The sequence below is a fragment of the Hibiscus syriacus genome, unplaced genomic scaffold (genome assembly GCF_006381635.1).
Source record: "Hibiscus syriacus cultivar Baekdansim isolate YM2019G1 unplaced genomic scaffold, ASM638163v2 tig00110053_pilon, whole genome shotgun sequence".
NCBI lineage: Eukaryota > Viridiplantae > Streptophyta > Magnoliopsida > Malvales > Malvaceae > Hibiscus > Hibiscus syriacus.
The window spans coordinates 265,150-387,994 of record NW_024062577.1 but is presented as its reverse complement, the minus strand read 5'-3'; the positions used below and the strand labels follow the sequence as shown (position 1 = coordinate 387,994).

Below are 122,845 nucleotides of genomic sequence, written 5' to 3'. Positions count from 1 at the left end.
ATCTTTTGTCACTAAATGAAACATTGATGACCAAAATACTCTAAAAACAATAAGGTTAAAGTTAGAAATTTTTTGACATTATATCTAAAAATACAAACAAAACATCTAAATTTAAAAATCCAAGAAATACAACCATATCTCATCACCCGTTCAATCTATCCCTAATTGTAACCCAAAATTTTCAACGAGTGATTCACTGAATCCTTTCAATTGGATTTCATCTTGCACTTATTGTGTCCTCCTTTCGATAATGTAGTATGGAAGTCGCATTGACAAGTAGATTACTATATACGTTAGAAAGAGGTGAATACCACAAAAAAAAAAAAAACAAAGGGTTCTGTTCAGGAGCTTTGAAAAGGTTATAGAAATTTGATCCTTTTGTACCCATTTAATATAGTTGTGTTGTCATCACAAAAAGAAAATAAACAAAGGGTGGGGTCAACTACTAAAACATTTTAACCAAGGGCTAGAGCCTAGAGGACCAACCTACCCACTAGTGCTGGTCCCGACCTTCTTTGGCTTATCATTCAGCTTGGAGATTCCACGCCACTTGGTGGTCTTGTGTTTAGGGTTAAAACCATTAATTGGTTTTTTAATTACTAATTCAATTGATCCTTTTTAAAATAATATTAATTGAACCCAATAATATTTGAGTTTTAATGTATATGGCTAATTTACTCAATTTAAATTAATTTTAGGATAAAATATATGTTTAGTATTTAAATTATTACTTTCATTTCATTTTGGTATCTAAACTTTTATCTTTTAAAAAATATATCTAAAGTTTAGTTTAGGTTTCATTTTGATACCCTTATAATTAAAAACTTAACGATGATGTTGACGTATCATAATAAGATAATGTCATGTCATTATTGAAAAAATGTCACATCAATAGTTTTATTAAATTTTTTGATGACAGTACCAAATTGAATCTTAAACTAAATATTATGCATAATTTTGAAGAAAAGGTAAAGTTGAGTACCAAAATAGAATAAAACTAATAATTTAGATAATAATTGTATAGTTTTCCCATAATTTTATTAAAACAATTAATATAAAGTAACCAAAGAATTGAAAGATGCTTAATTTTTCTCAAACTCAAAACCAATTAGAACACAAAACGTGGCGATAAAAACACTGACACGTGGAGAATATAGTTCGGGGTAAAAGCGGCACTTTGCCCCTCTCCCTCTGTCAGTCTGTCTTTCAATCAGGTATTTGAATGTTCAAAAAATTTTAACTTTGTTTTCTTCCTTCTCTCACACGCTCTCTTCCCCGTTTTCGACGGTTCTAACGGACCACCTCCGCCACTTCCGTCATTATTACAGCCGCTGTTGTCACGATCTCCCATTTTAACCACCTCAGCTAACACATTTCTTATATCTTCTTCTTCTCCTTCTTCAGAAATAAAACTTTTCGAGAGTATCTTTTTTGTTTTGTTCAAAGATCTGAACATTTTTGGTTTATGAGTTCTTCTTGGGATCCTTTTTCTTTTATTTTTCTTCGGGGATTTTCTATCTGGATTTCTTCGAAATACCTGTTTCTTTCTTCTTTTGTTAGTTTGAGTGAAAATGGAGATATTGGGGCAACGGAGGCCTAAGATTTCGAGCTTCTCTTCTGACCAGACCTTAATGGACTTGCTTCCTTCAACTGCACCTTCTTCATTCAGAGGTTCGATTCTCTCTTCATTTTTCTCTTTTTGACGTAATTTTGAGTGTTTTCTTCGCTTGTTTTTGCCGTTAAGGAATCCGAGGCAGAATGATTCTTCTTTTGCTTCTTGAATTTTTGTTTCGTTTTGTTTTAATATATAAAAATTCCACATGTGCTTTTCCATTGCTAATTTATCTTGCAATACTTTCTTCATTATTCTTCTGTTAAATGTAAGATTTTTAGCTTGCGTTTTATTATAATAATTCGTACCATTTTCCCCCGTTCTGTTAATTTGATGAGTTTTCATGTTCTAAGACATTTTTAGTCTGCCCTTCTGTTTATGGAACAACTATCCTAATAATTTTATAAGGATTTATTTCCAGGAAACATGAATCTTCAAAAACAGAGACATTTTCCAAAATCGGCATCTGATTCTGGATCTTGCAGTAGTGCTACTACAGACGAAGATCAGGTATGCTATATTTTTCCATTATTGTTTCATATGATAAAATTTATCCACGTTTCTTGCTCTAGATTCTCCTGTATTTTTTATTTTTTATATGAAATGATTCATGAGTTAATTCATAATTCTGACTGCCGGGGTCTCCACGGAAACCTCCCCTTACCCCCATTACATATCGGAATAGGGTCAACTAATTTTTATTCATGAGGTAATAGTTGTTATATTAATCAATTGTTTCTGGTTGTTGCAGTTAACGTTTGAGTTCACTTCTACATCTTCAAAAACAATCAATTGCCACCCCATTGAAGAAGTTGTTAGCGCCCGAGATGTCTGAAGAAAACGAATCTCGGAGACGACCGCCTAGTGTTATTGCAAGATTGATGGGCCTTGATGGACTGCCGCCTCAGCAGCCTAGCCACAGGCGGCGAAAAGGAACTGAGAGTAGCCACGAGAAAGTTCAAAAGGGTAGTACATTCAATGGCAGGAAATCTTCTAGGAAAAGTTCTAAGGACGAGCAGGAATTCAAAGATGTTTTTGAAGTTTTGGATGCAGTAAAAATGGAGAGTGCTGCTTACTCTTCACAAGGAACTGCAAACTCAAACCTTTCTGATGCTGAGGTAGCCTTTATTCGACAGAAGTTTATGGAGGCTAAACGTCTTTCAACTGACGAAAGGCTTCAAGATTCTGAGGAATTCAATGATACCCTCGAGGTGTTAGACTCCAACACAGATCTTCTGCTGAAATTCTTTCAACAACCAGATTCATTATTTACGAAGCACTTACATGATTTGCAAGGTGTGCTACCCCGGTCCCATTGTGGTCGAGTATCAGCCATGAATTCATCACGCACTCTGAATAATGAGAACGGTATCCTAGCACACAAAAATGGGAGAGAAACTCGGACAAAGTGCCACTTTAAATCTCCTCAGGGCCATCAAGAAGATTGTCTAAGTCACATTCATGGGAGATTTGCTGCTCACAGTGCCCCCAAGTCACCTACATTTCAATTAGAAGAGAAAAATGGGTCAGCTATTGTACCCACAAGAATTGTTGTCTTGAAACCAAATCTTGGGAAGATACAGAACTCTTCCAGAACTGTTTCATCACCTCGTTCTCCTCGTCATTTTCCATCCAAGTGCACAAGACACTCGGAAATTTTGGTTGTCCAAAATAAGGAGGCAGAAATGCGGGGGAAGAATAAGGTTCATCAAGATACTGAGTTTTCGAGGTATAATTCTAGAGACTCTAGGGAAATGGCCAAGGAAATTACTAGGAAAATGAAAAATAGCTTTCAAAATAGCTCAATGACAATTCCGACCTCCTTGTTGAGAGGATATGCAGCGGATGAGAGCTCATATGATGTATCTGGATCTGAATCTGCAAATGATTCAGATGTAACAACGGTGTCCTACAGAGATAACATTGACCGGAATAAGCAACATAGGAGGTCATCATCCCTTTCTAGTGAATCATCAGTCAGTAGAGAGGCCAAGAAGAGATTGTCTGAGAGGTGGAAATTAACACACAAGTCTCAAGAGCTGCACATGGTCAGCAGGGGCAGCACACTGGGTGAAATGCTTGCCACTTCAGATAGGGAAGGTGTTCCTGCAAATTCTACTGGTCTGGTTGATGTGGAACGATGCAATGAGGTTCGTCATCGTGTTGAGCCTGCAGTTTGGAATGAACCTTTAGGCATTAGCAGTAGGGATGTTTGGAAGGATGGTAATCTTTCAAGATCACGATCTCTTCCTGCTTCATCTACCGACTTTGGAAGTCCTAGAATAAGCACTCGTCACGAAAGTCTTCTCAGAGACAAGCATGTGATTCTGAAAGAGGGTTTCAAGTGGGATAGAAACAAGGCAGTAAAAGGAAATTTTAACCAGAAGGAAGCTTCATTACCTAGCAACCAAAGATCATGTGTTAAGACGTCCCAATTTCTGGGTGGCAGTCACTGTGATAAGGACTATAGTGACATTCAACAAGATTCTGATATCGCCCCATATCAAGTAAAACAAAATAAGCAATCTGAACAGATACCTATGGTCTCAGGGGATTCTGTTGGTACTATTGTCGATTCAAGTTCAGTTCTTGAAAATGAAGTGGATGTCAATGATCTGAATAATTCTGTGCTTTCTGAATGTTCTCGCATGGAATTATCGGCTCCTGCTTCATCAAATGCTGCTGTTGCTTCTACTCGTGACCTAGATAATTTGGACTTCCTGGTATTTCTTTCGTTCAAACTGTGTTTTAGTTTGGCAATATCCTATTTTGTGAATATATTCTTTGATGTTGCCCATGGTGTTGCATACTGTTAGTTATTTGCTCTATTTGACAAACCAAATACCTTGGGCAGCCTTTGGCCTTTCTAGCAAAATTTTGTATCTCAAAGATCTATATATTATATAGAATTATAGATTATAAGAAATTCTAAGGAGATATTTCTCTACTCTGACATACGAGTCTCTCTTGTGATAATCTCCAGGAACCATCTGAGGGACCATTAGAGCAAACCACACCGCATTGCCCTGTATCGGAACTATCTCTAGCAAGCTCTAAGGAAGCAGAGCAACCTAGTCCAGTCTCGGTTATAGAAGCTCCATTTGCAGATGATGTGTCATCTGGTTCCGAATGCTTTGACAGTATTAGTGCCGATCTTCACGGTAAATGGCAGTTTTAGTCTCTTTACTTTTATATTTAGGTAAATGGCTGTTTTAGTCTCTTTACTTTTATATTTAGCTTCCACTCTTTTTTTACGAGTGTTTATGCTTTCAGAGCTTCGGATCCAACTTCGACAACTAAAACTAGAATCCGAGGCATATGAAGAGGGAACTATACTTCTTTCAAGTGATGATGATTGCAATGAAGTATCTGTTGGGTTTATAGAGGACAATGGGAGACCAAATGCCGAAGAGAATTTCGATTCCATATACATAGTTGATGTCTTGGTTGATTCTGGAATTGGTCAAGCTGAACTGGATACCTTCTTAGCAGCATGGCATTCTCCAGAATGCCCAATGAACCCACTCGTATTCGAAGAACTCGAGAAAAAATATTGTCACGTAAACTCTTGGTCAAGGGCTGAAAGGAAATTGATGTTTGATAGGATTAATTCAAAAATTCTGGAAATCTATCAACAATATAAAGACCAGCCCTGGATGATATCTAGAAGGAAAATTACTATTCCGAAATGTGACACCGAAGACCTTGAAGATAGCCTGCTCAAGTTACTAGCAAGCCAAAACAAGAAACCTCACATGGATGGAGAGATGGTGTTTGCAGGGGAATTTCAATGGTTAGACTTGAGTGCAGATATCGATAAAATAGGCCGGGGAATCGAAAGATTGTTGGTAGATGAAATAGTATCCGAGTCTATGGCACTTTTGGTTTAGGAAACTTATATACGAAACTTATGAAATGGTGTCATTTCATGTCTGTATCAATAAGTTCTAAATTTTCACCAGCAAAAATTATCAAAACCTTGAGTGTCAATAAAAAAGTACTATATTTATATATGTAATAACAATTTATGTTGTACGAGCCATATTCCGATGAAAGAGCGTTGTTTTCAGCAAGACGACGGTTAATTGCAACACAATATCGAATTGAAGTTAGATTATGTCTAATGTTTGTAAAGAAATATATCATGAGTTCTATTTACGCAGTGCAACAATAATTGCAGTAGGTATCATAAAAGAGTGCAGCTACGAGGCTGCTTCAGCAGGTCGAGGAACAGACTGCCATCCGGTACAGTGCTTTACGACATGTTTAAGAGCTTCTGTAGCGGGTTGCACTGTCCATGTAAGGTAGTATTCACTTGGATGAAACACGTCAGACATAACATTCTCAGTCATCAACCCTGCTTGGGTTCCTGATATAAAATCCCCTTCTGACCTTATGCAGCCGGTGCAAGCATCATCCTTGTCGGCAGCCTGTATCACCAATACATCGACAGTTTCAATGACTACATGCCATTGCATCAACGGTTCGAAGATCAACAGAAGATATATGGAAGATAGTTTATAGCTCCTCAACCGAAGGGAATGGCAAACATGGCTTCCAAAGTAAGACTTAAGGGAACAAGCAAAGTAAACATTTTTCTTCTTCATCCTTGCATAAATGTTTGCTCAATATAAAATCATGCAAAATGACTTCTCTTTATCAAGTGAGGTCAAAACACTAGTAAAGAAGCAAATCACCTTTCGTGAAGATACTTTAAAGCCACCTTCTTCTGCCCTGCTTCGTATATATTGCACTGAGAGTATATCTGATTTCATGTAGTAAATTAAAACCGTTATCTTTCTCCATAAACAGTGAATTTTTGGAAGAAAGTTTACGCATAAGAGAATAATCACCTGTGATTCCACACTGGCACAAACAGCATAAATGCCCTATTTTCTAGTTATTGTACAAATGTACCTTCCCGTATCTAACACGAGGATGGTGTTGCCGAGTTCCATCAAAAAAGCAGTGGTGAATAGTTATCCGGATACACCTATCACCAATATGAGACGGGTCTGCTCCGATTAGCATTGTCTTGTCGTGCTGTGAGAAGTGACACCTGAGAACCAAGTTAACGATCGTTTAATGTAAGTTTTAACCTTCCCAACAGCAGATACTTTCCCGGAAATGATAAACCTCATCTGGAAACAGTAATATCGGTGCTTCCTCGGGTGATGTCGATCAATCCATCGTCATAATCACGAAGGCTGCAACGGTCTATCCAAATGTGCTTGGAGTTGGGTTTTATTTGGATCCCATCAACATCCGGACCTCTACCACCTTCAAACTCCAAATTGCACACGATAACATGTTCACACTCCTTCAGCCTCAGACCTTTGCCGGTGAGTTTTATCTGTTGGCCACGTCCATCGATGATCTTATACGATGATGCACTCAAGTAAGACGAAAGATGAATGGTTCCGGAAAATTCGAAAACGATCCAAAGGGGCTCTTTTCGACGACAACCATCGCGCAACGATCCCGGTTCATCATCTACAATCACCAATCAAAATCACTCCTAGTTTTATTCAAGTAACTAAACTATCCACACCCAATTTCAATACATGATGTTCTATTCAGACGATCGATTCGAAATTTGTAACCTAGCCATCAATTTAACTTAAATTAAGGAATTCAAAAAGTTCAAGCTTTAATGGGGTTCTAAAAAGGAAACCCACCCACAAAAAAAGATCTACTTTTTCTTAAAAAAAAGAAGCATCTTTTCAACATGGCAAATGAAATAGAAAGGAGAGGGAGTTAGACCTGCTAAAGTGGTGACATGGTAGAGAGAACCTTGCAGGCCACCAATGGAAAAGCGGCCAAAGCCCTCAGCTTGGCCGGCGAGAGCTCGAAGAGTAGAGTCGACATGAACATAAGGCAAAGAGTGAGCCATGTGGGGTTGGGGCTTTCAGTTGGGGAGATATATAGTAAGGAGGGGTGGGAGTTGTTGGATGATGGTGGTCATTGCGGTGTTTGCGGTGGCCGTGAGCGTTTCCCATTAATGGTCGTAACAGCTGAAAAACGTTTAGGGAATTGATTTTTTTTTTTTTTTTTTGCAATGGAAGAGCTTTGTTACGTAGAAGAGATTGACTGGCTAAATTCTGTGATGCAAAGTGCAAACAGTGGTTTTTGCTGACAAATGATTTTGGGTTCCTTATGATTGTTCGTCCTAAAAGCGTTTGCTTACACCTGGCAGAGGATTTTTTTGCATTTGATTTTAGGTATAGGTATATAATACTTAAATTATCAGTTTTAATTCGTTTTAGTATTTAAATTTTTAATTTTTTTAAAATTATATCTAAAATTTAATTTTTGTTTTATTTTAGTATCTCACCGTTAAAATATTAAAGAGAAAATCGCCTCAGTGACCAAAAAAAAGTTATAATATACGATTTTAACCAACTTTTTTTGGATTTGCCAAAATGACCAACAAAATCGCAACGCGAAATAAAAATCGCAACGCGATCCCCAGAATCGCAAATCAGTTTCCAAAATCGCAACGCGATTCTTGAAAATCGCGATGCGATAGTACAAATTCGCATTGCGATTTTCAATAATCGCAACGCGAATATGAAAATCGCAACGCGAACACATAAATCGCAACGCGTATCCGTAAATCGCAACGTGTATCCGTAAAATCGCAACGCGTATGGGTAAATCGCAATGCGTATCCGTATATCGCAACGCGTATCCGTAAATCGCAACGATAATACATAAAATCGCAACGCGTATCCGTAAATCGCAACGTGTATCCGTAAATCGCAACGCGTATCCGTAAATCGCAATGCGTATCCGTAAATCGCAACGCGTATCCGTAAATCGCAACGATAATCCGTAAATCGCAACGCGTATCCGTAAATCGCAACGATAATCCGTAAATCGCAACGAGAATCTGTAAATCACAACACTGAAATTTTGGGTATATAACACTGAAATCATAAACTAAATCCCTAAATCGCAACTCATTCCATCTCCATCTATCACTCTCTCCGGCGACATCCGTTCCTATATCCAACGACATCCTTCCCAATCCGGCAACAGGTTTTAGTTTCGCAGCTCGTCTGTTTAGTAAATTAATTTACAACCATGAAATCATCTGATCATGTTTGGATAGATTTGTGTTTTGGAGGGTCATGGGATAATGTTCATGGTGTTTTACAATATATGCCTTTACCCATGAATCTTCAACTAAAATTGTCTTTACAAAAGTTAACTTATGAAACTCTAATGCTACGTGTTTCAAATAAATTGAATTTAGAGCCCCTAAGTGGATTTAGGCTATCTTATCAGAGAAATGGTAAAGTTTATTTGTTAACCGACAATGAAGATGTTGAACGATTCATTGCTTACATTAGTGTTTCACAAGATGATGTTACATTGTATGTTGTTGAACCTAGAAGTAGTATTGTTGGGTCAGTAGCGGGTAGTAATCAACTAAGTTTTTCTCAAAACCCACAACCTTTCTCTAATCCAAATCCCAATCAACTTTCAGCACCAAATTCCGGTTTTCGTATTGACCAGTTAGACGATGATGAGCCAACAGAAAAATTGTAAGTACTAGTCAGTATTCGAAATTTGGTCTTGGTCAATATCCGGACTTTGATATTGGTCAATACACGGATTTGATGATGTTTCAGAAGAAGAAACAGACCATGTGTGTAATGATTTTAATATTGGTCAATACCCGAATTTTGATGATGAAACACCCGTTGCCGAGGAAGATGTTGTTGATGATAATGAGGAGGAAGTTACGACTGTGAATGAACATGTTGAACATCCATTCTGTAATTCATATAATCCTGAAGAAGAAAAAGAAGAAGAAAAAGTCCCCGAAGAAAAGAAAATGCCACGGGAGTATAACTGGAATATGCCAGAATTACTTCAGTTACCGGAAGAAGAGTTGGCAAAGAAAGCAGTTGATTGTTACACAAAAGTTATTCGTGTCAAGAAAGATGATTGTTTTGATACAAAGGAAGACTTGAAGATAGCTTTGTATACAAAATGTGTGGAAGATGGCTATCAACTAAAAGTTAACAAATCAAGCAAAGATCGTTTCGAAACAAGGTGTATGATTGACAAAAACTGTACGTGGCGTATGATTGCAAAGAGAATAAAAGATTGCAAAATGTTTCAAGTTAGGACTTTTATTGATAAACATACATGTTCAAGAACCCAAGTTTTTCCTCACCATAGACAGGCAAACAAAAAGGTGTTGGGTGGTTTTCTGGCTGAGTTAATGTTTTTGAATGGCAGGGTATATCGGGGACATGAAATTATGACTGACATGAATGCTCGGTTCAAGATTAGTATATCATATTCTCAAGCTTGGAGAGCCAATGTTATGCCTTGGAATTGTTGAGGGGGTCGCCAGAAGCATCGTTTGCCCAACTGCCGGCTTATTGTCACAATTTAAAGCTGAAAAATCCTGGGTCGGTAACTCATATCAAAACAGATAGAGATGGACGCTTTGAGTTGCTGTTTATCGCCATTGGTGCTACGGTTAGTAAATCAATATAATTTTGTTGACTCATTTTTGTTAGTTACATGCATTTCACATTTAAATGATTATATTTCTTGTGTATATTATTTGTAGATTCGTTCGTTTATTACTTGCATGCGCCCAGTTATTATAGTTGACGGAGCACATTTGAAAGGTCGATACCTTGGAGTAACTTATTAGCAGTAGCCATGGATGCTAACAATGGGATATTGCCAATAGCTTACGGGGTTGGCAAATCTGAAACCTCTGATTCATGGACATGGTTTATGGGGCATCTTAGGGATTGCATAGGTCCTATTAGCAATCTGACAATCATATCCGATAGGGCAAACTCAATTGACAACGCTGTTAGAAGGTGTTTCCCAGATGCTTTTCATGGACTTTGTGGTGTTCATTTGTATAGAAATCTAAAATCAAGGTCTGCTGGTATAAAAAAGCACAAATGGACATACTGGAAGGCTGTAAAAGCTTATCGGGAAGTGGATTTCAATAAGCATATAAATTGTTTAAGACGTGTTTTGCCTCAGTGTGCTCAAACACTAGAAGATGTCGGGTTTGAAAGATGGTCAAGAGTACATCAACTTGGAGCAAGATATGGTTTCATGACGTCTAATAGTGCAGAATCAATCAACGCTCTAAGTCGTCATTCCCGGAAATTACCCATTACTATGTTAATGGAGTTTTTTCGAGCCTCTATTCAACAGTGGTACTACAAGAAAAGAAACCATGCAGGTATTATTTCTTTGAATTCGTAACTTATCATATTTATATATTTTACTAAGTATTGTTTATTTAAATTTACAGGAACATTGGAACATCGTGTTACACCATGGACTGAAAAAAAGATAACGAAACGTGTTGTGAAGTCAACGTCATGGAGAGTTGAACCATGTTCAAACACTTTGTTTCAAGTACTGGATAATAACTTAAATGGGCTAGTCGATCTAAATGCAAAGACGTGTAGTTGTATGAAATGGCAAACATCTGGTTATCCGTGTGGCCATGTTATAAAGTTGCTCTTCATTTAAACCAAGATGATTCAAGCGCATACGCTATGGATTGCTACACTACAGAAGTTTATCGACAGACTTATGCCGAGATTGTCTACCCTATTCCACATCCTTCTGAGTGGGACATACCAGATGACTTACAAACAGTTTTGCCACCAGCCATGGACAGAAGGCTACCTGGCCGACCAAAAAGTCACGATCGTATACCGTCTAAGGGTGAAGAGAAGAAGAGATCGACATGTAGTCGGTGCAAGGAAAGTGGTCATACAAGGTTGACATGTGGATCACCAGTGCCATCAAAATCATCTTTTCCTCTACCAAAATATGGATCCTCATCAAAATCCAAAGCTCATATGGTGTCAAGCAAAAGGCACTCATCTTTAAAATCCCAATCACGATTGGCTTCACCTTTTGAGACTGTTAACTTAGGTGATTTTTAAATGCAAACGTTGTATTATGTGGATTTTATGTGTGAACTTTTAACATTTTCAGTTGAATTAATGACTCAGGCCAACCATTTTGACTTAACCAACTCTTGTTATTCAGTTGTTATCACTATTAGGCATGCATTTGACTATCGCAACACGGAAAATACAATCGCAACGCGAAATGAAATCCCAACATGAAAATCGCAATGCGGAAATGAAAATCGCAACATGAAAATCGCAATGCGGAAATGAAAATCGCAACGAGAGAATCGCAATGCGAAATGAAAATCCCAACATGAAAATCGCAATGCGGAAATGAAAATCGCAACGAGAGAATCGCAATGCGAAATGAAAATCGCAATGCGAAATGAAAATCGCAACGAGAGAATCGCAATGCGAAATGAAAATCGCAATGCGAAATGAAAATCGCAATGCGAAATGGAAATCGCAATGCGAAATGAAAATCGCAATGCGAAATGAAAATCGCAACGAAAGAATCGCAATGCGAAATGAAAATCGCAATGCGAAATGAAAATCGCAACGAGATAATCGCAATGCGAAATTATAAACGCATTGCGATTCTCTCGTTGCGATTTTCATTTCGCATTGCGATTCTCTCGTTGCGATTTTCATTTCGCATTGCGATAGTCATTTTTGCCTTCAACATAATGCAGATTGAAATCAACAAAATCAACCATTACATTTCAATCAATTAACAAGCACAAATAAGAATTATGTTCGCATCAATTACACAAATCAACTTTTACAAATCATCTTTTACAAATCAATTAAACAATCAAAAAATAAGCAATAATTCTTATTTCCGATCATCTACTATTGAATCAACTTTTACAAATCAATTAAACAATCAAAAAACAATCAATTAAACTATTGAATCAACTTTTGCAGCTCGACATCATTTTCACGCAGTTCACTTCTGAGATTAACCTGCAGAAACCAAACATTTGTTCAGACAACACTTTCTACAAATTATTGAATTCTAGTTACTTAACCAAACATTTTCAAACCAAAAGTATATAAACTTACCAATTGTTTATGGACATTTTTATAACGCGGATGCAGGTAGGCAGCGTCTCGTATATATCGATTTAGCCATATAATGCCGAAACCACACGCCTACTGCAGCTTTATCTCTATCGGTGGGAGGTAGATACTTGATGCTTCCCGTCGTCAAACGCTCCAACGCCAAGCATACGAGAGGACCACAATCTCCTCTGGCTCCGCTCGTTTGTTGTGGCGCGGTCTCGTCTCTAATAACTGTAATATTGAGCTTCTTTGGCTTCTTGTTTCCAGAACGAGTCCAATAATTGATCGCATCCAAGAATTTAGCCAAATGAGAGCTCCATCCCTTAATAACATCTCTTAAATCAGCCAATGATATGTAATTTATCATGCTGTCATACACTATTGTCTTAAGGGATGGGAGCTGAAGCTCGACGAGAATCCAATGTTTACGTTCCAAAACAGGGATAAACACCTGCAATCATAAGTAATAATTCATTCATTTGCGCACTTATTTCATAAAACCTTTAAACTCAATCTAAAATAAATACTAACCTTATCGACCTCCCCCATGCAGGATAAAGTTTAGCTTGTCCATTGCCCAAATCAAATGATTCATCTCGTGCATTCTTCAAGTGAACGGCGTGAAAAGACGTCGGCATTATTGTATATCGTATATTTTTATTTTTCTTAAGTTTTCTTATTATTAGAAGACGTGTCACCCACGCATCGATATGCTGTTTTACAAAAAAAGACATATATTAGTGACTTACATAAATTTAAAAAAAAATTAATCAAATTGAAATATAAGAAAATATAAGACTTACCCCCCCATCGAAATAGCCATTGTCTTCGACCCCTAATAATACGCCCCACCAAGGCCGTTCAAGCAACAAAAAGATATCATCGGTGAGCTTGCATATGTCAGTGAAACACCCCTTGCTCCGCTCATGTAGATAAAAAATCAACTGCAGTCTTAGCCCAAAGGGTGTTATCCAAAATTGTGTCCGGTAGTTGTTCCCTCTCCTCTTCAGATACCGGTATGGTACTGGCCGGTAACTCATACGAGAGCCAACTTGAATCCATCATGTCCGGCACGACAGAGGGTTTCTCAAGAAGCCTACATATGACGCCATGTGAATCGGGCTCTTGAATGGTGGGAGGGACCTCTTCAATGATGACAGTGGCCTCTTGAACGGTGGGAGGGGACTCTCGAGGAATGATATGGGGGCCTCTTCAACGATAGGAGTGGACTCTTGAGGGATGACAGGCGAGTCGGGCTTCTTCTTGCGGTGTCTTCGCACTATTGGGGTGTACGGAGACTTAATAGCACGTGCACGCTGTCTGATGCGTGAACTCCGTCGTGCAAGCATAACCCGACGTAAAGCATCCACTCTATCGGGCCGCTAAATAATTAAATACAAAAATCAGTAAATAAACAGACATGATATTTAAACAGTGAAAACAAAGACAAATATGTTTCAAACTTGCATTGTATTCACCCAAGTCATTATTCTATCATAGTTCACAAAATGCATCAGATAACAAAGAAAAATATGTTTCAAACTAATACCCTGAAGTTAGTATTTGTTTTGTCTATTGGTTGAAGTAAATTTATCCATTCAAGTTTCAATTTGCAGAAGAAGAAATAGTTTACTTTCGCAACACGAAACTTAAAATCGCAACGCGAAACCAAAATCGCAACGCGAAATGAAAATCGCAACGACAGAATCGCAATGCGAAACCAAAATCGCAACGAAAGAATCGCAACGCGAAATGAAAATCGCAATGCGATTTGGTTTCGCGTTGCGATCTTGTCGTTGCGATTTTGGTTTCGCGTTGCGATTCTGTCGTTGCGATTTTCATTTCGCGTTGCGATTTTGGTTTCGCGTTGCGATTTTAAGTTTCGTGTTGCGAAAGTAAACTATTTCTTCTTCTGCAAATTGAAACTTGAATGGATAAATTTACTTTCAACCAAAAGACAAAACAAAGACAAATACTATTTCACAGTGTTAAAGAATACACAGTTTAGCAGAATTGGCAGCAACCGAACAAATTTACTTTCAACCAAAAGACAAAACAAAGACAAATATATTTCACAGTGTTAAAGAATCACAGTTTAGCAGAATTGGCAGCAACCGAACAAATTTACTTTCAACCAAAAGACAAAACAAAGACAAATATATTTCACAGTGTTAAAGAATACACAGTTTAGCAGAATTGGCAGCAACCGAACAAATTTACTTTCAACCAAAAGACAAAACAAAGACAAATACTATTTCACAGTGTTAAAGAATACACAGTTTAGCAGAATTGGCAGCAACCGAATAAATTTACTTTCAACCAAAAGACAAAACAAAGACAAATACTATTTCACAGTGTTAAAGAATACACAGTTTAGCAGAATTGGCAGCAACCGAATAAATTTACTAAGCAATCTAAGTGAAATGGCTAATCTAAGTGAAATTACGAGTAAATTTATCATTAAGTTAAATATGGAAAATCTTAAACTTACCTCGTTGCGTAGAGTATGAACCTCATTCTGCAACGATACTATCATCTCACGTAGAGCGGCAACCTCACCACGTAAAGTTGACACCTCCACACGCCATGCACCATCGTTATCGCGTAGAGTACCGATCTCCTCACGCAAGGCATTGACCTCATCACGTAACTCCCTTGACTCATCCCGTTGAGGTGGAGGTGGAGAACAGGGAGATAGGAGTCGTGGCATCTTTGCCGGTCGCCTATCATGAGGTGATGGTGGAGAAGAGGCTCGATGATGTGACGGGATAGGTGATGGCTCTCGTTCTAGAGGTGTATAGTCGTCACGATCGGGTGATGGCTCTAGGTGAGGTGATGGCTCTCGAATTGGAGGAAGTGGATGCTGCTCATCATCCGTGCCATCAAAAAAACTCTGACTAGCTTGCCACCAATCAGTGGCAAGCTCTTCCTCCGTGGGTGACAGTCTTTGTAATGGAATGTTGGCCTCCTAAAATATAAACTCAAACAAAGTTAAACGTCTACTATTAATAACTTGTTTATATATTATATGAAAGTATTTGTGTTAACTTACATTATTTATTGTGGCATATGGTATTAAGTCTTCCCAATCCAACAGAGTTTTCCTCTTCCAGGAAATAGCCCTGGGAATATCATTTGACGTTTTTATTGCATATGTACGCATGCTGGGGAAAGCCTCGAATATCCAAATCTACAAACAATATAATAACAAAATTAGTAATTGTTAAATAATTAATTATAATTTTAGAAACATTATATAGAAATTCTTACCTTAAAGGCCCAAACAAAGCCTGACAAAGTGTATTTGGACCCATCGCCCCGCAAACTTTTGCGGTCATCAAAGGCAGACGACAACTTAGTCCAGGTAGCTTTCCATATATACGAACCCCACGGAAACAGATTCCATGCATTCAGGTCCTCTACCAATATTATTAGCTCCCGATGAATAGGTTGTCTGGCCTCTCTGCCTAAAAGCCGGCATACACAAGTAGTAGAAGGCATACTCGGACAACATCGACGTCTTCCATCCGAGTGAAACCAGCTTTCTTATTAAATAATTTCTTCAGGTCGTCGACATGTAGGTTCGGCTTCTCCATTGACTCATCCGGAAAAACCCGGGATAACCATGATGGGCGGGCGATATGACGAGTGTACCGGCCTACATCATCGTGTCCGAATCGTAGACCAGTGATTAAGCAGAACTCCTTCCGCCCAAAGCAAGTATACGCTGGTGGAAAATGAAACCATATCTCTTCCTCACCACGTTGTATACTGTCGGGTAGATTTGATGTCATGGTCTGAAGCCACAAATGGGTCAAATTAGCATCTCCACCCGGATGCTGTACTCTCAGCCATGGCCCGAAGCAGGTTTCCTCAAACAATTGTCTTTGAGCAGGTGAAAGCTTCTTTGCAATTGTAGTGGCCAGGCTGACTTTATTTCTCAAGGTCAATTGAGCCGAAAAAAATTTCTACAAAAACAATAAACATACCAAGTTAGATATACCAAAAACTACACTGTGAAGATATACCAAAAACAATAAACATAAAAAGTAGTAGTTTATTCTTGAAACTAAAATTTGCAACACTGTTTTGTCTTTTGGTTGAAATGAAAATCGCAACGAGAGAATCGCAACGCGAGATGACAATCGCAACGAGAGAATCGCAACGCGAAATGAAAATCGCAACGAGAGAATCGCAACGCGAAATGAAAATCGCAACGAGAGAATCGCAACGCGAAATGAAAATCGCAATGCGATTTTGGTTTCGCGTTGCGATTCTCTCGTTGCGATTTTCATTTCGCGTTGCGATTCTCTCGTTGCGACAGTCATTCTCTCGTTGCGATTTTCATTTATCTCGTTGCGACTCTTCTGCAAATTGAAACTTGAATGGATTGCATTACTTCAACCAAAAGACAGAACAAAGACAAAGACAAATACTAACTTGAAAATTGCAACGAGAGAATAGCAACGCGAAATGAAAATCGCAACGAGAGAATCTTAACGCGAAATGAAATCTAAGTGAAATGCTTAATCTATTATTGAAATGACCAGTAAACTTATCATCAGTTTCAATATGAAAAACCTACAATAATGCAAACATTTCAAAATAAAATAATTAAAAAACTAACCCTCGGAGGTTGATTTTCCATTTCTGAATATTGTGAGGGATTTCTGACCGTGAATGGTTGTGAGGGATTTCGCCGGAGATGGGGACGGAAATCTTCGGAGATGGGGACGGATTTCTTCGCCGTAGAGAGTGAGAGATGGAGATGGGACTGAGTTGTGATTTTAGGTTTTAGGTTATGAGTTGCGATTACGGGATTTTGTCTTAATATTCTTTTTGTAATTTGAAAATAAAATACGCGTAGCGATTATAATGGCGCTTTAAATATCGCGTTGCGATTTACGGATACGCGTTGCGATTTTATGTATTATCGTTGCGATTTACGGATACGCGTTGCGATATACGGATACGCATTGCGATTTACCCATACGCGTTGCGATTTTACGGATACACGTTGCGATTTACGGATACGCGTTGCGATTTATGTGTTCGCGTTGCGATTTTCATATTTGCGTTGCGATTATTGAAAATCGCAATGCGAATTTGTACTATCGCATCGCGATTTTCAAGAATCGCGTTGCGATTTTGGAAACTGATTTGCGATTCTGGGGATCGCGTTGCGATTTTTATTTCGCGTTGCGATTTTGTTGGTCATTTTGGCAAATCCAAAAAAAGTTGGTTAAAATCGTATATTATAACTTTTTTTTGGTCACTGAGGCGATTTTCTCAATATTAAAATGTTTTGTACCTAAACGTTAGGTTTTAGTCTATTTTAATACTTAAACTTTAATTTTTTTTTAAAAAAACTTAACTTTAAATTTTAAACAGATACTAAAATAAAATAAAAATTAAAGTTTAATATTTAAAGTTGAGGTACTAAAATGAAACAAAAACTAAATTTTTAATATAATTTTAAAAAATTAAAATTTTAAGTATAAAAATAAACAAAAAAATTAATAATTTAAATATTAAACGTATAATTTTTTTTTATATATTATTGCAATTTTCGATGGGGGAGCTCTTAGGCCACCAAGTCCACCGTGTTAAGAAGTCCATATTCAGCGAATAGTTCGTAAAATGATGGATGAGAAGTTTATTTATGTTTATTTATTTATTAAATGAATGAATATGAATAATATATTATATTCGTTTAATTAAATGAATAAACATAATTAAAGGGTTCATTCATTTATGTTCATGAACCTTCGTTAAACCGTTCATTTGTATTTATTTGTTTATGTTCGTTTATATTCAGATCAATCTTCATTTCCTATTAAAATATTAAGACTTAATAAATTTTAACCTTAAACCCAATTAATTTTAAACTTAAATAAAAATATAACCAAATAAATTAAAGAAAACTAAAGCCTAATTTTTTTTATTAATCTAGGGTACTTACAAGTGGTAGTATTTGTTCTAAATAAGGTTGTAAATGAGACGAGATAGATCGTGAGCTACTCGAGATCGACTCGGTCAAAACTCGATAAATACTCGACTTGAATGGACTCAACTCGAGTTTTTAAAGAGCCGAAACGAGCTCGCGAGCAACTCGAAAATATATAATATATTAATATTTTAAAAAAATATATTAATAATATTAATATTTATGTATTGATTTTTCTGAAAAATACAGTATAAGTTTTTCATGTATTTAAGGCTCAAGTTCGAGTTTGAGATTTCAATCGAGTTAAGTTTAAGATTTTTATCCATTTTGAGCTTTTTTTGAGTTTTTAAAAGCTTCAATTCATGGTTTCGAGTTCGAGTCGAATTTGAAAATTTTAGGCACACGAATTTTCGTGTCGAGCTCCAATTCAGAGTTTTCGAGTCGAGTCGAGCTCAACAATACTCGAGCTCGACTCAACTCATTTATAGTGTAACACCCAAAAAATCGGTCTAGTAATTTTTTGATTTTAATGATTGGGAATTTTTTTTATCTTTATTCGATTTGAATAAATATGTTTAAATTTGGAATGTGAGAAAAGTTTGTAAACCCTTTTATTTGCGTGTTTTGTTAAAGGGCCTAAGTCTTAATTCATCCAAATTCCTTAAGTTGATGACTCATCATATATGTGTTATCAAATAAGATTTTTTAAAGATATTTTGGTTTGAAAAAATAAGAAAGGCATTTTATACCTTTGGAGTGGCTTTTACGTGGAAAAACATGAAAATAAGAGATGATATTTTCTCTCATATTCTTGAACTTTCTTTCCTCCATTAAAGAATATCCTTCAAACATTCGAGCCATCCAAGTTAAATTTTTTGCAATCTAGCTACTAAATTTGAAAATCCAAGTAACATATTTGGTAAACCCATAATCTTAGCTTTCTTTTGGTACCAATTTTGGTACGTTTGGAGCCTAATTGTTCTCGAGTCTCTAAAAAAAGAGGGCTTATGTAAATTAGTGGTTCCCATTTGTAATAGAAGTGATTCTAAACCTCATGATGATTTTTAGGACTTTGGAACATTAAAGCCTAACACCTTAAAGATTAGGGTTTACATGTTCATTTGTAAATTGTTATAATGTGTTTCAAATGATTGATTGATAAATTCTTTGTTTGATTTTATGTTTGATATGAAATAGATTGAAAAAACTCATATTTGAAAGAGAGAATCAAGCTTTCGATATTGGTATGATGATCCAAGATATACAATGAGTGTAGTTTGTGTGTTTGAATGACTCAGTGTCATTCTGATTCGATATTTTAATATTTTTATAGATGAATTAAATTGATGTATTTTGGGCTCACATAGAGCATTAAATGGCAAAGTGAATATCTAGATAAATTTGATAAGCTTGGTAAGTTTAATTACCTTATGAGGTGTTTCATGAACATGTTATGCTAAGATTATCTGACTATGGTATGTGTGCTATGAAATCATGAAATAAATAAATTTTCTATGTAGTATGAAATAAGATATGTCATGATAAATTCTATGCGTTCATGATGTGTACTACGTAAGCATGCATTATGTGAAGGTTAGTTGTAAGAATGAAAATAACATAATACATGGTAATTCCAGTGTTGTAAATACATGTTATGACATTTTCTTTGGAAATAAGATAAATTGTGTTATGAATCCTTGAATGAGATTTATGTTAATGATAAAGCGCAAAGGGCTCAACTATGTTACTTGGTACGCCAAGATAAATTTCTAATGTGATAAGCTTAAACGAATATGCCCTTGGATGTTAAGTTAGTTTTGATACAATTAGCATTCCATAGAGTCCATTTGAGCTCACGATGGGGTTGGGTTACAATCCTTATTTCGCGACAATAGGAGGGATGTGTTGTTGGTCATTGGCGACAGTTTAGAGGGATAAACCATTCTCTATTATTTGGCGATAGTTTGGTTTGGGATTCTTGTATCCATAGTTAATTATAATCCAATGGGCCTAATAATAACTTTATATAATATAAATGTTGCTACGAAAGCCAATCGACCAAGTTAATGAATAAATACGACTATGATACTATGAAAAGTAGGTTCAGTTATGAACTGTTTATGGTTTTTTATAACCTAAGCTACAAGTTGCTAAGTTTATGGTATAAGTTATTGTCATGAAAATCACTTATGATTAATTATGTTGTTTGTGCATGCCATGAATTTACTTGTTATGATATGTTCATTGTTTTATTTTCCATTCAAGCATATTAAGGATAACTTAATATGTTATGCTCATTTTATTTGTGTTATGTTAACTACCTCACTAAGCTATCTAAGCTTACACTCTCTTTGTTTCACCATATTAGGAAATAAGTTTCGATCGCTCGTCGATTGTATTTAGGACGTTGCAAGTCACTTCCAAAACAAACAGTATAATTTCTTTACGTTTAAACTCATAGATGGTGGCATATGTCTTGTTGTGTAAATCAGAAGTAGATAAGGTTGTACGTTAATTAGTTTAATTTTGAAAGTCTTGTTTTAGTGTATATGTATGTATTGGTTATGATAGAGTCTTTTAAGTGCTTGTTTTTTGAAGGATAAGACCTTACAAGCATGCCATGAAGCTATAAGGTATGTGCAATTATTTCATCTTGCATGATTCATGCCCTTTTATAAGTTAAGTTGTATGAAGGATTATAAACATATTATGGTTTGGTATGTTAAGTTAAAAATTGCTCTGTATGATCATGATCATGTTTTATGATGATTTGTATGTAAGATGCAAGGTAGTTGACATAATTATGTTGGCATGAAATTGTTATTATGTTGAAGCATGTATTTGATTGTTTGTTGGTTGATAAATGCATATTGTTGAGTAATTAAGTTTTGTTTTAACTGGTGTAAGTTTATTGGAAAACCAGAAAATCAGTTTGGGAACCAAATTTTAGGTTGCAACATGATTTTTCATATTGAAACCGAAATTTAGGCTGCAACATGATTTTTTATATGTCAACCATATTTTAGGGTGCAACTTAATTTTTCATATAGAAACCAGATTTTTGGTTGCAACCTGATTTTTCATATGGAAACTAAATTTTAGGTTGCAACCTAATTGTTCACATAGAAACTAGATTTTCGGTTGCAACCTGATTTTTGTATTAGAATCAGATTTCTGAGTATGTGAATATGTGTTAAATGAAATAAGAAGTTTAATATGATTTTAAGACAAATCTTTAGCCTTTGTATAATTACAAGTTTAGTCTTTAATCTTTTGAAAGATTAATAATTGATCCCTAATCATTGTTTAGAGTTAATAATGGATTACTAATACTTCTTATGTTTAAGAATATCATGTTTTTATAAGATCATATTTTGGTTAATTCGGATTAAGTCCTTAAGTTTTTGAAAAGTTTAAATTTCAGCCTTTAAGAAGATAACACTATGAAACGTTTGATTATAACCGTTGTTGAGTTAATCGATTGATGAAATAACCAAGAGGGGGTGAATTGGCAATAAAAATTTTGGTGGAAGCTTTTGCAGAAAATAGAAAATATTTGCACATCGATTTAGAGTGATTCGGCTTTCTCAATCAAAGTCTACGTCCACTACCTTAGCTATCCACACTAAGGATTTTCCACAAATTCACTAATTTGTCTTTCTTTTGAGGACAAAGAGTAACCTTACAAATCTCTCAAGAATTATACCCCAAATTCTTGAGAACACTCTCTCCCAAAGAGAACAATACAAATTTTGCAAACTTACAGAAAAACCTCACAAGGTAAGATGTTTGCATAAATCTAGAACAAAGAAACAACACTCAAGAATAATACAATTGAGCACAATAAGTGTTCTTGAAAGCAAAAAATGAATATTGAATGAAATAGGCTTGAAAATGCTCAAACTTGAGGTTTGATGCTTTCTCTTTGATTCTCTCTCGATTCTTATTGATTGTTGTTGATCAATGGCTCCTAAGCTTGTTTAAATACACCTTGAATCACTTCTGAACGTTGGGGATCATTGGTGAAGTCAATAGAGTTGTTATTGTGTGAAAACAATTAATAAAACAGTTGAGGAGCGTGGGGGTATCGATACCTATCCATAGGGTATCGGTATCTGCAATGTAAAATTCAAATATTTTGACTGTTATGGACTAGGGGTATCGGTACCATCAAGGAAGGTATCGGTACCATCAAGGAAGGTATCGGTACCATCTGAGCTGTTTTTCTCGGAACCAAAATTGTCATGGGGGTATCGGTACCATCTAAGGGGGTATCAGTACCATCTAAGGGGGTACCGGTACCATCCAAACAATCTGGTTTTTCTTGAAGCCCTTCTATTTAAAAATTATTTTTTGGCTCGATTTAGGCTCGAAATACTTTGCAATATTTGTTTTAAAAATATTTTGAGATTAAAACATAATTTTACACTTTTTGACATTTGAAAAACTTGGAGTAATATTTTGATATTCGAATGGTTTAATCGACTATACATTTGAAAATGATTATAAAATCTTAAAATCCAAATAACATTTAATTTGTTATATCGAAACATCAAAATGTTTTCAACAACAGTAATGATTAAAAAAATATGATTATGTATTGATTTTTTGGTAAAGTTTGTTAAGTGAACAATTCTCATAGTTTTAAAATTTATGGATAAGTTCCTAATTGTTTTTCATAAGTTTTGAGAATAGCCTCTAAGTATGAATTCAAGTTATAATTTGTAAATGATTGTCTATGAGATGATATTGTCAATGATGTGAATTGATTTGTAAATATTTGATTTGATTTTTAATGATTTCAAGTTAATATTTTATTCTCTCCAAGTTGTTTCATTTTGAGTTGAGTTCTATTAACATCCATAATCTGAGTTTTTCGCCAAATCCAGTTTTCATTTGATTTTTATGTCGCTCTATGATTATTTCAATTAGAATTTTTATGTTTGATTTTTTATGATTGAAATTTGATATTATCTATGTTTTATGATTGTTTCATTTCAGTTTAAATTTTCTAATAACATCCTTAACCCTATTTTCGTCTAGACCGAGTTGAGGGTGTTACATATAGCCCTGGTTCTAAAGACTCTCAATCATTTAACAATGAATGCTCCAATACATGCAATCTCTGGTGCTCGAATTTGGGACCTCTAAAAATAACAATCATTCCTTTAACTATTAAGATAGCTTAGTTCATGCTAAACCCTAAAATTATTTGAAAGGAAAAACTCTTTTCAAATATAAACCCAATTAATTTTATGTTTATTCATTTTTTGTGTTCGTTTATGTTCATTCATTTATGTAATACCCCAAAATTTTGGCTAGTTACCAAAATGAAAATTTTGAAAGTTTAATGGCTAAAGTATAAACTTAGGAAAAGTTTAGAGACTAAGTTTTAATTTTCAAAAAATATATATTTTTTTATTCCTGTAAATGAATATTTTACCCTGAAAATGAAATTTTTTGCTCATATTTTTCGTACAGAGTTTGTATTAAAAGCTATAAAGTAATAAATTTTGAGAAAAATTCGGATAATCGGATCGAATCATATTTTTGAGGTATTTTGAAGGATGAAAGTCAATGTTAATAATGTAACATCCTCAATACCGGGTTAGTAACTAAATTGTAAAATTTCAGAATCTGGTGATTAAAGTAGAATAGTTGAATAGTTCAATTATTTATTTGGAAATAATTCCTGAAAATTGTTAGTAATTATCAAAGGAATTAAAGGGCAAAATGATCATTTGACCTAGAAATTAATTAAAAATGGGATATGATAAAGATATAAGGATAAGATTAAGGAGACATTTCTCCAAAAAGCTCTCTCTCATTATTCTTCTTCGTGCAACCGTGAACCTATAAAGCAAAGGTGAGTTTCTTTGTTAGCTGATTATTTGTTGATTTTAAGAGTGAGTTTTGATCCTTAGGTGATACTTAAGCTTAAGGAAAGCTTAAGTTGTCTTAAAATCAAAAGATGAAGAAGTTATGAAAAATTAAAGAGAATGAGTTTTTAAATGAATTTCTGAAAAATAGTTGATAAAAGAACTTTGAGATGGAATTTGACTTGTTATCAACTTAATTAAGAGATATGAAGTGATAGAATTGGATTTAGAGCATCTTGAAAATTTGGTATGATTCTTGGAGTTCATAAAGAGGAGAGGATATTAAGGTTAAAGATGTAATAAATGAGTATAAATTGGTTAAAGCATGTGTATGTAAGTTAAGGATATGAAAGGGGTTGAAATATGACACAATTAGTTAGAATGAAGTAATTTTCGTGCATAAATTGGAATTCTAAGCTAGTGCGCATCGATATACATTCAACATGTACCGATGCATCAAGGGTGAATTTCAGAAATTATTCAGTGTGTATCGATGCACAGGAAGTGTATCGATTCACCCCTTGAAATAGAAAACATCGAATGTAATTGGTGTATCGATGCATAGGTAGTGCATCGATATACACGTTAAGGAATGCACCGATACACTATAGAGTGTATCGATGCATACCTTAAATAAGAAATGAAAGATTAGAGTATACAAATTAGAATACTGATATGTACCAATGTATGATTATGTAGACATCGAACGTAAGAAAATCCTGGAACGATCAACGAATTAGGATTCGATTCAAAGAAGGAAATATTAGAGGTGGATTGGAAATTAAGCAAGGCTAAGGTGAGTACAATTTAACTTGTACTTATGTTATAGAACAAAAATTGGCTTGCGATGAGCTAGTGACGGAGTTATTATGGTAAGAAGTTACTCCTAAAATGTTATTTGATTTGTAATGCATTCATAACATTATATATAGATATTGTATACATCATTGGATAAGATTTATGATAAGTCTCATTCCCATGTTTAAATGCATGATTCAATAAGCACAAGCATATAATTGTTATAATATATATGATTGTATAAGAATATGAAATAAATTATTTGATAAAGGCATAAGGAATGAAATGAACATGTGAACATAAGATGACCAAGTATAATTTATACTATATGGTATAAGTGAGTACACGAGAAAGGTTATGAAACTCTACGAGAACAATATTTAAGTTAGGAGTATAGACATAAGTGATTTTATAATTATGTAAGATAAGTTATATGGTAAAATTTATGTGTTTAAATAAAAGCTTAAATTTTTATGAGTTTTATATAAGTTGAGTTGAAGTTACTGTAGCAGTGCATCGATACACTGTAGCGGTGCATTGATACACAATTTATATTCGATGTTTTTTTGCATCGGTACACTGTAGTAGTGCATCGGTACACAATTTATATCATATAGTACTATTCATAAAAAACGTTTCTTTCCTTAAATTTGTTATAACAAAGCATAATTCAACAATATATTATCGTATTTTCTTAATATAAGTCCAATTATATGAAATGATATAAGTTAGTATATACTTATATGATATATTTGCTATTAAGCATGATATATTTGATTATGAGAAGAAGATTATAAATCATGTGAATGCAAGTTTATAAACTAATATATGTCTATGAGAGGTCATAAGAATAAGATAAAAGAATTGTGAAATGACATGAAAAGTTGATAGAAGCTAGGTAAAAGTAATCTACGTGACTATATGTATATGTAATACAATTTATGTGACATAAGCTACGTGATGACATCTCATGAGAGAAGGTATATGTGATAAGCTATGTGCTATGTGCTATATGTTATATGAAATGGACCTATGTGACTACGTGAGAAAGAATATAAGTTAGTATATACTTATATGATATATATGCTATTAAGCATGATATATTTGATTATTAGAAGAAGATTATAAATCATGTGAATGCAAGTTTATAAACTAATATATATGTCTATGAGAGGTCATAAGAATAAGATAAAAGAATTGTGAAATGACATGAAAAGTTGATAGAAGCTAGGTAAAAGTAATCTACGTGACTATATGTATATGTAATACAATTTATGTGACATAAGCTACGTGATGACATCTCATGAGAGAAGGTATATGTGATAAGATATGTGCTATGTGATATATGTTATATGACATGGACCTGTATGACTACGTGAGAAAGAATATAAGCTATGTGACTATGTGAACATGTGAATACATGTCTATGAAAGGACATAAGAACAAGATATAAGCCATGTGATATGTGAATGTGACTCATATGGAAATGTTCTACATGTAAGTGAACTGTGTGTTTATGTGAATATATGAAATGATATAAAGAATAATGCCCATGTTATGTGTCATGAGAGCTAGAGGTATAGTTGGCATACCAAGAGTAGAGGGTCTACGCGGTCATTCGGGACAATTCTACGTGGTCTTTCAGGACGTATATGTATTCTTTGGAGCATGTATGAGGTCTTTTGAGACACCTACTTGATCCTTGGTATATGTATATGATTCTTAAGGAATTTCTATGTGGTCCTTATGGACAATATTATATGGCACTATGGTGCATTTCTACGCGGCACTTCGATGCAAATTCTACGTGGCACTTCGATGCAAATTCTACGTGGCACTTCGGTGCAATTTATACGAGCTATGGTGACAACATTTGTACACAACCTCAATGTACTCACATACCTTAAGTTCTCAAAAGTATACATGGGCTAATAAAACAATAATATAAATATATTGTATGTAATATGTGTATGTGTGACATGTTATAATGATTAGATGATGCTATGTGTGATTCTTTGTGAATGATAATATATGTGCAGATGGATAATTGTTGCATGATAGAATATAAGTTGTTGTGTGTATGTTTTAATTAAGAATGACTAAGAGATTTAAATGATAATGGAATGAGGTAATGATTGGAATGAGGTAATGATTGAAATGATGAGTTATGTATATGAATATATTTAATTATATGAAATGGTATATGGTTTTGTATGATATGATAGTATAAATTGTACATACATCGTTATAAGTAAGAGTTTACATTATATTTAAGTTGATTTTTCATGTTAAATTAGGACTCTTGAATAAAAAATGGCAAGATTGTAATTTTGGGAAAAATAAGGGCAAAATTGGAAAGTATCAATTTGTTGGTTCATCTTTGACCATAGGATGAATAAAATGTACACGTGGCATGGAAATAAACATGAGATTTCAAGGGTAAAATGGTTATTTGTCTTTAAATGAATTTTTAATTCATTTTTAACATAAAACATGACAAATGACCTTAATGAAAGAGAAAAAAAATCAAGAATTCTATCATATTTTCTTCTTCATTGTTGTGACTTATTTTAAGGTAAGGGATAGTTTTATTTTCAATATACAAGATAATTTAATTGGATTTTGGATGAAAGCATGAAATACAAAAGTGTTCTACATGAAGTTCTCAATCATTTGGTACTATTTGTTCATGCCTTCTTTGCTTGAAAACCTAAGTTCTTGAATTGGCTGGATGAAGGGGATGTTAGGTTTTCATGTTCTAAGGTTGGATTATGTTGCATTTAAGGTGGTTGATTCATTTCCATGCTTAAAAAGTGATGAAAACAATTGGAAATGGTTAGGCAAGGTTAGACCAAGCTAGGGATTTTATGGAATTTGGTTTTTTAAATTGAAATTGATATGAAATTGATTGTAGATTATTGGAAATAAATTTTAGAAGATGAATTTATACTTGAATCAAGTTGGGAATCAAGTTAGGGATTTTAGAATCAAACAAGTATTGAAAGAATTTTTATAAATTTTGTTGCTAGTATGTGCCTATGTTAGTATGATATTAACATAAACTTTGAAATGCATGTGTTGTGTAAATGATACTTCTATAGACCGTGATGAAAATTGAGATCGAAGCGTGCGAAAAACTAAGGAAAAAATGCAAGAGTAAGACTTAAATCGATAGTAAAGGTTAGATAATGAGACATCAGGTGAGTGCATTCTTACTATATATATATATATATATATATATATATATATGAGGAAGACTTGCGATGAGTCAACCTCGAATATTTTGAAAATTAAAATGACTTGAATCGTATTATGATATATTTTCATAATATTTTACAAAATGGTATTTGAATGATTTTGGGTAAGAACTGCCCAATGCATTGATTTATGATAATTGTTATATATGAGTATCTGTGTATACTTTTGATGATTGAAAGCTATGTGATTTTGATATAAAGTCCATTATATGTGCATTGAGAGTTATTGGTACAATTGACATGCCATGAGGTGGAGTGTTTATCGATCGATTTTGTATCAGTACATTTGTGTACATTATTTGTGGCACTATAAGTGCATTATGGGAGTTCATGATGTTTTGATGTTGTGAGCTACTATTTCGATTATTGTTTTTCTGTATATTGATGTTGTGTTCTACAGTACCTATGCATCAGTCTTGCACTAAAAGTGCATATTATCGATGTGGCAGTTAAATTGCATATTGTACACTCGTACACGACTCGCGTACCATGCATTCTCATTTGATATACATTGGGTTATGCTTTATATGAAATTGAAAAGTGTAGGTTGATTGGTTCAATGAAAAGTAAATATTCCATCGAGTCCTCTGATTTAGTTAAATGTAATATATATGTATATATATGAATTGTTATTTTTCAAGTTATTTGATAAAGAAAAGAATTTGACAATTCTACTTTAAATATTTATACATTATTATATGATATTTTCTGCACTATGATTTATATGATAATTTAATTATCGATATGAATTATTTTATTTTAGAATGGTCTCACTAAGTTTATACTTAGCGTGTGATTGTTTTACGTGTAGGTAAAGAAAAGCAAGCGGAGTAAGGAGCGTAGTTGACATCACTTTTGAGAATCAGATCAGCTCCCAATATTTGTATGGCATCTTTTGATGTTTTGATATTTTTAGTTGGCATGTATATATTATATGTGGTGTTTGATCTAATAAATAGTAGTTTTGAACTAGTTGGTAGTATTATATATATATATGACTTGAAATGAATACTATTAGGTATAATAGTAGTTTGCATGATTAGTATTTTACTAATCATATATTAATTGCTATTTGGATGAATTTTGAATTAGGCAGTTTCACTCTTTATATAAACAATATTGAAATGTCATATTGCTGTCTGAAATCGAACTTGGTTCGAATTTTAAAATATTATATTTTAATTTTATGTGATTAAATATTTTTAATGAATTATGTTAAATTTGATGATTTTAAAGAAATAAAATTTTATTGATTTTCGAAAAATAATTGCTTTAAATGTTTTATGTGACGTCTCTGACTCGTGTTCGGTGACAGATACGGGAAACGGGTGTTACACTTTATGTTCGTTTATAATTTTAACGAACGAACATGAATGAACACGAACAAGCTACATTTCTTAACAAATGAACAGAACAAGAAATTTTGTTTGTTTAGTTGTTCTCGTTCGTTCGTTTGTTCGGTTAAAGTTAAATGAACGAACATGGACATAACCTCGTTCGTGTTCGTTCAGTTCATTTACAGGCCTATCCATATTTGATGACATTTTGGGTCTTTAAAATTTAAACGAAATTTAGTTTAGTCCTTAAAACTTTTATCTCATTTGACCTTTAAACTTACCATGGATAAACAATTATAGAGAATGAATGTGGACGGTCATTCTCCTAAAATTTAAATTTTTATATATTTTAAATATTTTTTGTATTATTTACAGAATCAATTAGAGATAGAATGAGTTAGAATTCAAATTTAATATCAAATCCTTTTTATTGAACTGGTAAAGCTGATATTTATTAATGAAAAAACAAATGGATGTTACAAATGGAAAAATAAAACTGGAACTTAAGAACAAGCTCCTTAAAATTCCATACAACTTGCGAGTTAAGAACAACATAAAAGTCGGGTAAACACAATATCAGCTGGACCTATCGAAACCCCTTTGAAGCAAACCAACAGGTATGGATAAAGAACACAAGGGTGAAGGGGTAACGCCTTGACATAACTAGAGGCAAGAATCTAGAATACTCCGATGAAAAACACGAAAAATGGCAATCAATCTGAGGGATCAACCCACCGGCGATCCTGTAACACCGCCGCTTCAACTATCGACGGAGCTTCTTCAAGTCAAAACCTGAGCTCGGAAAAAGATCTACCAACACGAGCGAGGAGGTGAGCAGTTTTGTTCCATTCATTATGAACATGCATAAACAAAAGGTAATCAAAATCGCTCCTTCTTTTGATAATGGTACCCATATGGATATTAAGAATTCAGCGATCAATTGTAGGAAGTCGTAGTTTAGAGATGACGGATAAAGAATCTCCTTCAACGATAACCTTCTTGAAAACAAGATCCTTTGAAAGGATTAGGGCCTGCTCACAAGCAATTGCTTCAAATTGTTTCGAATCTGCCATAATCAAGCCTCTTGAATTACGAGTAATGATTCCTGAAACAGAAGTTAAGGATGTACTGTCAAAACCAACATCAAAAATTCGCTTTTAGTAAATCTTCAGCTGGAGGTGACCAACGATCCGGTCTAAATGTGGGAGCTATTGACAGAGACGGTTTTGAGCCATTCAGTTGTTGAATAAAAAGATTAGAGAATCTAACAATCTCTGCAACAGATTGAGAAATTCCATCATGTAATAGTTTGTTCCTGACACCCCAAGCAGCCCATAAAATCACTACAAACTTTCTTTGTTTAGTCGAACAATAAGACTCAAAAAAGTTGGTGATCCACTAAATAAAGTCTTGATGGTCAGGAATATCATTGGTAGAAAAATTTAAACCCAAAAAGTTTGTTGCACAAAAGCACAATAAAGAGCAAAGAGTGTAGTAGATTCTTCGTTAGAATGGAAAAGCAGGCATTGAGGATTAACATTAATATGTATCAATCATAGGTTCATAGGAGTGGGAAGTAAATTATGCATAAAACGCCAAAAAAAAAATTAATCTTGGCAAGTTATGCATTTAAAAAAATGCATACCTGACGTTTGGTTTTTGTTTTATTTTAGTATTCATTCGTTAAAAACTTAATATTTGGGCTGCTTGTTGAACTGTGAACAAAGACATAATAAGATCATTCTTCCAGGTATGATTCTGTGGCTCAATTAACTATACTATCTTTGAATAACATGTATTTGGAACCACTCCATTGACTCTTCCATTACCAATGCCTGCAATCCAAGCATCATTCCAGATGTTGGCAGACATACCATGAGGTGAAAGATCAAGAGTCTACAAAAATAGAAGGCGGAAGGACATACACATTTAAATCATAAAAAAAGTCAAATGCCTTACAATAAAATTATAAAATTTATATCGAAATCAAAAGAGAAATATAATACAAAAAATAATAATATAAAAATAATATTACTTTTCAATTATTTGTGTATTATAAATTTTATAAAACCACTAATTTAAAATCAGAATTATAGATATAAAAATGTTACAATAACATAAAGGTCAAATCTTTAAAAAAAAATAGAAGGGCTCGGTAAAATTTAGGGTAAATTATGTATTTAGTACTTAAATTATCAATTTTGGTTTGTTTTGGTATATAAAATTTTAATTTTTTCAAAATCATACCTAACGTTTAGTTTTTGTTTATTTTAGTAGCCCTTCGTTAAAAAACTTAATGTGTTTATACCTAAACGATCAGTTTTGGTCCGTTTTAGTACCTAAACTTTCATTTTTTAAAAAAATAACATTAAATTTTGAACGGGGTACTAAAATGAAACAAAAATTAAACTTTATGTATGATTTTGAAAAAAATTAAAAGTTTAGATATTAAAACAGATTAAAATTGATAGTTTAGGTACTCAACACGTAATTTACCCTAAAATTCATAACATATATTTTTTTCTTCCATTTTTAGTGCTTATTGTGAAATTTTCCCACCATTGTCATTGTCGGGGATATAACATTACTTTATATTAGGAGATAAATTTTTAAAATTTTAAGAAAATACAAATATATAAAATTTTAAGATAAACAACATGTTTAGTACTTAATTTTTTATTTTTGTTTTTTTAAAATCTAAACTTTATTTTTTAAAACCATATGTAACATTCATTTTGATACACTATCGTTAAAAATTTAATGGTGATGTTGACATATCACCATAAGATAATATCATATTATCATTGAAAAAATAAAAGAATATTACGACAACAGTTTTATTAATTTTTTAACGACATAATACCAAATTGAAATTTAAACTAAATATTATATATGATTTTAAAATAAATAAACTTAAGATATCCAAACAGAATAAAAACAATAATTTAGATATTAGACTTATAATTTATCAAAACTTTTAAGAGAAAAAATAAATTATTAATATCCCTATTGTTTCAAAAGATATAGCAGTGTTTTTTTACTATAGTGTCGTTTAAAACTATTGTTTTTTAAGTGGCGGGTTTACCTCTTACGTGCCTTTTCTGGTCAACCGTCAACGCGGGCCTCCTCCATATATTCCTACTCGCTTCTTCTTCTTTAATCATAAAAATAATAAAGTCTTGACCTTTCAATACATCCATTCAATTAAGTCATCTCTTTCCCCTTTTCAATTATCTTACAATTTTTGGTCTTTTATCTTTTTATATTGACCGGTGTTCTGCTCTGCATGCTAAACTTTGGGCTATAAGAGATGGCCTCGACCTAGCTTGGGACATTGGAGCTAAGAAAGTTGCGATTTTGCTCTATCCGATAGTCGTATTCCACAACAATTGGCATAAGAGCCAGATTAGAGTGTGTAATATCTACTTATTGTCTTTGTGGTTGCCACCAAAAGGTGGATCCTCACATAAGAAAGTAAGAAGGTATTACCCATTCTTTGAAGGATCCAGAGAACTATTCACGATAGTGAAATAGTGGGAGCTATCCGTAATAGAAGTTATGATAACGAAATTTGATATTGAAAAATTCAATGGGAGAAATTTCTCATTGTGGAAATTGAGATGAATGTCACCTTGAGGAAAGACGGTTGTCTAGCAGCTATTAGTGAAAGGTCGATGGATTTCACATATGACAAAAAATGGATCGAAATGGACGAGAATGCTATGGCAAACTTTCATCTAGCATTAGCAGATGAAGTATTATCAAGCATCGAGGAGAAGAATATAACTAAGGAGATATGAGATCATCTCACCAAATTGTACGAGGTCACATCGTTGCACAATAAAATTTTCCTTAAGAGGAAATTGTACACTCTCTAGATGCCAGAATCTACTTCAGTGACAGAGCACTTAAACACGCTGAACACTTTATTTTCTCAACTTACATCTTTAAGATGTACAATAGGAGAACAAGAACGTGCTGAACTTCTACTTCAAAGTCTACCTGATTCGTATGATCAACTTGACAAACAGTAATGTCAACAGTCTAGTCTTCGGTGACGTTGCAACTGCTGTTATACAAGAAAAAAATCGACGCAAGAACAAGGAAGACATACAAGTAAATCTGCAACAAGCAGAAGTGTTGACAACGATGAGATTGAGATCAATAGAACGTGGCCAAAGCAGCAGTCACAAACATGGTAGATCGAAGTCGAGAAGCAAAAAGAATTTAAAGTGCTACAACTGTGGAAAGAAGGGTCACTTGAAGAAGGATTGCTGGAGTCTAAATAAAAACTCCAATCCACAAGGCAATACCGCAAACACTTTAGATGATGGAGATGCTCTATGTTGTGAAGCGTCAACCACCGTGGAAGGTAGAAAAAGATTTGCAGATATATGGCTCATTGATTCAGGGGCAACATATCACATGACCTCAAGAAGAGAATGGTTCCATCATTATGAACCTGTCTCAGGAGGATCTGTGTATAGTTGCAATGATCATGCCTTAGATATCACTGGCGTGGGAACCATCAAATTGAAGATGCATGATGGAACAATTAAAGTTGTTCGAGATGTGCGGCACGTGAAAGGCCTGAAGAAAAATTTATTATCCTACAGATTTTTGGATAATAATGCAAGCAAGATTGAAACACAGAAAGGAATCATGAAGGTGTTCCGTCGAGCGCTTGTGGTGATGAAAGGCGAAAAGATAACTACAAACTTGTACATGCTGAAGGGAGAGACTTTGCTAGAAGCAGAAGCCTCTGTTGCCTCATGTAGTTCAGATTCTGCAATGTTATGGCATCAGAAACTTAGACACATGTCAGAACAAGGAATGAAAGTCCTTGTGGAGCAAAAGCTATTTCCAGGCTTAACAAAGGTATCACTTACTTTGTGTGAGCATTGCATAACAAGTAAGCAGCACCGGTTGAAATTCAACACGTCAAATTCTAGTGGTAAAAGTGTTATAGAATTGGTTCATTCTGACGTATAGCAAGCACCAGTTACATCCCTAGGCGGAGCAAAATACTTTGTCTCACTTATTGTTGACTACTCCAGGAGATGTTGGGTGTACCCTATTAAGAAGAAGTCAAATGTGTTTTCAACTTTCAAAAACTTCAAAGCACGGGTGGAACTTGATTCTGGAAATAAGATCAAGTGTTTTAGAACAGATAATGGATGAGAATACACAAGTGAAGAACTTGATGAAGAAGGCATCAAAAGACAGTTCACAATGGCGAACACTCCTCAACAAAATGAAGTGGCAGAGCGGATGAACATAACTTTGTTAGAAAGAACAAGAGCAATGTTGAGGGATGCAGGCCTAGAAAAATCATTTTGGGTAGAAGCAGTCAATTTCTTCTGTTATTTGGTGAATCGAGCTTCATCAACTGCAATAGAGCTGAAGACACCAATAGAGATGTGGACTAGTAAACCAGTTGATTATTCAAACCTCCATGTATTTGGAAGTATTATGTACGTGATGTACAAATCCCAATAAATTTTAAAGTTTGGTCCAAAATCCAGGAAATGCAAATTCTTGGGGTATGCTGATGGTGTAAAGGGGTATCGCTTGTGGGATCCCACTGCCCGCAAAGTGATCATCAGCAGGGATTTTATCTTTGTAGAGGATAAACTACAGAGAAAAGAATAATATAGCAGCGCTGAAAAGTCAAAGACTACACAGATACATGTGGAAAAGGAGTTTGAACAAAGAGATTCTTCTGAAGTAGAACCAGCACACGATGAACAAGAACCAGGGAGTTATGAAGCTCTAATAACTTGTCAATCAGATCGTGTGGAAAGATGTCCCAATTGACACTCAGATTATGTTATAGAAGGAAATATTGCATACTACCTTTTAACAGAGGACGGTGAGCCACAATATACCAGGAGGCAATAAATAGCTCAGATGCTTCACTATGGATGATGGCGATGCAAGAAGAAATTGAAACCCTTTATAAAAATAATACATGGGACCTTGTGCCACTATCACAAGAAAGGAAGCCAATTGGTAACAAATGGGTCTTCAAAATCAAGAGAAATAGTGATTATCAAGTGGAGATGTATCGTGCAAGACTGATGGTCAAAGGATATGCTAAAAAAGAAGATATTGAATGAAATATTTTCTCATGTGGTTCGACTAACAACAGTTCGAGTAGTTTTGACAATGTGTGCTGCATTGAACTTACATCTAGAGCAGCTAGATATTAAAAAACTTTTCTTCATGAAAATCTTGAAGAATAGATTTATATGCTCCAGTCTAAAGGTTTTGAAGAAAAAGAAAAGAAGAACTTGGTTTGCAGGTTGAACAAATCTCTGTACGGTCTAAAGCAGGCGCCGAGGTATTGGTATAAGAGATTTGATTCCTTCATTATGTGCATTGGATATAACAAACTTAATGCAGACCCTTGTGCTTATTTTAAGAGGTTGGGTGATAACGATTGTGTTATATTGTTGTTGTATGTGGATGACATGTTGGTTGCAGGTCCCAACAAAGATCATATTGAAGAATTGAAGGCACAATTGGCTAGGGAATTTGAAATGAAGGACTTGGGATCAGCAAATAAGATTCTAGGGATGCAAATTCACCGAGATAGAAGTAATAGGAAGTTTGACTTTCACAAAAGAATTAATTGAAGAAGATATTGTCATGATTCAACATGCAAGATTGTAAGTCGATTTCTACCCCACTTCCTATTAACTTCAAATTATCCTCCAGTTTGAGTCCTAGCAATGAAGAAGAGAGGATGAAGATGTCTCAAGTGTCGTATGCATCGGCAGTGGGAAGTTTAATGTTCGCTATGATATGCACAAGACCAGACATTGCACAAGCAGTGGGAGTGGTTAGTCGGTACATGGCGAATCCAGTCAAAGAGCATTGGAATACAGTAAAGAGGATCCTAAGATACATTAAATGAACCTCAAATGTTACATTATGTTACGGAGGATCAAACTTACTAATCAATGAGTATGTAGATTCTGACTATGGAAGGGATTTGGATAAAAGCAAATCTACTACAGGATATGTGTTCAAAGTTGCTTGTGGAGCTGTAAGCTAGGTTTCAAAATTGCAGTCAATTGTAGCTACATCCATAACAGAGGCAGAATATGTAGCAGCTACACAAGCCGGTAAAGAAACAATTTGGTTGAAGATGCTATTGGAGGAGCTTGGGCACAATCAAGAGTATGTCTCTCTGTTTTGTGACAGTCAAAGCGCCTTGCATCTAGCAAGGAATCCAACATTTCATTCAAGGACAAAGCACATACGAGGCCAGTACCATTTCATTAGTGAAAATGTGGAAGAAGGGACGGTAGATATGCAGAAGATCCATACCAAAGACAACATAGCAGATTCCATGACAAAGGCGATCAACGCTGATATATTTACATGGTGTCGATCCTCCTGTGGCCTGTCAGAGACGTAAGCAACATGAAGGTACAAGGTAGAAAGAATGGTGTGAAGATATGATTGTTCCAATGAAATCTTCAAGTGGGAGATAAATAAAAATGAAGATAAAAACCACAAAATCGCAAGTGATAATTTGAGAAAATAAAAATAAAGATAAAGAAGACACAAATTTTACGTGGGAAACCTCTAAATAATATAGGGTAAAAACCACGTGCAACGGTAGAAGAATTTCATTATGAGAAAATATGAATTACAACTTCTCTCGATCTAACAAGGAGAAAACAATAACAATTATCTCTTGATAAAAAGGAGAAAACAACTCTCAAGAAAACTCTCTAAATTCTCTAGTATTGGGAGAACGCTAGAATAATTTAGGATAGTTTTGAAGCTAAATGAGCTAGGGTATTTATAGTTGAAACTTAAGAACTAATCTTATAAATATCCTAAAGTACAATGACTAAATTGTGATTTTACCGTTGTTCAAAAAATCAACATTTTCGGTGTATACAACGGAAGCTCTGCCATTTGCACCGAAAGTGACTTGACCACTTTTGCTGACTTTTTAACAATAAAGTAGTAGTAGAGACCGATAACAACAAAGCAGATCTTATCCTTAATTCTACTCCTCAACCCAACGACATTACCATCGTCCGCAGGATCCGGGAGCTGCTAAAGTTGCAATGGGAAGTCATTATTTCACATATCAACCAAGAAGGAAATGTCGTTGCAGACTCTATTACTAAAATGGGTTGGTCAATGAATTTGGGTCTTGTTGTGCTGGAGCAACCTCCGATGGGGATCCAAAATCTCCTCGACAAAAACATGGAGCTTAGCGTACCTAGTTAATTACTGTTTTGCAGTCTTCTTTTGTAACCAAAATATATATATATATAAATAGTATTAATGTAAGCGAGAGATACTTCTTTCTAAAAAATATTTACTATACTTAAGTCAGTTAAATCATAGATTTTATTTTGACCAAAACTATAAATTTCACCAATTGAGTAGTAATTTTAAAATAATTTTAATTAAGTCATTAATAGTTAATTATTTGTATAGATATTGACGTGACAATTAGGCTAATTTATATGATAATATATTTGATATTCAGTATTTATATATTTTATTAATTTAATATTTATATTTTAATTAAATTCAATTTAATAAGTGTATAGACCTGATAAGAAGAATAAATACATATTTACCATTTAATCAAACTCAGTATCTGATAACTTACCAATAAAAAATTATATTTAACATAATATTTATTGATTACATATGACACATCCAATTCAATCGTTAAACGAATACTAGTGTGAGTCTCAACGACACACGTATTCCTGAGATCAGTTACAACCAGCGCATAACCAAAGAGAACCAACCCTTGATCATAGTGAGCAATGCCTCAATGAACGTTGCACCAGACGTAGTTGGACAAGATACATCAACATTCCCCTTCAGAGCATCTGATGGTGAATTACGTTAGCGAAAAAATCAGGTGAGGAAGGACCCTATATAGATTCCATTACGCATTGCTTCTTGCAATGAATGGCTACCCAAGCAGGAGCAGCAATCGACCCTCTTGCACGAGGATTCCAAAGGGACCACAACACCACCAATAATTTAGTGCAGTATGCTGGCGTGAGTGGTATCATCGTCGCCTCCAGTCAGGCACCACAGAAAGTCAAGCCATTGAAAGGATATTGTCCAAACACCTTTATAAATGAGAGGTTAACGGGTCTGTTTCGAATGAATATTAAAACGATGGATCACCATCAATCCTTATTAAAGTGTGATCGGATTATCCAAAGTGAGATGAACGGGCGAGCAGGAGTAAATGCTACGCCGAGCAAATAAGGGCACTCTCCCAATTGTTCCCCAAGGCAAAAATATCACATGTAAGAAAATATTTAGCAGGCAACACACATATTACTATCGGACTGATATACTTTTATCTAAAATAATCCACATATATTTTAATTTATAAATATAATAAAACTTATATATATATATATATATATATGGATCAAATCTAGAAAAAGTATAATTGGACTAATATAATTTTTTTAACATAGTTCATGCATATTTTTTTATTTAGGGTAAACTAACTATTTGGCCACCCCACATATTACTTACTTTATATTTTGGTCAGTTAACTATTATTATTTTCAAAATCATAATCATCTTTACGATTTGGTTCTATTTTGATCATCTACCGTTAAAAAAATAAGAATAATGTTAATATGATATTTTTTAATTATTTTTCAGTCATGCCGTGGGATTATCTTATGATGATACGTCAACATTACCGTTAATCTTTTAAAGACAAATTGTCAAAACAGAATCAAAATGTAATATTAAATATGATTTAAAATAAATAATAATTGACTGATAAAAACAGAAACTAAATAATAAATGTGTGATTGAATGGATAAATTATCCTTTTTTTTAGATATAGTGGCCATGACCTAGGCCTAGATACACCTATCCTGTATATTAAATTGGTGCAAGTCCCAAAAACGAAGACCATCGACACGACACGCTTCGATCAGCAAAGCGTCGACCAAGCAAGGAGCCGGAATGACTAACCTCTTTGGCTAGGGCACGTAGACCATCGATAATAGGGCATTCACCTAAGTGATCTCATCAAGCAGCACAGGTAAGATCTTGCATCACCATTAGAAAGTTTTAAAAATTGAAGGAATCATAAATTGAAAAGGTGATAATCATATAGGTTATCAAACGGTTGTGATCATGAGTCCACGAGAAATCTTAGGACAACGTGTTGAGAACCGGCACGTGGGATCTTCGTGTCCAAACCTGAACGAGGGACGGCACGTGTAAGATTCCAACAAAGTTTTCTGCTAGCCACTAGCCAGTGCTAATCGCTATGCTCCACACGGCTATAACTCACGAAAGGACAAAAATCACCCGCGGGGATGTCTCAATTTCTTTTAGTTGGTGGTGGGCCCAAGTCATTGATTTTTGACTGATGACGTGGAATAACATGATTGCTACTTAAGTTACGCGCACGACCCCAACTCTAGTGGGATGTTAAGAAAAAATAATCTAGCGGCAAGTTTCATATTTTCAATGGCGTTTGTTATAGCTGCTTACAAGCTTTTTTATTTCCAGTAAGTTAACCATCACTGTTTCTTTTGCTTCTAATTTCCCTGCTTTTCTTCTTCTTTGGTCCCTTTTTTTCAGAGCTAAGAACCAAGGTGAGTTAAACATCAAAGACCATTTCTTTATGGTTGGCATTCAATTTTAAGTACCCGATTGGTCTCTTTGATTCATTGAATGAAGATAAAGATTCCAATTTGAAGCAATTTTCCAACTTTTATCCAATGGGTTTCTTTCTTTCATACATTTTGGCACGATTTGTGGTAATAATTATATAGATATATGCAACTGTGTGGATATTATAATTAGGAATGGGAGACAAAATGGTTTTCCCACGTGCCTCGTCAGTCTTCTGAATCATCTTATCTTTCTATATTGATTTTTGCAGGGATTCCTTTATGCTCGGGATGAAGGTTTTGATCCGTCTGTATGTTGGATAATTGGAGTTATTTGTTCAATCACGGATTTAAATCTCGGTTGCGATCGTATTACTGATTAACATTACGGTCTTTGTAAGTATCGCGATTGTGAAATAACAGTTTTGGACGATATTTTTAAGGTAAATCCCTTCAATTAAAACCATCAAAAGGAAGAGAGGGAAAAGAAACTTCATTGTTGTCTTGGAACTTGGAAGTTTGCATTAAAGGAAGCAAAAAAGGGGAAAGAAATCTATGGGGGAAGAGAAGAATTTTCAGAAAAAGAGGATGGCTAAGCAGTTGACAGGCAAAAGGGATGATACACCACTTCACTCAGCTGTGAGAGCAGGGGATCTGGAACTGGTTTTGGAAACGATTAGGGGGATTGGAGATGGGGAATTGAGGGATTTTTTGTGTAAGCAGAATCAATCTGGTGAAACTGCCTTATATGTTGCTGCTGAGTGTGGTAATGTTGATTTAGTTAAGGAATTGCTGAAGTGTTATGATATTGTTTTGGCTGGTATTAAAGCAAGGAATGGCTATGATGCTTTTCATATTGCTGCCAAGAAAGGTGATTTGGGTGAGTTCTTTAGCTCGATTTTATCGTTATGAATGTCCGATACTGCGATTTCTATAGTGAATAATCTATGAAATCATGTTTTGTAGTGAAGGTGAACATTTTTTTGATGTCATTTGATATGTATAAGTTGCAATATGTTTTAGTGTCTTCGGTTCTTTATTTGTGTATTTGCGTACTGATTATCCTCTTTGTGTGTGTGCGCGCAATCGCAGAGGTATTGAAGATTCTCATGGAGGCCAATGTTGATCTTTCAATGACTTGTGATTCTTATAACACCACAGCTTTGCACACTGCTGCAACACAAGGCCATACTGAAGTGGTGAGTTTTCTCTTGGAAAAAGTCAGCAATGTGGTGGCAATAGCGAGGAGGAACGGGAAAACCGCTTTGCATTCCGCTGCACGGAATGGGCATCTAGAGATAGTAAAGGCCCTTTTGTCTAAAGAGCCTGGAATTGCAACAAGAACGGACAGGAAGGGGCAGACGGCACTGCATATGGCAGTTAAAGGGCATAATGTCGAAGTGGTAGATGAGCTGATAAATTCTGATCCTAGTTTAATAAATATGGTTGATACTAAGGGAAACACTGCTTTGCATATAGGGACTCGAAAGGGTCGGATTCAGGTAGTTAGGAATGAATTTTTCTGATAGAACTTCTAGTCCCTCGTATATTGTTGAAAAGACTGTCGTTCTAATAACTAATTCAATCTTTCAGATTGTTCAAAAGCTTCTGAACCAAAGTGGCGATCACAAATCAGTCATCAACAAGTCCGGGGAAACGGCTCTTGACATTGCAGAAAAACACAAGCTATCAGCTATTGCAGGCATCTTAAAAGAGCACGGAGTCCAATGTTCCAAATTCATCAAGACACAACCAACAAATTCGGCTCGAGAACTAAAACAAACTGTAAGTGATATAAAGCATGAGGTCGATCATCAGCTTGAGCACACACGCCAAACAAGAAAACGCATGCAAGGTATAGCTCACCGGCTCACCAAAATTCAAGTCGAAAGTCTCAATAATGCAATCAACTCCACCACAGTGGTGGCTGTCCTTATTGCCACTATTGCATTTGCTGCCATATTCAGTGTCCCTGGCCAATATGCTGACAGTCCTGAAGATATTTCACCAGGAGTCTCTCCTGGACAAGCGAGAATCGCTCCAAAACTGCCGTTTATGATTTTTGTTGTCTTTGACGCTATATCTCTCTTCATATCATTGGCTGTTGTGGTCGTTCAAACCTCTGTTGTAGTTATACAGAGAAAAGCAAAGAAGCAGATGATGGCTATTATTAATAAGCTAATGTGGTTGGCTTGTACACTGATTTCAGTCGCATTTCTGGCCCTCTCGTATATTGTGGTAGGAGAAGACGAGAGGTGGTTAGCTAATCTAGTTACTGGTATAGGGACTCTTATCATGGTGTCAACATTGGGGACACTATGTTATTGGGTGATTGTGAACCGCATCGAGGCCTCAAAATTACGGAGCATCCGCAGGTCTTCAACGAACAGCGGATTTCAATCCATGTCAATGTCATATATGTCTGACACGGAGATGCTGAACAATGAACACAAGAAATTCTATGCAGTTTGAGCTCTGACGCGCCTTATATCCTCCCCTTCGCTCTTCACTCATATGTACATGGATCTGACTAACTGTAGCAGAATGTTAGCCTAGTGCTTCTCACTGGAACAAAACTGCGAGATTGAGCTTATACAGATTGTATAACAGCATATATATATATATATATATATATATATATATATATATATATATATATATATATATATATATATATATATATGTAGACATTCCTTTTTGTAGCTCAACTGATCATGGAGATCAATTAGTCAACAATCTGGCTTCATTATCTGGATTATTTGTTACATTCGTAATGCATCTGATCGCTTTTATGTCCTAATGTGCCAACTCCCAACTGACATTCACTCTAACCACGGAACTTGCTGATTACTTTTGTTCCAAAGATAATCCCTAAGCATATCACTACATAAACTAAACATCATTCAAATGTGTATAATAATATATGCCTATGGCATATATTATGCTTTGCTTTTCTCAGGTCACATGTATAAGATTCCCAGTGTAACAGAGCTCCCTCTTTCAAGACAACAAAGGTAGTGGTGACTGATGAGTATTGCTGTGATTCTCGTGCATAGTTTCCTTCTGAATCGATGCCGTCATGGCATAATTAATGCCATAGATAACCAATGCCTTTACCACATTCATTGCAAATTAAATATCTATTGCCTATGAACTGTCTTTATTGTTATTCTTCTTATGATTCAATCTTCCTAGAGTAATGCTTAAATTTCACCATGTCCAGCATTAGGATGACCAACCAATAGTTTCTAGACTTGGGTGTGACATGTTCTTTGTTTTGGCTATTTAGAAAGATGATATTTACTCTTTTCTTTTTCCTTCTAAATTTGAATGTGAAAAAGACATGTCCTGTTTCCCTGTCTCAAGTTTTCTGTAATTGCTTTCACCATGTCCAGCATTAGGATGACCAGCCAATAGTTTCTAGACTTGGGTGTGACATGTTCTTTGTTTTGGCTATTTAGAAAGATGATATTTACTCTTTTCTTTTTCCTTCTAAATTTGAGTGTGAAAAAGACATGTCCTGCCCCCCTGTCTCAAATTTTCTGTAATTGCTTTCACTTTTTGTCATTCTGTCTTAATCATGAAAGAAGTTGGAATTTTTTTATAAAGGGGTTACCTAGAAGTGAAACCTAAAAACTGCTAATGAAAGAAGTTATGATATGCCATATTGAAAAGACAAGTTGGTCTCATTAGATTGTATTTACTTCTTTCAGTTTTTCTTTATAAACTTATTGTTTCTTGCTTAAGTAGACGATGCATAAACGACCTGCTAATGCACTTTCATCTTTGGTTTCCAATTTTCCGAATAATAAAGTGCTAGAGTTTACTTCATATTGAGCAATAGGCTTTTACATGCTACTTATCTGTCATATTGATAACTAAGTTCATCAAGAGCTAGAATGAGATTATAAAGTTTCCTTTAAATGAGTTGAGAGGATAGTTTGATTATTTTATACATGGCAACATTATGCTGAAGGTGCATTGTGCTTCAGAACAATCTGCAAGAAATATGACAAGTTACTTACAGATTGTTTTTTTATATATATTTCAATATCTTTTCTTGAGGATGTAATATTAATGCCTTGAATCTATCCTGACATTTTCTCACATGCTTCACTTGTCGACAATGGTCCCAAAGCAAAACTTTCAAAGAGTTCATTACCGAAACTTGTAGACGATGCTATTATTGAATGCAATGGTAAGATATCTGTCAACCTGATCTGTTTCATCACACAAACACGATATTTAGAAAAGAAGTGAAAGTGTTACCTGTCTTTTCTGCAGAAATAGTTCGAGTCTCCATTGGAATAAATATCCATTTTACTAGCTTACAAAGTGTCAGAGCCTTGCACTTCCTGCTACTAACCAAATAGGGAAAAGGAGTTGCTTTTAAAGTCTTGTCTGTACTCTTAATGCTTAACATCTGTCGTAACTGGTTTTCGCCCGTGCACGAAATTTTACTTGACGGAAAAGGTAATGTGAATAAATAAATGGCTTTTTTAAAGAAATGTTTTGGAGTGGCCATCGACCTTTTGGATTAGGTAGGTCGAATACCTAAAAATCATCTTTTAAAAGAGTTTTTAAGAAAACATCAGTTAAAAGATAAACTGGTCTGCGTTTAACCAAAAATTCGTTCTTTTTAATAATAAAAAGGGATTCGTGGTCGATTACGTTTGGGGAAGGATTAGCACCCCCATAACACCCAAAATTGGTCACTGCCGATTATAAATTGTCTCTAATAATAGAATTTAAGAACTCGACTATAAATTTAATTTATGATCTTTTCATATTCAATTTGATAATAAGGAAGAAAAAAATTAAAATAATTTTTATAAATTATAAAAAAAGTATTTATTTATTTAAATATATTAGAAAATGACATCTAGTTGCTTTAAGACTGTCTTTTCTTTAATATTAATAAATAAATAAATATTAATAAGAATATAATAATTTTCCTAAAAATAATGAAGTAAATATATATATTTTTATAAGCATGATATTTATTTATTTTTAAAGTACCAGAATAAGACGTCTAGTTTTTTTAAGACCGCCTTTTCTTATTAATTAAAAATAAATAAATATTATTATTTAATCTTTCATATATATATATATATATATATATATATATATTAATATGACAAAAATTAAATAAATATAAAATGAAGAAAAATATAATGATATTTATTTATTTAAAAATATTGAAATAGGACTTCTAGTTAAGTTAAGACAGCCCTTTTCATAATATTTAAAATAAATAAATATTTTTATTTAATTAAATATATTTTTATATGCTAAAATAAATAATATTTAAAGTATTAGATTATACATATTGAAATTAAAAAGATAATAAAAATAAATTACAATTAAATAGTGACTAAAATAAATAAAATTAAAATAATAGAATTAAAATATAAAATATTAAAATTAAAGATACTAATTCGAAACATTTTAAGAGATAGTGATTAAAACTGTAATTTACCCTAATTAATTATTCGGGACTAAAATGAGAATTAATAAAACTAATGGTCTAAATATGTTATTTTACCTAATATATATATATTTATGTCAGGGACTAAATTATAAAGTAAATAAAATTAAGAAACCGAATTAAAATGCTCATTAATTTGATTTAGTGACTAAAATGAAAATATACAAATTTGTAATGGATGCGGGTATAGTTTACCCATTATGAAATTACGCATATACCCTTCCCCAAAACGGCGTCGTTTGGGAAGGGGTATAAATACCCTAAAATGGTCGGCCTTAAGGCCATTTCTCTCATTTTCTCCTTTCTCATTCTCTCTCTAGCTGAGAGAGATGAGAACTCTCTCGCTTCTCTCTAAAAGCCTCCGGTCGATCGTCTTGCTCCGGCGCCGGCAGCCTCCGCCGGCCACCAACTACAGTGGCCAAATTTTACAAAAATGCCCCAAATCGAAGCCTCGATTTTTCTAAACCCTAATCCAAACTTTTTTAGCCTAAAACCGTTTAAATCGAAGTAGATCTAACTTTCTTTACCTTCGACCTTTCGGTTCTACGGCGGCGTATGGAGTCTCTGATGACTGCAGTTTTCTCAATAAGTCTCTTCACTCTTCCTAAGGTTGTTTTTCGTTTCTTTATCTATGGTTATTTTCTGTCGTTGGTGTTGTTGTGGTTGTGCTTGCTGCTCTTGCTCATCTCTGTTCTCGCCGTTCTTCCTCTATTTTTTTCTTTGCAGGATTTGGTGACTTTTATAGCCACCATCGAGGCTCTCATCGGACCGGGTAATAAGGGGAGCATTCAGTGAGTCACCGAACTAGGGTGGTGACTCACCCTAGAGCAACGACGTGGGCGGCCATCTGGTGCTTCTGGAGCATTATGGCGAGGCGTCATGGCAGTGGAGGAGTCGGTTGTGAGGTGGCAATAAAGGCAGCGGTCGCGTGGATGTTCTGGAAGCAACGACGGCTAGAGATAGGGTTAAAAAACCCTAGTTAAAACCCTAAATAGTTTTAGGCTTCTCAGGCCTGGTTTGTAAATGGGCTTAGGGTTTATTATAAAACGGGCCTCAGGTTTGGGCCTATAATGTAAATTTAATAATAATAATAATAATAATAATAATAATAATAATAATAATAATAAAATTTTAAAAATAAAATGAAAAAAATAGTATTTACAGCTGCCCCTCTTTGCTCATTCTTGTGTTAACAAGAATATAGCAAAGACGAAAAAAAAATAATTTTTTTATTTGGCTTCTTTTGAGTAGGATGGAAATGTTGAAAACATTCTGTCCAGAGGTCTTATGAATGGCCCTGAGGTCTTATTATCTTGCACTGTAGGTCTTATGGATGACCCGGAGGTTTTGAAAACATCATGCACTGAAGGTCTTACAGATGTCCCGAAGGTTTTGAAAATATCAAAAAGCTCCCGAAGGCATTTTTTGAAAACATCCTGCACTGTAGGTCTTATGTATGATCCGAAGGTTTTGAAAACAACATGCACTGTAGGTCTTACAGATGTCCCGAAGGTTTTGAAAATATCAAAAAGCTCCCAAAGATTTTTTGAAAACATCCTGCACTGTAGGTCTTATGGATGACCCGAAAGTTTTGAAAACATCATGCACTGTAGGTCTTACAAATGTCCCGAAGGTTTTGAAAATATTAAAAAGCTCCCGAAAGATTTTTTTGAAAACATCATGCACTGTAGGTCTTATGGATGACCTGAAGGTTTTGAAAAATCATGCACTGTAGGTCTTACAGATGACCCGAAGGCTTTGAAAATATCAAAAAGCTCCTGAACGCTTTTTGAAAACATCTTGCATTGTAGGGCTTATGGATGACCCGAAGGTTTTGAAAACATCATGCACTGTAGGTCTTACAGATGTCCCGAATGTTTTGAAAATATCAAAAAGCTCTCAAAGGCTTTTTGAAAACATCCTGCACTGTAGGTCTTACAGATGACCCGAAGGTTTTGAAAATATTAAAAAGCTCCTGAAGGTTTTTTGAAAATATCCTGCACTATAGGGCTTATAGATGACCCGAAGGTTTTGAAAACATCATGCATTGTAGGTCTTACAGATATCTCGAAGGTTTTGAAAATATCAAAAAGCTCCCGAAGGATTTTTGAAAACATCTTGCACTGTAGGTCTTACAGATGACCCGAAGGCTTTGAAAATATCAAAAAGCTCCCCGAAGGCTTTTTGAAAACATCCTGCACTGTAGGTCTTACAGATGACCCGAAGGCTTTGAAAATATCAAAAAGCTCCCGAAGGCTTTTTGAAAACATCCTACACTGTAGGGCTTACAGATGACCCGAAGGCTTTAAAAATATCAAAAAGCTCCCGAAGGCTTTTTGAAAACATCCTGCACTGTAGGGCTTACAGATGACCCGAAGGCTTTGAAAACATCATGCACTGAAGGGCTTACAGATGACCCGAAGGCTTTGAAAACATCATGCACTGAAGGGCTTACAGATGTGGGAAATAGTTTACTAAGTAAGAAACTTTGGAAATAGTTTACTAAGTAAGAAACTTTGGAAATAGTTTACTAAGTAAGAAACTTTGGAAATCGTTTTCTTACTATTCAACAATTTTATTTTCAGAAAAGATTAAATGAAAAACTTTGGAAATTGTTTTCTCATTTTTTTTTAAAATAACTTGTTGATTGGGTAACATGCCCCATTTCAAAATAATGTTTCATTTGTGGATTGCGACCATCTATTCTTCAGATGTTTGCTTCTCCTGAAGTGATTATTGGATTTGAGGTTTGAATTCTACCTTACCTTTGTAAGGTATTTTCCATCATGAATCTTCTTTTTTCATACGAAGATCTGTAAAACTTCATATTTAAATGCAATCAAATGTATCAATGTAATGCATTGTCTATTGTGTAAATTATGTTCTTATGAATGCATGAATGTTGATACAATCTTCATTTGACTTCAAAGTGGTAAATTCGGTCTTCCTTCACTTGATCATTTATTTCCAGGGTTACCTTCGGATATCAGTGTAGCCACTTATGCTATCAAGCTTTCATTTCTGAAGAACCATTTGATCAACTTGTATCTCTGTGTCTTCTTTATTTCATTAAAGTCTCAGAAGAAATGTTTCATTTATGGAACTCTTGTCGTAATCAGAATTATGACCTTAATGTCCCCATTTTTATATTTGATAACATCGGCTTTCTTCGTCTAGACTTGTGTAGAAATCCAATAAAGCTTTCATCTTTGAAAAGAGAATCTATCATCTTTGAAGAATGTAGATGTAGATATGCCAAACTTAGTAGGGATTATTTAGGAGAGCAGTGTCTGTTTTGATTTGACTCTTGAAACACATCACAATGAGGATTTATCCTAATTCCTTTCATTTCTCCACATCTAATTGGATCTCTAATAAAGCCATTCAGACCATATCATGTCGAGATGTTTAACAACTTCATATTGTTCAATCTTAGTTGGCTCCACTAGTTTCTTGTTGTTAAAATTTCAGCTCTCCTTCTGTGGAAAGAAATCTTCATTATATCTCACTTCTAACTTTGGGGTTGAAGAAGACAAATTTTATCTTGAATCAATAAATGGAAACCATATGATCACAACATTGGTTCAACATCATAATCACTAGTTTGTAAAATATTTGACAACACATTCATCCAGCTGTGGCTTCTGCCTAGATGTTCGTAAAACATTTGACAATACATTCATTCTTTCATGTGGCTTCTGCCCAGGTTTCTCATCAATAAAGTTTTTTGCATAGTGTTCAAATCTTTTGTATGATGTCACAAGACCACTTGAGAACAAAACTCAGTGGGAATACAAATGGGATATTGGTATGTTTCATGACCAAAAAGTTGGTCAAATTCACAAAATATGCTAATACTGAATTGAATAAGAGATACCAACTGATTTGATATCATCTCAAGCAAGGGAAAGTGTGATACCAATTATGTTTTCTTCCATAATGAGTGTTGTAGGAAGTAGAAACACATCTGCTATAGGAGCCATGTACATAAAGAGGTTCATGGAATTCTTGCTGATGTAGATGAAACGTGCATGATAAAACAAATAGATGAAAACTCAATGATAACCCCAGTAACAATGGGAATAAGAGTAATATACGTAAACTCAAGCCTCCCTCTTCAATGTCATCAAGTAAGCAAAAATTATTGTGAAAAACAGCTTTGTAGCTCCAACAATATGATTGAAACTAACTTCCAAAAACCTTTAAGAAATATTTCTAATCATCACTGACACACAAAAGACCAAATTCAAAGCCGAGATCTTGAGGAATTGAACCCTGGATCGAATGGTTTGTATGAGGACCATCTTTATCCATGCAACCGTGATGTAGCTTAAGAAAGAATACGCTGTCATGTGATATATAGTTAAGAAGATTGGGTATTTGAAACCATACTTCCTGAGTAAATATTTGTTCAACACCAGGACCCTAATACAACTGCCTGATGAACGAAACAATTATATATAGTCAGCTTGACTGTCATTGCTTCACCATTTTCATTCTTCATACATTTCTGTCTCATTGTAAATATTTGCTAAAATCAATGATCTTTCTACAAGATGATATGGGTTTTCAGCATGCCCCAACATTTGCTAATACAGACGTTCAAAATGCGCCAACATTCTTGATTCTGATTGAAATGGGCTTTCAGCATGCCCCACATGAATCATTTCTGTTTGAATTAGACATTTAAAATGCCCCAACATTCTATTTCTGGTTGAAATGGACTTTCAAGATGTCCCACATGGATCATTTCTGTCTAAAATGGGCTTTTGAGCTGCCCCAACATTTTAAACTGTAAGTCTTACTCTCAATGTTTGTTTGATTTGAATCTCATGATCCCTACGAGGTCCAATTTTGACAATGCACTGTTGTAGGTACTTGTGGCTCTATTCGTGCCCCAAATCTGTTTATCTTGAATACTGTCATTCTGGTGTCACTAAACAGAAGTTGTCAAGTAACTTGAGGAATTCTCTTCATGTTGTCACAAACTTAAGAAGTAATCAATCATTTGGACGGAAATGTCTGATATATGTGCCTCTTTTGAATGAGGTGCCTATTTTTTGGATCTGGAGGGATCTAGTCGGACAGAGTGGTATAAATCGCTTGGTAATTCATTCCAGGTCGACACAATGTTCTATCTCTTTTATCTGGGATCGGTAGTGCAGAAGTTGCCCTCTAATGATTTGACATACCTTTGAAAGCAGATGTGCAAGAACTGAATGATGATCGGTTGAAACAATTGATGAGTAGATTTGGCGGATTCGACCTTGTTATCGGTGGCATCTCATATAACAACCTTACTGGAACAAATAAATATCATCTGAATGGACTAGAGGATTTTTTTTCAAGAATGTGAAAGGCTTCATCATTCTGGCCTTGCTTATTCTTTTTCTATAATAGAAGTAGAATAAACAACAACTTGCTTCAAGGACCTTCCTCATTTGAGATTGTCCTGTTTGAAAATGTTTTTTCTCCTTTTTTTATCAAATAATGAAAGAATTTTGTAAAGTATTGTTTCTTACAGGTTCAAAATAGAATCAAATCATAAGCACGAGTTCAAAGAATATCAAAATGATCAATAATTATTTAATGTTTGAGAATTATAGCTCTTTGACAAGTATCAAAATTTATGGGTTTGTTTTAGGATGGCTTTCCTATTTTCTATGGTTACATCTATTTAAGATGTCACTCATCTCTAGCTCTTTGTGAACTTTATCACATTCCTCACTTTAAGGACTTGGTATTTGAACCGGATGCGTACAAAATGACACAACCTAGCATAACGGTTACTAGACCTTCTAGAATACTTCTATTTCAATTCTCTGAAATCCTTGATTCTAGCCAAATCAGTATGAAAACATCAGTTTAATAACATGTCTTCCTTTTCGAAAACTTCTTTTTCCATTTTGGCTAGTTGATTTCAGCTTTATTAACATTAGCCTTCATTGGACTAATTAAAGGGTTCAACTCATCACAATGTTTTTGACTTGACAATCACAGTGGAGCAAACACCAAACTGCCAAATACCCGATCAAGGTCATGTTTTGAATATATGACTTTTTTAGGAGAACTTGTTATAGCGTATGTGTTTGGTAGGATTTAGAAAATCTCATTACCAAATTTCAATTTCCAAGCAATTGACTTTAGACTAGATTTGTCAAAGTTTCATCGCCGAACTTCATCAATAGAAAAGAAATCTAGTCAGCTTGGCAATATTGCACAAAATGCCCCACATTGTACACCTTTATATGTAAATACCAAGCCTTTTGCCTAATTTCTTATATTGGAGAAAGCTCTCTCATTTTTGTGGAAAAGGTAGTGTTTGGGTATATTTCTTCTGAGGTAAGATCAAGGGTCTTTGTTTTTCCGGTTTTCAATCTTGATATTTTGACAAAGATTATAACTCTAATCATTTAAAGATTTTTTTTAATCCAGTTGATATTCAAAGAACTGCAAGATTGTAAAATTGACTCAATGCTCATAACCTTAAAAGCAACACAAACTTATTTATTGCATAAACAATGGAGAAAGGAACAAAAAACATGTGCAAACAAGATGCTGAAAATAGAAATGTATTACAGTGGTAGATAACAACTTCCACTTATTTATTTAGTCACCCCATCATTCCAGTAATGTTGGGTGTGTAATCGACCCAGGATTTTTATCCTTATTTGCCTCCCATTTCTTGATCATTTCTTGTGTCAAGACTCCTTTGTCAACAAACATCTCTATTTCTTTTAACAATAGCCTATAATTTCCCATAGAATGCCCAAATACCCCCAAGTGGAAATCACAAACACTATCTTGATCATAACTATGAGCAGAAGGGTTTGGTGGCATTTTCATTGGTCTTGGTGTGATGTATTGACCTTTAATCAAATGAGGGTACAAGTCTGAAATGGAAGTTTGGAATACCTCCAAAGTATTTCTCAATCAAGTGGCTTTCTTTGGTCGATTCAAACAACTACTTGCTCTTTTTCTTTTGCAGTAGCGGGGATTCTGAATGCGACATTCATTCACATCATCAGCTTTCGCTTTTTGATCCGTCGGGCTCTTGGATGTGACTTTTAAGTTTCCTTTGTTGATCACATTTTCAATTAATTCTCCATTTATCAATAAATTCTCGAATTCCTTCGTCGGATTTGCCAGCATTAACTCGAAGAAAAAAGCAGGAAGGGAATCACGAAACATATGTGTATTTTTTCTTCTAACATGGGAGGTTGAACTTGTGCTACCACTCCTCTCCATCTTAAGGCATACTCTTGAAACCCTTCATTGGCTTTTATTTTTACTCCTTGAAGATCCATACGTTTGGGGGCTAAGCCTTTAACATATTGATATTGTCCCAAAAATGCATCAGCTAGATCAACCCATCTCTTGATATGTTCTTGGGTTAACTGATTGTACCAGACTACTGTTGGGCCAACGAGGTTATTATGGAAAGAGTGAATTAACAAATCATAAGAATTTAAATATCCTTCCATTTTTCTATAAAACATTCTCAGATGGATTAGGGGACAACTGGTGCCATCATATTTCTCAAAATTAGGCATTTTGAATTCATGGGGAATAACCAAGTCTGGAACCAAGCTGAGCTCTCTTGCTTCTAATTCTTTGTGGGAGGTATTAAAACCTTTCATATTTCTGATTGCTTCATCTGCCTTCTTGAATCTCTCCTCATATTGTGAATAATTAATGATGCTATTCTTTAAGTTCGAGTGGAATGCTCCAGGGTATGTTATCATTCTTGATGCATTAACTTGATAGCATTATTTCTCTTTAGAGTTATCTCTTCTTTATCAGATGCCATCCCCTGAGTAATTTGATTTGATCCATCTTGTGATGCTTCTTTCCTTGTATCCTGAGGTAACCCTATCAATTGTTCTGGCCACTGATCTTGTAGTCCTTCATAAGATTTCTCCATTGTTTTCATGATGATGCTACAGTAATATGAATGAATGAATGGTCTCGATTTTACTGTTACAAAACCTCTCAGGAATTATTTACATGTTTTTATAATTAATGTATATAACAATACTTAAATAAATAAAAATGTAATATAAATGTGAAAATGCATAAATACAAAAATAAGAACGCAAACTATGCAATGCAAAGATGCAAATATAAAATGAAAATGTAAATGAAAATATAAAAATGCAAATGCAAACATTAAAAATGCAAATGTAATGAAAAAAATACGAATGCAAAATACAAATGCAATAAAGGTCTTAATCAAGAGTGATCATCTTAGAACAGATTTCATTGAACACAAAAGTTTCGGTGCATCAAACAAAACTTTTACATATAGGGGATAGCTTTCACTCTTAATTTCTCTATTTCTCTTAAAAACCAAATTAACTTCCACTCATGTTCAGGTGTGGAGTTATCAATATGCCTTAATTCTCTTGTAAAGCTAGCTAAGTCTACCAGCTTATGAGCCACATTGTTTGCTTGAGCAGCAGCTTCCTTCATGATATTCTCTTTTTCCTTCATCTTCTGTGTCAAATCTCGGAGTTGTAAACAATGTTGTTCATTTTTTCTTGTGAGAGAATCTTTATGTTCAAGAAGTTCTCGTACAAGATCTCCATAATCATCTAAACATTTCTTCAATGTCTTGTTCTTGGCCATAGTGGCTTTTAATTCAGTATCGATCTCAAGTTGATGGATCTGATATGATGCTTCCATGTTGGTTATAACACTATTCAACCTTTGATTTTCGACTTGACATTTTCCCAATTCAATGACAGTTGTATTGCGTCTGTTGAAAACATTTTGATATTTCGATATAACAAATTAAGTTAAATGAATTTTAAGATTTTCCAAAATGATTTTCTAAGTATATTCGATATAATTATTCGATTATCAAAACATTACTCAAAATATTTCAAAAAATCATTTTTAATCCTTACTTAAGTGTAAAATTAAGTTTTAATCTTAAAACAATTTCAAAATAATTTTACAAAGTATTTCGAACCATTTCAAAGCCAAAAATTCCAGATTGCTCAGAGGGAACCGATTCCCCCCCAAGGGGGTACCGATTCCCCCCTGAATGGTTTGGCTCCGAGATTTCCAGAATACTCGGAGGGAACCGATTCCCCCTGTTCAACGGTCGAAATATTTGAATTTTACACTTAGGGAACCGATTCCCTATGAGGGGAACCGATTCCCCCCACGCTCCAAACTGTTTTATTAATTGTTTTCACACTAAAACGGCTATATGATCTTCACTAATCATCCCCAACATTCAGAAGTGATTCAAGGTGTATTTAAACAAGTTCTGAAGCCCTTGATCAACAAGAAATCATAGAGAAACAAGAGAGAAAGCATCAAACACCAAGTTTGTGCAAATCAAGCCAATTTTCCTTTCAATATTCATTTTGCTTTCAAGATCACCATTTGTGCTCATTTGTAATTATCTTTGAGTGTTCTTTTCTTGTTCTAGAATTGTGCAAACATCTTACCTTGTGAGGTTTTCCTTGTAAGTTTGCAAATTTGTAATATTCTCTTTGGGAAAAGAGTGTTCTCAAGAATTGGGGTATATTCTTGAGGGTGTTGTAAGGTTATCTCTTTGGCCTCAAAAGAAAGAACAAATTAGTGAATTTGTTGGAAAATCCTTAGTGTGGATAGCTAAGGTAGTGGACGTAGACTTTGATTAAGAAAGTCGAACCACTCTAAATCGCTGTGCAAATCTTTTCAATTTTCTGCAAAAGCTTCCACCGAATTTTTTAATTGCCAATTCACCCCCTCTTGGCTAATTCCGTCGATCGATTAACTCAACAATTGGTATCAGATCCTAACTCATTTGAAGGTTTAATCGCCTCTTGAGTCGATTCGGGAAGAGTTATATCGATTATCAAAGTCATCAATGGCCTCCGCTTCAAACTTCGACTCCGGTCTCGATTCGATGCCCGTCAACAAGCCTCATTTCTTTAATGGAGCTAACTATGCTTATTGGAAGAATAGAATGATGTACTTCATTCAAGCAAGTGACATGGGAGCATGGAATGCTGTAGAAGAAGGATACATCAAACCTCTCACTCATCCAAGGTTGTGGAGTGAAGGAGAGATAAGAATGTTCCAGCTCAACTCCAAAGCCATCCATATCATTTTTTGTGCTCTTGGACCAGATGAATACGGAAGAGTTTCATCGTGTACAACCGCCAAAGAAATATGGGACAAACTTCAAGTCACTCATGAAGGTACCGATGAGGTAAAGAAATCTAAAATTAGTATTCTAACGCATAGCAATGAAAATTTCAGGATGAAACCAAATGAAGATATCAAAGCTATGACGGATAGATTTTCAACGATTGTCAATGGTCTCAAATCATATGGAGAGATCATTTCAAATGAAAAGCTTGTGAGGAAGTTAGTCTACTTCCTCCCAAAATCGTGGCAATCAAAGAAGACGGCAATCATCGAGTCTAAGGACTTAACGTCCTTAACTCTTGAAGAGCTAATTGGGTCACTCCTCACTCATGAAATGATGCTCGAAGATGAGGTGGACCTCGACAAAATTGACGAGACACCAAAGGAGAAGGAGAAGAAGAAAAAACATTGGAGTTGCTCTCAAATCCACAAAAGATGAGAGTGATTCGAATAACGATGGCGATGACGAGGAAATGGCATTGTTTGCCAAACGGTTCAGAAAAATGATGAGACCTTATCGAGGAAGAAAATTCAAACGAAATGAAGGCCTCAAAAATAAACCGAAAGAGAATGACCCAATCATTTGCTACGAATGCAAAAAGCTAGGGCATGTTAAATATGATTGCCCACAATTGAAGAAAAATGGTCAATCAAAGAATAAGCACAAGGCTCATGTGGCTACATGGAGCGATGAAGAAAGTTCCGATGAAGAGGAACAAGAAGTAGCTAACTTGTGCTTGATGGCATTTGGGGAAGATTCTAAGGTAACCTCTAACTCATCCGATTTTGATGATTTATCCTATGATGAGTTATTAGAGGAATATAATGGGTTGGCTTCGGATTATGAGAAATTATTTTTAAAATATAAAAATGATGTTTCAAAATTGAAAAATGAAAACAAACTCATATCAAAAACCAACAACGATCTTGAAAGTAAAATCAAAGACTTGCAAATCAAACTAGAAGAGTTTGAAAAGAAAAATTTAGATTTGCAAAATTTACTTTCAAAGATCAATGATGATCATCAAAAGAAAATTGATGATCTTAAAACTTCTTTTGATAAAGTTGGAACAAAACATTTTGAAAAAGGTGGAAATTCAAAATCCAACTTTGTTAGAAAAAGTTTTAGAAACTACAATCATAGAGGTCCCCAAAGAACCTCTAATGGAAAAATCGTTAGAAGTATGTGGGTTCCTAAAGAACTCATTACTACTAAAGATAAAAATATCCTACACAAATGGATACCTAAGGGGACTAGGATTTTGGAAACTAATGAATATGGACCCAAAAGAATTTGGGTACCAAAAATCAAAAATTAATCTATGTTTGTAGGGAAAAGAGCATTGCTACAAGGCACGGGAAACAAATTCAAATTCATGGTACCTTGATAGTGGATGCTCAAGACATATGACCGGAGACAAAAGCCGGTTCATTGAGCTTAACGCCAAAAATGGAGGAGAAGTGACTTTTGGAGACAATTCAAAAGGTCACATTGAAGGTATTGGTACAATAGGTAATACCTCTTCCATACAAATTAAGAATGTTTTATATGTGAATGGATTAAAGCATAATCTATTGAGTATTAGTCAATTATGCAATAAAGGATTCAATGTCTTATTTGAAATTAATGGTTGTAAAGTCATTGACATTGCATCTAATCGGATTATGCTTGTTGGTCATAGAATAGGGAACATTTACATGGTGTATTTAGATTCTTTTGATATGACTAATTTATGCCTAGTTGCTAAAGATGAACATGATAGTTGGTTATGGCATAGGAGACTAGGACATGCTAGTATGAGTGTTTTGCAACGGCTAATTCAAGGTGATTTAGTTCGAGGGTTGCCTAAGCTTAAATTTGATAATGATAAAATCTGTGATGCTTGTGCTAAAGGAAAACAAAAGCGTGTTTCTTTTAAATCCATTAATGACGTATCAACTAGTAGAGTATTACAATTGATCCATGTAGATCTTTTTGGGCCAACTAGGACTACTAGCTTGGGTGGAAAACAATATGCATTTGTCTTGGTAGATGACTATTCTAGATATACTTGGGTTCTATTTTTAAGTACTAAAGATGAAGCATTAGAACAGTTCATCACATTTTCAAAAATAATCCAAAATGAAAAGGGTTACTCTATAACTAGTGTTAGGAGTGATCATGGCACTGAATTTGAAAATCTTGGATTTATTGAATTTTGTAATTCTAATGGTATTAGTCATAATTTTTCAGCACCTAGAACCCCTCAACAAAATGGAGTTGTTGAGAGGAAAAATCGAACTTTAGAAGAAATGGCTAGAACCATGCTTTGTGAAAATAATTTGCCAAAATATTTTTGGGCAGAAGCCACAAATACCGCTTGTTATGTTGTAAATCGAGTAATGATTAGGCCAATTTTCAAGAAAACTCCATATGAAATTTTCAAAAATAAAAAGCCTAACATTAGTTATTTTCATCCTTTGGATGTAAATGTTTTGTTTTAAACAACGGTAAAGAAAACCTTGGCAAATTTGATGCTAAAAGTGATGAAGGAATTTTTCTGGGTTTTTCCTTAAATTCTAAAGTCTATCGTGTATTTAATAAAATAACTTTAGTTGTAGAAGAGTCTATACATGTTGTTTTCGATGATAATCCCCTTCCGAGGAAGGATTCTTGTGTGAATGATGATGTAGGTATTATAAATACAAATGACGTTAGACATGAAGTTGGAGAACCATCATCAAAGGAAGAAACGAAAAATGAGGAAACTCATGATCCTCTTGAGAATCCAACCATTGAAGAAAGGGAAGTATCTTATCCAAGAGAGTACAACTATGTCAAGGATGGTGAAATTATAGGTGATCTATCAAAAGGGGTAACAACTCGATCTTCTCTTAGAAATATATGTAATTATGTTGCATTTATCTCATGCATAGAGCCTAAGAATATTAAAGAAGCATTAAATGATGAACATTTGATTATGGCTATGCAAGAAGAGTTAAATCAATTTGAGAGAAGTAAAGTATGGACATTAGTTGAAAGGCCTAGTAATAAATCTACTGTAGGTACTAGATTGGTATTTAGGAATAAGCTTGATGAGAGTGGTAATATAGTGAGAAACAAGGCTAGACTTGTTGCTCAAGGGTATACTCAAGAAGAGGGCATAGACTATGATGAAACATACGCTCCCGTAGCTAGGATGGAAGCAATTAGAATGTTATTAGCATTTGCATGTTTTCATGAATTTAAATTATATCAAATGGATGTTAAAATTGCATTTTTAAATGGTTTTATAAAAGAAGAAGTGTATGTGGAACAACCTCCAGCTTTTGAAGATTCAAAATTTCCAGATCATGTTCTTAAATTGACAAAAGCTCTTTATGGTTTAAAACAAGCTCCTAGAGCTTGGTATGAAAGATTGTCAAATTTTTTAATTGAAAAAGGTTTTTCAAAAGGAAAGGTTGACACTACATTGTTTTTAAAGCATAAAGGTAAAGATTTATTAGTAGTTCAAATTTATGTTGATGATATAATATTTGGTTCTACTAATGATGTTCTTTGCCAAGAATTTTCTAAGCTAATGCAAAGTGAGTTTGAGATGAGCATGATGGGGGAGCTCTCATTTTTCTTGGGACTCCAAATCAAGCAAAGAAAAGATGGCATCTTCATTAATCAAGCTAAGTACGTCAAAGATATGCTCAAGAAGTTTGGACTGGAAAATGGGAAACCTCATGACACTCCAATGAGCTCTTTAACAAAGCTTGACTTCGATGAAGGAGGTAAATGTGTAGATGTTAAATTATATAGGTTAATGATTGGCTCTTTGCTTTATCTAACTGCAAGTAGACCGGACATTATGTTTAGTGTTTGCTTATGTGCTAGATTTCAATCATGTCCTAAGGAATCACATTTACTAGCTGTTAAGAGAATCTTTAGATACCTTAAGGACACTCCTAGTTTAGGACTTTGGTATCCTAGAGACTCTAGCTTTAGCTTGCATGCCTTTTCTGATGTGGATTATGGAGGATGCAAATTAGATAGGAAAAGCACCTTCGGTACTTGTCAATTCCTTGGAAATATGCTGATTTCTTGGTTTTCAAAGAAGCAAAATTGTGTTGCATTATCTACCACTGAAGCGGAATACATTTCAGCCGGTAGTTGTTGTGCACAAGTTTTATGGATGAAACAACAACTTTTTGATTATGGAATTGAAGTAGGTACCATTCCTATCAAGTGTGACAATACTAGTGCTATTTGTCTCACTAAAAATCCCATCCAACACTCTAGAACTAAGCACATTGAAATAAGACATCACTTCATTAGAGACCATGTCACTAAGGAAGATGTAGTTCTAGAATATGTTGATACTTTGCATCAATTAGTGGATATCTTTACAAAACCCTTAGACAAGGAAAGATTTTGGACACTTAGGAGAGAATTAGGTTTGACCAACCTATCTTCACTTAGTGTTTAGAAATATTTTTTTAACACTTTTAATAAATACTGAAAAATGCTCATAATAGTAAAAAAAAATTTATTGCATTCATTGCTATTAGTTAGGGGGAGTTTATGATTCTTGATGAAAAATTAACTTTATGTTCAAATATTGATTAAAGATTGATTTAATTGTTTGAACATAATTATTTTTCAATATATGAGTTGCCTATACCACTAGAGAAGATAAATTTAGCATTTTATGTGCTTAAAAGTTGGATTTTAGCATTATGGTGCAGAGGGAATCGATCCCCCCATGAGGGAACCGATTCCCCCTTTGAAGGGGAACCGATTCCCCCCACAAGGGAATCGATACCCCCTGGGGTTCTGTTAAAATCGGGCAAGAACACCCAAAACCCTTCCGCCGTTCTCTCTCTCAATTTCTCAAATCTCCATTTTTGCCTCAAATCAAATATATTAATCGGAATTCGATTCAAAAATCATCTTCTAAACCTGTTGGAATCATTAAAATCGTGCAAACAACATCTAAATCCCCTCAATCTTCATCTTTCAAGGTAAATTTTTCTAAACTCTATATTTCATTGATTTTGAACATATGATTAGTTTTAATTAGTTCTAGGTTGAAATAGTGATCGGGCATTGATTGTTTAGTGATTAGAAACTAGATGTTACAACTAATTTCATCAAAAACACAAGAATTTTCCAAAATTTTTAAATTTTCGAAAAAAAAAATTATTGTTAATTTTCAAATTATTATGTTTTGATTAAATTATGTTGTTGGTATGAAAACTACACATATATTGTTTCTCAAAACCATATTTTTCAAAAGTTTTTCAAAAACTTTGCCCATTAGGATTGATTTAGAGAACCTTGAAATATTGAGGACTCAATTGAGTTTTGGGATTAATTAAATTGCATACATTTGTTTTTAAAATTGCAGGTTATCCAATCTATTCCGATTTCCTTCACCATGTCTAATCCTAAACGTGCTAGGTCTTCATCTAGTCGTTCACACCGACAACCAAATCCACCTCCAAATCCTCCACCTATTCCAATTTCTAATCCTAATCCTATTGATCCTAATTTGACTATCCAAAATTCGTGTTTCAATCATCCTGGTCCTAGAAATCATTGTTTTTGGTATTATCAATATTTTGACTCTTACAAAATCTGGGAAGAACGTATTCCTTCTCGTCAAGCTATGTTAGCTATCAATTTTAAATATCTTTCTCTTTACAAGAGTGGAAATTTGATAAACTCTTTGACCTTGAACCCATCGTTTACCATCAACTTGTTCGTATTTTCTATTCTAATGTCGTTTGTGTTAAAGACCAAACTGAAACCGAAACCATAGGAATTCGTTCCTACCTTCTAGGACAATTCTTATATATTGACTCGGCTTACATAGCCAATACATTCGGATTAGATAATGAAGGGATTTCAAATGAAAAACAGGTTTTAGGATCTCGTTATAAAAGAAGGGATAGTGCAAGTGTCATAGACCTTCATGAACGTTTTCTTCATCTAATGATTTCTTGGTGGTTTCGACCATCTGGAGGTCGTTATTCTACTCTTAGAGCCTTAGATCTTTGGTGGTTACATTGTTTCGAAAACAATATTAAAATAAACCTACCTCAGATTATTTTTGCTGAAATTGTTGAAACCGTAAATCTTGTTCCTAATAAAAAACTTTGTTCATCTCTTGTTTACGGTTGTATTTTGAGTAATCTGTTTTCCAAAGCTGGGCTTAGAGTCGGTCTAGATGCCGTTTTTCCTCTTAAGAAACAAATTAACCTTCTTTCCTTAACGAGAGCGGGATGGATTAAGGATAAGGAAACCGGGGAATGGGTTCAATCTTCTGCAAAAATAATGGGAGGTAGGTTTAATTACCGATATGCCTCCATATTTTCAATCTTTTATGGAGACATTTGATTACCGATATGCGACCATGGATTCGCGCTTTAATTCTATAGAGTCTCATTTATCCACAATGGGAGCTCAACAATTAGAAATTTTTCGGGAAATACGTGCAAATAATGAAGCAACCAACACACGTATTAATGACCTCACTAACGAAATGGCCGCTATGCGAGCTCGTTTTCCTCCTCCTGATCCGGATATGTGATTAAATGTTTTACTTTGTTTTCCAAACTTATTGTTTTAACATTTTGAATATTTTGGAATGTTTGAATTTATGGATGGTGTGAACTTATATGTTTGGTGTGATTTATTCATTATTGCATCATTTACATCATTATTAGCAATATGACCAATTTTACCATATCACATTGTTTATGAATATTGATTATGGAACTAATGGCTAACGGTTCTCTTGATTGTGATCTTAGCAACTTATGCATATACCTAATCAATTGGCTACATATTTTTCATGTTTATTTGAATCTTTTTTATTTAACAAAAAGGGGGAGAAAGTGTGTTTTAAGTGTGTTTTTAAAATGATAAATGGGAGAAGTGTTAAAGTAAGGGGGGTAATTTCAAAACTTGATTTCAAAATCTTAAAATTACTAAAATGTTTTGTTATATCAAAAAGGGGGAGATTGTTGAAAACATTTTGATATTTCGATATAACAAATTAAGTTAAATGAATTTTAAGATTTTCCAAAATGATTTTCTAAGTATATTCGATATAATTATTCGAATATCAAAACATTACTCAAAATATTTCAAAAAATCATTTTTAATCCTTACTTAAGTGTAAAATTAAGTTTTAATCTTAAAACAATTTCAAAATAATTTTACAAAGTATTTCGAACCATTTCAAAGCCAAAAATTCTAGATTGCTCAGAGGGAACCGATTCCCCCCCCCCCAAGGGGGTACCGATTCCCCCCTGAATGGTTTGGCTCCGAGATTTCCAGAATGCTCGGAGGGAACCGATTCCCCCATAGGGGGTACCGATTCCCCCCTGTTCAACGGTTGAAATATTTGAATTTTACACTTAGGGAACCGATTCCCTATGAGGGGAACCAATTCCCCCCACGCTCCAAATTGTTTTATTAATTGTTTTCACACTAAAATGGCTATATGATCTTCATTAATCATCCCCAACGTTCAGAAGTGATTCAAGGTGTATTTAAACAAGTTCTGAAGCCCTTGATCAACAAGAAATCATAGAGAAACAAGAGAGAAAGCATCAAACACCAAGTTTGTGCAAATCAAGCCAATTTTCCTTTCAATATTCATTTTGCTTTCAAGAACACCATTTGTGCTCATTTGTAATTATCTTTGAGTGTTCTTTTCTTGTTCTAGAATTGTGCAAACATCTTACCTTGTGAGGTTTTTCTTGTAAGTTTGCAAATTTGTAATCTTCTCTTTGGGAAAAGAGTGTTCTCAAGAATTGGGGTATATTCTTGAGGGTGTTGTAAGGTTGTCTCTTTGGCCTCAAAAGAAAGAACAAATTAGTGAATTTGTTGGAAAATCCTTAGTGTGGATAGCTAAGGTAGTGGACGTAGACTTTGATTGAGAAATTCGAACCACTCTAAATCGCTGTGCAAATCTTTTCAATTTTCTGCAAAAGCTTCCACCGAATTTTTAATTGCCAATTCACCCCCCTCTTGGCTAATTCCGTCGATCGATTAACTCAACAGTGTCTTACTTCTGCAACTCTTAAATCGTGAGAAAACTTCTTGGCTCAACTTTCATGAATGTCACAGTTCTTTTTCAGTTTGGTGACCCCTGTTATCCACTCTTCTGGGGTGTTTCCTATGCCAGTATTTTGAAAGGCTTGACTGACCTTCTGGAAATCTTCATGCATGGTTTCCATTTTGGTGCTCAATTTATCATTTTCAATCTTTAAATGACGTATTTGAGCCTCAGACCTCAACAAATCTTCTTCTTTCTGGGTGCCCCTACTGATATTCTTACCTTTGACCACTTTTGGTATTAATCTAACAGGACCTTCAGTTACCAAACTAGGTCGATCATTTATCATAAATTGTAAGGTTCCATGATCCAAAAAACTTTGGACTCGACGTTTGAAGGCAAGACAATTCTCAATGGTATGTCCTTGAACTCCGGCATGATATTCACAATAAACGTCGGTGTCATGCCAATTCGGATACGAAGGTTGGAACGATTTTATATAGTATGGAACCACTTCTCGCGCTTCAAGTAGTTTTTCATACAACTCTTTATATGATATAGGGATAGCATCAAAATGAGAACCGCATTTTGTCTTGGATTGAACCTGAGTTTTAGACGTCGGGAGCAGACTAAACTTCGACGATTTCAGTTTACATGATTTCTTCTCATCTCTGGGAGCTTTTACATTTGTCACCATTTCTTTGGTATCTCCAGATAATTTGTGAATATGAATGATGATTGTCTGTAATTTCTCAAATTTGTTAAGATCCGAAGTTCCTTGTATATATGAGATTGCAGGGTTATGTTCATTGACCTCTCTATCTTTTGTGCAGGAATCTATTTTCCTTTGGCCAATATAGATATTCTAACCATTATCTTGGACATCTGCTCTCTTATTTCTCATATCTCCTTTTTCTCTTTAATTGGCATACGATCTTTGGGTGTATAGCTTTCCTCTATCTTCGGAGTTCCCTCAGGATGTCTTTCCTTAGCTGCGTCATAGTTTGCTTGATCATAAAACTTTTTGTCCATTTATGAATTCTTTCGAATTTGATGTCCATTCTCAAGAGTCAACACCTTCTGGTTATGATCATGCAATGCAAGCACAAGAAATCAATATAAACAAATTAGAGAAAAATACAATGTATCTACAAAATAGATAACAATAAAAAAATAAAATGGTTAGTATCAACTAATAGGAAGAAAAGATTCTATCTATCATGGTATATATAATATATCTTAACCTCATGCTTTCTAGTTCCATGCTTTGTTTGGAAAAATTAACCTAACCACATGATTACTAGTTCGCAGGCATTTATTTAGAAGAAAAAATAAAATCAAATAAATTAAAAGCTAGAGCTTATTTCTCCTTTGTGTACACCTATGGACAGAGGTTCAGTCTTGTCTTAGATCGGGTGAATTTCTAGGGTTTGTTATATGTAGGGTTCGGTTCTAAGAGTAAAGGTACTCGAATTGTCCTTGTTGGTGCCCCCCTTGGGCTGCCAAACCCTCAATTCTAGTCCATTACAGACTTAAACGAATCGAGTTCAATTCGAGAGGACACATTTCCCTATGCCTGACATGGAGAATAAATTCTCACGAAGACATAGAGCATATAAACCCCGAAAGTTACTTGCTAGGTCTGACACAGAGAATAAATTATCACGAAGACGTCGCTTTCACTTCCACTTAAAAGGGAAAGAGCTCAATTATAGAGCTTATGTTCATGCAATGTATGTGTTGTGTGTGAGGAGAAATTTTCACACAGAAATTAATATCTAAAAAAAATCAAAAATATAAACATTAATATATAAGGATATAAAAATAATAAAAGATAATTGAAGGAAATAAAAAGAATCAAAAATTAAATAAAATTGGATTCTCAATTTCTAATTATAGAGAGAACATATAATCGACTTAGGTTGACCAGAATCCCCAGCGGAGTTGCCAAGCTGTCGTAACCGGTTTTCACCCAGGCACAAAATTTTACTTGGCGGAAAAGGTAATGTGAATAAATAAATGGCTTTTTTTAAAGAAATGTTTTGGAATCACCATCGACCTTTTGGATTAGGTGGGTCGAATACCTAAAAATCATCTTTTAAAAGAGTTTTTAAGAAAATATCAGTTAAAAGATAAACTGGTATGCGTTTAACCAAAAATTCGTTCGTTTTAATAATAAAAAAGGATTTGTGGTCGATTACGTTTGAGGAATGATTAGCACCCCCACAACGCCCAAAATTGGTCACTGTCGATTATAAATTGTCTCTAATAATAGAATTTAAGAATTCGACTATAAATTTAATTTATGATTTTTTCATATTCAATTGGATAATAAGGAAGAAAAATATTAAAATAATTTTTATAAATTATAAATAAAGAATTTATTTATTTAAATATATTAGAAAATGACATCTAGTTGCTTTAAGACTGCATTTTCTTTAATATTAATAAATAAATAAATATTAATAAGAATATAATAATTTTCCTAAAATTAATGAAGTAAATATATATATATTTTTATAAGCAGGATATTTATTTATTTTTAAAGTACCAGAATAGGACGTCTAGTTTTTTTAAGACCGCCTTTTCTTATTAATTAAAAATAAATAAATATTATTATTTAATCTTTCATATATATATATATATATATATATATATATATATATATATTAATATGACTAAAATTAAATAAATATGAAATGAAGAAAAATATAATAATTTGAATAGAACTAAAATAATTATATATTTATATTAAGATATTTATTTATTTAAAAATATTGAAATGGGACTTCTAGTTAAGTTAAGACAGCCCTTTTCATAATATTTAAAATATATAAACATTTGTATTTAATTAAATATATTTTTATATGCTAAAATAAATAATATTTAAAGTATTAGATTAAACATATTGAAATTAAAAAGATAATAAAAATAAATTACAATTAAATAGTGACTAAAATAAATAAAATTAAAATAATAGGATTAAAATATAAAATATTGAAATTAAAGATACTAATTCGAAACATTATAAGAGATAGTGATTAAAACTATAATTTGCCCTAATTAATTATTCGGGACTAAAATGAGAATTAATAAAATTAATGGTTTAAATATGTTATTTTACCTAATATATATATATATTTATGTCAGGGACTAAATTATAAAGTAAATAAAATTAAGAAACCGAATTAAAATGCTCATTAATTTGATTTAGTGACTAAAATGAAAATATACAAATCTGTAATGGCTACGGGTATAGTTTACCCATTATAAAATTACGCATATACCCCTCCCCAAAACGGTGTCGTTTGGAAGGGGTATAAATACCCTAAAATGGTCGACCTTATGGTCATTTCTCTCATTTTCTCCTTTCCCATTCTCTCTATAGCTGAGAGAGATAAGAACTCTCTCGCTTCTCTATAAAAGTCTCCGGCCGGCCGCCTTGCTCCGGCGCCGGCAGCCGTCGCTGGCCACCACCCACGGTGGCCAAATTTTACAAAAATGTCCCAAATCGAAGCCCCGATTTTTCTAAACCCTAATCCAAACTTTTTTTTAGCCTAAAACCCTTTAAATCGAAGTAGATCTAACTTTCTTTACCTTCGACCTTTCGGTTCTACGGCGGCGTATGGAGTCTCTGATGACTACAGTTTCCTCGGTAAGTCTCTTCACTCTTCTTAAGGTTGTTTTTCGTTGCTTTGTGTATGATTATTTTCTGTCGTTGGTGTTGATGTGGTTGTGTTTGATGCTCGTGCTCTTCTCTGTTCTCGTCTCTGTTCTCGTCGTTCTTCCTCTATTTTTTTTCTTTGCAGGATTCGGTGGCTTTTATAACCACCACCGAGGCTCTCATCAGACTGGGTAATAAAGGGGAGTATTCGGTGAGTCACCGAACTAGGGTGGTGACTCACCCTAGAGCAGCGACGTGGGCGGCCATATGGTGCTTCTGGAGCATTCTGGCGAGGCGTCGTGGCAGTGGAGGAGTCGGCTGTGCGGTGGCAGCAAAGGCGGCGGCCGCGTGGATGTTCTGGAAGCAGTGACGGCTAGAGATAGGGTTAGAAAACCCTAGTTGAAATCCCAAATGGTTTTGGGCTTCTCGGGCCTGGTTTGTAAATGGGCTTAGGGTTTACTGTAAAACGGGCATCAGGTTTGGGCCTATAATGTAAATTTAATAATAATTATTATTATAATTATAATAATAAAAAATTTAAAATAAAATGAAAAAATTAGTGTTTACAACATCTATCAAATTATCTGCTATGCAATTTCGTTATTTCCTTTCCCTTCTTGTCAAAAATCTAGCATGCATGTTTTGGTTTAGTTTAATGGTTAGTCGAAATCACGAGAAAAAATAATGATAAGATAAAAAGGAATTCCTTTCTTTGTTTTGACACAGCTAAAGTTCAGGTCATTTCGTTTGCAGTTTTCATACAGGCAAGAAAGACTATACATCTAGTGATCACGATCATTTCATAAATAGTATATAGTTGCAAATAACATAAAGCTTTTGGTATGGTTTAGCCTTAATTTGCAGTAAACCATGGTGCTCAGCTGGTGGAGTGATCATGCTTGTCCTGAATAAAGCATCTCTTTGTTCCTACAATCAATTTATTTTCAGGGTATCAAAATGTAATTTAAACCCACTTTTTTAAAGTCTCTTTGATCGAGTGAGTTATTTGACCAGTAAAAGTAAGACCACTTATTGTTATTGGCTTGTTTAGATCAGATGAAAATATAAATATATATTTATAAGAACTTACTTTTACTGAAGAGAAAAGTAGGCCTCATTTTCTGGAATGTTGAAAACTGGTAGATTTCAGTTTTGTATATAAAATGGGCTGAAACAGTAAAAAAATCTCTATTTCTGGGAAAAGCTTCATGTAAAGAAAGTAACTTTTTTGTAAAATGCAAAGTTTTAACAGAATCTACTGATTTAAAGTTCTGGTGCTCTTACTGGAAAAAGTTTTATTCAAAAAACTTTGGGGTTTCTTTGTTTTCAACAGAAATTGACTTTTTCAACTTAGCATCAGTAAAAAAAACTTGATTAAGTGGTAAAAGATCATTGTCAAATGCCGAAAAGATGCTCCATGGGAGCTGGCAAGTCTTTGTAAAAGAGACTGCTTTTGTCCCAGTCCAAGGGGAAAAGAGAATTCAAGCAAACAATTTCTGGATTCAATCAACTCCAATCATGCAATATATTGAGCAAGTACAAAAGGAAAAGCCGTATGATGACTATGATCTTGAATGATAAACTTCCATGGAAGAATCTCTACTCTTTTTCATTGTTATTTGAACAATGGGTTTTTCAATATGTTCTTCCAGAGAATCGTATTACAGGAACATAAACAAATTAATCTGAAAATGACACACTTTGGAAGAATGTAACAGGAACTGGCTACAATTTTCATGTTCATATGCTGCACAGTACTGGTTTTTCTTGGTCCCCAGTAACTGAAATCTTTGAAGCAGAGAGTTAACAAAGGCTAAGTTCAGTTGCAGGTCTTTCTTGAACCAGACAGCTGCTGAGACTGCTTACAGTGAGCAATTGCTCCCTCGATTGAATTTTCGATCTCCAAATTCGTGCTGGTGCTTCTTTTCAGAAACTGTAAATCATAGAATCCACTTGAACTGAATGAAAACGATGAAGATGATGATGAGGAATTCGATGAAGATGCTGATGTAGATGAAGACTTTGCTGTAGAATGCTTTTGAATTATTCTTGAGAAAGACCTCCTATGGCTGTTTGCAGCATCCTCAGCTAGCTCATTATCAATGCTCTTCATAATAGGATCCGATATCTTATATCTGTCATTATCAATCTTCCCAAATGAATTCTTCTTTGACATCTTCATGTACTTGTCGACACAATCTTTATTTTTCGAAACATTACCTGCTTCCACATTACATGCTGCTTTGGCACAAGATTCATCCGAACAGCCAGACTTGCTAAACAAAGACTTGAGATACGCCTGAGACGCCTTGAGCTTTCGACTTATCGATGATTGCTTGATCTTCTTGAGCTTCCGGGTCCAAGAAGTCTTCGAAACCGAATCATCACCGATGAAACCATTCATTTCAGTCGAGCATTCAAAAAGTAGTCATCTGCATTAAGTTCACTACTCAACCGACAGGATTCTGATGGTGAGATGCTTGAGATTTCTTCAAAGGGTGCTCGAGTTTTGCACTCGTAGGCAGTGTTATCGGAACTCTGCGTTAGCTTCTGAACCATTTGCAGGCGGGGAGGGAGGTGGAGGGGAAGGAGCTTGCCCTTGTAGAACAATTCATCAGCTGGATTAGTTGAAGTGAATTCTCCATTTGGAGAAACTGAACACAATTGGAACTCAAACTCTCTACTTTGAGATGGAGAGCATCTGGAATAACACAAATAGTTGGAGGGTGAGCTTACTTCCATATCAATGTAATCTTCATCTGCAAGGTAACTGGCCATCATTTTAACTCTCAAAAACCTCACTTTTCTGAGTTTTCTCACTTGTTTTGAGCTTATGGGAAGGTGAGCTTGGTGATGAAAGAGAGGGGTATCCTTTAAAGTGAAGATGGAGCCAAGTTAGATAGAAAAAAATATCATAAGGAGTTGTCAGATCTTTTCCACTTCTTTTTTCTCCCTTGTAATAATATCTTGAATGGTTCCAAACAATAAAATGGCAGAAAAAAGTCTGGATTTTTCCCTTCAGTTTACGTAGTATTTGTTTTTGCTTTTTTTTTTTTTTTTGTCTTCAATTCTCCATCAAAATGACATTGGTTTTACACTTCTACACCATTTACCAATTCTGAAACTGAAGAAAGCTAAGAATCTTGTGATTACCACAGTTATTTAAATTCATTAACCAATGAACTTGGAACCATGTGATCAAATCCCTATAACACAAGAAACTGTTGTTTAGTGAAATCCCATGCTTTATGTACTTTGAACTTGAAAAATGAGGTACAGAATGTGTAAGAATCTTCCAAAGTACACCACAAGAAAGAAGAAGGTGGCAGTTCCCTTTGTTTTTGTTGAAAGTTTCATTGTAAGCGGTTGCATACATATCTCTTTTAATAGGGTTGAAGAAAATGAAAGTAGAACAGAAAATAGATCAAAAGAGCTCATATGGATTTGAAATCATATGATAATGACATGCACTGATAGTGTATCCACTTGGGAATTCTCAAGGATTTAAGCATCTGTTGCCTGTCTGCCTGCGTCTTAACTTGTATTCAAGAATATTGTGGATTGAACCTTTTTTTTAAGAAAATAAGATTATTTACTGAACATAAAACAAAAGACCAATCATAAAATAGGGTTGCTGGTTTATGCACATCCACAAACTTCATTCACTGCAACATAATTTAAATTTGAAAAAAAAAGGAGAAACCAGGCAGTCATCCCTGTTTCCGAAACCTGGTTTTTAGCACCGTCAAGTTTTACCAATACCCTGATAAATTAGAGGCTAAGACACACACACACACAGAAAGCTATTATTATATTGAGCGTTTGAATTAAGTTAAGCTAATATTAAATGTATGATAATGATGTATTATATTCATTAAACGGTCTTGATGGTAGTAGAAAATGTTGTTTTTCTTAAACATCTCGAATTTAAACAACTGAATTCGTAGCGTGTGTATTATCAGATACTATTTTTTTTAAAACATACTGTGTTATATTCATCCTGCAACATTTAAGAATGTACTGCCACATTAAATTAATGATATAGCACGATAAGAATATTATAACAATTTTTAGAAAACGATGATATTGAGACGCTAGGACACAAGGATAAAAATAATTGAATAAAGAGCGCAAATGAACTCTTAGAAGGTGTTTTTATTGAGTTTTCGATTATAAGATAATACAAAATGATTATTTGATTTAGAAAATAATAAATTAATCCAATACTGTTAAAAATTTAATAAAAAGACCTAACAGACTTGATCAACCTCATAAACACTTCTTATTGAATGCATTAATTTTCAGGAATATTTTGATATTGTTGCTGAAATAAACCCTGTTGACAGAAGTGGCATTGTACATCCAGCTTTTCCTGGTAAAATTTTGCATATATATATATATATATATATATATATATATAATATCATAGAAATCAACAAACAATGTTTTTATCTCTATGGTACATACAATAATGGGAGGCAATGATTTTGATTTTGAAGGTTACATTACAGATGATATTATATGTGTGGAAAACATGATGAATGTCCACAACAATCTGTTCATCATCTCCAGTAACTGATTGGTAGAAGTAAAAGTATATCCCTTTAAGCCACCAACTATCTCTCTAAATATCCGGTAATGGCACTTTCCAAAAATTCCATTGGTTATAATCTTCCTGCAAACGTATTGGGATATTAGGGATACCATTGAAGGCTCTAAAACAATCTAGACAAGAGTATGCAATGACAACTTTTTTTCGCGGTATATAAGTAGAGGGGAGACAAATATACTCCTTACTTGCTCAACCAACGAGGCCGGTGGAAACATGTCGTCGACAAGAGTATGCAATGATGTGTAAGACCTTGCATTGTTGACACAATGACTAATAGCCACCTCACCCTGCAAGTTTAAGAGAAAGATTTAGAAAGTTGGTCGCAAAAGCATGATAGGTCCCGGTTAATTTTTCACTCTTTTTTCTCATACCATACTGTTGTTGTACCTTAGGGTTAATTATAAAGATCTTGCCCTTTGGGATCCCTATTTTTAGATAACTGAGTTCATCTGTGTCTCTGTTTCCAAAGCCAGCATAAAAGGGATTATGATCGGAAGGGAAAAGTTTCTTGATATCCTACAATGCATATATAAGAAAGAAACCGAAGGTGAAAAAACTGATCATCTCCTAGTAATAGTTTCAATCTATACTGAAAAAACAGGGTTTACTATTTCAGAATTTACCTCCAAACAAGCTATTTTGAATTCGTGAGGCGCTCTTCGTATCACTGCCATGAATAAGGAGGAAATTGTCGACAAAATCAGAACGACACGCATATATTAGTGCAAGCTAAGATGATACATGCAAGTACTTGAAACAAGAAGCTGGATAAATCAATAGACAATATCAATCCAAAAAAAGAAAAAAAGCTGACCTTACCTTCACGGTACAACGAAGGAAACAAACCATCAGGGGAAATAACAACAGGCCCACTCGGTAAAGCTTTCCCGTCCTGCATAAACAAAGCAATTAGATAAAATGTGATTATGAACTCATAATTTCAAAGTCATTGAAATAAGAGGTTAAGTGCATCAGAACTTGCACTATTCCACTACCTGTTTCAGGTTGAGTAAAAAGTTTCTGGTTATATATGCTTGAACAATTGCACGTGCACTAAGAAATAGCAGCTGATATCCATTCTCCTGTTGTGAACACAATTCAGTAATGTATGTAACATACCAATGAAATCACTTTGCTAACATGCATGCAAACATATGTTAGTTAATGAAATCACTCGAAGAAGCGCATTAGGTTTCATAAAATGATAAAAATGATAACCACAACAGGTGACAATAAGCGTTCAAACCAAACTCCAAAGTGACTCGATATTGACACAGTGTTCCATAGAAACAATATTATGTTTATGTATGCCAAAACATGGTAGTAAGAGGAAAGTTAAGGAGCATAATCATATCAGAATAGTGTTCACATCATAATGATCTAATTTTGAAGAATATACCATCACTTCACATGTTTGTGAATACAAAAGGAAAGGAATACTGCAGAAGTCATTTCATGGATCTAGTTTTGCACAACAATCCGGAACAGAATAAAGGTCGATCAAATCAAGTTGAACAGTAGAACATATGAGAGAAAGCACACCTTAATAGCAGAGAAAAGTTTAGCTACACCAGATTGTGTCCAATCCCTTCCAACTAGTGGCATAAACTGGCCTAAAACGTCAGACCTGAAATAAATGTGTCAAGATTATTGAGAGGCACACCTTTTAAACGTAGACATGATCGAAACATGTTCAAAACAAGGATTTCACCATAAATCAATTGGCGAATGACAACTTTGAAAAATGCTCATTGCTGCTTTAGTACTAAAGATCATAAGGGAAGAGTTTATTTCAGCTTGAAAAGTAAGTAGATGGTTTATTTATCGCCTCTTATTTTATAATCCGTTTTAATTTGTTGGTTCCTTATCATACTCATCATAATGATGCCTAGTAAGGAAACCGTCTACTGTTTCTAGAATATACATATCATAATAAAAACTACAGGTGAGTTTAGACAGGTTGCTAAACAAGACATTAAATAATGCAGAAATAACATCAGGAGGAAAAAAATCCCTACTTGGTAATAGTTCCGTCGACATCTGAGATTACAATCTTATCGTTCCACTTCCACAGGTAAAGATGAGCATCAACCTGTTAAAGTGCATATGTTTTACATACTGAGCAAACACAAACCTTGCAAACCTGCAAGAAGGATTGAGTAATAGAAAACTGAAACCTGTTGATTTCCGAAAACCCTGGTGGAGAAATTGAAAATAACCATATTTTGACCATCTTTTAGATTCAAGGAAGCTATCTGCTCAGTAGTGGGAACATTTGTTCTAATAAATTGCTTGCGGGAAGAATCAAGAGTTGAACCTGCTTGTGAATTTTGTAGATCAGGTTTAGTATCAACAAATGCCTGCCCATTTGATGAATTGACATCAGTGTTCTCAACATTTTTGCCTTTCATGAAGGGAATAGGCCACAGCTTCCATCTGCGGGTAGAAGCTGTAGAAGTGACTGTAGAACCATCACCCTTCGGGTTTGATGGCTCAACCCGTTCAACAGGGACTCTATTTTGGGGCTCAACGATCGACTGTGAACCAGATGCATTCATAATAACTGAACTTGCATTACTTTTGTTTTCCTTATTTGGTATGTGGTGTGCTTCAAGGACTGCTGGAACAACAACCTCTAATCCCATACCTGCATGAAGTTTTTTTCAACAAAGAGACATCTCAAATCCTGGAAAGACAAATTGAACAAGAGAAACTAAGTATTCCATGAGAACCAAAGCAAGATAAAAGAGAGGAAAAGGACCTTAGTTCCTTACCCGGATTAGAATAATCCCCTGTCTCTTTACCAGAAGTATGTTCAGTTTTGACATTCTCACTTTTTCTATTATTGTTCTCAGGTTCAAGACTTTGTCGACTGCTATTTATCCCTTCAGTTGACACTGATGCGCCAAACCGTTCAACGCTCCTTTGAGACTCATTACCAATTGGTCCATTATCATTGGAGGAAGACGACACATCTTCAATTTTGGAGCCATCAACAGCTCCATGTTTGTTTTCATCAAAGTCTGAAAGGATGCAAGAAAGTTTATCTTGAGAAATGTAATCTTTCAACGGCCTGTCCGTATCTCCAGGATCACTGTTTTCACTGTGTCTGCTCAATTCAGATAGTTCGAGGCAGCTCTTATAAACCTCCCCCCTTTTTATAATTAATGATTCATCTCCAACATCACTTGGCCTGTTAAATTCACTTTGACTGTTAGGATAGTCTGAAGTTTCTTCAGATCGACAGCCATCTTGACTAAATTCTGAACGGCGTCTCAAAGCAGTTGAATCGCTATCCGCAGCACCGCAAATGTCATGAGAGGAACCCTTATCCACTACTGAACTGAGCTTATTAGTACAATCAGTAGCACACACATTGTAACCTGAAATGATCTCCTCATTACCGTCGAAACACTCAGGTCCTTCATCTGGTCCTATGTGGAACCTGGGTGTGCTTAATTGCATATCTTCAGCATTTTGTTCTGATTCTGAGGAAGGAGCCGCAAGTACATGACCATCCACACTGAACAACAAAACTTCTGAATCTACATCTTGTGCTTCACCATGACAATTACCCTCCAAATCCTTGCACTGACCGGGCGCCACCGAATCCTCTAGAGTGGACTGCTCATCTTGAAATTCATAGAACCTAGTATCGGATTCCGTCCTTTCAAAACGTTTCGGACTAATGGCTTCTAATTCGTCCCTCAACACAGCCACCCTGGACTCTGAGACACTATGTTCAAGTCTACAAACTTGAGCACTGTGCTTATCACCATCATCCTGTGTCACTTGACAACCAGAATCATTCATCCCTCCATTCGTATAAAATCCATAACCGGCATCGACCTCCCTCACGAAATACGCTTCACCGGAGTTGTCAAGACACATATGAAAATCGGCTTCAACACCATTAACAGTTATACCAACAACCTTCTCAGCCCCTTTCAAAACACCCTGAAATTTGCCGAACCGAACATACCACGGCGTGCTTCGGAATGTGCCATCTTTCTGTTGAACAACGATCACATCAATAGCCCCGCCAAAGGGATGGAAAGGGGTAGCAACAGAATATACACCTTGTGAAATTAAACTCCCTACTCTGCCAACCACATTCATTTGTCGAAATGTAATCCTTTTTTTTTTATCAAATTCAAGGAAAAATAACAAGAACCCTTTATCGGATTCTTTATTTTCCTAATAAATCAAATAACTTTCGTTCCTCTCAGTGGTTTTCACTCTCTATTTTGTGGTATCTGGATTCATTTAAAAGTTAAACCAAAAACACAATGCTCCCCTTCGATCAGCAAGAAATCCCAGGAATCTATCAGGTACCAGTTTCATTCAAAATCTTGAAATCATGCTTCATAAATGAACCCAGTACAGAATGTCGTAACATATTCCTTAGAATAGAAAAGGGACGAAAAACAAAACAAGTTCAAATTTTGGAAACAAAAAAAACTGGAATTGCTTATTCCGCCAATTTTCTCGGCAATGAAACAGAAAATAAAAGTTGATTGTCGAATTAAGGCGGTCAAAGGAATTGATAGACAGACAGCAATGCATCTAAATCTATTTTGCTAATTACAGGACATCAAACTCATTGATCAAAACTAAAATGGGCACACTAGAAACGTGGGTGGAAACGAGAAAATTTATCTTAAACTTTTAGATGTGCTTAAAATTGAGGGCAGCCTAAGCAGGATGGGGAGATAAATAAATTTAATTTTTATTTTAATATCATAAAACACACTAAATATATATATTTTTTATTTTAAAAGTCGTATATATATATATATATATATATATATATATATATATATATATATATATGTGTGTGTGTGTGACATACCAGATTAGAAGAGACAAATCTTTAATTTAAATCAACGGAAAAACATAATTGATGTAACATTCAATCTTATAACTTTCTATTTAAAATAATTAAATATTTTTTATAATTTTTAAATAGGTTTTATATGAATTTTAATAATATTTTCGATTTTTTTAATTTATTAATATTTTTATTTTAAATGATAAATGACTTCTTACATAAATTTCGGTTGAAATCACTTTATGACATTCTCTCAACTAAGGAGATAAATATTGTACCTCATTCGGGTCTCTTTCACAAGTTACGTCTCTGCTATCACTCCTCTGCCTATCAAAACTTTTGGAGGAACTCATCTACCGATCGAAGCTGTCGGAGTCACATATCCTCTGATCATCCACAATAATTTGAGATGATCTGTGATAGGTTGACGTGATTTGTCAAATTTAAATCTATTATCAAACAGTCATATCAATTCACCCTATCAACTTACGAGTAATTGTCATGATCCTAGACTTGACAAATATTAAGAAGAGTCATTTTATAAATCCCTCTTTCAATTAGACATCACTTGTAATCCTCGACTTATCACTCTCAACATGATCATTGACAACGACTCTTCATTCAAATCAAAATGAATAAAATACCTATAACAATCACAACCTATATCTTAAATCAAAATAATAATTAGTCGATACCTCTAATATTAAATTAGACCATAAGAATCTATAGCACTTGTTTGATTCATAAACTTTATAAAATTTTACATTTTAAATAATTAAAAATATATAAAGAAATGATTTATGAGAATAATATTTATTTAAAAATTAATCATGATAATAATATCTAAATTAATATATATTTTTTTAAAATGATATATTTTAACTGATGATAAAGACGTGGATTGCAATATGAACCTGCTATTAAAAGTAATAATATTTAATCGTTTAATTCTTTTTTATTTTAATTATTTTATATTATCTAAATTATTAATTAATTGTTATTTTTATTTTTCTCATGTTTTAATGAACTCTTTTATTTTATAATCTTAATTCATTTTAAAAAATAGTTCATATAATTTGTATCTATAATAATTTAATGTGTAGTTTAAGCAACCATTAGTTTTTCATAAAAAATGATATATTTAGAATATATAAATGATACGATACTATTTTATAATTTTTAATATTTAAAAATTCAACCAAACAGAAACCTTTAATAAAAGAATATTTTATAAATTTTAATAATTAGATAATTTAATAAAAAAATACCTTCTAATAATAGATTATTATGTATTTTATCTTAATTTTTAAATAGATATTATTATAATAATAATAAAATTGCCTATTTCTGGTTCCGCAACACTAGTCGTCTAGAATTTCATTGACCTTTTACAACTTTTTTTTTCTCTGATAAAACAATCGCAATAACAAAAAAATCAAATCGATGTCCTTAGCCTTTTAAATTCAGTCACTTTCTCCATTTTCCTTCCCGTTCAAGCCACCCCGACCGCCGTGAATCCTCCCAAAATGACGAAATTACCCTTGCGAATCCCAATCTTCCTCCTCCTCTCCATCATTTCCTCCACCACCGCCGAGATCAAAACCCTAACCATTACCTCCGACTCCCGCCCCATGATCCTCTTCGAGAAATTCGGCTTCACGCACAATGGATTCGTATCCGTCTCCGTGTCCTCCGTCGCCGTCACTTCCTCCGCCAATGACCCCAACCCCGACGCTTCCCGCCTCGGCTTCTTCCTCATGTCCGAAGAAGCTCTCCTCCAAGTCCTCCTCGAGATTCAACAAAATTCTCACTTCTGCGTCCTCGATTCTCGCTACATCCAGCACCTGTTCACCTTCGCCGATCTCTCCCCACCTCCGCTCTCGCGTTTCAACCGCACTTACCCCGTTTCTTCCCCCAACGAATACTCCCTCTTTTTCTCCAATTGCGCCCCCCAAACCCGCATTTCGATGAACGTCCGCACCGAAATCTACAACCTCGACCGCAACGGTTCGAAAGATTACCTCTCCGCGGGTCTAACCCACCTCCCTTCCCTTTACACCGTCTTCTCGATCTTCTACTTGGTCTTCTTGGGGTATTGGATCTACGTTTGTTATACCAATAAGCGATCCGTACACCGGATCCATTTATTGATGTTCGGATTGCTTTTATTCAAAGCATTGAATCTGATATGCGCCGCCGAAGATAAGCATTTCGTTAAGGTCACCGGAACTCCTCACGGTTGGGATGTTTTGTTCTATATTTTTCAATTTATCCGCGTCGTTTTACTTTTCACCGTCATCATTTTGATCGGCACCGGTTGGTCGTTTTTGAAACCATTTTTACAAGAAAGGGAGAAGAAGGTTTTGATGATCGTGATTCCGCTCCAAGTTTTTGCAAATATTGCTTCGGTTGTGATCGGAGAAACCGGGCCATTCATTAAAGATTGGGTGACATGGAATCAGCTGTTTCTGCTGGTTGATATCATCTGCTGCTGCGCCATTATCTTCCCGATTGTTTGGTCGATTCGATCATTGAGGGAAACCTCGAAAACCGATGGCAAGGCTGCCAGGAATTTGGCGAAGTTGACACTGTTTAGGCAGTTTTACATTGTGGTGATCGGGTATTTGTATTTCACAAGAATTGTGGTGTTTGCTTTGAGGACGATCGCCGCTTACAAGTATCAATGGGTTAGTAATGCGGCGGAGGAGACAGCTAGTTTTGCATTTTATTTGGTTATGTTTTACATGTTTAGGCCGGTGGAGAAAAATGAATACTTTATTCTTGACGATGAAGATGAAGAGGCTGCTGAAATTGCTCTCAGAGATGAAGAATTCGAGCTCTGAAATACAGGGGCTGCTGGAACGAGAATTCACACGAGGGTATGGGATTAGTTCGAGGTTGGTTCTTAGTGAATTTTACGGATACAAAGCTGCTGCTCTTCTCTTGTTCTTAGTATGTTTAACTTGTTGCTGAAATTTGAATATGTTTTGATTGTTATTATATTTCTACCTCCTGTTCTTATTATGTTTAACTTGTGACTGAAATCTGTATTTCTTACTGCTTAATGAGTTTCTCTTAGCTGGTTGAAATTTAAAAACAAGCGTTCAAGTTTCTTCTTCTGTGCGATGCTAGAGATTTATGTGAATTATATTAAGATTTAGATGCATCTAATGAAATGCTATGTCCAAAATATTGGTTTGATGCTGGCTTGAGGTGTTTTTCACTTCTCTGATAATGTAAATTTGTCAATTTCTCATCTTTATAAGGTATTATCCGACTATCTGTTTAGAATTTTTCTTAGTCTATCGGCAATGCGCGCACACTGTAGAAGCTGCTCTAATCTGATTCCACTAAGTAGGTTCTTTGGATTATTGTCTTGAACTATTATTGTTAGTCGATGTTTGGAGTATATTTTGGTTTGATGCGTGCAAGTCAATTGAACCAGCGTTTTGCTGTTTCAACTTTTGACCTTTTCATTTATGTATTTGCAATCGGTCATCTCAGCAATTTGAATGGTAATGCCTTGTGTTTGTTTGTTTCTTCTTGGCAGTGCTCAGCTTGAATTTATGTATATTTTGTGGTTAAACTTAGAATTAAGTCTGCCTAATGAGTAATTATTCTTTTGATTTGGCGTATTGCGTTCAACCAATTAGCAACGAAGTGGGGATAAAAGTTGTCAAAATGCACTGGTAATTGTCAGCTTTTTTATTAAATGAATTCCTTCCAAGTTCCATGATTAAATTCAAATATGATTAACCATAATAGTCAACACTTTGAACATGTCCAACCTGAAATACAAACCAACATCATCAAGCACTTTGAATTTTAAACAATTTAAACCTAAGTCATCAAAATCAGATTAGTCGAAATTGAACTTTAGGTTGACGAAAAATATTTTCTTGAAAAAAATGTGTTCGAAAGAAACAAAGTAATTCTTCTTAGAGATCATATATTTGAGCACCAATGATCGCAGTAATGTGATTAAATGTTCATTGTTAAATGGTTGATAGTATTTAGAACAATACTATTTTATAATATCTTTAGCTTAAAAAAAAGTTATTTCAAACAATAAAATATTCTTTTATTAAAAGATATTTTTGAATTTTTTTATTTAAAATGATAATTTTTAAAAGCATGTATTTTAAATTAGAGTAAAAAATACGTGTTAATAAGATTAAAGTAGTTTTATAGTGTTCTGTTTTTTTTTTTTTTTGAAAGTTATAAGCAGGGATTTAAGGTTAGCATGTGATCCGTTGAATAAATATAATTTTTATTAATGAAATGAACTGATTTCTAAAGTTAAATGTTTTTCAATGATTTTTTTTTTTTAAGTTTTTAGGGAGGAAAGCTCGTTCATTTGATTTTACAAGGGATACTCATCTATTATTATGAATGAGTAATAAGATGTATAAGTTTACAACCCACGTCACATACCGCAGTGTATTAACAAAACAGAGTATCGAAAAAGATTACGTGTAAATTTATCTTTATTATGAAAATATCAACAAGTGTAAGAATTTATTTAAAATTAATCACTTGTTAAAATTTAATTTATACTTAATAGAATTATAATGAAATTATATTTTTTTATTAAAAACAATAATTAATTTAAATAATTTAATTTGTTTAGAGTTAGGATTTTTAAGTTATATAAGTTCAATCAGCCATCAACATTAGTCATTGCCAGTGATCACCTATTTTAACTTCTAATTATGAATTCTTTTAGAATTCATCTCATCTTTTCATTTTATTCTAAATAGTCCTTTTCCCTTTAACTTCCATTCAAGCTTCAATTAACATAATTAAAAAATTTCAGCATTTAATTTCCAACCCAATAACTCAACAATTCTACTATTACCACTTATGTCACTAACTTTCTCATTATTTGTTATTTTAATACTCAAAACTTTTCTAACTTCCTAAAATAATTTCACATTCTAACATCAAATTCATCACTCTAACATTTACTTCCACCATAGTACTTCATTGTATTGAACAATTACAAATCAACCCTATAACTTTTTAAAATTATCGAATAGGTCTCTCAACTTCAACAAAATTCCAAAATGATCCCAAAATTTTTCTAAGGACTGTAGAATCCTTCCTACCTCATTTCCAACCCATACATAATTTTTCTCACTTCCTAAAGCTTAGGCCGAATGTTAGGGGAGCAGGTTTCTTGATTTTTCACTTGATTTTAATTTGATTCAAGCATGAAATCAACCTCTATTCTACATTTCAAAACTTCTACAATCAAACCCCTAATCTAATTTCATCAAATTAAAAACTTTTCCAAATTAGGGTTTAGGCTAAAAATCATTAGTAGCTTTTATAGGTGGTTTAGATCATCGCATAAGCTTGGAAATAATTATACAACATCAATCACATCTAAATTCATTGTCAATTCATGAAACTCTAACATGAACATAAACCCTAAAATTTAAGATCTTAGTATTCAAGCAAGATTAGCATGCAATAATGATACCAAATGATAGAGCTCTTTGAATAGAACATTTTTTCTATTTTACGATTTAACCCAAAAATCAAAGAAAAATACTTAAAAATGAAAAATAAAATTTATCTTACCTTTAGTTATGAGAGCGCATGAAATGAAAGTTGAAGAAGACTTGATTTCCATGAAATTTCTAATTAATTTCATGTGCATTTATTATTTATTAAGCTTAAATTAATTTAAAATTAATGTAATAGAAAATAATAATTTTACTATTAATAAAACTTAATAATTACATCCATACCAAACCAATGTTATTTATCGTCTTTTCAAAATCAAAGATGAATAAATTAATTCACCTTTTACAGCTTTACCCATGCATTTTCCTAAAAAATTTAATCTTACCACTTTTCATCTACCGATTCAAATTAAACATGAAAATAAATTTTCAATCCAATGATCTATATTATTTCCCATCATTTTAAAATATAGACATATTTCTAAGCTTAATTTAATATCTTTCAATTTTCTCATAATTTCTATTCGATCCAATTTACCGAATTTTTACCAAACTTTAATATTTAAAAGATTTTAACACAAATTTCAGATCAATAATTTGATTCCCACAAAAACGTCAAGAAGGTGAAATTCAACTATTCATTTGGGGTCACAATACATAACTTCTATAAATCACACTTTTGGTCCCCTTAACTTTTGAAAATTACTACTTTGGTCCCTAAAGTTTTCCAAACTTTATAATTTAGCTACTAAACTTTCAAAATTTACATTTTGGTCACTAACCAAAATTTTGGGTATTACATTTCTCCACCAGCCTTTCCATCAATAGGAGCTTCCTGAAAAAAAGGAGGGCATACAGAAATCAGTATCTCAGACAGCACCTTCAAAAATACTTGAATTCGCCCAAATTTGTCAGGAAAACAAACAAGGCCTTACCGGCTCAAGGTTTACCTTGCCATTCTCCTGTGATAAAGAATTAGAAGAAGGATTTGAAAACCTGGAAAGACCAGAAAATATTAAATTTCAATTTCAAGGGTTAAAGCTGTCCAATAAAGATTTCTGGAGACAATTATATATCTAAAAAATGTAGGGAACAGTTCTTCAGCATTGGAACATACCTGATTGCCCTTGCTTTTCTTTTTTCTTCCTCAACTGAATCAGGTTTGGAATATGGTGCAAATCTGGCAAGACGACCTTTCTTCTTCGCATCCTCATCAGTAGCTGTAGAGGGTGCAGCAATCCCAAACCTGAGAACCACGAAAATAAAATAAAACTAACTAATAAATACAGCTGCAATCTAGAATATCACTGGGTAAAGGTGGTATGGAATAAAAACCTCTCTGCCCTAGCCTTTCTCCTCAATTTCTCTGATTGCTTAGATGCTTCTGATCCATTTGTGCTCGGTGCAGTGCCGAACCTACAATATTATTGTACTGCAATCAGTAAGTTACAAACACATGGAGAAGTCGAGAAATGGTGTTCATCATCAACAACTGCACCTTTACCATCAAGAAATCTCTTCCAGTATAATAGAAAAAGGAGTCATGAGATTTCTCTTTAATCAAATACAAGTAGATATCTAACGTAATATTTACTTCATCCTGCCAAACTTTCCCAGGGTCCAATCCAAACACGCAGACATGTTTAGTAAGGTAACTAGGTAAGATTATGATGGGTTGAACTAATCTCTTGAGAAATAATGGATAAATTGGCTAAATTTAAGACAACCATTTTGAGAATTATGAGCTATTAAGAGATCCTAAATAACATAGATCGAGATCTTAAAGTGGAGAAAATTCAAGAGCATTAACCTAAGCTCATCATAAATACAAAAATTGCAGTTAAATAAAATTATTAAAATAGTCATTTTCAGAAATAAATCAAATAAAAGAACAAAAAAATCATTAACACCAGATAAACCCTAACTATTACACAAAGAAAAAGGGGGAAATAAAGATGTTACCTTTCAGCCCTAGAATTACGCTTCTCTTGCTCAGATAACTGGACGGGTACGCCGAATCGCTCAGCTCGTCGAATCTTCTTCTGGACATTGTCGACGGGACCGCCGCTTTCCCCTGCAACCAAGGCCGCAGAAGTCTCGGGGGTCTTCGAATCCTCGCTCTCCTTCACAGAAAGTTCAGCTTCGGGATGAGTGAGATTGCTAGGAGGTTCTGACTTGTCCGTGGAAGGTGATGCGCCGGGCTTCTCGGTGAAAGATGCCATAGGAGTGGTAGGTCGGTAGGGTCGCGTGAGGAATACGAGCTGAAACCTAAGAGCTTTATGGTTTTCAAAGGAAGGAAGAACTAATATATTTCTTTGAAAACAAATGCGGGAAGTCAGAAATGACATACTTTTACTTCATTTATCATTAAAAAATTCTTCGGGGATGAGGATTTGTTTGATTGGAAAAAACAAGACTAATTTCTCGGTCCTTTATTTTGGATAATTAATAGTATAGGTGATGGTGATGAGTTTATACATAAAATTCGAGCTGAAATTTTTAGAAGAAGATACAACAATAATTAGATCCAATTTAATATAAATTTTGAAAATTCATATTTAAAAGTGTTGTAGAAACGAATTTTAGAGTTTAAAAATATTAAATGTTTAATAAAGGCATTATGTTGTAAAATAAAAATATAACATTTAAATTATATTTACAGTTATAAATAAATCATATCAATTTAAAATATAATTATTAGAAAAATAAACTATTGCAAAATAAGGCGTTAACACTGATTGAAAAATATTAAATAAAATATGTAAAAAGGATCGATTATTGTGTCGTGGTGATCCAATGGCTTAGAAATGAATTCGTCCTGATATGTGTAATCGCTACAATTGACGAATGCATCCGAGGTTAGTACGACTATCCAAATTCCATACACCAAAAAAGATGGAATGAACTTTGTGGTATTGTTTTTATCTCAAAACTTATAGCGATACTCCGAATAGATTTTTAAAAATCAAGGAGAGTGTTTCTAAAGCAAACAATTGCTTAAGGATATTTCACTAGGAGTATCATCTGAAATGGAAAAATAAACATAGGGTAAAATGATAAAAGATCTTATAGCAATTACAAAATAATTAATTTTCATAAAAATTACTCTGATGACCATAAATTGTATTAAATATTTTATAACAACTATAAATAGTAAAATAAACTCTGATAAATAATATTCTATCAGAAGGATCTTATCTAAAAATAACATACGAATCGAATTGGACCACGCCAAATAGTTCATATCCAATGTGAAATTCTTTGTATTACTAATAATAATAAATTTAAAAATATTATTATATATGAATTACACCAATTTAAACTATAACAAAATATAAAAACAAATAAAAAATTTAATTATAATACAAATATATTTTATATAACTCAATATTAATATTTTAATATATAAATAATAAATTTATATTTTTAAATTATTAAAATAAATTATTAAAAGTAAATAATTATTTTTTTAAAGAGGTTAGCATTAAATTATTAAAATAAAATATAAATACATAATTAAGTGGAGTCCATATATTAATAAGGGTAACATTATACAATTTGCTTTCAAATGTAAAGTAAAAAATGAAAAAGTTATAAATCATAATTTTTGCGGTTGGTTTAAAATTATCGTTTCCATCGCAACTCTTTTCTCATTTTTTACCCATTTAACATTAATTTTGGGTCAAAATAGACTTTTAAGCTAAAAGTACTTTTAGAAAACTTTATCAAACGGACCGTCAGTGATTTCAGGTTTTAGTAAAAAAAAATTGATGTTTTCGTTTAGAATTTTGTTTCATCAAATTAGGATATTTACAAATGGTAGTATTTATTTTAAAGACTCTCAATCATTTAACAATAAACATTTTAATATTCTCCCGCTTTTGATGCTCGAACTTGAAACCTCTAAGAATAACAATCATTCTTTAAATCACTAAAATAACTTGGTTCATTTAAAAATTTTAAGTTTAAACAATTACATCTACAAGATAAATATATTTATCAGTCTGATAACAAATTCTAAATTTATAATACTTTATAATCATACAAACTATTAAAAAATAAAAACATTTGCAAGCTTTATAATCTTGTTATGCAATTTGTGTAATGAATATTTATCTGGGTAAGCTACGTGCTTAGTACCTAAATTATTAGTTTTTTTTTGCTTTATTACTTAAATTTTTACTTTTTTCAAAACCATATTTAACGTTTAGTTTGTTTCATTTTAGTACTTGTCGTTAAAAACTTAACGCGTTTAATACATAAACTATAAGTTTTGGCCCATTTTAGTACCTAAACTTTCAGGTTTTTCAAAATTAATGTTAAATTTTTTATAAGTACTAAAATTAAACAAAAACTAAACGTTATGCATGATTTAAAAAAAATAAAAGTTAAGGTATAAAAATGGACAAAAATGATAGTTTTCTATTTTACTTATTAGACATTGGCATAGATATTTAATCGATATTTGAAGTTCTCTTTATACGTTATTTTGTTTTTATCGTTACATCAATATTTGATAATCGGATTATAATACTTCATCTATCATTATTCATATTTTAACATTTTAAATAAGTTTTTTAAGATAATACAGGGGGGGGGGGAACATAGATTAGCTCATTGAGCCGTGATCCTCGGCAACTAATGTCGCAACATCATAAGGAACTTCTTGATAAAGCATCACCCTAACCGGTTTCCCATTAGCCATTGAAGCAAGCTTGTCAACCACCTTATTCACCTATCGACAGATATGTCCAACCCTCGAAATCCAACTCCTATTTAAGAGCTCACAAATCAGAAAGACAACAGTGTTCCCACTATCTTCATTGGAGTATCGGTTGATGAGATTTACCGCCATCGCACTATCCGTTTCCACCTCAATTCTTCTTGTTCCTAGGTTCCAAGCATGGAATAAAACATCATGAATCGCCCATAATTCTGCATTCAAAACTGAGCATATACCGAGACTCCGGAAAAATCTAGAAATCCATGTACCATGAGAATCTCTCAGGACTCCCCCAACTGCTGCCATGTTGCACTTTCCTCCCACTACGCCATTAGTATTGGCCTTGACCCAATTCTGGTTTGGCTTTTTTCATCGGACTACTGTAGCCCGCAACAAAGTAGCGTTGCTTGGATTGGTGTTAGCGGCAGCAAGAATTTCGTTCTTCAGTCTTACACTTTGGATTAATAAATCATCACCCTCAACAAAGTTTGGTTGAAAGACAATGTTGCATAGTTTCTTCCTGAATTTCCAATAGATAATAGGGAATAACAAGTCCCAGTGAGCGTTATTCATAAGAAAAGCTCTTTGTCCCTTCATATTAGCTAAAATCCGGACTTTGTTTGGCATCTTCATGAAGACCCCCATTTTATCCGGATCAATTATTCTTCGTCAAATTTGGAAAGCGAAATTACATTGTTGAAGGACATGGATTATATCCTCAACATCAGCATTACATAACGGGCATCTGGTCGTATTAGCAATATGATGTCTGACACGCTCCTCCTTTGTCATAAGTTTACCATGGACGACCATCTAAAGGAAGACTTTCACTCTCTATGGAACCTGTAGATTCCAAATACTTTTCCACACAACACTCTCGTCATTATGCATTGGTGTAGCCAAGCTGTTATAAGCCGACTTCACTATGAATTTATTATTAACTTCCCATCGCCACCTCGGTTTGTCAACTCCAAGAAAAGGATTCGGCGGGATGATAACGTCAATTTTCTGGCAAACCTGATCCAAAACAATACCTCGAAGCTTTTCCGAGTCCCAATTACCAGAAGCAGTGATCATCAATGTGACAGGAATCGGTTGAGGCATGTGGTTGTACAAACAGTGGTTAACAAGTAGCTCTGAATCGTTGAGCCAATTGTCATACCAAAAATCCGTTTCATACCATTACGAATATTCCAGGTAATGATATTCTTGATGTCCTCCCAGATACACATTAAGCCTTTCCACAATCTAGAGCACTTCGGGTGGTTAAGATTATCAGGGATATGACCCCGTCATCGATACTTACACTTAAGGGCTTGTATCCACAATTTATTAGTCTTCAACCAACTGCATTCCAATTTTCATCAGGAATGTCTTATTTTGATGATCTAGATCCTTGAAGCCCAATCCACCTTCCTCCACCGGTTGTTTCACTACATCCCATTTATTCAGAGTAAGGGAGTTAGAGCCGCCGGAAGCGTTCCACACAAATCTTTGGATATGCTTTTCTAAAGTACGAGATTGCATTTCATAGTACGAGATTGTCTGTAAGACAGATTTCACCACCGTAATACAACCGGCCAAAGATAAGGTCTTGGCTACCCAACCCGAGAAGCATTGTTCTACCTTCTCAATAATGTACCTATAAGTAGCAGTTGTGACCCTATCATGCAAAAGTGACACTCCGAGATACTTTCCTAAGTTAGACACTTCTTCAAAACCTAACTCATTAGCTATCATCGTCCTCATGAAAGGATCATGATTTTTTTGAAAAGAAGATATGAGTTTTTGTTGTACTTAGTACTTACACGATGACCAGAGTAAGCACAGAATCCCTCCATAACCTCCTTAAGCACCATCACTTGTTCTCTTGAGGATTCGGTAAAGAGGATGAAATTATCCGCAAAGAAAAGGTGTGATATATCATGTCTACCCCCAGAGAGAGAGATTTGCCACCAAGATCTGTAAATAACCCGTTGGTCAACAGCATGAGATAACCGCTCTATACAAAGTACAAAAAGATAAGGGGATAAAGGATCCCCTAACGAATACCCCTTGAAGGTTTGAAGCTCTCCAAAATATCCCAAATGAATTAGTGGCACTTTATAAGAAGATGTTCAAAGTACTGGTCTGTTTATGCTCTTATAGTATTAGTATTACATCAATAATTATTGTACCAGAAATTTCTAACCAGTGAAATAAATTCTTATTGTTGCAGGACTAGAACTGATGAAAGTGCCACCATCATATGATTGTGTGTGAGAAAGAATCACAATAAGCTGTGCTTAGATTAATGATTTGTATTCTCAGTTAAGCATCTATGGTGTACTTGCTTATGCCACCTATATGAATAAATTTGGTAGTTGTATTTAGACTGTGATTATGATGTATTTCAGCAAAAAAATTTAGTACCATGAGTCCAGATCAATTTGAATTATAAAGTAATATATTCAATGAACTTGTATTACTATTTTATTATATCTCAATCAACAGGATGACATTTAATTTAAACCGTCTTTAATTCTTTAAATAAAAAAAGATAAGTTTAGAATACATAAAAAATTGAGAAATCATTTTATAACTTTTAATAGTCAGAAGACTCAACAAAATAAATCATTCTATGCTTATTGTTACGTTAAAATTTTAAAAATGCAAAAGAACTATGAGGAGAATTATTTTTTTCAAATGTATTTCCATTATATTAAAAATCAAAATTCTAAAAATATGAATATAATATAAGACATTATTACAAATATTCATGTGAAATATTATATTTACTATCAATATATAAAATAATTATTTTTATAGAAATTTATGGCAATATTTTTGGGAAATATCTAAAAAAACATACTTGCATAGTATATTTTAACAAAATCATATATAAATTATATATATATATATATAAATATATATATATATATATATATATATATATATATATATATATATATATATATAGATATATATATATATATATATATGCAACTTAATAAATTCTACTTACATCGCATTTTAAGTGGCCTTCTTACCTAATAATAATTTTCGAGCATCGAATATATATACTTTCAATGAGCTTTCTAATGTGGCGGTCAATGGTGCAGTAAGCTATTAGATGGCCAGGTAAATTTTTTGTTACTCACATTAGTGATTGTTAATATTGAGTGATCTAATTATTATAAATAGATAGCGTTAGTGATCTTTTTATATCTTTTAAGACTTAGGTGTGAAAAATTAAAACTTATTCCCACGTTATTAACCATTTGTGTAATTTTTCCTTTGAAATTTTGATATTAATCGAAGCTGTAATTTTATTTGCATTTATTAGTTTTGAACAGTGTACAGCAGAAAATAATTGTAGTGAAAAGACAGGACAACGTGCATTTAAATGATTAACCGACCATAAGGTCTACAAGCAGTGTAGTGGGGCCTACTCAATCAAACTCAAATGGTCAAACCTAACCTTACCCATTTGTGACTCAAAGTTAGTAGCTGCCTCTAAATCTACCGCTCCAGATTTCTTCACGTGGCAAAACAAAATCTACCTTTGTCGTACACGTCATTTAACATCAGCTTGAACAAAAGGCCCGCTAAATTAACACTAGAACCAGCAGAAGAGGAAACCAGCAGCTTGAACTAGGAGCTTACTCACCTGATTTTTCTTTAAAAAATGAATTTTTTGTTATAGCAGAAATCAAGCAACATCCTTAGATCTTCCGAACCATACGAATTAAACTTGAATTTTTGTTGATCATACAAAAATTAGAAAGAAGAAGAAATCAATCCCGGCCGTTGATCAACCCGAAAATGATGGAGTCGAACTCGAATCTCCTTCAATCTCACGAACCAATGAGGTACTTCAGTTTTATTGTTCCTTCATTTTCTTATTAAAGCTTAATTCTTTTCATGAATTTGACAATTTCTTAGTTTTAGTTTTCACTGTTTCCGTTATAATTTTTTTGGGGGGGGATCTTGCTAAACAAAAAAAGGTGGCCTTTTTTCAAGCTCTTATTAATTTTCTTTTGAATAGGTTTGTGCATTTTGACTTAAAAAGAACGTGGAGTTATTGGTTTAGATTTAGATGGATTTTTGTAATTTCTCTCACTGAAGGGTGATTCCAGGATGCAATTTTGCCTAATCATTTAGCACACTTGAAGATTGGTAGCTTTATAAATCCTGCTGTTTTTGGTCTAAATTTCGAGACATTCTGATATCCAACTTGTTTACTATAGTTAGTGATCAGGATCTTTGAGTGACGGGTCTTCTTTTATGATTTCCTTTTCCAAATTCTTCTTTGGTTTTTTTAGTAATCATGTGTTCCCTGGTTTAATATACATCCTATGTGCGCGATAATGTGGTTAGGGATGCCTATGGATTTGCTGTCAGACCGCAACACATTCAAACGTATCGACAATGCCTTAATATCTATAAGGTACAAGTTTCTATTAAGGTTTAGTTCTTGTATTAACTCGAAAGAGTGTCTCTAATGTATTATGTGTGGTTGGTTATGTTTATTTGGTAAATTGATATAGTAATTTGTTATACCAGGAAGAGGAAGAGGAAAGATCGGAGAAATGGAATATCTTCCTTGAACATCATGCAAAGACAAGTAAGGCCGAAGGATCGGCTAAGAGTAGACATGTCCTTAGTTGCATTGAGAATATGATGAATTCAAGGGTTAAGAAAGGAAATAATATGAAAAATAAAAATGTGAATGGAAGTGGAGACCATCTTCCATCAATAAAAGAGTCAAGATCTCCAGAAGGAGAATCTGAGGAAAAGGCCTCTGTCGATGAGATCCTAGATGGGGAAGAAAGTAATGCAGGCAATAAGGACTCTCGAGAATCTTTTTTTCCTTGGAAAGAAGAGCTGGAAAGCCTTGTCCATGGAGGAGTACCAAAGGATCTCCGAGGGGAGGTGAGGTTGAAACATCTCCATTTGTTATTGTCTTGCTATTTATTTGTTGAAAAATGCCCGTTTTGCTATAATATGGCTTGCGTTTGCAGGTATGGCAAGCTTTTATGGGTGTCAAGGCACGACGAGTGGAAAGATATTATGAGGAATTGTTGGCTCAAGAAAATGATGATCAGCATAGCAATTCATCTGGTGTATTCAGTAAATGGAGGAAGCAGATTGAGAAGGTCATTAAATGCATGCACCGTAGACTTCATAGTTCAATGTTATCAATTTATAGGTTCTACTTCTTTTGCTTTTGCATTTCTTCCTAGGCTAACTCTTCTGCTTATCTTTTCAGGATTTAATGCGGACTTTTCCTGGTCATCCAACTTTGAATAGGGATTCCTTGAGGCGTTTACTTTTAGCATATGCACGACATAATCCCTCGGTTGGTTACTGTCAGGTGACTGATTAACTGGCGCTTTTATTCTCTAAAATGAGTTCAACTGGTACAAATGAGTTAGTGTTAATTTTAATTGGTGTATCTCTTTATAACTCGCCCCAGTTCTATCTCTACCTTTATGTTCTTTATAATCTAAGAAATTTCTTTAGATTTATATAGAAATTATTCAATTTCTTATCATCTTCTTCGTTTCAGTCATGCCGTTGCTTTACAGGCACGGCACCAAGAGGCCATTATTCTGTTAATTGAAAACTCATGGTCCTCAAGAACAAATCTAATGTTCTAAAATTATGATTGTGTTTATGTTACATTAAACTTTTTTGACCTAAGGAGTGAACAATTTGCTCCCAAATAGTAAGAATATGAGGTTTTTCCCTAGTAAATCTGTTTTACCAGAAAAGTTGCAAGCCTGAACTTTTTAAGTGCAACTTGAAAGACCTAACTTCTAGCATGTCACTGACTTTACCTATGATTTAAATTTGCTCTTAATGGATTTTAACAATCTCATTTTTCAAGTGATTATTTTTAATAATCACACTCCTTGTACTTATTCTTGTTTTCCAATTTGTCATCAAACACATTCAGGCAATGAATTTCTTTGCTGGATTATTGTTACTTGTGATGCCAGAGGAAAACGCCTTTTGGTAAGTTCATGTAGCTTTTTATAAGATAATGTATTTCTGGAAGTGGCTATTTCTATCCCTGGAATTTTGTATATTCTACCCTAGAATGATTTTGGGTGTGCAGAAGCTTTTTAGGTCAACTTTTGCCTAATGGTGCTAAATTTTTATTTTTTTTTCATGCAAAATAAAGGTGTCGCCTTTCTAGACACCACATCTTATTCTCTTGTGCTAATTGTTATGCAAAGGCATATATAAACACATGCATACTCATGATACAAGAATAGCTAGGTCAGCCTTGAAGACTGATTTCTTCAATGTATTCTTAGGGCCTTGGTGACTATTATTGATGATTTCTTTGATGGTTACCATTCAGAGGGCATGATAGAATATCAGGTTTTTTTTAATTTTTTGCGTCTTTTTTTATGATATTCCATGTTCCTTCTCTTTTTGTTCACCAACACGCTGATATTGTAGTATTTTTAAAGAGATTTGCCAATTTACAACTTGTGATTGTAAATATTGGTATTTTCATAGGTTGACCAACTTGTATTCGATGAGTTGATGCGCGAAAGATTTCCCAAATTGGGTTTGTTTCCTTTTAAACATTCTCTATTTTAATTATATTCTCATGCTTTACATGAAATAATATTGATGATTTTTATTTCATCTATGTTTCTTGTGTAGTCAATCATCTGGATTACTTGGGAGTGCAGGTGGCATGGATATGTGCACCTTGGCTTCTTTCCATTTTTATTAATACGCTTCCTTGGGAAAGCGGTAAGAGTTAAAGTTTGCTGCAAGTTTGAGTGCCTTGGACTCTCTTTATCTGTAACCATGTTTACCTTGTAATGGATTTCTTGGTCTCCAGTTCTTCGCATTTGGGATGTACTTCTATTAGAAGGAAATCGTGTTATGCTATTTCGTACGGCCCTTGCTTTATTGGAGTTATATGGTATCAAGATTTTATACTTTTAAACTGAAGCATTTATGTGGATGAGGAATTCAAAAATCAGTCTAGTTACTTAAAGTTACTGTAGGTCCTGCCTTAATTACAACCAAGGATGCTGGGGTTGCCATCAATTTACTGCAATCCCTTGTCGGTTCAACATTTGACAGCAGCCAACTTGTTTTGACTGCCTGCATGGGATTTTTGGCTGTGACTGATTCTAAATTACGAAAGCTGAGAGACAAGCATAGACCATCTGTGTTACTGGATGTTGAGGAAAGAACAAAAAGAAGCCGGTTTTCAGAAGCATTAAAAGGACTTGCATATACACGGTACTGTGTAAAAAATGAGCCTGTTTCACTGCTGGAAGAAGCTAAGCCTGCTGAAGATTTAGCTGATGGAGATGAATCTAAGTTGGAGTCCCATTCCTCTTATCTGGATCAATTGCTTTGTAGCTTAAACGCAGATTTAGTTGGTTCTCAACCGGATATTCAGGAGCAGGTACTTCTCTTTGTCTTCTTAGCATTTGTACACTTCATTTCTGATGTTTCACAATGATACTTTTTTTATACTGTAAGGGTCCACATACCGCGGATTGTATGTGTTTAAGCAACTGATTTAATAATTTCTACGAGCCGTTGATTTTTGCCTACTTTTTTTTCACCTTATAAACTTTAACCAAATGTCTGCCCACCTTGTGGAAACTCACGAGAATAGTGAGTATTTTTATACATCTCAAGTGATGAATTACAGAGTCTATTTAAAGACTTGGATTACAAGAGTTTCACTACAACTAGGAGTGATTTAAAATACAAACCTTATCTTCTGTTATTAAAAGATAAGATCCTATCTCCATCACTAATTACAAATAAACTCTAATATTTACAATTGTAACAACTTACACACCTCATTTGATTTGTCGACCCTAAAAAAACAAAGAATTGGTATGGCTTCGGCATAAATAAGCACATGGAATGAACAATGCATGAACTCTTGAATGTTGATTTACGGACAAATTCGTCATTTGATTTAATGAAAGCTTAAAGATTTCTGTTCTTATAACCAATCTTCAAGGTTTCTAAGGTGTTTCACTTATAATTAATATGATGGATGTGAATAGTTATTGTGCAGCTTTTATCAAATTTCCATCATTAACAATTTACATGCAGGTTGACTGGATGAAGGTTGAGTTGTGTAGGTTGCTTGAAGATAAAAGAGCTGCTGTTCTCCAGTTAGTATATTCTACTGCTGTTTCTAATTTTATTCTGTTTTTGTGGCCGAGGATAGACCAGGATGAAACATCTGAGAGGAGGAATAAAAATAGTAATAAAATGAGGGGTCGAGATCTCATTGTTAAAGCCACCAATTTAAAATTAATAGGGACCTAAGAAGTATTTAAACCCAAAAATGGGGACAAAGCTTAATTTGCCTAATTTCAAAACTAATAGGGACCTAAAAAATAACTACTAGGGATCCTCCAAAATTCTTCATTACCAAGTCATTTGTTGCTTAGATAATTGGTTTTTAATTTTTTGTTCTTTTTCCTAGTCTTCAGTTGTTTTCAATTTCTGTTTCTCTGGCCTTCGGTTATTTCGAATAAAGAGCTTCACAAATTTAAATATAATATATAACTTTAATTACATAAATTATTGGTTTGGTTATATATGTGATGAAGATACATCATAATAATATTTTCAAGTTAAATATATATTACATTAATATTTTTTATATAAATAATATTATAAAATTTATTTTTAACCATTATCAATTATAAGTAATTTTGAAATAATGACATAAAATTTTAAAATATATTATTTGGTAGCTAACCAATCATATTCCCTGTACCTGTGGTTAATGTTCTTTTCCAGAGCTGAGGAGCTAGAGACAACCCTTGTGGAGTTGGTCAAGGAAGATAATCGACGGCTATTGAGTGCAAAGGTAAGATGTAAAATTATTTCCTCGAATATTTTAGACCTTCCCGGCACGTTGTTTCGTCAGTGGCAGTACTTCAACTTTGGCCATGTAAGCTCCGGGGTCACTCGAGATGCACGCAGGGTTTGAAATTTATTATTAATGCAACAGATTGAACAGTTAGAGCTAGAAGTGGCTGATCTACACCAAGCTCTTGCTGATAAGAAAGAACAGGAAGCTGCCATGATTAAGTTATAGTTTTTCCCCCATCTCTAATGCATAGTTCTTATTCTATTTTGAGCTTTCAAGTGATTTTTATGTTCTATGTGCTACAGGTTTTGGCACGGATGGAGCAAGAGCAAAGGATAACTGAAGATGCTCGCAGAAACGTGGAGAAAGATGCAGCTGCCCAGAGATTTGCAGTTACCATGCTTCAGGTTCTCTTCTGTTCTTGATGTAATTGGAACCAATATGTACCAATAAATCATTACAACTGAATTTGAAGACTCAAATTTCATAAACTCGCTTCACTAAAAAAAATTTCAAATAAATGTAAATCATAAAATAGGACTCTTCCACTCGACTCGTTGAAATGCTCACCTCCAGTTAAGGTGTTGAATAGTTCATATATTTTTCCAAATTCTCATCAACATTTTACTTCAATTACATTATACGCCTTATATTTTTCTCTAAAACAATTCTCCTGTTGGCTGAAGATGATTCTGTAATTTAACACCAAACGCTTAACTATTTGGAAATTGTTTTCTTATCTCATGATATGATGTATCTTCTTTTACTATTTCAAATCATTCAGCATAAGGAGCTAGGTATGTTTTATTCCTAACTGAGGTGTCACATCTGATTGCTACTTTCTTTTCTGTGATCTGATCATATCCAGCATCCCACGAGTAGTGCATTATTTTCCTTCTTTCTTTCGGGACTAGATTTATACTCGATAAAAATACATACATACATTTTCAGGAAAAATATGAGAAGGCTATGGATTCTATTGCTCGGATGGAGAAGAGGGTCATAATGGCAGAATCGATGTTGGAGGCTACCTTGCAATATGAAAGTGGCCAAGCTGAAGCGCTGTCTTCTCCGCGGTAACATTTAAGATCTGTACTCTTCTAACATTGATTCTAATGTTATGATTCATATCTCCTTTTCTATATGTCCTTCCACTTATCAAAATGTTTCGATAAATTTTGAATCCACTTGATTCTGATGAAGAAAACTACAGGCTATGTGAAAAACAAAGAGCATAGGTACTTTAATCCACTTTTTAATGTCCTTCCTCTTACAAAGATACATGCTTTCGTAGGACACCACATGCTACACTGGATAGTCCCAGAAGAAAGGCGGGGCTGTTGTCATTCGGACTTGGCTGGCGTGACAAGAACAAGCCTTACGAGTTGGTCAGTCCGCGATATCTATTATTCATTTACATCTGAGATGATATATTTTACTCGAACTGTTTTGGAGCTATAAGCCTTTAACTGCAAAATGTGAAAATATCAACCTATTTCCTTGAAGTATAGTTAGCAGTGCTACAAATGTTTTGATATTTTCTATTAGGTTTAAGAGTTGAGACAATGTTGCCTCACCTAATTTCAATACCTCTGTTTGAAGCTTTTAAACTTGGGTTTGACATAGCAGGCCAAACTTGATTTCGAGGAGTCGACAGAACAAAAATCCGACCCTAGCACGACCCAGGAAGAAACCAACTCTGTAAATGAACAAACGCTTTTGAACTAGTCCTCGGCTGCTACCAAAGAAATCACTTATCTGCATCTGTTCTGGTATTTTATTTCTCTTTTACCTCATTTGTATCATGAATATACTGGCAATTACCTATAAGGAAATGGTCAAATTGTGTTAAGTATCAATCTGATCCCTAGGAAGACTTGAAGAAGTAGATTGGGTTGAACGTAAATAATCAAATGTGTTGCAGCATATTGCACTTTTTATTCAGTAAACAGAAGACTTCTATTTAATATCACAATTTCGAATCCCAGATGCAATGCGTGGCATGGTACTTGGTTCAACCATTCTCTATTTCATGTATTCAGTGTACGGAATAAATGTACTACAAAATTAGGCATCTGATTATTTTGTGAATATATTTAAATCTCATGTGCATAGGAAAAAAGCAGTTTCATGTATCTAGCTAGACTTGTCAATTTTAACCATAGAAATGGTCAATAGTTGTACTCGTCCAACGGTCAAATGAACTGATACTGATTGGTACTTAGATACATTTCTATAAGCCCTTCCTCTTGCATGGCTCAAATTTGATTAAATTTAGACATGGAAACTGGAAAATATTACTAGTTTGAATTCCTCTTTTGATGAAATGTATGAAAACGGCAAGTACACATATCACAACTACATGTGATAAATAAAATGCATGTGATCTGAATGCAGAGATTTTCGCCTTCAGCTTTGATGAGTAAGTAAAGTTTCATGGTTACTTGAAATATATGTTATATACAAGAGTTAAATATCAGTTTCTTTTGGATACCTGAGATAACATGTATTGGTTTTTCTCGTGATATTATTGTTTTTTTATTCGAGGAGGTAGACAAAATTGAATTACGTTGAATCTCATTTTTTGCGCGTGTCATTCTATATTAAATCTCTATGATACGATTATTTTTCGCTCGTAAATTTCTAACAATTATGAATGTTTCTTTTTCTTAAAAGATAAATTAAATGGTATTCAAAAATAAAATGTCATTAATTCCTAAATGATTTCATTAGAATTTGGTGTATGTAAAAAAGTATTTTCGTTAGTGTTGAAAAATGAGAAATATCTTATGTTTTAGAGATTTAAATATTTAAGAAGACACTCGATGGTAAAATGCATCCAACAAAAATGTAAAAATTTGAATACATTTCTTCCAAGAACAGTTGGGTTAATCCCTCTTTGGACTCTCCTTTGTTACGGCATATTGGTATTTCGAGATGGCCGATGGCTTCAAATGGCTATCATACCATAGTTAAGCAGTTTATTTCAAATTTCCAAGGATGTTTTGAGGATGAACTAACGGTCAAAAGAACACCAGAAACTAACCGACATAACATGATTAAAAAAGTTTTCGAAGTCTCCTATACAAGTTCATGAATCCACAAGCCAAATCAAATGGGGTCTTATTAGGTTCCCCTAATGTGCAATTTAAGTCCAGAACAACAAATAAAACAAACGAAAAAAGAGGGATGGTCTATAGCAATAAAACACAGCTCATCGAGTCTAACATTGTCTAATAGTCTAGACCAGTCCAGTCACTTTGTGGCATCAGCAAGAGGATTTGATTTATCTCTCGTTCTGCTTGTTTTCTCCATTATTCGTCACATTAATTGCTTTCGGATGCTGGATCATTTTTGTTCGGTGTTTGCCTCACGAACTGCCCTTTGATGCGAGGTCGTTGTTCTGCTAGTCGTTTCCTGCTTTGGTATCGAACCTGTAAAAACCAAAGTATTAAGGAAAAAAATTTACTCTGAGTTGCTGAAATTAATCAGTCCCAACTGTTTAAAAAACAAAGCAAAAGTAGCATTCGACTATTATCTTCAAAAAAAACTGATGGATGAGCCTATGCTTCTGTAAAATGCAAGGGGAGCAACCAGTTTTTCCTTGCTCAAACTGGAATTTGGAAACACAATCTTGTGTTTACATAATCCTAGCGCACATAATATGTGCATGTCAGAAACACATGAACATAAGCTAGTGGCTTGAAGATTTTTAAGGTAGATTTTGACTAGATTGCTTATTTATCATTAAACACCTCAATGTTAATTACCTTTTTCTGGAAGCATCTCTCTTTCCTTTTCTGACGAAATTTGGTCAATGCAGCTTCCCTATGAGCAGACTTGGTCTGGTCTGCTTTGCTGCTGCTGCTGCTGCTCCCGCTCCCACTGCCACTCCCGCTGCCACTTGCATCACCACTTCCACTTTTCCCAGCTATTCCGTTATTACTTTCCATGTTTTCCCCGAAAGTATTGACTGCATTGCTACTTGCATTTGGCCCATTGCTTCCATGGTTACTACCAGAGGTACTGTAGTTGCCAGCATTTCCTTCAACAAGCCCGCCCAACATATTCGACGACCCACAATAAGGAGCGTCCGCAGCTAGTTTTTTCAAAGATAAATCATGTTCTGGTGGCTGCTGCTGTTGCTGCATACCATGAGTAAGATGGCAATGTTGATCATAATGGTTTGGGGGGTGTTGCGTTTGCAGTTCTTGGTGCGTTCCTCTAGGTTGAGCCGGTCCTGCTGTAGTAGCTACATCATCACCCTTGTCTAACACAACTTTATGAGCACCACTTAAAAGGTCATTTGTCATAGGTTGGAAAAGAGTGGATGATACAGCTAGCTTGCCCATATCAATGTTATTGCTGCCAACATTTGAGCTTTGATTGGGAAGGTCATTAACCAAACGAGAATGATTATCACATACTGATCCTTTTCTAGTCAGTTTTAAATTATTATCAAGTGCAGATGAGCTTCCGGTGTTGACAACAGGAACCTTGTTTGCATTTGCTGCAGTATTATACCTGCAGGTAATAGAAATAATGGTCAAAACTAATTCAACAAATCATTGTGGAATACTTTTCTGGGATTCCGTTTAGTCGAATGTTCCCATGCATAAGTCTCTACTTTATACCTTGAGAAGGCAGAAGAGTCTGAACGTCTCAAAACATTTCGCTCATCCCTAACTACAGTCCCAGCATCTTTAACTCCTCTAAGTCTCTTCAACCCCAGTTCAATAGATGGTAGTTCTTTAGAATCATTGACAGTTTTATCATTGCCATCCGAGATTTTTGAAAGCCTGTTTGAAGCCTCATACTCGGCAATTTCCTTCTTAAGATCAGAGGTCAGAGATGTAATGCCTGTTTGATTTGCTGCTTCGGACTTCTGTTTGCTTGACGGGGCTTCACTATTGAGGTCCAGCTGCCTTTTATCAATCTTTTCATTGAACTTACTGGGGCTAATCTCAAGCAGGTTAATATGTTTTGTTCCAACTGTTCTGATTGGGACCTCAACTGGACACTCTAGTTGTAAATCTAAATTTCTAGGCATGTCCACACGCAGGTCTTTTCCCATTGCAACGTTGTCTGCAATAGAAAGGATCACAAAGGGCTAAAAGAAGTGGATACATGACAGTTTTACCATTAAATGAAAGAAAAGTAAAACGGCACTAAAAGATTAAAGATGTTGGCCACCAGCATGATACTCTTCAAGTTAAGCATTTAAATAAGACACTGTGCTTGCAAGCTTCTTTGGTTCAACTAGACAAAAAATCAGTTTGGTCATTTTCAGGTATGCTCAAGTAGCTAAAAGCTAAAGCTATCGAAGGGGCAGATACTTAAAGCTCAACTAGAGCAGTTCGAGAGCAGTTCGCTTGCCAAATCAAACCTTTCTTTTTATTTTTCATATATATTTATTGTTTCTATTTAGTATCAGAAACATCTCAATTTGAAGTTGAACTCATACTCGAGTTCGAGTCCAAACAATCCAATTTAAAGTCAAGTATGGGAAATGAACTCGTCTTTATTAGCTAAACGAGCCTAGATGAGCGAGCTCCAGTAGTTCAATTTTTATCTAGAATTGAGCTTGAACCGAGTATCAAAGCCTCGAGTTTCAAATTGAGCTCATGCTTCTTACTGCTTGAGCTCAATTGACTCGATTCAAACCGACTTTAAGCTACACATTTGAAATTCAGGTTTACCAAGCTGTTCATCTCGTCCTTGGCACCCCCTTGCTGTAGCCACCGGCACCCCTTTGTTCCCAGATACTTCTGCATTTGAATGGACAACTTGGGCACACGTACTATCAGGGCACTCAGCAACTTTATCTGAGGATGAGACTAGACGGGAGCTGTCTACTTCTACTGCTTGTTTTGTCCAAGAATTCTGCAAAAAGCAATTGCGCAGATAGTTTTCCACTACATATGCTTACAGGTCTCTAACAACTTTATGAACTTTTCATCCAAGTTTGAGAGCGATGAAGTTAAACCATCAAGGATAAGGAATTAGAGGATAAAGCCAAAATACCAAAAAGTGATTAGGATGTTACATTTATACATGATTAGCCATATATTTGGAATGAATAAAATAATTCGTGCAGACTATCATAAAATTTTTGGGTATCAAATTTGCATTTTGTCACTAAATCTTATTAGTGGAAATCTAAGACTAAAATAGAGCCAGCTAGGGAAAGCCTATCAAGAATGGAAGAGCTTGGGAGAAGGAGAAGCAAAAGTCTGCTATAGCTAATCCACAATACCTATTCTGTTATGTTTGTATCTGTACGAAATTCTTGCCAAACAATAAATAACGCTATTGCAGTCTTGGAGATCAGAACCAACTTGTTTTTTTTTTCATATAAACAACCTACGAAGCAGTCATATGAGCTACTCAAATTTTTTGATCTAAAATTAAACAGCTCTCTTTTCTTTAGAATATGTACATCATTTCCTAAGCAGAGGTCAGCACAAGCAGAGCTTAATGTAATCCATAACTTATAGAACTCGTCTCATGCTATTGTGGTTTCAGTGCAACATTGTCTTAAATTAAGCTTGAATGAACCATTACAACTAAAAACAAATATATTTAAATATTATAAATTAATATAAACAGAAAAATTCCCTCTGTGCAATATGATATAAATTAATGAAAGAATAGCAGTTCAGAAATCAATTAGCTAACTATAGTTCAGAGCAATCTAAGGCCTAAATTTCACCACTAGATTTAACCTCATAAAAAAGACCCTGCAACAGAAGGACAGGTTTGTAATACCTGAGTGCCACTCCCGTCATCACTACCATCTCCAACATTTAGACCATCGCCCCCGTTATTGTCCTCGTCATTGCTGCCGCTGTTATTGTCAGATTTCTCAACGCTTTTTGATCTCACAGATTTTTGAGTTTGTGTTCCACTCTCACTTCCACTACCACTAGACTGAGGGAGCAGAAAATTAATCACTTGGCAAAGAAAACTATAAACAAATAAAATTTAATCAAATTATCTCTCTTTCTCTCTGCTTTTATTCTTTATTTTTAACAAACTAGTACAAGAAGTTCTCCTAATCAATAATGGTCTCAGATGTTACCTTCTTCATACAATTGAAAAATAAACTAATGGGATATGCTTTTAGTCTCAAATATTTTATCTACTTTCAAGAAAATAAAACAGGAAGCAAGAAGAAAAACTTGCTAGTACATAGTTTGTAATCTCTACTTATAATAGGGAATCTAAATCTGACGTAGGAAGTCAATGACTCACACTATGGCATCTCCTCCAAACGTGTCGCCAAAGGTTCTTAAGCTCATTCTTTCGAATAGGCTTCACTAAAAAGTCAACAGCGCCTTTTGACAAACACTTAAAGACTAGATTCATTGAATCCTGAGATGACATCACTGCATGAAGATATCGTCAAAAATAGAAGTTAAAAGTATCTACTTGAAAGACCTCAAAGCGAAAGTAAGAGTGAAATGCTAGAACAATCAACAAAATTCATATATGACTGGAGGCTTACTGATCACAGGAACATTTTTACGTGTTTTGTGGCTCATAATCTTACTCAAAAGAACAAGACCAGATAAGGACGGCATTCCCACCTCAGCCAGTATAAGATCAATATGATTGGTCAAATCTTCTAATATCTTCCATGCTTGTAATACATTTGCAGCTTCAATAACTGGGAAAATCAAGTGAATATTTAGGTTAGCATAGGCTATATCAGCCCCAATATTTCACCAGATAATTGACAAGTTGAGTGTTCCAGAATGCAAAAAGATTGTAGGACACATTAAAAATCTCTCATATAAAGAAGAGAAGAATCAAACATGAAATAACTGATAAGAGATAAATAGGAATTGTAAAATCTCATCATTAAAATCTATCCAAATACCGACTCACTGATACTTGAGTGGACAAGAAGCAAAGTACAATAAGAAAACTTCACACTTCAAACAATATACATATATTAGAGAAATCAGCTTAATTTGGCTCTCAAAAGGATATATATATATATATATATATATATATATAGAGAAGAAAATTATCAAATCAGTCTAGTTAAGAAATCAGCTCTCCTTCCAAGTGGCATATATGAGAAATTTTGTAGCTTATAGAATAATGTGAACAGCCACCAAACCATGACAACAATATCCAAGGTATTCTGAGGCATAAATCTGTATTTTGCAACTGTTCAGCCAAAAAAGTGCCAGATCCTTGAAAGTCTTGAATCACTCACCATCATAACAGCAATTGCGCAGAAGTGCAGTGACAACATGGCGAGTAGAATCATCATTTTCTACAAGCAGAACTGTAACCGTTGTTAGATGCAGAAACCTCTGCCAGTAACACATTGCATTTTGAGGCTGTGGCTGCGCCATTTGCCGCATGGCTGGAGCCTGAACAGCCCTAATACGACTATCAACTACATTTCTTGCAATCTCGTTAACTTTTGGGTCATCTTCTTCCAGCATCACTTGTTCGTCAGCGACGACACCATTTGTAGTTCTCTTGTTACCATCGTAGTGCCGATGATTTAGTTCCCGTAAACCTTTTTCACCATCACTATTAACATTCATCTAGACACTTACCTGTAAATCAGATTAGAAAAGACCGGTAACAGAAAGGACAATCCAAGGTTGGAACAGTGAAATCCTCGATTCAAAAAATAAATAGTACATAGCTTCATCTTCGAAAAGGCAAACCTCTGAAAATACAGATAGTTCAACCTAAAACACGAGCAAATCACAAAGGAGATCCATAACTAAAAAAGTTAACAAAAAAAAAACCACCAAGGCAAAAATGTTTACTCCTTTTAATCTTCAGAAACCAATTCTATAACCCATAAGCTGTTTGCAACCTCTGGAAAACAAGAGTATCCCATCAAAATAATCAACCAGAATCCAACCATTAAGTTCAACCAAGTACAACTCCCGATATTTTCCTCACTTTAAGGAACAAACCCATTATACTACAAAGCAAACTTAATCTTACGCATAAACATGTAACCACAAGTTAATTTTAAATTATTAAAATAATTAAAAGCTTTAAAGACTTCTACGCCAAAACCCTAATATCAAGCACCTAAATCTGCTCCTAAAGTTAAAGCAAAGCTTTTCTACTACTAATCCAAACCTAATCAAACGATATAAACAATTATAACTAATGAATTGGAATTTTTGAATATTCTACTGCTAAAAATCCCTTTGCAGCTCAAAAAAGGAAATCTAATGGAATTCAATAAAAGGAAACAATTCAAACCCGACATAAAGCTAAAGAACTTACAGGTATTACAAATGAAGATACTAGTCAGCAAAGCTTCAACTAACCACCATTATTCAGCTGGACCGGAAACATGTTTGAATTTAAAAAGTATAATTGCGCAAAAATTAAGCAAATAATTAATTTCAAAGCGTAATTTCTGCATTAAAATAAAAAATCTGAGCTTAATACCAATAAATTCTGAAAATTTATTGCAGATTAGATTTTTTTTTTAATAAAATAAATTGAGGGCCTGAGAAATAGAGCGACTCGTAAGGAACAGATACAGGCGACCTTTTGTTTGGACGACGCGAGAGCGAAGAAGATATTATTAAGACGATCCCGCTGTGCTGACGTGGATAAAATGGAGGTATGGGTTCGTTCCGGAAATTCCACATCGGATAGCGATATTTCCACGTGAATAAGACTTTGGGGGCCTATGGGCTTGCTGAGCTGGACAAAATCAAAAGCCGCGAGCTCGAGTGTATCTAGAGCATCTCTAAAGATCTTTGAAATCTCGTGTGCAACACGTGGCGTATGACGAGTGGGGAATATAGAGACGAGGGGTTACGTCGTTTTTCACGGACGTCAAATGCGGCGTTACTTATTTGGGTAAACTATATTTAGTTTTAGTTTCATTTTAGCCGCTCGTTATTAAAAAAATAAGTGAATTATAAATTTGGTAACTAAATTTTACTATTTTTTCTATTTTATTCAGTGTACTTTAAATCTTTTCGATTTTTCGCTGAACTTAATACATCGGGGTTTTTATCACTAAGTTGTTAAATAGTTAACCGCGTTAATATGAATTGTTATATCGATGCAAAACGATGTCGTTTTGGTGAAAATTTTATTTTTCTAAAATGATTTCATTTTTAATGTTGTTAATTATTTAACGACGAAGTGACCAAAATAAGAGAGAGTAAAGTTTAGTGACCAAAAAATCTAATGTATTAAGTTTAATGAGAAAATTAAAAACTTTTAAAGTTCAGTGAGCAAAATAAGAAATATGATAAAATTCAGTGATGAAATTTGTAATTTACCCTTAAAAAATAATGAATATGCTCAATTATCATCATCCTAAACTAATATCATATCATCATTAAAAAATAAAAAAACACCATATCAAAAGCCTATCACTTTTATTTTCGTTTGACCACTCAAATTTTTTTCAAAATAATATCTAATATTTAATTTTAATTTCATTTTAATCAATTATTAAAAATTAATAAAAACATTAACATGTCACCATATATTAATAACATGCCACAATTGAAAAATTAAAAAAATATATATATTATATCAATATTTCTATTAAATTTTTAATTACAGATGCCTAAAATAAAATTAACATCTATCACTAAATGTGATTTAAAAAATAACTTAATAATAATAATAAAAAGATAGTTGTGGTGTTAAATATAGAGTTTACGCTACTTATTTCAAGAGATCTGTTGGGTTTATGCTGTTATCGTTGTTGCGTGGTCGTGAACGACGTTAAAGTTTGTTGTGTAAAATGACGGGAGTAGCCTTGTTATTCAAAATGACAAAATTATCCGCAAATTTGGCTTGAACTTTAAACGGGAAAATATATAGGTCAGTGTTTGATAGAGCGTGAGTGTTTAGTGACTGTTTACACGGAATTAAGAATGTCCTTGGGCTTCGCAAATCACAACCGTTTATGACACATCACAAATAAAATCAATTAATAAAAATCATTGAAGATGTTTTAGGCTTAAACTTTAATAAATATGATGATTCTGTCACACTCGACGAGATGAATATCATTAATGATAAGAATCATCAATTTAATTTATAAAATTTTAAAATTATAATACACTCAACGTATAATTATAAATTAATTAAAAATCTAAACATACATTATTTAAAATAAAATGTTAATTATATTATTTTTTATAATCTTATTTTAAATAATAATTATATCAATTATTAACTCTTAAATTAAAAACCTTAAATTCTTTTTTTTGATTTAAAGTCGTCGTCATTGTCATCGCTACCGCAATCATTTCCACTATTATTGCCATCACTGTTGATGTTGTTGTCGTCACCACCATTATTGCCACTATTGTTGCCATCGTCGCCATTGTCGATGTTATCGCTGTCGTCGCTGTTATTTGTCGTTGTGTCAAAACAATAAAAAATAATTTAGGATTTTTTAATTTATGGATTAATATTTGATCTAGTTATTATTTAAAATAAGATAATAAAATTAATATAATTAATATTAGTTTACGTTTATATTTTTAACTAATTTGTAATTACACGTCAAGTATTTTATAGTTTTAAAGTTTTATAAATAAAGTTAATGGTGTTCATCGTTAGTAGTGGTCATCAATACTCATAGAGCGTTGTAGAATTTTCTTAATAAATAATTACCGTTTACATAATCTCACTAAAAATATTTATTAAAACATTATTTTTTTCTTTTAAAATATATCATTCTTAATTAGCATGGATAGATACGATTAAAGTGATTCAAACAAAAATATAACTATTAATATTTTCTTTTAATAAAGTAATTAGATTTGAAAATTGAAATTTTATATTAATCTACTATAAGAATAAGGGAGCATTTGTTCAAAGATAAATATAAACCACTTAACGTTGAATGCTCATACCCTAGATATTCTTGATCCTCGAACTCAAGACCTCAAGAAATATCAACAACTCCTTTATCACCGATGCCACTTGGTTTGTGCGAAAAACAATAGTAGCATATAATAAAATAAAAGTTTAATATAAAAAGGTGTCTAAATTATATCTCTTTTCTCATTTATGTGTTTAAAATTTTCAGTTAATTTATGTGTTTAACGTTACTAATGTTATCAATTAGGTGTCTCATCTATCACGGTCGTTAAAAAAAATTCTATTATCTAACACATGTTGTGTTTATAAAATTTCAAAAAAATTATTTAAAATAAAAAAAAAAACTTAAAATTGTAATGTTTTAAAAAAGTCAAATTTCTCAAATTTTAAAAAAAAACTTTTAACTTTGAAAACTCTAATTTCAATTCCTTTTATCCAAGTCGGTCGTTGTTCTCTATTGACATTTTCATTGATCGAACAATCACCCGACGGAGGAAAAAGGGAAAATTCACAAAGGACGACGACAAAGGGAAAATTTGCGACACCCTAGTGGCGTAAGCACTCCAATAAGAATAACAACACCCGACAAAGGAGACGATAAAGGCAGTGAAGATAACGATAGTCGTGGACATGACTGGCAACTGAGATGTTAGGAAGGGATGGATTTAGGGCTAGAAGTTTTTAGGGATTTTGATTTTTTATATAATTTTAGAAAAAAATATGATTTTTTAAATATAATAATATTTTAATTTTTTTAAATAAAATTTCCAATAAAATATAAAAAAAATGACATGTGTTAGATCGTTATTATACAAACATTCAAAATGTATATTAAGAGAAAAAATTAGACCTAAATAAAGAAAAGATATATAATTTAACCATTTTTATATTAAGCCGAAAATAAAAATAATAGTGAAAGGTATTGTTTTTCAAAAGGATGTGAAAAAAATGTATGAAGAATGAAGATGCGATTTTTTCTCATCCTGAATCAAAGTTGGACAACACAGCAACATTGGACGATACATAGAGTTAGAGTGACATCGTTTAAATTAGTAAATTTAGCTTCGATGAAGCTGCCAGTTCCCTCTCCCTAACCAGGAATAGACACGTCTAATAAAGCTTTTGATGAAAACAACTACCGACAACACTTCACGGGGGAGAAACGGTTTTAAACTCTTCGCATGAAAACTTGATCTCCGTGTTTAATGCACGCACATGGCACGACTGTGATTAGGGATGTAATTGAGTAAGTATCCGGGAATCCGATCTGATTTAAAAATAGGTAAAAACCCAATTGAAGTCTCTAAACTTTTAAAAAAATCAATATGACTATCATTCTATTTTTTTTGGATCGAAGTGACCCTCCAACTTGAAAAAGAACTCAATGTGACCTTTTGACCAACGGTTCCACAAATTCCAGCTGCTATAGATTGGGTAAATTCATCTTCATTACTCAACTATTTACTTCTATTCTATTTTGGTCACTAAACTCTAAAAATTTTCAATTTCAGAAATCCTAAAGACTTCAGGGACTAAGGTTGTAGTTAACTCATTTTACCCCCAATTTCTCTAACTTCTTTCCTCTCCTCCGCCGCCGCAGAGCAAAGCCTCATGATATGGTGGGAAAACTTGTCTTTTGAACACCAGCAGTTTTGTGTTCCCCAACAATGGCGTGATGGGATTGGCTTCAACAGGGGAACTGGTGGAGGATGCAATACTCGTGATGGGAACTTGTCTTTATGTCATCCGTTTCTCTTCCCTCACAGTTGAGTTCCTCTATCGGACACCCACAAAGGTTCAGTCTTTGCTTATCATCCTCAAACGGCGTCGTGTTAACCAGCAAGCCATTTTCGGGATCAAAACAGCAAGTTCACTCATTTACACACCCCTAATCATCAACAAAACGACTACTCCATCCATGTTAAATCCATCAAAGATCGGAGGAAGATTGAGTTTCCATGGAAAAGGGAAATAATTAGAGGCAAAACTAAGCACAACAACGGAGAAGAACATGAAGAGAGAATTATATTGTAATATATATATATATATATATACGAAATGATTTTTTTCTGTTTATTAACATATCAATGTGTATTAATAAACAATTTTATTTCGAAAGCATGGGAAATTGAAAATAGAAAAATTCTTGTCAACACCATTTTTTTCGTTCAGGCGGAGAAAAACGTAGTACGATTTGGATTTTTTCTTTAAAAATGTTTTGAAATATGAGAAGTCGCCATCGAACATTTAAGTTAGGTAGTTCGAATACTTATAAATCGTCTTTTAAAATAATTTTTAAGAAAAAATCATTTTAAACGATTCACCAATTCAATCTTTTTTTGATAATAAAAAACGAATTCGAAGATCGTTTACGTGTAGGGAAAAAAAAACACTCCCACAACGTCCAAAATTAGTAATAAATTATTTCTAATAATGAAATCTAAAAATTCAAATATAAATTTAACTTATAATCCTATTATTCTAAATTCAACCATGCAATGTTTATTTAACGAAAAATTATAAGGAAAAATAGAAAATCTTTCAATATTTCCAATCGAAAAAAAAATAATCCTTAAAATACTTTAAGACGAATATTTCTCTTTCCGACTGAAATAAAATAAATATAATTATTTTTCCTAACAATTCAATATTAAAATAATTTTTATTCTATCAAAGGAAAAAAAACCAATTTATCCGAATTATATCATTAGAAAAGATAAGTGATATTTAATTATTTAAAAATATCGAAACTTAATCCCTAATAAAATTAGTCGAATTGTTTTGATAAGTTTAAATAAGTAAATATTTCATTTTCCCTTCCAACTTAATTAATTTTAATGCAATTAATTTTTTAGGTTTTTCTAGTGGATTATTTATTTATTTTAAAATATCGAAAAAAATATCTAGTTATTTTAAGACTGTCACTTCTTAATATTTTAAAATAAATAAATAATACCCTTAAACCAATTATGTAGTCAGTTAATTATGCTAATGAAGCTTTTGAACAAAATAAAATATGGTACACTACAGCATTTAAAGAAAAATATATAAATACACATATGGATAAAAAAAAAGTTTAGAGGTATTTCAACTTTATTTTACTTTATAAATCTACATATATTTTCTAAATATGATACTTAACATAAAACATAATATTTATTATAAAATATGCTAAGATGTAAAATATAATATTTATACACAATGTAATACATATAGTATTATATAAATACATAATAAAGTAATATATAACAATGTAAATGAAATAAATATCTAATACATAAAACATACTTTAATGGTAAAGTAAAACCACATACATTTGGATTAATTCATAATATGATGACAAAAATAAATGTATAGTAACTTTTGTATCATAAACATTAATAAAACAAACATCATGACATGAAACAGGAAAGTCAGATAATATGAGCCCCAAAATCGTAATAAAACATAAATATATAGGACTAAAATGAAATGACATAAAGATCAGTAGCCAGTCTCGAAGAAGTAATATATCAAACAGATGACTAAATTAAAATAATACGAAACCATACATCCAATTCGAAAATTATATAAAATAAAAATGAAATGGTGACCAAAGCGCAAAACTCGCTAAAACTGAAAGAACCTAAGACGAATTTGACCCAAAATATGTGTATTTAAACCAATTTTTGACTAAAACAATCAGCCCTAGCCGCATAACTCTCTTCTCCCTTATTTTCCTTCAAAATTGACAACACTCTTCTCCCCCATGCCCAGGTTCAGACGAGAACCAACTACCCATTAGACAAAGGCCGTAAATCGGCAGCAAACACCCCTCCCCAAGCCGACCACCACCACCGGTGGTCCGACCAACCCGAATCCTTCAAAACCACTCGAAAACTCTTCCTAAAATGATCTCTAAGACCCTGATTTGGGGTTTGACGATCTGAAGACGAGAGCCAGCTCGACGAGTACTCCTTACCCAACGACTAATCTCCATCTACCTCACTCCGGCGAGATCAAACCAAGCCAGGTAATAAACCACTTATCTCCTTTTTTTTAGATCGAAAACCTCCCCATGCATGTAACATATTGCTTGAAAATAAAGAAAGAAATGAAGTAAAAAAAATACCTCTTGTATTGCTTCAAAATATTTTTTTGGGAGTTCCCAAAACCCCCTTTTTACAGTTAACAAATGGGGTTCTTATAACCCAAAAAAAAATACAATGTAAACTTATTTTTTTCTCTATAGTTGGTTGATGCAGTGTGAGACATAGGGCCTGGCAGCGTGTTAATGTTGCGTGGAGTGTTGGTGTGCAGCAACAGGGCATGGGCGAAGGTAAGGTTACTGCAGTTTGTATGGTGGACGTAGGCAGCAGGTATAGGTTTAGTTGGTGAGCTCAGGTATACTGTAGCAGCAGGGTATGATCTGCTGTAGGTTTGGTAAAAAATTGGTGTATACAATTCTACATCAACTTAGACATTAATCTTTTATTTTTTTTCCCAGATAATGAGACTTTGCTCTGTTGAAATTCTCACTGCGGCGGAAAGATTCGAGAAGGAGAGGAAAGAAGTTAGAGAAATGAGTTAACTACAGCCTTAGTACCTGAAGTCTCTAGGATTTTATAATTTAGAGTTTAGTAACCAAAATAAAAGAGAAGAAAATAGTTGAGTGATGAATAGTATAATTTACCCAATTAATAACAGCTAAAATTAACGAAACCATTGGTCATTGACTGAAACTGTTAGTTAAAGGGTCACATTGATCCAAAAAAAAATAATATGAGAGCCACATTGGTTTTTGTTTTCTTTTAGAAAATTTAGGGACATTGGATGCCTTTTTGCTAAAAAATATATATCTCTTTCATTTAAAATTTAATTTAGATTTAGGATATTTTCATCCTATTCAAAATTCAATTCGTCTTTTAAGTTAAAATTTAAATTTGACTTGATTCGATATAAATATATTTATAAAAAAATTAATTTTATTTAATAAAATAGAGATCTAAAAATAATACAGAAATAAGTTTTATTGTAATTTTCTCTAAATACATTATATATAATTTTTGAGTCAGAACAAATACTTTTTACTTGAATTTGATCTGAACCTAATTTTAAAAAAAAAAAATCAATCTAATAAGATCAAGTCGAGTTAGAACCTATCGAGTTTGAGTCTCGTACCCGTCACTAATTGTGATCCTTTATGTTTTATAAAAGGCTTATGCAAAAATAAATGCTTAAATTATACCTTAAATTAACTTTAAGTACCTAAAGAATTTTTTGATAGAAATAGATATCTAACATTTTCGACGTTATACTTTTAGGTGTCCAACATTTTTTTCGTTATACTTTTAGATGTCTACATAATAAAAGACCATTAAAAGGTCGTTAAATGACACATGTTATTAGGGGTGAGCAAAACTCGACTCAACTCGAAAAACTGATTCTTTCTACTCGTCTCGACTCGAAAAATCTCGACTCGAATTAACTTCGAGTTACAATTTAATAAACTCGACTCGAAAAAATTACAAGTTCAAATTGAGTTGTAAAACACAACTCGAATAACTCAAAATTTTAATAATTAGTGGAGTTTATTTTCAAATTTGGGTCAAGTTCTTCGACTTTGTATGATATATGTATATCACATATGAAAAAATGAAGAAATATATTTGTATTGTATATCTGGTTATAGAAACTCACTTAAATTAGAATCAAATGATATTATAATATTATAAATATTTACAATTAAATTTAAACAAAAACTCAAAAAATCAACTAGACTCGACTCGAAAAATTTCAAGTCAACTCCGAGTTGTAAAATAGAACTCGTTAACTCGAATAACTTGAAATTTTTTTACTCGACTCTACTCGAGCGAACGCTTACCCCTACATGTTATGTTTATATTTTGGATTAATGCATAAATAAATGCTCAAACTATACTCTAAGTTAACTCAAGTGTCTAAAGAATATTTTGTTAAAAACATGTCTAACATTACTCTTCCATGTGCTTATACAATAATGACAATTAAAAAACTATTAAGTAGTACGTCATGTTTATATTTTTGAATTATTTAAAATTACAAAAACACCTAAAACCCTAAAAACTCTCATTTCAACCCATTAATGGTTGTAGTTGGCTATCATCGATCGCCTTTGCCATCGTCGAACAATCACTCACCCGTTATCGGACCCCATTATCAACATTCCCTCTTGTTATCATCCTAAACCCCTAAATCCATAAATTCAAACTTAAATCTTTAAACCTAATATTAAATCTCTAATTCTAAAATTTTTTAAAAAAATCTAATTCTAGATTTATCATTCTCACCCTAAATTAACTTTAAAGATGTACGAGGATGACGAAGGGGGTTCTAAAACAACTGGGGAGGGAGAAAATTTTTGTGCAAAGAATGTGGTTATGCAGGCGAGATGGAGAAATATATTTCCTTAAAACTGATATTTTAACTTCAAATATATATATATATATATATATATATATATATTCGTGTGGCACTATCCGAACGCTCTTCGTTTTGCAAATTTGGGGTTCTTCCTAAATGATCATCCCTCGCTGACCTCAATAGGAATTCCTATTGGGTTGCAATGAAAGAAAATCTCTATAAAATCAACCGGGATATCGTCACTAAACCAAAATTACTTGGTGGTTCAAGTATCCGCCACACGAAAGCGCTAAATCCAGCTCAACTTGTCAGGCTTTGTTGGCGACTTTTGCACAGCCAAAGCTCTCTTTGGGACATTATTCTTAAAGCTAAATACCTTCGTCGGATCAACTCTTAGTTTCTCCAATAAGCCTACCTTCTCTGCTCACTTTGTCATATCTCACATTGTATTAGACTTTATATCAAGTTTGAGATTCATTTCTAAACTTATTACATTTTGCATCTTTAGCTTTTACTTTGTTAATTCTTTTTCATTTTTAATTGAATATATATATATATATATAAACAACCAGCCAAACCTTGAAAAGGAACAATTGATTTGCAATAAAAACACCTGGCAGTGGAATCACATTAATTTGATTCAACTGGTTCTTCAGTTTATTCTGTGAAGAGATTCAGTTTAAGAGATCATTTTTCTTTTTCTTTTTTGAATTAACTACTGATATCTAATCTATTAAACCCCTTACCACAAAACTCAGTTTGTTTGGATGTTAAATAGATTCAGTTTATTCTGTGAAGAGATTCAGTTCATGCCTGTAATTTTTAAAAATTCAAGCTCCAAAAAACCTTTACCACAAAACTAACACTATTTACAGCATAGTAAATGTAAGTTACTTGTTACTACCAGGGTTCTTTCAAATGTTATTTGGGTAAAATTTTCCTTTATATATATGGGACACACTATCTTGGACTGCTGAAACTATGGCAGTCAAGAGCTGGTTATGGTTCCCACGGTTTCATTATTGCAGCTGTCATAACTTACTGCCCGGCTATACTTGAGCCGACCAGCTCGGCCAGCTGCAAGGATGTCAAAATTATCATTCAAAATACCCCAACCTACTCACTACAAATCTAAAGGGTGGCAAACAGGGTTCCCATGGTTTCATTATTGCCTGGCTAAATAGTAGATTCAGCTTGCTAATAATATGAGATCAGCATTTATCAATTAAAGTCGCATTATGAACACTACTATAACTTGCAGCCAAAATAATATTCTACACTAAGTGCTACGTAGCATTCCAACATTGACTCACAATGATTTTGCCGGCATTGAAGTAAACATTATTATTCCTCAAAGTTGTTACTGGATAGATATTCTATTACACAAAAAAACTCTCTTTGTATCTCTGTCAAATTAAGATATAGCAAAATCTCCTAGCAAGCAAAACTAGAGTGGCCTAAACTAGGCAAAACTGCAAGTATAATTAAAATTAAACAAATTTATTAGCAAAAGGAGACAAGTTCTCTCTTGTGAATGCAAAATTGATGAGCATGCCACACCAGCATGCAAAGAATATTAGACTCGTATAAAACTAAAGTAGTATGCAATACCTTATGCTGCAAGAGACTGCCTTTCCTCAAAATCATCAAGGTTAAGAGCCTCCAACAACTTTGGCCACGATTCAGGGATACCTCCTGTCAAATCAAATTCCATCAATCTTCCTTTATTAAGGTAGTAGTTCTCCAAAGGCTGACTCTGTGACCACAATTGAATTGTAAAGCATGATCACAAGGGAAAGAGGAAACCAAATTAGCAGTAAAGGGAACCTGAAATGCATATTTTCATTATCTCCACTCAATCCCAAAACTAATGTTAATTTCAAACCCTTCACAACATAACTAAAGAGTTGATAAAAGAATTACCAGAAAAGAATATGCAGCTTTACTCAAGGTAAGGAAAATGTTAAAAAGTAAAGGAAAACAAAAATTTACAGGATTCTAGGAGAACAGGAATAACATTCTTACGTTATGCTCCAACAAATTTATTCTCCATTCTGTTAACGTTGACACAAAACCTAGTCCAAAGAATGAATCATACCTTCTCAAGGTATATATGGGATCTAGCTTTCACCACTTCTTCTGTATCATCTGATCTGGTAATGAGCTTTGACATACAACTTGAGGGAGGAAGAATCAAGAAGGCGAGCCATACTAATTCCAGGTTACCCATCTTGACCCTTCACATTTATGGAAGTCACATCGAAGTTTTTCCCACACTGACTGCAAATTCTTCTAACAAGACATTTCTCAATCAAAACACTCTCCAGAAGCCTCAGATTTACAAACAAATCAATGTCCATTACTCCTTCCAATATTTCCTAAATAACAACAATATTTGAGCAAACAAATTGAAAATGGAAAGAAATAGCAAAAGTTAAATTATCACCGCTTGATTTATAGTTCAAGGAATACCATCAAAAATAAATCCTCACTTACCTTTAGTTTCTCCAGCTTCAAGTCTTTTTGACGATGAACTTATTATAAATTCATCCGAAACCGATTTTCCTTGGTTCACAGATTCCGCTAGTTGCATCCAAGCAAAAAAGTCAGAAAACAGATAAAGAGAACTATTTTTTTGAAAAAAAAAAAGACTATTAATTTCATAAATTCGTATACAGGTAAAGGGAAGATAATTATTAAACATTACTATAAAGTTAATAAGGAGGGAAAATAAACTAACTTGTTTGCAGGGTCCAGAGTAGGCGAGCTCTTCCGGGACGAGATCTCTGGTAGCACCGTGAGGGACGCAGAGGAGATTCGAGAGGCGGCTGGCGTGGGTTCCTTTGCCGACACCTGGAGATCCAATAAACACTAGTTGTATGTTCCTTTCGCTGGGATCTTAGTGCGTGGTCTTGTAGCTTCCGAAGGGAGAGGCCACGAACGAATTGGATTCAGTAGAAACTGACGAGACGGAGAATATAAGCATCTCCTTAGGGGAGAGAGAGAGAGCTGAGGCTTTCGAAAAGCGGGTGATGGCGGCCATAGAATGGAACAGATAGCTCACCCAGTTGAGCTTTAGGGTATTGTTTTCCTTTCTAGCCTCGAAACCCTAATTCTTAATCGGGTAAACTACATTAAGAGTACATTTTCACTTTTGATTTATAATAAAATGATCACGTGTTTGTTAACAAGCGTAACGGAAAGTTGAAACGCATGGTTAAGCGCTGAGTTGGTCCGTTGACCGGCCAATAATGGTCAAATCAAAACCCATTCTTCTTCATTCTTGCTCGTCGCTGCCGCCGTCTTCTTCTTTATCCTCTGAACATACAAAATACCAAAATTTATTTTCGAAACTTCATCAATTTTAAGAGGGATTTTATACCCTGTTTTTCAACAGATGATTCACCCTGAACCAGAAAACATTTAATGCGTTATATCAAATGAGATGGGTGTCCTTTGTCGTCCAAAAGAATATTAATCTAAAGTTATTGTTAATACAGACCACGAGAATCACTGTTTCTATCTTCTGGGTATTCCCGTAGTTTTCAATAAAACAGAAGCTGTTAGAAGCCTTGAATTTTTCGTTGAACTTTCAAGCTCCTCATGCAAATCTGGGAATCATTGTTTGGCTGCTAATAAAACAGATTTCTTTATAGAAAGTTAAAGGAAAAGCAAATAAAGTGGAGAGAAAAAGAAGAAAATCCAATCTCTTAGTTTTGGCACTGTCCCGATTTTATTTGACCATTGATCTTGAGCTTCTTGTTGTTTTATCTGACATCTGTATTTTTATGGATTTGAATGTCTAATTAATGGAAATAAGAACAAGCGAAAGAATATTTTTCTTCCGGTAAGGTTTTAGTTGAGAAACAAAGTAGCTTCTCAAATGAAGGTCCGTCATCTACCATGTCTGGTTTGGTCTTTAATATTTTTTCAGTGTTTTGAAAACCGAATCGGATCAGACAGGTCGGTTCAATCGGGAATCACTACTTGATCCGATTCATTCTACAATGATTAAATCGTTACTAGTGAATCGGAAGGAACCGTTGAACCGACTGTGAACCGTTCGAACCGGACCGTGAACCGGTTGAAAATCGGTTTTGTTTTTTTCTAAAAAAATTAAATTAAACGACGTCGTTTGTTAAACGAGTCGAGTCGAACTCAAAAACTTTAAAATTAAGCTCAACTCGACTAAAAAACTCACGAGCTAAAAATTATCAAGTTCAACTCGAACTTGAAATATAATATTGAAACTTGAACTCAAAAAAATTTAGAAGCTCGATTGAAACCTGAAATTCGAGCTTGATTGAAGCGAAAAGACTCCATGATTTTGAATGCCAAATTACCTCTATTATTTATAGAAGTCAGTTGGGATGTTCTTCTATGTTTCTTAGCCATGTGGGATTGTTTTGTTTTCATAATTTTACTATTTAGACTTTTATAATGTTCTTCTATGTTTCTTAGCCATGTGAGATTTTTTTTAAAAAAAATTAAACCAAACGACATCGTTTATTATGATTTTTTTAGCCCCAAATTTATTTTTTGATTATAGTTATATAATTATATTTAATATTTAATATGTTTTACCTTAAATATTATGTTGTAGTTGATTTGAATCATTTTGTTTCACTTGATTTTATGGTTTTTAACTTATATACATTATAACTTGCTTTGAATATGATTTGTGATATAAAAAATTATTTTTTATTAAATGTTTTTTATATTTTTATTTAATTTTTTAAATAATTAATTAATTATGATTTCGTCCGGTTCTTCCGACCAGTCTAACCGGTTTGACCGATTGAACCAGTGAACCGGTAGCACGACCGGTTCACTGACCGGTCCGGTTATGAAAACCATGATTTTTGACGTTCAGCATGTTTCATAGGTTGAAGAAGAAGATGGTGGCACTGATGAAAACTTACTCAAACTTTAGTGACATTCATGTAGTTTACCCTTCCTGATCCTTATATATTTTTCTAAAAGAAATGGGGTAACTCACATTTTAATACCTATATTTCTCTACTTTTCTTATATTAGTACTTAATTAAAAAAATATATGTAAAATTTGACGGAATATATTAATGTTGTGATTAATTATCTTTAATTGTTCACTTCCGAATTTGACATCATTATATTGTTCCCTTTTTGTAGGTACCATTTTATTCAATATTAAAAATGAGAGGGATTAAAGAGATTCTTTTAACGAAATAAAAACAAAGGACTAAATTTCAAAAGTCTACATAATACGGATAGTTAAACTATACGTTTAGTATCTAAATATCTATTTTGATACTCAAATTTTATCTTTTAAAATAAAATTGATATGACAACATAAGATAATATTATATCACTACTGAAAAAAATATCAAGTTAATAGTTCTGTTAATTTTTAAATGGTCGGATACCAAAATAAAATTTAAATTAAAAATTAGATATGATTTAAGAAAAAATTAAATATTAAAATAGAATAAAATAATAGTTTAGATATTAAAAGTTAATTTATCTTAGGGTAAACTACATGGGTGACCACTGAACTATGGTAAAAAATCATTGTGACCATCGATGTTTCAATTTGATCAAACAGATCATCCAGCTATTTAAATGTTTCAATCAAACCATCTGTCGTTAACAGTTAATGGAACATGTGGTGTGGCAGTTAAAAACATTTTAGTATAATTACACAATTGATTCATGTCCCTTATATATTCTTCCAATTTGCTCCTCATTTTAATAAATTAAAATAATAACATGTGTCATCATTCAATTGAAGGACTAAATTTTTATTTTTAATAAACCAATGCATAAATGAGAAAGTGGGATTTGAACCAAGGACCCCTTGGGTGAAGGGGAAAGCACCAAAATATTGGGCCAAGTCACCCATTTGGTCATTTTCATACAATAAATACTATGTATCTTGTATCTTAGTAAAATTTTCTTTAGAAAACAAATAATATAATTAATAAATAAAAATTAAGAATACTTTTTACATTAACAAAAAATATGAATATATAAAATATATTAAAATAATAATAAAATATTTAAAGTTAATATATTTTTAAAAATATATTTTTAAGTGAAGATAAAGATAAAATATACATTTTTACATTAAAATAAAAATAAAATATAAAATATTATATTAATAAATATATATAATATTAAATTATATAATTAAAGAAAAAATTTAATATGTTTTATATATTTGAATTTTTTTATTAATGTAAAAAATATTTTTAATTTTTATTTATTAATTATATTATTTGTTGTCTAAAGAAAAAATTACTAAGATACAAAATATATATTTTTGTTGTATGAATATAACCAAATGGATTCCTTGGCCCAATGGTTTGGTGTTTTCCCTGGCTTTTTATGCATAGGTCTTTTGGATTAATAATTTAGGGTTTTACCCATCCTCCAATTTTAATTAGGGATCTACGACATTTGCTACAATATCGGTGGAACTCGTTACCTTGAGGTGACGAGTTGCATGGAATATAATTTTTAATGGACCCAGATGAGTGGGTCCCATGTAGGTCATTAATTTATTATTTTTAAGTAGACTCGTCAAGTCGAGCTAACGAGTCCAATAAAAAAATTAGTTATTGAAAAAAATTAAAATTAGAAATTTTAAAAAAAGAGGGTAACTCGTCACCTGACGAGTTCATTCGAATTCAAAAAACTAACTGTTGGTCAACAGGCAGTTGTGCAATGTTCACTTGGCAATAGTTTAGGGTTTTGATTTTTTATCAAACCTAAATCTAAAAAAATATAAAAATCCCATAAAATGGCTTCCCAAGCAGAAATGTTGCGCCTCAACAACATCCATATTTCGTCGATTGAAATCTGACCGGAAGAAGAACAGAGTATTCGTCAACGCGGGATGACAAAGAGAGATCCACATCCGCGGATATTGATATATTTTTAGCAATCTGATCTTTTTCCATCCATATTTGTACGTGGTTTTAAGGTGTGCCCGACGTTAATTTAGGCTCTGATCGAACGTTGGTGACCCGATACACATACTTTCCATTTCCCGAGTGGTAAAGCGACAATTACTTTGTAAGAAGTCGCTTACCAACTCGGTGTTCTTGTGAATGGAGCCCTCTGGTGAGGCGAAACTATTACGACCCTAAGATATTGGTCTACAAAATTTTGCGAAACGTGCCACCATCTGAGTGTATTGATGTCTATCGGGTACAAATGATGTGGTTGTAGTCCGAATTACAAGTGACCAACGAATCTACTATGGACGAGTTTATTTTTGCGTCACGAGCATATCTTCTCCAACTATCGGAGGGATATTATTACTGGATAAATCTGATAATTTGATGTACACTCAATATCTTCGAATATTAAATGACTTCACTGAGTGTCTCAATACTAGTTGGGGCTCGGTGATTTTAGTCTTTATGTACCGGGAGCTTTGTAAGGCTACAATTGTCGAGCGGGGTCGAAAAGCCGATGTAGCAGGTTGTCTAATATTGCTACAATAAGGGGTCTGGTATCAGTTCCATTTTTTACGCCAATTACAACAACCCCGATCAAGTTTCATTTTGCTAGAATGTAATTTTTTAACTTTGTTTTTAAATTTGAATTAATTTTTTATTCGCTTTTAATCTTTTCTATTTTTAAATATTTTAGATGGCGTCATAAAATAACCAAGACGAAGTTGGTATGTGCCATTTCAAAAGATATACAGATGAGGATAGACATCGCCGGTTGATATACGGTATACATTTGTTCTTTTATTATTTTTTAAAAAATTTAAACTTTATATATATTAACTTTGATATTTAATATTTCTAGTTTTCTTGGCTTTCGTATGATGATAACGAGATCTACCGGTTATTGCAATTGTAATTTTTTAGGGGTCTAATTTATGATGTGTCGCGACACCATTATTACATTTTGCGATTGTTGAGTGGCACGCCGCTGATAGAGTACTGCGACAGTATGCGTGGCATCAACCAATTCCTACGTAAATCGTTAAGATGGACGAGCTCCATAGAATTGACATGAGTGGGAAACATACCAAAAATTGGCCCGCAAAACACGTTTACTACATCGAGCTATGGAATCAGCGACATCTATCGCTCCCCCGCAGTACGATATTACATCGCTGGACCTAAATTTCGACTATTCTCCATATCCCAATATTACGAAGCAAATGGGAACCAAATCTCACGACACAACAAGATATGGGAGAATGGGAACAACATCAAACCATATTCCCCAAGTCTAAGAAGAAATCACCAGCGTCTTCTTCTTCTACTTTAGCATATGCAACTGAAGATACTATAATGCATC

General features: G+C 33.8%; 8 protein-coding genes, 1 long non-coding RNA gene and 2 pseudogenes across 12 annotated transcripts; 5 read left to right on the top strand and 6 right to left on the bottom strand.

The window, feature by feature from the left end:
- Window positions 1–1,208: 1,208 nt before the first annotated feature.
- LOC120214149 lies at window positions 1,209–5,630 on the top strand. The gene is made up of 5 exons (XM_039212116.1): window positions 1,209–1,671; window positions 2,034–2,122; window positions 2,364–4,335; window positions 4,596–4,773; window positions 4,886–5,630. Exons 3-5 carry the CDS (start codon window positions 2,440–2,442, stop codon window positions 5,500–5,502), a joined length of 2,691 nt encoding a protein of 896 aa, XP_039068047.1. The 5' UTR covers window positions 1,209–1,671; window positions 2,034–2,122; window positions 2,364–2,439; the 3' UTR covers window positions 5,503–5,630.
- A 94-nt stretch (window positions 5,631–5,724) lies between these two features.
- On the bottom strand, window positions 5,725–7,696 carry LOC120214150 (probable pectate lyase 4). Its single transcript, XM_039212117.1, is given in 6 exon segments — window positions 5,725–6,042; window positions 6,310–6,377; window positions 6,466–6,511; window positions 6,513–6,671; window positions 6,754–7,105; window positions 7,376–7,696. Coding segments are annotated over 6 exon segments (792 nt in total). The 5' UTR covers window positions 7,506–7,696; the 3' UTR covers window positions 5,725–6,005.
- A 33,044-nt stretch (window positions 7,697–40,740) lies between these two features.
- Window positions 40,741–43,064, top strand: LOC120214148 (ankyrin repeat-containing protein At5g02620-like). 2 transcript variants are annotated; one of them, XM_039212113.1, is made up of 5 exons: window positions 40,741–40,808; window positions 40,924–40,945; window positions 41,005–41,344; window positions 41,557–41,966; window positions 42,058–43,064. In XM_039212113.1, the coding sequence occupies exons 3-5, from the start codon at window positions 41,020–41,022 to the stop codon at window positions 42,934–42,936; spliced, it is 1,614 nt and encodes a 537-aa protein (XP_039068044.1). In that variant the 5' UTR covers window positions 40,741–40,808; window positions 40,924–40,945; window positions 41,005–41,019; the 3' UTR covers window positions 42,937–43,064. The 2 variants fall into 2 exon arrangements, with proteins under 2 accessions (XP_039068044.1, XP_039068046.1); XM_039212115.1 differs by lacking the exons at window positions 40,741–40,808; window positions 40,924–40,945; window positions 41,005–41,344 and adding an exon at window positions 41,405–41,435 and having other exon boundaries at window positions 42,058–43,061.
- A 26,477-nt stretch (window positions 43,065–69,541) lies between these two features.
- LOC120214100 lies at window positions 69,542–71,177 on the bottom strand (annotated as a pseudogene).
- Window positions 71,178–72,379: 1,202 nt separating this feature from the next.
- Window positions 72,380–76,645, bottom strand: LOC120214099 (phosphatidate phosphatase PAH1-like). Its single transcript, XM_039212080.1, has 10 exons — window positions 75,188–76,645; window positions 74,591–75,060; window positions 74,432–74,505; window positions 73,956–74,040; window positions 73,409–73,495; window positions 73,233–73,305; window positions 73,037–73,080; window positions 72,801–72,929; window positions 72,599–72,700; window positions 72,380–72,476 (listed from the first exon to the last, which is right to left on the bottom strand). Exons 1-10 carry the CDS (start codon window positions 76,530–76,532, stop codon window positions 72,426–72,428), a joined length of 2,460 nt encoding a protein of 819 aa, XP_039068011.1. The 5' UTR covers window positions 76,533–76,645; the 3' UTR covers window positions 72,380–72,425.
- A 2,035-nt stretch (window positions 76,646–78,680) lies between these two features.
- On the top strand, window positions 78,681–80,356 carry LOC120214147 (protein CANDIDATE G-PROTEIN COUPLED RECEPTOR 7-like). The gene has a single exon (XM_039212112.1). It carries the CDS (start codon window positions 78,771–78,773, stop codon window positions 80,085–80,087), a length of 1,317 nt encoding a protein of 438 aa, XP_039068043.1. The 5' UTR covers window positions 78,681–78,770; the 3' UTR covers window positions 80,088–80,356.
- A 2,941-nt stretch (window positions 80,357–83,297) lies between these two features.
- Window positions 83,298–85,078, bottom strand: LOC120214089 (protein MODIFIER OF SNC1 11-like). 2 transcript variants are annotated; one of them, XM_039212073.1, is made up of 5 exons: window positions 84,678–85,078; window positions 84,051–84,131; window positions 83,833–83,961; window positions 83,651–83,711; window positions 83,298–83,550 (listed from the first exon to the last, which is right to left on the bottom strand). In XM_039212073.1, exons 1-5 carry the CDS (start codon window positions 85,061–85,063, stop codon window positions 83,512–83,514), a joined length of 696 nt encoding a protein of 231 aa, XP_039068004.1. In that variant the 5' UTR covers window positions 85,064–85,078; the 3' UTR covers window positions 83,298–83,511. The 2 variants fall into 2 exon arrangements, with proteins under 2 accessions (XP_039068004.1, XP_039068005.1); XM_039212074.1 differs by having other exon boundaries at window positions 83,666–83,711.
- A 5,983-nt stretch (window positions 85,079–91,061) lies between these two features.
- LOC120214146 (small G protein signaling modulator 3 homolog) lies at window positions 91,062–98,384 on the top strand. The gene is made up of 18 exons (XM_039212111.1): window positions 91,062–91,289; window positions 91,798–91,867; window positions 91,984–92,352; window positions 92,442–92,576; window positions 92,690–92,794; window positions 93,380–93,438; window positions 93,744–93,810; window positions 93,952–94,003; window positions 94,102–94,194; window positions 94,286–94,369; window positions 94,455–94,864; window positions 95,533–95,594; window positions 96,232–96,301; window positions 96,446–96,526; window positions 96,610–96,711; window positions 97,256–97,380; window positions 97,599–97,692; window positions 97,931–98,384. The coding sequence occupies exons 1-18, from the start codon at window positions 91,243–91,245 to the stop codon at window positions 98,030–98,032; spliced, it is 2,127 nt and encodes a 708-aa protein (XP_039068042.1). The 5' UTR covers window positions 91,062–91,242; the 3' UTR covers window positions 98,033–98,384.
- A 962-nt stretch (window positions 98,385–99,346) lies between these two features.
- On the bottom strand, window positions 99,347–105,770 carry LOC120214144 (two-component response regulator-like APRR7). Of its 2 annotated transcripts, XM_039212110.1 has the most exons (10): window positions 105,578–105,770; window positions 105,103–105,152; window positions 104,532–104,883; window positions 103,812–103,973; window positions 103,559–103,692; window positions 103,073–103,234; window positions 102,004–102,187; window positions 100,939–101,389; window positions 100,075–100,828; window positions 99,347–99,738 (listed from the first exon to the last, which is right to left on the bottom strand). In XM_039212110.1, exons 3-10 carry the CDS (start codon window positions 104,869–104,871, stop codon window positions 99,631–99,633), a joined length of 2,295 nt encoding a protein of 764 aa, XP_039068041.1. In that variant the 5' UTR covers window positions 104,872–104,883; window positions 105,103–105,152; window positions 105,578–105,770; the 3' UTR covers window positions 99,347–99,630. The 2 variants fall into 2 exon arrangements, with proteins under 2 accessions (XP_039068041.1, XP_039068040.1); XM_039212109.1 differs by lacking the exon at window positions 105,103–105,152.
- Window positions 105,771–111,858: 6,088 nt separating this feature from the next.
- On the top strand, window positions 111,859–112,947 carry LOC120214131. The gene is made up of 3 exons (XR_005524841.1): window positions 111,859–112,172; window positions 112,392–112,478; window positions 112,647–112,947. It is a non-coding gene; the product is annotated as an uncharacterized LOC120214131 (long non-coding RNA).
- Window positions 112,948–115,981: 3,034 nt separating this feature from the next.
- On the bottom strand, window positions 115,982–116,998 carry LOC120214126 (annotated as a pseudogene).
- Window positions 116,999–122,845: the final 5,847 nt, after the last annotated feature.

Coding starts and splice junctions, on each gene's coding strand:
- LOC120214149 (XM_039212116.1), top strand. CDS start 2,440: ATGTCTGAAGAAAACGAATCTCGGAGACGACCGCCTAGTGTTATTGCA. Junction 4,336..4,595: donor TAGATAATTTGGACTTCCTG/GTATTTCTTTCG, acceptor GATAATCTCCAG/GAACCATCTGAGGGACCATT. Junction 4,774..4,885: donor TATTAGTGCCGATCTTCACG/GTAAATGGCAGT, acceptor TTATGCTTTCAG/AGCTTCGGATCCAACTTCGA.
- LOC120214148 (XM_039212113.1), top strand. CDS start 41,020: ATGGGGGAAGAGAAGAATTTTCAGAAAAAGAGGATGGCTAAGCAGTTG. Junction 41,345..41,556: donor TGCCAAGAAAGGTGATTTGG/GTGAGTTCTTTA, acceptor GCGCAATCGCAG/AGGTATTGAAGATTCTCATG. Junction 41,967..42,057: donor CTCGAAAGGGTCGGATTCAG/GTAGTTAGGAAT, acceptor TCAATCTTTCAG/ATTGTTCAAAAGCTTCTGAA.
- LOC120214099 (XM_039212080.1), bottom strand. CDS start 76,532: ATGAATGTGGTTGGCAGAGTAGGGAGTTTAATTTCACAAGGTGTATAT. Junction 74,506..74,590: donor GGGTTTTCGGAAATCAACAG/GTTTCAGTTTTC, acceptor GCACTTTAACAG/GTTGATGCTCATCTTTACCT. Junction 72,477..72,598: donor CGGCCTCGTTGGTTGAGCAA/GTAAGGAGTATA, acceptor ATACGTTTGCAG/GAAGATTATAACCAATGGAA.
- LOC120214147 (XM_039212112.1), top strand. CDS start 78,771: ATGACGAAATTACCCTTGCGAATCCCAATCTTCCTCCTCCTCTCCATC.
- LOC120214089 (XM_039212073.1), bottom strand. CDS start 85,063: ATGTCATTTCTGACTTCCCGCATTTGTTTTCAAAGAAATATATTAGTT. Junction 83,712..83,832: donor AGAAAAGCAAGGGCAATCAG/GTATGTTCCAAT, acceptor TGGTCTTTCCAG/GTTTTCAAATCCTTCTTCTA. Junction 83,551..83,650: donor GCAAGGTAAACCTTGAGCCG/GTAAGGCCTTGT, acceptor CCTTTTTTTCAG/GAAGCTCCTATTGATGGAAA.
- LOC120214146 (XM_039212111.1), top strand. CDS start 91,243: ATGATGGAGTCGAACTCGAATCTCCTTCAATCTCACGAACCAATGAG. Junction 91,290..91,797: donor CAATCTCACGAACCAATGAG/GTACTTCAGTTT, acceptor TAATGTGGTTAG/GGATGCCTATGGATTTGCTG. Junction 94,195..94,285: donor TACGCTTCCTTGGGAAAGCG/GTAAGAGTTAAA, acceptor CTTGGTCTCCAG/TTCTTCGCATTTGGGATGTA.
- LOC120214144 (XM_039212110.1), bottom strand. CDS start 104,871: ATGAATGTTAATAGTGATGGTGAAAAAGGTTTACGGGAACTAAATCAT. Junction 101,390..102,003: donor AGGACGAGATGAACAGCTTG/GTAAACCTGAAT, acceptor TTTCTATTGCAG/ACAACGTTGCAATGGGAAAA. Junction 100,829..100,938: donor GACTCTTCTGCCTTCTCAAG/GTATAAAGTAGA, acceptor TATTACCTGCAG/GTATAATACTGCAGCAAATG.